The sequence below is a fragment of the Hyla sarda genome, chromosome 3 (genome assembly GCF_029499605.1).
Source record: "Hyla sarda isolate aHylSar1 chromosome 3, aHylSar1.hap1, whole genome shotgun sequence".
Classification (NCBI taxonomy): Eukaryota; Metazoa; Chordata; class Amphibia; order Anura; family Hylidae; genus Hyla; species Hyla sarda.
This window is the reverse complement of record NC_079191.1, coordinates 366777563-366921741: the sequence shown is the minus strand read 5'-3', so window position 1 is coordinate 366921741 and position 144179 is coordinate 366777563. Positions and strand designations below refer to the sequence as shown.

Here is a 144179-nt window from a genome sequence, read left to right as displayed (position 1 = left end):
GCGCTGCTTACCGTGCCGATATGTGCGATTTTGTGGTGTACAATGGTGGCAGCTACAGTAGTATGAGCCAAGATCTCTCTTGCAGGGAATTTGCATTGGTGGCGAGACCGATGTCTCCGGAGCGATTGCGCCGACATTCACATGGTGAGCAGCGATAGAAACAGTGTCACCTGCACCATCTACATATAAATTGAAGTTAGTGCAGGTGACCCTACAGTAAGATTGCCTTTAATAGTAGCTAGTATCCCCTTGTAGGTAGTATAGATAGTTGCAGACATTAGTAGCAGCCCCCCCCCCCTTGTAGACAGCAGCCCCCCCCCCTTGTAGACAGCAGCCCCCCCCCCCCCCCCCTTGTAGACAGCAGGGCTCTTCCCCCCCCCCCCCCCATACAGACAGCAGGGCTCTTCCCCCCCCCCCATACAGACAGCAGGCCTCTTCCCCCCCCCCCATACAGACAGCAGGCCTCTTCCCTCCCCCCCCCCTCCCCATACAGACAGCAGGCCTCTTCCCTCCCCCCCCCCCCTCCCCATACAGACAGCAGGCCTCTTCCCTCCCCCCCCCCCTCCCCATACAGACAGCAGGCCTCTTCCCCCCCCCCCCATACAGACAGCAGGCCTCTTCCCCCCCCCCCCCCCATACAGACAGCAGGCCTCTTCCCCCCCCCCCATACAGACAGCAGGCCTCTTCCCTCCCCCCCCCCTCCCCATACAGACAGCAGGCCTCTTCCCTCCCCCCCCCCCTCCCCATACAGACAGCAGGCCTCTTCCCTCCCCCTCCCCCTCCCCATACAGACAGCAGGCCTCTTCCCTCCCCCCCCCCTCCCCATACAGACAGCAGGCCTCTCGCCTCCCCCCCCCCCTCCCCATACAGACAGCAGGCCTCTCGCCTCGCCTCCCCCTCCCCATACAGACAGCAGGCCTCTCGCCTCCCCCCCCCCCTCCCCATACAGACAGCAGGCCTCTCGCCTCCCCCCCCCCTCCCCATACAGACAGCAGGCCTCTCGCCTCCCCCCCCCCTCCCCATACAGACAGCAGGCCTCGCGCCTCCCCCCCTCCCCCCATACAGACAGCAGGCCTCCCCCCCTCCCCCCATACAGACAGCAGGCCTCTCCCCCCTCCCCCCATACAGACAGCAGGCCTCTCCCCCCTCCCCCCATACAGACAGCAGGCCTCTCCCCCCTCCCCCCATACAGACAGCAGGCCTCTCCCCCCTCCCCCCATACAGACAGCAGGCCTCTCCCCCCTCCCCCCATACAGACAGCAGGCCTCTCCCCCCTCCCCATACAGACAGCAGGCCTCTCCCCCCTCCCCATACAGACAGCAGGCCTCTCCCCCCTCCCCATACAGACAGCAGGCCTCTCCCCCCTCCCCATACAGACAGCAGGCCTCTCCCCCCTCCCCATACAGACAGCAGGCCTCTCCCCCCTCCCCATACAGACAGCAGGCCTCTCCCCCCTCCCCATACAGACAGCAGGCCTCTCCCCCCTCCCCATACAGACAGCAGGCCTCTCCCCCCTCCCCATACAGACAGCAGGCCTCTCCCCCCTCCCCATACAGACAGCAGGCCTCTCCCCCCTCCCCATACAGACAGCAGGCCTCTCCCCCCTCCCCATACAGACAGCAGGCCTCTCCCCCCTCCCCATACAGACAGCAGGCCTCTCCCCCCTCCCCATACAGACAGCAGGCCTCTCCCCCCTCCCCATACAGACAGCAGGCCTCTCCCCCCTCCCCATACAGACAGCAGGCCTCTCCCCCCTCCCCATACAGACAGCAGGCCTCTCCCCCCTCCCCATACAGACAGCAGGCCTCTCCCCCCTCCCCATACAGACCGCAGGCCTCTCCCCCCTCCCCATACAGACCGCAGGCCTCTCCCCCCTCCCCATACAGACCGCAGGCCTCTCCCCCCTCCCCATACAGACCGCAGGCCTCTCCCCCCTCCCCATACAGACCGCAGGCCTCTCCCCCCTCCCCATACAGACCGCAGGCCTCTCCCCCCTCCCCATACAGACCGCAGGCCTCTCCCCCCTCCCCATACAGACCGCAGGCCTCTCCCCCCTCCCCATACAGACCGCAGGCCTCTCCCCCCTCCCCATACAGACCGCAGGCCTCTCCCCCCTCCCCATACAGACCGCAGGCCTCTCCCCCCTCCCCATACAGACCGCAGGCCTCTCCCCCCTCCCCATACAGACCGCAGGCCTCTCCCCCCTCCCCATACAGACCGCAGGCCTCTCCCCCCTCCCCATACAGACCGCAGGCCTCTCCCCCCTCCCCATACAGACCGCAGGCCTCTCCCCCCCCCCCCATATAGACAGCAGGCCTCTCCCCCCCCATATAGACAGCAGGCCTCTCCCCCCCCCCCCCAATATAGACAGCAGGCCTCTCCCCCACCCCCCCAATATAGACAGCAGGCCTCTTCCCCCCCCCCCCCCCAATATAGACAGCAGGCCTCTCCCCCCCCCCCCTATATAGAATCAGATTATCCAAGATGCAACGTGTTTCACTGCGTATGTGCAGCTTCTTCAGACATGATGCCTGAAGAAGCTGTGCATGCGCAGTGAAACACGTTGCATCTTGGAAAATAAATCTGATATCTGTTCCTGCTGTGTGCCTTGATCCTGTCAGCGCTGTGGATCCTGCTTGCTTCCAGAAGCGGCTATGAATTACTGTGTTTTACACTAGCGGGTAGGCTGCAGACGGACCTCATTTTATCCGAATCCCATTGTTGTGTATGTTGGTACACAACCACCCAGGGTAAGCGGCTGTGATTCACCCTATACAACTACCCTCTAAGACTATAAGCTTACTATAGTGCCACACACAGACCAATGTTGGCTGAACCAGACTCATCTGATCGGTTGCTATGAGCAACTCAGTAACATACTCTGGACAGTTTTTGATAAATCTCCCCTTTGGTCGACATATACATGGCCATCCTAAGAGTATTCCCATCTGGACCTTCATCATTCTGTGGATATGCGATAAGTCTATCTGGAGAGTGAGGGCCTTGCTTGCAGCCAAAGATTTTCAGGATAGAACTTGGTAGCAAAAAAAAAAAAAAAAGTTCTCCAAAAACAGGCGCTTCTTCCAATAAAAGGTTTTCTTTATTCCATCATGGTAGATATAAAAGATTAAAAAGCACTTTCAACGTGTTTCTAGCTCGGACCGAGCTCTTTATCAAGACGTGCATCTACCATGATGGAATAAAGAAAACCTTTTATTGGGAGAAGCGCCTATTTTTGGAGAAATTCTCTCTTTTTTTGCTATCTTTATCTCTTCCCGACCGCAGGCAAAAACGTGGTCAACCGCGTTTTTGCCTACAGTCGGGAAACCGCATACAGCCGAAAACGCAGCCGACCGGAGGCTGTGGTTCACTCCAGTCGGCTCATAGACATACATTAAATATGGTTCCCGAAAACGGCTGAGTGCAGGCGCCGCAATTAAGCCCGCCCCCTCCTCCCAGCCGTATACGGGAACCGTAAATACAAAACGTGGTGTGAAAGCACCCTTACAGATGTTATGCTTCAAGCATAACAATCAGGTAGGCATAATATTATTGCCAACATTGGCTGCATTTTTCATGGTATTTCACTAGGATCGCGCTCCTCCTGTCTTTTTGTCTTTATAGTACAAAGATTTTCAGGAAGCCTCCAAAAGCAGAGTCTGCTATTTTACAGTGTACGCCTACCTCCCAATGATGGTAATGGGATCTATGTAAACTGAGTACTGCTGTTTCCTTAACTGCCAAGGACTATTGGAAGTTGTGTAAACTGTGTAAAAACAGACTATTCAGCTTCCTGACAGCCACAAAAAGGATGAAGGGGCCTCAATCTACAAACCCACACGAGTACCAGAGGTGGGACCGGCATATAATACATTTATAGCATATTCTGCTGCTATAACATGAACAGCCAGATGGAAATACCCATTTAAAAGGTATTTTTCATGGACAGAACAAGTGTTCAAAGAGAGAAAATTACTTACAAAGTGCCAAAAAAGTATGTTTGGAATTCATCAGTATTAACACTCTTCGGAGCATGTCCTTATTCATGATGTAGTTTTTGATGTGGTACGTATGATGTTCTACACAAAACGTCAACAGCTCCAATATCAATGCAAGTAGCTGAGCAGTCTGATAGTTATCTGAAAAGCATCAAAGAAATCATCTGTCAAATACACAGCGCACCCACAAGACAACTGTGAACATTTAAAAGGAAAGTATTTTTTACATCACACATTGTAAACCAAGTACATAAGAGAATTATTGGATGTTCATATGTAATGGTATGCATAAAAGGAAACATTTCATAATAAATCTTTATAGGGGAGAGAAGTTTATTTATTGCAGTGTCAGGTAAATTGTAACATTTTCACAGAACACAGATTTACCAGGAGCTGTGTATGTATATGCGTATGCGTGTGCGCATGTGCGTGCATGTATATATGCATGCGTGTATATGTGTGCATGTGTGCGTATATATATATAGCTATCTGTTTGTGGCTGCAGGCATAAGAGGCACATTTCATATACCTATGAATGTAAGGAACGTGGCCTATACAGTAAATCATTTTTTCCCAACCAGGGTGCCTCCAGCTGTTGCAAAACTACAACTCCCAGCATGCCCGGACAGCCAACGGCTGTCCGGGCATGCTGGGAGTTGTAGTTTTGCAACAGCTGGAGGCACCCTGGTTGGGAAACACTGCAGTAAATCACTCGGAGGTCAAAATTACGGTTTGAGTGTGCACAGTGAGGTCACCAGGGGCAAAGAGATCAAATGTGCATTGTGAGGTCACAAGGACTTGCTGGGCAACACACCACCACCCAGCTAGCCCCTGTAACCTTACAGTACCCACTCTACAGATCAGCCATGTCCCTGGGACTTCACAGAACACATACTGCCACTCAGCACCACTGTGCCCAACATGCCTGTAGTTATAAATCACTGGCATAGATCAAACTGCATTAGAGAAAAATATATTTCTAATTTGCCCGTAGCAACCAATCACAGCTCAAATTTCAGTTTATCAGAGCTTGTTAATATATGAAAGCAAAGCTGTGAGCAGATTGGTAAATCTGGGCCATTGTGTTTATTATGTGTGTTTGGATATTACTATGTGCTTATGCTGTTACGGCACAAAAGTGAAGTATGCCTGCAAAAAACAAAAAACAAAAAAAAAAACCCACACAAGTCTTGTCAATATACACTTACCTGGACAAATCGTGCTGCTTTTAGTGGATTCAATACTGGAATCTACAAAATGCAAAAAAGGATGACTTTCTTTAAACACTTCTATTTTTCATAGGCAGATGAGTGTCTTGTGATAGAAAGAGAATGCCTTGCACATATAGGCCCTGATTTACTATTGTACACCGGACATGTTTTGTCGGGTTGTGCCCCAGAATTCTGTCTGCGCCAGAAGTGAAAAACCCGACCAACTCTCCCTTTTACTGAGAAAACCCGAAAGAGCGGCCTGTCTGTCGGGAAAAGGGGGCATGGTCACAGAAAAGGGGCGTTTTCACAAAAACCCAACATATTTACTAAGGTTTCCACAGAAAATGTGGTGGATTTGAGCATGTGTAAAACAAATAAAAATAAAATTAAATAAAAATGTAGGGAAAAGTGCAAAATGTAGGGAAAGCTTAGTAAATACTGTGGAAAAAAAGTTGTAAGGAATTAAAACCCACAAAGAAACCTACACAACACTTAATAAATCAGGGCCATAGCCATAGTGTAGCTTCAAAAGGAAACCACCACAGCTGTGTGTTAAACGTGGTGCGAACCCAGCCTATCATAAACTGGGACTGGGAGATGTGAAAACCGGGCGCTCCCGTATCACAGCTGGACACGGCCCGCATCATATTCATTTCAATGAGCCAACCGGAGTCAGATAGTGTATAGTATACCATAGTTTTAGGTCTGGTCACAAAACCGGATACAGGGCAAAAAGGAGCCAACCAGAGACACTGACTCCAGTCGGCTCATTCCAATGAGATGCGGGCCGGCATCAGACACTGACACACGTGCTTTATAGGAGTGGGAAGATGAATGAACACGATGTAGGAAATGACCAGAACCAAGTTCACTTCCTGACTACAAATCCAGCACACAGAAGGCAGGAACCTTTTGCAGGGCAGGTTTGCTATTAAAACACAGCTTGCAGTATTATCTATAAAACACAGCTTGCAGTATTATCTATGCAAGAGATTTTACTGATAAGTTTTTTTCTTCTTCTTTAGACACGGTCTTCATTTATTCACTGTCAGCATAAGTATTTCAGGAAATTAGGGTCAGAGGGGGTCGGCTATTAACCTGCCAATTCTTTGTCTAGTGAAAACAGCAGCACCAGGTTTTTGGCAGCAGCGTATTTCCTCCACACAGAGTATATCCTCACTTATAAATGCATAAAAGTACAAGAGATAAGAACGCTGGAGAGCGGACTGCAGGGTGATAAAGAATTTCCAGGGGACACAGTATAATAGAAGCACAACTACTACTTTCAGGTCTGGATTCTTCTGTACCATCCTGCAGTCCGCCCTGCAGAGTATAGTCATTTGTATTTTATTTTGGTGTACCTGGCGGACTGCAAGTGTCACCAGCAGGGTAGAAGCGGATTACGGGAATTGATATAGGACTGACTTACAATCCCACAGTGTTTTCTAGAGATGAGCGAACTTCCAGTAAATTCGATTCGTCACAAACTTCTCGGCTCGGCAGTTGATGACTTTTCCTGCATAAATTAGTTCAGCTTTCAGGTGCTCTGGTGGGCTGGAAAAGGTGGTGGATATAGTCCTGGGAGACTCTCTCCCAAGACTGTATCCACCACCTTTTCCAGCCCACCGGAGCACCTGAAAGCTGAACTAAATTATGCAGGATAAAGTCAGCAACCACCGAGCCGCGAGGTTTGTGACGAATCGTATTACGGTAACTTTGCTCATCTCTAGTCAGGATATACCCCAATGGTACTGTACCTTCACATGTGAACTTGCCCTTATTTATACATATTTACTTCTTACATACATACATAAGGCACAGAGAGCTGCTGCGATCATACCCTTATCTGGTTTGTCTTCAGATGTGTTCGCCAGGAGAGGTGCAGTGAGGACTTGCATACAATGGTTATAGAAGAAATTCAGGAACTCACTCTTTTCAGTTTTCTATAAAAAAGACACAAAGCACGCATACCAATGCATATGAAGCCAAGATGAGCATAAAGCCACAGAAATTCATAGTGTCATGGTGATATGCTGAGCCAGTGTTTCCCAACCAGGGTGCCTCCAGCTGTTGCAAAACTACAACTCCCAGCATGCCCGGACAGCCCTTGGCTGTCCGGGCATGCTGTGAGTTGTAGTTTTACAACAGCTGGAGGCACCCTGGTTGGGAAACACTGCGCTGAGCACTATAAAATGCAGACTCTTAAATTGTGCGTCCTCTGCAGAGAAGGTTAAGCAGTCTCAGACCACAACTGATCAAAAGGTTTGACATGTCAGAGTGCCGAGCCCCTCGCCGATTGCTGGAACTGGGAGAAGTGCCAAGCTAAATGCTTCTTTCCTTGCTATATAGAAAGAGTATGGAGCCCAACAGCATCGGGCAGAGACAGGAGAGAAAACTCAACTGAGCGATTCTATCTGCTCATTCTAGCGATAGGGTGCCGAGACCCAGGTCTCAATTACATGTACAAAAAAAAAAATAAAATTAATTAAAAAAAGTGGCAATTTAAGTTTACTGGACCCAAAGATCTAATAATCATGTAGATATCTCAGGAAATGCTGACATACATAAAAAAACAAAACAAAAAAAACAAAAAACATGCAATTTCAAAGACCCCTCGATGAATAATAAGTACGCAATTAAACTAAAGCCAATGCATCACCCCCCACCGTTTCCTTTTCTCTGTGTACTGCATACAGGTATAGCACAGAATGAAGAATCTGAAGTATCTCCCATAAGAGGGTCCACCCCTCATATTTTTGTAAATATTTTATTATATCTTTTCATGTGACAACACTGAACGAATGACAATCTGCCACAATGTAAATCGTGCACTAGGGCAAAATTTGGACCTTTCCACTTAGGGGTGCACACACTTTTGTGGCCAAGGTTTAGACATTATTTGATGTTGAGTTATTTTCAGGGAACACAACTTTAGAAGGGGTACACCGCTGCTCAGTGTTAGGAACTCATGACATCATAGCCCCACCTCCTCATGATGTCACGCCCCCTCATGACATCACACCCTGCCCCCTCAATGCAAGTCTATGGGAGGGGGCGTGACAGCGGTCACGCCCCCTCCCATAGACTTGCATTGAGGGGGCGGAAGCATGATGTCATGAGGGGCTGGGGCTTACGGCTCCAGCATTAGGAACAGTCTGTTCCAAATGCTGAGCAGCGGAGTACCCCTTTAAATACTGCTATACAGGCTGTACACTTACTACATTGTAGCAGGGTGTCATTTCTTTACCTCTGTCACATGAAAATGTTAATATCTACAAAAATGTGGGGGGGTGTTCACACTTATGTGAGATACTATAAAGCTGCAGTCACAGCTACATGTCCATCACTAGATGGTCAAACTAAACCTCTTCCATTCAAAACAGCCAAAGTGTCAAAGGAAGTAGACAATTTTTTTTGTAAATATCTTCCAACTGAGAAAGTGCTTCCTTCTCTACAAACCATTTAAATTACCCCTTCTGATCATGGGACAATAGGTTTATATCTGCCCAAAGATGCCTGTGCAGGACTGCATGTATGTGTACTACTGTACTTGTTATTACGGAAAAAAAGTAAAAAAAAAAGTGATGTTTTTACCCATTGACATGTTCTTACATTAGCTGTCGCTAACATGTTCTCAGGGTCGATCAGTGTCCGCAGGAGTCCCATTAACTGAACAGCTCCTCCAAGCTCAGGGTCTGTATCACAGATCATTTGCTCAATAACAACATTTATCAACAAAATATCCTGTGAAAGGAAAAAGAAGACAGTGTCAGTATCAATACGATGGGACTCACGCGCAGTTTTAATTTAGTTTATGAACAAGTATAGAATGAACAAAGTCCAGGGATGAGCTTTGCTGTGTAGTTAAAGTTACAGTAATCAGAATCTAACCCTAAAGATTTTTATTGCCACCGAATAGATAAGTACCTGACCAATGGGGATCCAACCACTGGGTCCTCCACCTATCATAAAATAGGGGTACCTTGTCCCCGAGTGAATGAAGCAGCGGTCCACGTTAGCCACCACTACATTTGCTTCCAATGGGAATATTGAAGTTAAAGTACAGTGCTAGTCTCTGGCCAAACCATAGTGAATGGAGTGAAAGTAAATCACCAATATGTGCATTAAAATAGTCATTCCTATTTTTTTGTGATCACTGAGTGACGAGACCCCCACCAGCCAGCTAGTTACCCCCTATGCTGTACTTGTGTCAACCCCTTGAGGACAAAATGATTTTTAAGTCTTCAAACTTCTCCCCTTCTTTATTTAATAGCCATAAGTCTCTCTACTTGGCCTTAGGCTGCGTTCACACAAAAAAAAAAAAAAAAAAAAAAAAAATATAAAAAAAACGGACAACAACGGATATCGTTTGGATCCAATATTGTTCAGTTAATAAACCAAAAAAATATATTTTTGTTCTGAGCATGCAAACGGATGACATTAAAGGCTTTGTATAGCATTTCCTTTGGAAAATTCTAAAAAATTTTTAAAAACAAACAATTATATAAAAAATAAAAAGGCTCATCTGTGTGCAGACTGGTACAAACTGATGTGGACAGATTGTAAAAAAAAATCCCATTGACATGAATGGGATTCTTTTTTAAAACCGTTTTTTTTATCCGTTTAAAGCCTGCCAAAACAGAACCGAAACGGGGATACAAAAATCGGGGACAGACGGCCGTGTGAATACACCCTTACAGCAGATTTCAGACAGGCGTGATATGGGTGCAAGGTACAAGAACAGATTCCATATAAAAAAAAAAAAAAAAAAAAAAAAAAAAAAAAAAAAAAGGGGCCAAACCATGAGTTAAAAGGCAGATAAGCTTCAATACATGTTCTGTATAAGGCAGGGGTCAGCAACCCGCGGCTTTTACTCCTTTGCCGCGGCTCCGCGAGTCTGTCGGGTCCCGGTCACCCTCATTCGGGGAAAATGCAGTGTCCCGGAATGATCTCAGCCCATGAGCCGCCGTCACAGCGTCGTCTGTTTACTTACCTGCCCTGGTGCCATTGGAGCGGAGTCTTCTTCCGGGCTGCGCGGATCCTCACTGTCATGTGACAATGTAACGTCACATGACAGGGACATCGCCGGCCTGCGCCTCAGTCGAGGAGCGCCGCCGGGAGAGGAAGACTCCACGCGAGGAGCTGGTGAGTATGTAGAGTACATTACTCACTTGACAGCGGGGCGTTAACCCCTCACCCCGCGGCAGCGTTAATGCTGCCGCAGGGTGAGAGGTTAACGCTACCGTTGCCATGGGGTGAGGGGTAACTTAACCCCTCACCCCATGGCAGCGGCAGCGTTATCGCTGCCGCGGGGTGAGAGGTTTACGCTGCCGCTGCCATTGGGTGAGGGGTTAAGTTACCCCTCACTCCATGGCAGAGGTAGCGTTAACCCCTCACCCCACGGCAGCATTAACCCCCCTCTCCCCAGTGCATTAACCCAAAAAAGCCCACCCCAGGCCCCCAAAAAACCCACCCCGGGCCCCAAAAAAGCCCACCCCAGGTCTGGTCCCAAAAAATTTCCACATATGTATGTGAGCAGGTCTTCTCCAACATGAACTATATTAGGGGTACTCCGCCCCTAGACATCTTATCCCCTATCCAAAGGATAGGGGATAAGATGTCAGATCGCCACGTTCCCACTGCTGGGGAGCCCCGGGATCGCTGCTGCGGCACCGCGCCATCATTACTGCACTGAGCAAGATCGCTCTGCACGTAATGACGGGCAATACAGGGGCCGGAGCATAGTTACGTCACGGCTCCGCTCCTCGTGATGTCATGGCCCGCCCCCGTCAATACAAGTCTATGGGAGGGGGCGTGGCTGTCACGCCCCCTGCCATAGACTTGCATTAAGGGGACGGGCCGTGATGTCATGAGGGGCGGAGCTATGACGTCACGCTGCTCCGGCCCCTGTATCGCCAGTCATTACGCACAGAGTGAACTCTGGGTCCCCAGCAGCGGGACCGCGGCGATCTAACATCTTATCCCCTATCCTTTGGATAGGGGATAAGATGCCAGGGGCGGAGTACCCCTTTAAAAACAAACATCGATCACGCCTCACAGATGACAGCTTACAAGCCTGTGTGAAAATGAATGTGACGTCTTACAGCCCTGATGTGCAGACACTGAGCACTGAGGTTCAGGAGCAAAAGTCCCATTAACCAGGAAAATTAAATATTTTAATTAGCTATTCATTTGCAAAAATATATTTTACATTGTTAAGTGAAAGTCTTTTTTTCTTCAGATTGACAGCTGACTGAACGATCCTGTATATATAGCATTAAGGTAAGAAACAATATATGCAGAGATATATTTGTTTTAAATGTCGCAATGGTTTTGCGGCTCTCTTTTTTTTTTCCTTCAGAAACTGGTCCAAGTGGCTCTTTTTGTCTTAAAGGTTGCAGACCCCTAGTATAAGGTAATCCACCTTAGGGTTGCATTAATACTATAGAATATTGGGCAGATATTTGGTGCACAGCAGGCACCACCTGAATCAATCAGCAGACCTGTATAGTCTACACCAGTGGTCTCAAACTGGGGCCCTCCAGATGTTGCAAAACTTCAACTCCCAGTATGCCCGGACAGGCGTTGGCTGTCCGGGCATACTGGGAGTTGAAGTTTTGCAACATCTGTAGGGCCAGTTTGAGACCACTGGTCTAAACTGAAGGCAAAGCATTTCCAAGCCGATTCTGCTGACAGAATGGACATGTTCATTCTTTCGCCCAGGTTCCCAAATTTAAATTTCTGTGGTAGAGAATTCTGCAATGTGCACAGAACAGCAGAATCCAATTGAAAACAATGGGAGGCTGCAGCACCAGGATTTCCAAGCGGAATTTCTCAGCTTGGAAATTTCCTAGTGTGAACAGGACAAATTACAGTAAAGGCACCCTTAGAGCAGTCTACTTACATCATCACTCTGCTGAGCTTCCTGCATCACAAATTCCCGGACCATAGATGGACTAAATTCTACCAGATATGAAAATATATCGGTTGCAGCCGCTCTAACTTGCAAGTCGTCCATACCCTAGAATAAGAAGGTTATTATTGAAGTACATATCGAAATAAATTCTAATACCAGATTATGCAATAGTTCCCAATTGAGTTCTTTCAACAGAACTAGAGATGAGCGAACTTACAGTAAATTCGATTCGTCACAAACCTCTCGGCTCGGCAGTTGATGACTTATCCTAATTAGTTCAGCTTTCAGGTGCTCCGGTGGGCTGGAAAAGGTGGATACAGTCCTAGGAAAGAGTCTACTAGGACTGTATCCCCCTTTTCCAGCCCACGGGAGCACCTGAAAGCTGAGCTAATTTATGCAGGATAAGTCATCAACTGCCGAGCCGAGAAGTTTGTGACGAATCGTATTTACTGTAAGTTCGCTCATCTCTAAACAGAACATAGGACAAGGCAATGTTCACACACAAGGCTATATCACCAAGTATGGATTCACGCCACGTTTTTTAAGTACAGTTACATTATAGAAAACGTATGGAACTGTATTGAAAACCATATAAATAGACAAAGAATTGAAAACTGTATGCAAAAATTCAAAAATGTATGTTTTTTTTTAAAATACAAATGGACGGAACCGTATGCACTTTTTTTTTTAAACAAAAAGTATACAGTTTAACCCAGCCTAATAGAGATGTTACCTACAGGTTTCACCCTTTACATCCGAAAGGGTTAAATCTGCGGCATCTGAACAGGGATTGAATGGGGAATTCTGCATGGATAGTCTTTGTACCCATTACAGCACCCAATATGGCAGCTACTGCTGTGGACTACAGTCATATCAGACACCTCCTGGATGTGTAAAGCCCCTCTGCTTCACTGGACTGTACAGAATAAAGTTGTCAGGGCAGAAGAGTTTAGCTTCATAAAGATTGTTCCATGTATGGGGTTGAAAGCTTCTAGGACTCATCCTGTGAGCCAATGATTATAAAGATCACAAAAGGAAAAGACTGACCATTATCAGTAGATACAGTGCTTTGCATAAGTATAAACCCCTTTGGACTTTTCTACTACATTTTGTCAGTTTAAATGTCCAGTCACCAAAACTATATTTTCAAACACAATAGAGCCATAGAAAAGAAGTCTCTAATACTATTTCATTATTTTCTTCCACACAGTTTCCCTTAGAAAACTGCTCCTATAAAAGTGGCCACTAGAGGTCCTCCTAAAATGTCCCCCACCTGTTACTATGGTCTTTCCAACTGTGGCAACAGCAGCGTCTCAGTCAGAATACAGGAAGTGAAAGCGGGGGCTTTATAAGCCTCTCCAACACAGAGCAGGGAGAGGGGGCAGTGAGAGCTGCTGTGATTGGCTGAGAGGAGGCCACACCCCCTCACACCTCCCAGTTCTCTGCAGAGAGGAGAAGGATTCAGTGCACAGCTCCTTCCATAAGAAGCAAGTGTGACAGCATGTTCTCATACAGCAACATGTACCCCAGTAATAAGGAGATGGGGAGGGGGTTTGTTACAGTGTCACCCCAGTAATAAGGAGATGGCATGAGGAAGGGGGTGTTACTGTGTGCTTTCAGTAGTAATGAGATTACATGAGGAGGGGTTTGTAACCGTGCCACTCCAGTAGCAAGCATGGGAAAGCTGGATAACATACATGGCAGCCATATAGCTCTACTACATAGTAGAGGCCTGCATTGGGCCTAGAATCGCACAGGACCCAACCCAAAACGTGTGGGCAGTCAGAAGGCTGCTGCTGTGGGCAGGTGCAAATCCGGCACCACCATGGCAGCCTCAATATAAGGGCAACTCAGTGACCATCTCACAGCGCTCCTCCCAGTCCTGTCTCCTCAGGCTGCCACCACCGCACCGCCATTTTGTGGTGTGCTCAGCCTGTACTCCATCTTCTCCTGCCGGCCTGGTAGGTCAGAGCTGCCACCAATGTTACTCAATTCACACACAGTGCTGCGGCCCTGGCTGGGTATGCAAGTCACTGTCTGCACTGCTATTCACATAGGGGTAAGTGCATTGAACATTGTTGCACCCAAGAGCCTTCTACAGACCCTAGGGTGCAATGCTCTGTAGTCTGCACATGACACCCCCCCCCCCCATGTGAATGGCAGTGTGTGTAGTGTACATTTCTATACAGGTGGGGGTATGTGCAGAGCACTGCATCAGTCAGTGACCCAGGGCCTCTGAGTCTGCAGTCACTGCTATTCACATCTGTACATACACTAGGGTGCAATGCTCTGTAGTCTGCACATGACACCCCCCCCATGTGAATGGCAGTGTGTGTAGTGTACATTCCTATACAGGTGGGGGTATGTGCAGAGCACTGCATCAGTCAGTGACCCAGGGCCTCCGAGTCTGCAGTCCCTGCTATTCACATCTGTACATACACTAGGGTGCAATGCTCTGTAGTCTGCACATGACACCCCCCCCCCCCCCCCATGTGAATGGCAGTGTGTGTAGTGTACATTCCTATACAGGTGGGGGTATGTGCAGAGCACTGCATCAGTCAGTGACCCAGGGCCTCCGAGTCTGCAGTCCCTGCTATTCACATCTGTACATACACTAGGGTGCAATGCTCTGTACATACCCCCACGTATAGCAGTGTGTGTACCACACACACTACTATACATGGGGAGTATGTGCAGAACATTGCACCCTAGTATCTGTACATTCCTATGTTAGCGGACTGGAAGGGACAAAAAAAAAAAATAAAAAAAAAATAAAAAACATTGGAAGCCATAGTGAAAACCAGTCATGCGCAAGACTCTACTACATAGTGTATAAGGAGAAAAGCAGGCAAACTCCAGTAATCCTTCCTCTCTGTAACATGTGCAGCAAAAAACCAGAGAGGAAAGGGTTACAGAGCAGAGTGCAGTGATTGGCTGAAAGCTCAGTGACATAATGAGGAAGGAAGTTTAGTCCTGTACAGTGAGGCCCTGAAGGACACGCCCCCTGCCTGAGAGGGACACGCCCCCTGCCTGAGAGTAGATGGAAATTCAGTGTGATCTGATATAAGCGGATTTTAAAAGAAATACAGACACTTGATACAAGTTATATGTACAGGATCAGGATGAGGCACCGGGTAACAACTATTTTTTTGGGATATGATGAAAGGTACGCCTTAAAATTGCAATTTAAGAAATGGTTATGTTACTGACCAACACAAAAATAGTCCATCACTTGGAAGTGAGGGTGGGATGTTATAGATTTAAAAAAATTCTATAAAAAAAAAAAAAGTGTTAGGTGCATTTGTATTCAACCCCCCCCCCCCTTTTTACAAAGATCTGGTGCCACCAATTGCCTTCACAAGTCCTATTTGCAAGTCACAATAAATAAAGGTTCACCTGTGTGCTATTTAATCTCAGTACAAATACACCTGTCATGTGAAGGCCTCAGTTTGGTACAGAGTATTACTGAACAACCTGCATCATGAAGACCGATGAGCTCAAACAGGTTAGGGATAACGTTTTAGTGGGATAAGTATTAAGAAGTGATGAGATTGGGGAGGAAATAACTAAAGCTTTAAACATCTCATCATACATCATAAAATCTATCACCAAAAAATTGAAAGATTATGGCAAAACCGCAAACCAAGACAAAGCTGTCCATCCAAAGTGACAAGCCGGGCAAGGAGAAAATGATTCAGAGAAGCAACCACATGGTAAATGTGAGGCGAGAATCTCATGTACTCCACAAATCTGGCCTTTACGGAAGGGTGGCAAGAAGAAAGCTATTGTTGAAAGTGAGCCCACGACATTAACATTGATCTGTACATTAAGGGGCGGCTGTGCATGATTTTCCAGCCTTAAATTTATGTGTCATCACCTCACCAATCTGATATTCCGAGGATATCGGCTGGATACTACAGAGGAGTTTCTTTTAATTTTTGATTTTTTTTTTCGTCTTGTCCACAGTGCTCTCTGCTGACACCTGATGCCTGTATCAGGAACTGTCCAGAGCAGGAGAAAATCCTCATAGCAAACCTATGCTATTCTGGACAGTTCCTGACACGGACAGAGGTGTCAGCAGAGAGCACTGTGGACAAGACAAAAAAAAAAATTCAAAAAGAAAAATTTCCTCTAGCTTACAGCTGCTAAAAAGTACTGAAAGGGTAAAGATTTTTTAATAGAAGTCATTTAGAGATCTGTCTAACTTTCTGGCACCAGTTTATAAAATAAAAAAATTAAATAAAAGTTTTCCACCACAGTACCCCGTTAATAAACAAACTGCTGGAGAGGGAAGGGAATTGCTGCATTCAACACTACTTTCCAAATACCGTCACTACTTATCTATCGTGGCGATAGAAATACAACATTGCCCAGTTCAAAAACAAATATGGCATCAATGCTTATAGATCGAGGACCCCTTCAAGATGCATGTTAGGGATTTGAAGCTAGCCCAGTGTTTCCCCAACCAGGGTGCCTCCAGCTGTTCCAAAACTACAACTCCCAGCAGGCCCAGACAGCCCTTTATGTAAACACTTATGTGGCACTGTGAAATACAGATACAAAAGCAGAATATCTGACAGATCAGGTTACATACCATGACAATTTCCAGGGCAGGAAGAATTCCTAGATTTGCCAATGTTTTGAAAAAAGCGTCTCTATTTTGAGGCTGTAATGTCTGTGAAAATGCACAAAATTCCTTAAAAAAATTTACCTGTAGGGAATAAAATAAAATATTTGAGTTCATTTGAAAAGGTGAAGTATTCTTGAAGACATACTACAATATAATATATATATATAGAATTTTATTTGCTGTTATCAACCATTTTAGAATGGAGACTGACACTGCTGTTCTTCAATAGAATTACAGGAAGTCCAGGAGAATGTCTATCCGCATGATCACTACTGTTATCACACTGAAGAATGGGCGAGGAATTCTTGCTTAAAAATTCTGCTGTGGAATTTCCGTTTTTTTCCCCCCGTGTGGAAATAGGAGGAATTTTTTGCTGGACGACAACCAATTAGAATTTCATATTTTTTTCCGTGGAATTTTTGCTCAAATTTCATGCAAAAAACTGTCGGGCGGGGAAAATTTTTTTTTGTTCTACGGGACTCTGCTTGTGTATTCCGCTTGAAGAATGAACATGCTAATTCAAGCAGAGAAGATTTCCGCAGTGTGAATGAGAGAGCAAAATACATTAAAGGTCTATGGGAAGAAGAGATTTTTTTCAAGCAGAGAATTCACAAGGAATTACGCGAGCACATTCCTCGTGAACTCCTCAGTGTGAACAGGCCCTTAGTGTGAGCACCTTCAGGAACCATTACATACATATGGATATTAGCGGCTCACACAACTTGTGAGATATTTCAGTGTCCTTATTGTAGTTAAAGGAGTACTGTGGTGCAGGGACACATCCCCTATCCAAAAGGATAGGTCTTATCGCAGGGGGTCCAACTGCTGAGACCACCGTGATCTCCTGCACGGCTGACATGCCTCCTCCTTGTATCTCCGTCTCTCCCATAAAGATACATGGAGAGGGCGTGCTGGGCACAGCTTTGTGCGGGGGTTGACGCGCTGTGTCCCTCGGGAGAGCTGGTGTGCCGCACAGGTGATTGCGGGGGTGCCAGCAGTCGGACCTCCTGCGATCAGACACCTATATCCTATCCTTTACCACAGTACTCCTTTAAAGAAGGTCATGTGTAGGGTCTGGGATCACCTCTTACCAATTCCCGTCTTTTATCGTCGTCTGTGGCTTCATCCGTCAACTGTGCAAAAACTTCTGACAAAAACTTTTCGTCCTCCTGCAGGAAATAAATAATGTCAAAACCATATAGCCAGAGATCGTCTAAGAACTACCTGTATGTAAAGCAGTGTTTCCCAACCAGTGTGCCTCCAGCTGTTGCAGAACTTCAACTCCCAGCATGCCCGGACAGCCAACGGCTGTCCGGGCATGCTGGGAGTTTTAGTTTTGCAACAGCTGGAGTCCCACTGGTTGGGAAACAGATGTAGAGATACAATCCACAGTTACCTAAACAGCATAGCTCCTGGGGCTACACTGTTTGCACATATTCAATTTGTGCACCACTTCCTTTAATGGGACCACTTCTCTCATTTCAGCTTTTCTGACCACCTCCAGCGGACGCAAAGGCGAATTGAAGAGATGGGACAACCCCTTAATAATTACCTTTTATACTCTTGAAAAGGATACAAACATCTTAACAGATGCTGCTGTATGCTACACAGCAGAACTAAATTCCTATTGCCTTCTATTATAAAAAAAATAAATAAAATAAAAAAATCGGATTGCAACGTACACTTTTCTGCACACAATAACTTGGTCACTAAAATTTTGTACATAGCAAAATTAAACAGTGTAACGGTGACACTCAGCCTATCAAAATGTGCTAAATCCCTGACAGCATGACCTGGATTGATTTATTGCAGTCACATCTTTCCACAACATTACACTTAAGATGTCCTTACTGATCAATGCACAGGGACTTTGTATACTGTCATGTGGTAAAGACTATAGAGATACGCAGTGTCCACTTATCTTGTATATCCTGTATGTTGTTGGTAGGCTGGATCTAGACTGACCTGAATGTTTACACGGGATCAGTGAAAGTCTATTACTGGATAGTCAATTAGTGTTTCCCAACCAGGGTGCCCTCAGCTGTTACAAAATTATAACCCCCAGCATGACTGTACAGCCAAAGGCTGTCTGGGCATGCTGGGAGTTAGTTTTGCAACAGCTGGAGGCACCCTGGTTGGGTAACACGGGTCTCTCAGAATCTATAGCAACTGAAGAGTGAAAGACTTCCATTCACAAGAGATTGTTTAGGAATAAGTGCTCCAGGCGTGAGGTCTGTCCCTGTACATAAGAGGCAGGTTTGGGTGAGGTAAGCAGGGAGGAGTAAGCTCGGCCTGACTTACCTGTACACTGTATTTACGACAAGATGTGTTGTCTGACCGGTAATGACATGAAGCAGGTTACATAAGGGTGACGTCTGCAGGCTTGCTTTGTTTGTCACACACTTCTTACCTTAGAAAACCTCATTTGTACACAAAACACGTTCATGATCAGGGCAAACATTTTAAGACCCCCATGGCAAGTGAAAAAAACTTGAGAACCAAGTATGGCTGTAAATAAGGCCCACAGGACCCACTCAGGTGCCTTCTCCCAAGAACAGCAAATACCTCAGCCCCGATCATTTGATGCAATGCTAGACAACCTAATCGGCAGGTTTGGCTATGTTTTCGGAATAAACCCTGCACTGCCTTAAGGGTTGGTCCTCTAACAGCATTTATCGCCCATCCACAGAATAGTTAAATATAGGATTGCTGGGGGTCCGACTACAAGTGTATTGTAATTGTGTGACCATTCACAGAGAGGTTGTGCTCACCTATTGCTCTCAGTCACAGCAGTGACTACACATTTCATTACCCCTCTAGTAGAAAAAGGTAATTCAGGAGGATTCTGTATACGAAATACCATATATTATCCACCAAAAACACAAACAGGGTATTCTCAACCCCTATAAGAGTAAGCCAGCGAAGTGTTAAACAATATACCCCAAATCGATAAACACTGTTGCACAATTACAGTGACCCCCCGACCTACGATGCCCCCGACATACGTTCATTTCAACATACGATGGCCTCTCAGAGGTCATCGCATGTTGAAGGCAGCATCAACATACGATACTTTCGTATGTCGGGGCAATCGCATAAACGGCTATCCGGCAGCGCAGACTTCTACAGCTGCCACCAGATAGCAGTTTACGGTGCCCCGTGTGCTGCGGTATTGGTCTCCTACCTGTCCTCGGGGTTCCGGCGCGTCCTCTTCGGGATCCCTGCATCTGCGGCGCTCTCCATCGACATCATCACATCGCTGCGCACGCCGTCCCATCATCCAGCGGGCCGTGTGTGTAACAACATGATGGCGGCGACTGAGCACGCGGATGCCGGGGAAGCAGAGGCCTTGCCGGAGCGACGGGGACACCTCAGGAACGCGGCAACAGCGATGGACGGCGACATCCAGGGCAGCGGTGACAGTCCGGAGCGGCGGGGACAGGGGAGTACAACTTCCTCTAACAATGGTCTTCAACCTGCAGACCAACAGATGTTGCAAAACTACAACACCCAGCATGCCCGGACAGCCAACGGCTGTCCGGGCATGCTGGGTGTTGTAGTTTTGCAACATCTGGAGGTCTGCAGGTTGAAGACCACTGTCCTATACTTCACATTGCACGGATCCCTCAACATACGATGGTTTCAACAAACGATGGTCCGTTTGGAATGGATTACCATCATATGTTGAGGGACCACTTTTCAAAAATCAGAAATCTTTATTAGAAACCTTATAAGCAATTATAATAAGGTAGTATTAAAAATAAGGGCACCAGTAACAACACCTACTATCCGCATAACATATGGCAAGTGGAATACCATGTATTATAGCCCTATATATGGATTTACATGGTATTATTCCACTTGCCATATGTTATGCGGATAGTAGGGGTTGTTACTGGTGCCCTTGTTTATAAAACTACCTCTTTTATAATTGCTTATAAGGTTTCTAATAAAAAGGTTTCTGATTGAGTGTGACAGTGTGTATCGATTTGGGGTATATATAATTAACAAATGTTGAAAACTCCACATCCCATTTCGTGTCCAATTCCCCTTAATATGGTGCTGGGAAAACAAAACTGATTCACTCCTAGCCCAGCTCCCGTTCTTCAGGCTTCCTTCCTGCTCAGCCAGTCATGGAAGAAAACACAGGAGACACCGGGAACGCTTGGAGGAGACCAGTGCTAGGCAAGCATTTTTTTATGTTCTACCCATGCCGCAACACCATATAACACACACGTGTCTATTAGGAGATAGTGGACAGCAGTAGACACAAGGTGTCAGGTAGAAGACACCACACACAGGGGTCACGTATGGGGCTGGGCAAGGTAATCTAATGATTTTGCAGGTACGTAATTGTGAGTGGCTAATCTTGCCATTAGATAGTTTTTGCAAGCAATCGTGCAGCCCTAAAGAGGCACTGTATCTAGAAGAAATCAGCTATGTTTTTCTAACCAATCATAACCTTTACTTTGTTATACTGTGATGCCGTAAAAGGAACCATATTTATACCAATGTTTGGTATGTTGCTGGGGCTGGAGTGATCCTTGCCTACACCAATCCCCCAATGTGGCCGATCCTATTGAGACCTCTCGTCTTGGCAGCAATGAGGAAACAGAAGACACTGTAAGGGGACCACTGTGCACAAGACTTTTCACACCTGCCTCAGCAACATTGCATTATTTGTTATTGTGATATACAGTTTTAATAGAATATTTGTGAAAATAATCTCCAGGAATCTCCAGTTAGGAGAGGGATGAATGGAGTCCTGCTAGCAGCTTCCTGGGATTCATCCTGCCAGGAATCACCATTTTCTCAACTGACTAAATCTGTCCAGGCAAAAAGGCCAATTGGCGCTTGTGCCGCAGCTTCCCACTGATATCTTTTGCACTGGGACCCAGCTACTTACCCAGTCCTCAGCGGACTTCGGTCCCACATTCCTGGACAAGCACAAGTGACAGCCTCAATGGTTTAATCAAATTTCAGGTGGGGCGATGGGGACACCAGTTTCTTGTTCTTTTGTTAATATTTTTTTGTCCATTTTTGTAAAGAACTATATTTTCACATCAATAAATCCATTCAGCCGCCATATTAAACTGCTTTTACATTTTGTAAACAAACTTTTGATCGTCTGGGATGGTACCCCCGAGGAATTCCAGGAATTTGTATCATATCTAAACGACATAAATGATGTCAATAGGAAATTTACCACGGTATACGGAGGTATATTCCCGGAATTCCTCGACATCAAAATGTATATAGTCAAAGGAGAAATAATCTCGTCTGGTTTCCAGACACAGAATAGATAGTGTCCCTAGAGACCCTATTGAAAGAACAAGAGAACGAACACAGGAGCGGGCTATTCTCTCATTCAGAAACACTAACAATACACTGAGAAAAGCCATTTACAAACACGGGCATATTTTGCAAACTGACACAGACCTCTGCCCACAAACTGAGCAATTTCCTATCATTACACATAGGAAAAATAAAACCATCCGTGATTTCATTAAACAGCGTCAGAGGAGAAATAGTGAGAAGAGAGATTGGTTGTCAGACACACGTCCAGTGGGCAGTTTCAATTGCGGTTCATGTTCTTTTTGTAGACACAATATGAAGGCTAAGACAATAAAGCTAGGAGATCATCATATCCAGGTTAGGCAGTAACTTGCTGCACAGACCATGTCGTATATGCCCTAGTTTGTGGATGTGGATATTATTATATAAGGAAAACCATCCGTCCTTTATTCCACAGAGTCAAGGAACATCTCAACTCATTGAAGACAGGCAAAGGGTCCACTCTATTTATAAATCATATGTTAAAGGAGTAGTCCGGCACGCACTTTTTTCATTTTATCCCGTCCGGGCTGCAAAATAAAGGAAAACACACTTTCTCTTACCTGCCAACGAGCCCCCGGTACACTCCGGTACAGGTGTTAGGTCCCCTGGCTGTATTCTTCTCACTTCCTGTTAGCCCGGCACACGGAGCTTCAGCCTATCACCGGCCGAGGCGGGACATCGCTGCGGCTGGTGATAGGCTGAAGCTCCATGTGACGTGCCGGGCTAACAGGAAGTAAGAAGAATACAGCCCGGGGACCGAACACCTGTACCGGAGTGTACCGGGGGCTCGTTGGCAGGTAAGAGAAAGTGCGTTTTCTTTTATTTTGCAGCCCGGACGGGATAAAATGAAAAAAGTGCGTGCTAGACTACTCCTTTAAAGGATACATGCTGGAAACCCTGAAACAGTTAAATTAGCTGCACTAGAACAAGTGGAGAAAGCGCCCGGGAGTGGAGATGGGGAGACCAAACAAAATTTTACTCCCAAAAGAAGCCAGATGGATCCTCTGTCTTAATGCAACAGGACCTCTGGGCCTTAATGTTTATAACGAAATGAATGCATTGTTATGATCGGTCTCTCTCTCCCAGGCACTATGTTTGATGTGTACCTGTCTGATGTGTACCTGCTGGAAGTGGCCTGACGAAGCACAAGGCGCGCGATACGGACCGCCGCCCACCGGCTTAACACCCCCCCCCCCCGTCTTCGTGTCAACTATCCACCTCCCTGCCATGTTTTATCTGCATTGCCAATAAAGAGGACTTTGTTTGCACCCATTTGTGTCCAAGGCGAGTGCTCCAGGTCTCATCCATTATGGTGAATATGTTCATGCAATGATTTCGCTGTGAGCACCGCAGTCAGACACACACAGGGCAGACCAGTTGCTCAGATCCTACACCAGACAGGAGTATCTTAGGCTATTATAATCTAGACCACTGGTCTTCAACCTGCGGACCTCCAGATGTTGCAAAACTACAACTCCCAGCATGCCCGGACAGCCAACGGCTGTCCGTACATGCTGGGAGTTGTAGTTTTGCAACATCTGGAGGTCCGCAGGTTGAAGACCACTGGCCTAGACAGTGCCCAGCTATGCATCTGTTATACACAAGTGACCGCCTGCTCAGCCAATCACCGGTGGCAATGATGTCCTGCCTCAGCCAGTGATTGGCTAAGTGGGCATTCACTTATGCCTGTCCAGGGAGGTGGCATCCAGAGTGCGCCGAGAATGGGTCCCGGCGGTTGGCTCCCCGCAATCAGAAACTTGTCTCCTATCCACAGGAAAGGGAGTCAGGGTCTGAACTTCATTTCCCTGAAGTAGCCCTTTAAACTAATGAACAACCAGTATTATGTGATAATATTGTAGACACCTTATAGTTGCAGCTGCATGCAGACAGTATTACAAAAATGTAACTAGACACTGAAGAGCTAGTCCAGGAATTTAAACTGCGGTAAGATAATTACTATGGCTATCACATTGGCCTTCAGAACGCTCCTGGCTGCTATAGCAATCGATCTGCATTTCTCGATTGCATTGCTGGGGGTGTAATCAGAGGCCTGACAGGTTTACACTTGGCATGTAACCTGAATACGGTGGTCCATATTGATCATCTAGGAAGTTATAACAACTACCAGAGAAACTGCAAATATGGCCAGTGACAGATGCAGATAGCATCGGGCATCCATCCTGTATATGCTCCTGAGCCAGCTCCATACGTTGTGTATGCCCACTGCAGTACATATATGTAACACATATTTTAAAAGCAACATTTACACCTTCTACATCTGAGAAACTTCTGTGTAGAAATTTGGAGAATGCAGAAATTAATTTATTTTTAATTTTTATTTACCTCCTGGTCCGCTGAAGGACCACAGAATGGTATCATATGGTAGATAAGTCTTTTGGGCCCTACTACACAGGGCAATTACTGGGCACAAAAGCCAAAATGATCCCCCTGTGTAAAAGGGCCAGCTATTAGCTGATGAACTAGCAAACACTTTGTCAGGTGATTGGTTTGTTTAGACCCATCAAAAATACAGATATATAAATAAAAGAATCGCCCGTACACGTCCCTTTGCAATAAGGGGTGTGCAGCAACAGCTGTAAAAAGGAGTAAAGGTTCGAAACAAGCACCGATCTACAAGATCAAACAAGTTCTGATCTACAATGACATACAAAGCTAAAGATCAATTTTAAGAAATTTTTGGGTAACAAAAAAAAAAAAAAAAAAAAACTGAGGAATATGACTTACTTGCAGCATGCTGACTATCTCCACTTTGTTGAAGAAAATGAAAGACGTGAGTGTAGACAGAAAATTGTCTTCAAAGACTGATGGAGTAGGCAAGATGACATCTTGAATGTACTGTACCCTGTACGTTTGGTGTATCTTTTGCCTAAGTTCGGAGTCTGTTATGGGGATTACTTCCTTAAACTTTGCAGTTTTGGTCAGGAATTCCCGGTGTCTCTTTGGCTGGGCCAAGGCTGGGTCGTACTCTAAGCACCCCACAACATCCATAATACACTCGTCCGAAAACATCACCTCAAACAGAGTTGCTTTATTGAGAAATAAAATTCCTCGGATAATCTCATATAAATGATGCAAACCCTCTGCATTATCCATAGTTTCGCAGGTTTGGAAGAGCTGCAGCAGTTTCTTAATATAGCCCTCATTCTCCAGGGCCAGGGCTAGCTTCTCTCTACGGATAGGTGATGATAGGACTGAGGTAACAAGGTCAGCGATCTCTTCAAGTTTACTAAGTTCACAAGTAGGAAGATCAATCAAGTTGCTTGTGTCAGGCATCTCCTCAAAGCGTTCTTCTTCCGATTCATCGATGGGGTCTTGAGTGACTTCCACAGAGGGGTCTTTTCCTTGAACCTATAAGTTAAAGTGTATAAAAATAGTGTAATAATAAAAGTAAGCCCTTGCATGTTTTTTAAACAAAATTCTGGCACCATATGGGCTTCCTAAATGTGACATGCCCCAAAAAACCATTTCCGAAAAATTCACTCTCCAAAATCCCATTGTTGCTCCTTCCCTTCGGAGCCCTCTAGTGCACCCACAGAGCACTTCACATCCACATATGAGGCATTTCCTTACTCGAGAGGAATTGGGTTACAAATTTTAGGGTGATTTCTCTCCTACCTCTTGTAAAAATTCTAAAACTGGGCCTACAAGAACATGAGAATGTAAAAAAATTAAATAAAAAAAAAATTTAGATTTTGAATTTTCTCCTTCACTTTGCTGCTATTCTTGTGAAACACCTAAATGTCATTTTGAATACTTTGAGGGATGCAGTTTTTATAATGGGGTATTTCTAATCTGAAGCCCTTCAAAACCACTTCAAAGCTGAACTGGCCCCTGAAAATTTCTAATTTTGAAAATGGTGAAAAATTGGAAAATTGCTGCTGAACTTTGAAGCCCTCTGATGTCTTCCAAAAGTAAAAACTCCTCAATTGTATGATGCCAACACAAAGTAGACATATTGAATATGTGAATCAATATATAATTTGGGATGTCCATTTTCTTTATAAGCAGAGAGCTTCAAAGTAAAAAATTTCATATTTTGGAATTTTGAAGAAATTATGCAAGTATCGACAAAAATTTACCACTAACAAAGTAGAATATGTCACGAAAAAATCTGAGAATCAAATTCATAAGTAAAAGCATTGTGAAGTCGTCCTAGGGGTGTGCAACTGTATAGTCACTGCGGCTCTGGGTCTGTAAATACTCCTACCAGGTGTAATTGACAGCCCGGTCACGGCCTGCGTCAGCGCTCTATTTGGGAAGCAAAGTAGTGAGGTTGGAAGTATAGTCAAGTTGTCTTGATCCCCCTTCGCTTCTACTGCAGCAGTCAAGACAGTGTCAGCTGACTACGATGGGGAAATCAGAGGACTCCTATACATTCCTATGCAATGGAAATTGTGATCTGGCTCAAAACATGTATTGTATTACCAAACCATCAACAGGACCAAAGAGACATTACCTGACATATCTTTTCCCATATTTCGTCACAGCCGGCCTTTTCTTGAAAGCTGAGAGCAAGATCATAGTTTTCTGCTTCAGACCAAACTATAAGTGTATCCTAGGCAATAGAAAGCACACGAATTAGCTACAACCTTTAAAAGCAGTACTGCAGCCGTTCGACCGCTGGGACCCCCCCGTACGGGACCCGGCCTTACTGCGGCTAACGACCCCCCCCCCCTCCATACAGCTCTATGGGAGAGGGGGGATGCACAAACACTGCAACTCCGCCTCTCCCATAGATACACATGGAGGGGGCGTGTTGGCGGCGGCATCATACCTCGGCCAACACGCCTCCTGCACGGGAGAGCCACAGCCCCGTACAGGAAATCGCTGGGGTCCTGCGGATAGGGGATAAGTGTTCTATGGCTGCAGATCACCTTTAATGGGAACTGTCACAAACTTTTTGTATGTTGTACATTAACCTTTCTAATATGCTTCATAAGAAAATTTCATTTCCTATTTACAGAAATCATGGCTTATAAAATCATGTCCAGGCTGAAGCACAGGCATGGACAAAAGTCCAGTAAGTGAGGGCTGGCTAGGACCCCTCCTGTGCCCTCCCCTGGCTGGCTAGGACCCCTCCTGTGCCCTCCCCTGGCTGGCTAGGACCCCTCCTGTGCCCTCCCCTGGCTGGCTAGGACCCCTCCTGTGCCCTCCCCTGGCTGGCTAGGACCCCTCCTGTGCCCTCCCCTGGCTGGCTAGGACCCCTCCTGTGCCCTCCCCTGGCTGGCTAGGACCCCTCCTGTGCCCTCCCCTGGCTGGCTAGGACCCCTCCTGTGCCCTCCCCTGGCTGGCTAGGACCCCTCCTGTGCCCTCCCCTGGCTGGCTAGGACCCCTCCTGTGCCCTCCCCTGGCTGGCTAGGACCCCTCCTGTGCCCTCCCCTGGCTGGCTAGGACCCCTCCTGTGCCCTCCCCTGGCTGGCTAGGACCCCTCCTGTGCCCTCCCCTGGCTGGCTAGGACCCCTCCTGTGCCCTCCCCTGGCTGGCTAGGACCCCTCCTGTGCCCTCCCCTGGCTGGCTAGCCCCCCTCCTGTGCCCTCCCCTGGCTGGCTAGCCATGGGGGGGGGGCGCACTATCAAATGGAGGGAAGTTGTCTGAAACTACCTTCTGACCATCTAGATATTAAGATTTCCATATCACAGGAAAATTATATAATTATAAATAAAATCTTAGAAAACATCCATCAATCCCACAGGATGTATATCTGCCACAGAAAGACCATCAATCCTCACCAATACATACCTGCTGCTTCTGATATGCCGTATTCGGATTTATCTTAGACTCTAAAAGCAGTGAACCTGAGAAGACAGAAGCATGAAGATTGAGACCAAAGCAAAAACTTAAGACAACATGACATATTTCATAATAATCCACAGACAGGTGTAACAGAACGGGTGTTTTTTTTATTTTTTATATACAACATTTTTAAAACTTGGGGGGGGGGGGGGGGGGGGGGGTTGGGGATACAAAAATAAAGGCTCTAAATATCTCGGAATTAAGTTTGCTGCTCTTAACCCCTTAAGGACTAGTGATGAGCGGCCACATTCAAATTCATGATATATCGCAAATATATGGACGAATATTTGTCCTATATTCACGAATTACGCATATTCGCGTATTCAAGGAAGAAAACGGTGAGGGGGGTGGGCAACTTTACTATTGGTTGCTAGGGATGGTGTTGATAACCTCTGACAAGTGTTTTTGCATCATTCTAATTGGCCCACAAGGGAAAAGGAATATGCGAATAGTCACATATGAGTAAAAAAACTGAATATTTTTAATTTCGCATCTATAGCGAATATATTCGCGATAAAAATTAGAAATGCGAATATTCGCACCCAACACTATTAAGGACTTGGCGTTTCAGTTTTTGCATTTTCGTTTTTCCTCCTTACCTTTTAAAAATCATAGCCCTTTCAATTTTCCCACCTAAAAATCCATACGATTGCTTATTTTTTGCGCCACCAATTCTACTTTGTAATGACAAAAATCCAAAAATCGACGGAGAAACCAAGAAAAAAAAAACACTATTGTGCGAACAAAAACAAAAGCCATTTTGTAATTTTGGGGGCTTCCGTTTCTAAGCAGTGCATTTTTTTGGTTAAAAAATTACACCTCTTTATTCTGTAGGCCATACGATTAAAATTATATCCAGCTTATATAGAGTTTGTCGTACTTCTGGAAAAAAAAAAAATCAGAACTACATGCAGGAAAATTATGTTTAAAAATGTCCTCTTCTGACCCCTATAATTTTTCTGCATATGGGAATGTATTAGGCTGATTTATTGCGCCGTGAAATGAAGTTTTAATCGGTACCATTTTTGTTTTGATCAGACTTTTTGATCGCTTTTTATAATTTTTTATGTATAAAAAAAGTGACCAAAAATACACTATTTTATAATTTTTTTATGTATAAAAAAAGTGACCAAAAATACACTATTTTGGACTTTGGAATATTATTTTACGTGTACGCCATTGACTGTGCAGTTTATTTAATGATATTTTTAAAGTTCGGACATTTACGCACACGGCGATACCACGTGTTTATATTTATTTATATATAGTTTTTTTTTATGGGAAAAGGGGGGTGATTCAGACTTATTAGGGAAGGGGTTAAATCACATTAACACTATTTTAATTTTTTTTTTTTTCCGCAATGTTATAGCCCCCATAAAGGGACTATAACATTGAACACACTGATCTCACACTGATCACTGCTATGCAGCAGTCATTCGGCGATCAGACAACGGCAGGTAGGGACCCACTTGTGTCAGCGCGGTTTCACCGCGGTGGTCCCGATCAGACTGACTGAGCAGCCGGGAAGGTTTCACTTTCATTTCAGACGCGGCGATCAACTTTGATTGCCGTGTCTGAAGGGTTAATACCGGGCATCACCGCGATCAGTGATGTCAGTTATTAGTCAGGGGCCCTGGCCATTGACGGCTGCCAGGACCAAACCGATGTGGTATTGTGGGACACGGTGCAGGATGTAAATATAAGTCCTGCTTCCTTAAGGGCTTAACCAACAGATGGCGTGGCTTACTACAGCATCACAACGTGAATACTCTGCCATTTTATGTATGTTCTAAATAGACCAGTGTGTATTCTAAAGTTCTCCTATTCAAGTCCCAGTCTGGGAGTAGAAGACTTGTTGTCTCCTTAGATATTTAGGGCTGTTTAGATAAGGGGGCTAGTTACACTCACTAGACAACACTACTACAATTAACCCAAGGTAGGAGGTGGGCGAATGGAGAGAAAGGGGGTTGAGATAAGAAACTGTGAGATAATTATGTCTCATCCGAATGAATATATAATATTGTCATATACTGTTAGACTGTTAGTATTGTAAAGGACATCTTATGAATGATTCTCATAGGAAGCATTGCTCAGTGTTTGCATTCCTAAGACCTGGTGGAAAGGTCTCAAGTTATGGTGTCAAGACTTTGATAATGAGTCTTTGTACAGGGCTAGTTAGCCAATCTTGTGAATGTTATTGTAACTAACAGTTACCTAAACTAAACAGAGAGATTCACATGTCTGTGTGAAAGACCTCCATGATATATTTTTATCTCTCTAATAAATGTGGATGTCTATGAGAATCCAGGTTTTAATTACTTGTGTGTGCCACACCTATAAAATTATGGCTCCAAACGTCAAGTGTGGAATGTGGGTTTAAGACCAGTTATTGACAGTTAACCCTTAATGGTACTGATAATTGCTTATGCAATAACACCCCTATAGGGTATGAGTAGTTAACATTACACCGACAGGAAAGGCATTATGGGTGATATGCTCAATGCATTCTGGGTATTATAGTGATTTCCTAGTCATTACTATATGTACACACCCAATCTACATTCATTGGGGAATTCCAATTTAGGAGGGCTTGTCTAACTAAAAAAATAAAAAATAAAAAAAAAAGTCTGGTAAACCAGATGTTAGGGACTGTGCTGTAGACTGTACTGTGCTGGTAAACACCGCACAAAGACACAGGAAAGAGTCCAACCAGGTGGAAAAGCCATGTGAGATCCCAGCAAGACGGACTGATCACAGTACCAGACCAATGGCTATCCATGACGATGAGATGAGCCGTTCAGTGTTCCTAAGAGCCAAAGCGAGGTCCTTACATAGACTTAAAGACACACAAAAAAGTGGTATTCCATTTAATTAAGACTAATTGGGATAATGTGGATGGAATTATACCATTTAGCTTGGCAAATAATTAAAATGATTAATTATCTCCATATTGAGATTATAGTTTTAGGATATTGTGAGACTTCATTCTATCTGCAGAAGAATCAAGACTCAATCTATCAAAGCATTAAATAATTGCTTAGGCATTGATAGAATTCCTACTTGCCAAACTAAGTGTTATAAATATATTTCCCACACAGGAAAATTGTTTCAAGTTTTTCCTCCTAAAATATAGCCTAGCGAGATCATAAAACTCTGCTATTTATCTTAATGTCTTACCAAGATCATGTATGGAAAATAGTCCAGAATGGGGCGGAAGTATATCATAGTTCTTCCATGTTTATATCCTTAGATGGATTTTCTCATTCTTGGAGTCATGTGATATGTAGTTGGTTAGAAGGAGGCAGAATGTATTCAGCATTCCATATTGATATGTCTATGATTAGATATGCCCATCTTTATATCATGAGGTTCCTCTGGACAGAGTGAGGTATTAACCTTTTTATTATACGATATTCCTAACCTAGTAGCTTTTGTTTCATTGTAACAAGTTACTTACTACTCACATGTATTGTTCTACTATATCTAGTGAATTAACAAGCTTGTAATGTTTACTAACATATCTAATTGATATTTATTTGCATATATCTGTGTTTATTACTCATGTTTATAATCTTATAACCAATAAATCTGCATACTTTTATAATACCTGGGTATTATTGTATATTGCAAAACTACATCCTAAGGCCCCTTTCACACTACAAAAGGACTCCGTTTTAAAGATCCGTACAAAGTTCCATTTGAAAATCAGCTGAAAACGGTAGTTACAAAATCACTAATGGCCGTTAGAAAATCCCATTATAGTCTATGGGATTTTTCTAATAGCCGTTTTAACCAGTTATAGCCCGTTATCAATAATGGCCATTTTGCGACGGAAGATCGTAACGGGAGAAAATGCATGCAATACTGGGCTATAAACGGGTTAAAACTAGGGATCGACCGATATTGATTTTGTAGAGCCGATACCGATAACTTATACAGATATTCCGTGCATTATATGGGCACATTAAAGGGGGGGCTGTCATGTGCCCCTCATAGAATACCCCTGTCCTCCTCACATATTATGCCCCCGACATGTGCCCCTCACTTATAATTTGCCCGTCTATACCGTGCCCGAGCAGTGGTCACCTTTCTCCCACACTGCTCCGTTCTTGCAGTGTGAGCTGCGGGAACGTGATCTCCGGGCGCCGGCACGATGTGATGTCATCGCGCCAGCCTGCCGTGGACGGCGTCCCCGCAGCTCTCACTCCCACTGCAAGAATGGAGCAGCGTGTGAGAAAGGTGAGGGAGTGGTGGAACGGGACAGCCGACAGCTCCTGCTTTACCATGCTGTGAGGGAAGGGCAACAGTCCCGCAATTCGTGCACCTAGTGCGCACGCCTTGTTTTGCCGTGCGGAGCAGCGGTGGATGCATTATTGGCAGGTTAGATAAGATACCGATAACTTTCAAAACCGTGACTATTGGCCGATAATATTTGCCACTCCGATAATCGGTCGATCTCTTGTTAAAACTGCTATTAGAAAAATCCCATAGACTATAATGGGATTTTCTAACGGCCATTAGTGATTTTGTAACTGCCGTTTTACAGCCGATTTTCAGACAGAACTTAATACGGATTTTTAAAACTGAGTCATTTTGTAGTGTGAAAGAAGCCTTAAGTATTAATGTCATCCCGTCATAAAAAAAACAAAACAACTTGTTGATATCTGAGGAAATAGTCGGACTCCGATGTGAATTGTATTGATTGGCTTTGTCTACAATTCACTAGGTCATAATTTTGAATAATTTTCATAATTCATATTTTTATGACCATAATTCCTAATTGAGTTATTACCGCACGACCAGATGCCTTTTATTGTATGTTTACTCACTGTGTGTGGGTTGTAAAGAATACACCGTTTTATACATCAGAATGGGGTTGTTTCTGCAGCACAAGCAAGTCCCAGATAAATGGGTCATGGCATTAAAACAAATGTGAGCAGTGTGAACATACCCTTAAAAGAGGAACTCCGGAGGAAATAAGTGGAAAAAAAATGTTTTCAAATCAACTGGTGCCAGAAAGTTACATATGTAAATTACTTCTATTAAAAAATCTGAAGCTTTCAAGTACTTCTCAGTTGCTGTATAATACAGAGAAATGTGAGAAGTTCTTTCCAGTTTGACCACAGTGCTCTCTGCTGACACCTCTGTCCATGTCCAGATTATCCAGATTAGAAGCAAATCCCCATTGAAAATCTCTCCTGCTCTGGACAGTTCCTGACAGACAGAGGTGTCAGCAGAGAGCACTGTGGTCAGACTGGAAAGAACTTTACAAATTTCTCTGTAGTATATCTGTAGTTTACACAGCTGATAAGTACTGGAAGGGTTGATATTTTTTAATAGAAGTAATTTACAAAATCGGTTTAACTTTCTGTAGCCAGTTGATTTGAAAAAAAAAAAATTCCACCGGAGTTCCCCTTTGAGACTCCCATACAGTGTGAAAAACCAGACAATCTTGCCGTTTCCAACAGCATCGGATGACTAATGTGTATGGGGGCTTCACAACTCTCCACCTACAGATATCAGGAGAAAGGGTCAGGCAGGTTTGATTTTACCTCCCTCTCCCCAAACAAGACCAGTTGTGTGAGGATTTGGTGAAATCATTTCATTGAAGGCGTATGGGCACCATAATAATAACGTGCAAGACTTGTTTCAGAACCCAGCAATAAGGATTTTGAGGAAAAGAAACTTGGCAGACTATAGACAACCCAAACACCTAGACACTTGCAAATACGGCCATAAATCTGTCCAGCCACGATCAAGGATTAGGCATATTACTTTAGGGACCAGTTACACCAAGAAGAGCCTATTATGAGATGGAGGAAGGAGGATTATTATTTTTTATTGCCATGAAGTGGCTCTTTATATCTTAAAACATTTGTTCTATTTACACTTTTTAAGACTATTATGGTATATTTATAGATGCATCTGCTTATACCTCCCTGGTATTACCATTACAGCTTCCCCAAGGGTGGTCACTCAGCTTTCCCAGCCTCCTGAAGATATTGTCTGGTGCAGTAGCCATATAGATATGGAATGAAGTTCCAGATGTCACACTCGCATTATGCCATAATGGAGATTTAGTGAAGGGCTCATAGTAATTCCCCAGCTTTTCAAGACTCCTGAAAGGCGTTACATCTGGTACATCTCTCTAGGTATTCCCTCCAATATGGAAGTGTCACAAGGCACATTTCCTTCAGGAGACTAAGAAAGCTAGGCGAGAGGCAGTAGAGTTGAGCAAGTTGAGGAAGTACTGTAAGCCTTGCATGGTGTATTGCCTATCACCCAGCTTTCCCAGTCTCCTGAAGACCCAGCAGTGATGGCTGCTTGTTCTCACTCCCTGCCTCTGATTGCTGGCACCCCTCCTCTTCCTCTCCCTGGCCCATGGGCTTTAGAATATGGCTACAGTAATGGCTTAGTCATTTTACGCTGCCTTGACATCAGAACACTGCCACTCAGCGTCCTTTCTTACTCCATTCCCCTGGCAGCAGGTATCAGATTAGTTTAGTGTTTCCCAACCAGGGTGCCTCCCGCTGTTGTGAAACTACAACTCCCAGCATGCCTTCGGCTGTCCGGGCATGCTGGGAGTGGTAGTTTCGCAACAGCTGGAGGCACCCTGGTTGGGAAACACTGGATTAGTACAAGGACTCTTGAAAATGTCCGGTATTGGCCCTAAAACTGGTATTAAATAACATTAAATAACTTACACCCTTATACAGAATGATCACCATAAAAGCCTGAAGTCATTATGTAAGGATTTCACAGCAGTGAACTATAAATGTATAAACTGGGTTCACATCAGAGGCTCAGTTTGGGGCTTCGGTCACAGATTCTGTTCATGAGTGGTTAAAGGGGTTCTCCGATGCTTACACATCTTATAAGATAAGATGCCTGATCGTGGGAGTCCCGCCGCTGGGGACGCCCGTGATCATGCACGCGACACCCCGTTTGTAATCAGTCCCCGGAGCGTGTTCGCTCCGGGTCTGATTACGGGAGACTACAGGATAGCCATCACGCCCCTCCCATAGACTTGCATTGAGGGGTGGAGCGCAAGGTCACACAGGGGCGGAGGCGTGACTTCACATGCCGCCGGCCCTGTAGTCGCCCGTAATCAGACCCGGAGCGAACATGCACCGGGGACTGATTACAAACGGGGTGCCGCGTGCATGATCACGGGCGTCCCCAGCTGTGGGACTCCCGCGATCAGGCATCTTATCCCCTATCCTTTGGTCCTTTGGATAGGGGATAAGATGTGTAAGCACCGGAGAACCCCTTTAACAGAGTCAGATGCTCTGCTGCATGATTGACACCAATGAATCCTGGGAGATCCCATTGACTAAGTGTCCAGCAGGTTTTATCCATCAGGACAGACAAGTATTACTAGAGAGAACAGGCCCTCAAGTAAAGGATTTCACTACTACTTTTATAAGTAAGATATCATTACTATAGTCCGGCAATAAATAGTTGAAGGAAGGACAACCCCTTCAATCCATCCCGCCCTACAGTATAGATGACCAGTCTGATTTAACTAATGCATGTATTTCTTGTGACTGGCTCTCTGTATGAAATACTGAACATTTTCTAATGAAAGTAATTGCAAAACCTATTGGTTATACATGCTTCACAACATATCAAAAGATTTTGTATCTGACAGTGCCCATTTAAGTCAAAAAATTGGGTATCATTGTAATTGTATTGATCTACAGAATATGTCTTTTCTACTGTAAAATGCTACAAAAAAATGTTGTAACCAAAAAGTTACAAAAAAAGCGACGGTACATGGTAAAAATAAGTGATGTCGTTATAAAGTTGAAATTGTCCGCATACAACATGCCCTCTTAGGACCCATTAGGCAGGAAATTGAATTATGGCTTTTAACCCCTTACGGACGAAGCCCATTTTGACCTTAAATGAAAACAGTCACATGTTCACTCCCGCACTAACTACAGGTACTGACAGATCGTGCAGGGACGCTGATTCATATGATCCCTACCTTGCCTGGATCCATCCAGCCGTTTGCCCGCAATCTTATTTTTTTTCTATATATGCAAATGTGGCTGTAACTGGCATGGGCGGAGTTTTCAGGAGCCTAATGGCACTGTGACATCATCGCCGCCCGCTTATGAATATTCACCCCCCCTCTGCTCCTAACTGGTCTTAACTGCGCAGGTCAGGAAGCGGCCGAGCTGCAAGGTTCGTGAAGAATCAAATTGCTGTAACCTCGCTCATCACTAGCACCTACAGACCCATGAGGGCTTGTTTTTGCGTCATCAATTGTACTTTGTAATGACATTTAATTATCCATCGCAAAACCGGGAAAAATATATATTTATTTGTGAGGCGAAATAAAAAATAAAAAAAAACACCATTTGGGGGCTTCTGTTTCTACACCGTGCAATTTTCGGCAAAAATGACACCTGATCTTTATTCTGTAGGTCCATACGGTCACAAGGATACCCAGTTTACTTACTACCTAAATTTTTTTTTTTTTAACTACATGCACCAAAATTTGTATGTTTAAAATTGTCATCTTCTGATCCCTATAAATTTTTCCCGCATACGGGGCTATATGAGGGCTTATTTTTTGCGCCGTGATGTGCAGTTTTTATCAGTACCATTTTTATTTTGATGGGACTTTGACTGTTGAAGGGGTGGGGGGGGGGGGGGGGGATTCAAACTTATTAGGGAAGGGGTTAATTCACTTGAGGGCTGCAACGATCAACGTTATCGATAAAATTCAATAACTGGATTCGTTGTCAACGAATTCCGTTATGGAATAATCGGCTGATTTGTTGCCTGGGTTCTGGCTGTGATAACACTGCTGCGGGCGCGTGGTCAAACGCTAGCCTCTGTGTCTAGTCCCTGTCCCACCCTCCGCTACCCACTGCTCACCAATCACGTGAGCGGCTGCTTCTCTGAACTCCTCCCCTCCCCCGCCGCTTGTGGACGCTCTACACTTATGGCTTACGGCTCTACACTGCCGTGGAGAACTCCGTACTACTGCCGCCGGTAGGACAGTTTTCTGAAGTTTAATGCACCCTACCCCTATTACTCGCGCATTGCTTATTGACACACACATGGGGGGGTATCTGCAGAGCATTTCACCCTAGTGTCATCTACAGACACTAGGATGCAATGCTCTGCACATACCCCCATGTGTATGATAGTGTAAGTGTGTACTACATGCACACTGCTATACACATGGTAGTATGTGGAGAGCATTGCATCCTAGTGTCTGTACAGACACAGGAGTGCAATGCTCTGCATATACCCTAATGTGTATTGCAGTGTGTGCAGAGCATTGCCCCCCTGAGACTGTAGTACAGACACTAGGATGCAATGCTCTGCGCATACTGCCATGTGTATAGCAGTGTGCATGTAGTACACACTTACACTACTATACACATGGGGGTATGTGCAGAGCATTGCACCCTTGTGTCTGTACTACAGACACAAGGGTGCAATGCTCTGCATATACCTCTAGCATATACCCCTATGTGTAAATCGGTAAGCAGTGCACACCGCTTTATCCGTGGGGGTTTGTGCAGAGCATTCCACCCTTGTGTCTGTAGTACAGACACAAAAGGTGCAATGCTCTGCACATACCCCCATGGGTAAAACAGTGTCTATGTGGTACATACACAATGCTATACACATGGGTGGGGTGCAGAGCATTGCATCCTAGTGTCTTTACTACAGACATGGGTGCAATGCTCTGCAGTCTGCAAATACCACCATGTGTATAGGAGTGCTATAGAAAAAGTGTTAAGTAAAAAAACAAATCAAATAAAAATTAGCTCCACCAAAAATCGTTAAAAAAAAAAAACATTTTTTTTTTTACATATCTGATACTGCCGCATGGCCAATTGTCTGAACGAAAACTTAAAAAGGTTAGTAAATCATTAACATTTTATTTTAATAATTCAGACAGTTCCCCATGCAGCAGTATCAAATTTACGATGGTTTCTGTTGGGGATCACCTGAATATTGGTTTGGCCGATATTATCGGCTGTTATTCACGATTTTGGACGTTATCGGCAATTACCTTGCAGATAATCCGATAATGCCCCGCCCCCCCCACCGCACGTTTTGATAAATCTCACCCCTATGTAACTACTGAATGTTAACGCATATCTTTCAGAATCCACAAAAAAAAAAATATAGAATTAATATGTTACTCAGTAGCAAATGCTGACCATGTACATTTTTACGGAAGGAGAGGTTTTTTTTTTGCAGCCCGGGCCCAACAGGCTGAAGAGACTTTTAAATAGATTACTCCTTTAACGACCAGGATGTACATTTATGCCCCGTACATGACCGCGAGCAGGTCATGTGCGGCAGGTCCCGGCCGCTGATAGCCAGGGACTCACCGGTAATGGCCGACATCTGTGATCGAGCGGATGTCTGCCATTAACCCCTCAGATGCCGTGATCAACACAGATCACAGTATCTGTGGCAGCGCAGCTACATTTTATGCTGATCTGATCGCTCGCAGCACATCCAAGGGGATCGTATCAGCCAACATGGCGGCCAGAGGTCCCCTCACCTGTCTCCACCACCTTCTCTGCTTCTACTCTGGTCTGAGATCAAGCAGAGCAAAAGATCACCAATAACACTGATCAGTTCTATGCCCTATGCATAGCACTGAACAGTATTATCAACTGATCCATATGGGGACTATTAAAGTGTTAAAAAAAAAAAAAAAATAAAAAAAAAAACACCCCCAAAAACTGTTAAAAATAAAAACAAACATTTGCTATTGCCCCGTGCGTAGATGCCCGAATATGTTAATGATACCGTACGGTGAACGTGTTACCAAAAAAAAAAAAAAAATTATAATAATTGCTGCTTCAATGTTTCAATAAAAGCACAGATCACCGCGCAAAAAAAATTAGCCCTCATACCACCGCTTATACGGAAAAAAGAAAGTTATAGGTCTTCAAAATAGAGGGATTTTAAACGTACTAATTTGGTTAAAAAGTTAGCGATTTTTTTTAACCCCTTAAGGACTGAGCCTTTCACCTTTTTTGCAATTCTGACCACTGTCACTTTATGCATTAATAACTCTGGGATGCTTTTACCAATTATTCTGATTCAGAGATTGTTTTTTAATGACATTCTACTTTAACCCCTTAAGGACCCAGGCTTTTTCCGGTTTCCATTTTCAATTTTTCCTTCTTAACTTAAAAAAATCATAACTCTTAAAAATTTTCACCTAAAATTATATATAATGGCTTAATTTTTGCGTCACCAATTCTACTTTGTAATGACATTAGTCATTTTACCCAAAAATCTACGGTGAAACGGGAAAAAAAAAAATCAATGTGCGACAAAATTGATGAAAAAACACTATTTTGTAAGTTTTGGGGGCTTCTGTTTTTACGCAGTACATTTTTTGTCAAAAATGATACCTTATCTTTATTCTGTAGGTCCATACGGTTAAAATGATACCCAACTTATATAGGTTTGAATTTGTATCACTTCCGAAAAAAATCATGAATACATGCAGGAAAATTTATACGTTTAAAATTGTCATCTTCTGACCCCTATAACTTTTTATTTTTCTGTGTTCAGGGCGCTTTGAGGACTCATTTTTTGCGCCGTCATCTGAAGTTTTTAGCGGTACCATTTTTGTTCTGATCAGACTTTTTGATCACTTTTTTGTGGTATAAAAAGTGATCAAAAATGCGCTATTTTGGACTTTGGAATTTTTTTGCGCGTACGCCATTGAACGAGCGGTTTAAAAAGCGGTATATTTTTATAATTCGGACATTTCCGCACGCGGCGATACCACATATGTTTATTTTTATTATTATTTACATAATGTTTTTTTTATTTTTGGAAATGCCGGGTGATTCAAACTTTTATTAGGGGAAGGGACAATTGAAAGGGTTAATGATTTTTTTACACTTTTCTTATGCAATATTATAGCTCCTATAGGGGGGGCTATAACATTGCACTAACTGATCTTTTACACTGATTGGTCCATCTCCATAGGAATGGATCAATCAGTCTTTTTGGCAATTGAATGCTCAAGCCTGGATCTCAGGCATGAAGCATTCATTCGGCGATCGGACAGCACAGGAGAAGGTAAGAAGACCTCCTCCTGTGCTGCAGCTGTTCGGGATGCCGCGATTATACCGCGGCGATCCCGAACAGCTCCCTGAGCTAACCGGCACATTTTACTTTCGTTTTTAGCCGAGTGGCTCAGCTTTGAGCGCGCGGCTAAAGGGTTAATAGCGCGCGGCACAGCGATCAGTGCCGCGCGCTATTAGAGGCGGGTCCCGGCTTCACTATGATGCCGGGCCCGCCGCGATATGATGCGGGGTCACCGTGTGACCCCGCGTTATAACGCAGGTCCGGGACTCATAACGTACGCATACGTCATGGGTCCTTAAGAGGTTAAACAGTAAATTTTCATCGTGACTTGCATCCTTTCTTGGTGAAAAATCCCCAAATTTCATGAAAATTTAGCATTTTTCTAACTTTGAAACTCTCTGCTTCCAAGGAAAATTGATATTCCAAATAAATGATATATTGATTCACATATACAATATGTCTACTTTATATTTGCATCATAAAGTTGACATGTTTTTACTTTTGGAAGACATCAGAGGGCTTCAAAGTTCAGCAGCAATTTTCCCCCAAAAAATTTCAAAATCTGAATTTTTCAGGGACCAGTTCAGTTATGAAGTGGATTTGAGGGGTCTTATAAGAAATATCCCATAAATTACCCCATTATAAAAACTGCACCCCTCAAAGTATTCAAAATTACATTCAGTAAGTGTGTTAACCCTTTAGGTGTTTCACAGGAATAGCAGCAAGGTATAGAAGAAAAAAATTTTTTTTTTTTTTTTTTTTTTTACACTCGATGTTCTTGTAGACCAAGTTTTTGAAGTTTTACAAGGGGTAAAAGGAGAAAAAGCCTCCAAAATTTGTAACGCAATTTCTCTCGAGTACGGAGATACCCCATATGTGGCCCTAAACTGTTTCCTTGAAATAAGACAGGGCTCCGAAGCGAGAGAGCACCATGCGCATTTGAGGCCTATATTGGGGATTTTAATCCACCACAAAAAAACCTAAGGCAGTGTTTCCCAAGCAGGGTGTCTCCAGCTGTTGCAAAACTCCCAGCATGCCTTGACAGTCAGTGGCTGTCCGGCAATACTGTGAGTTTTTCAACAGCTAGAGGCTCCGTTTTGGAAACAGTGCTGTACAAGACTATATCTTTTTTTTGGGGGGGGGGGGGGGGGGGGGGGAAGGACGGACAGGACTATAGTGTTACTTTTTATTTTGTGTAGGTGTAGTGTTTTTAGGGTACATTCACACGGTCGGATTTGCGGCAGCTCAAACCTAAAGTGGGAAGCTCGCTGTAAAACCGCCCGTGTGAATGTGGGGGGGGGGGGGGAATGGCAAACCTCCAGCTGGTGCAAAACCACAACTCACAGCATGTACAGTATCTCAGTGCATGCTGGGAGTTGTATTTTTGCAACAGCTGGAGGCACACTGGTTGCAAAACACTGAGTTAGGTAAACTGTTTCACAACCAATGTGTCTCCAGCTGTGGCAAAACTGCAACAGTCAGCATGCATTGACAGCCGAAGGGCATGCTGAGAGTTGCAGTTTTGCAACAGCTGGAGGCACACTGCTACAACTCCCAGCATGCCCTTTGGTAGTGTGTGCATGCTGGGAATTGTAGTTATGCAACAGCTGGATGCACACTTTCATAGAAAAAATGTGCTTCCAGCTGTTGCATAACTACAACTCCCAGCATGACCTTTGTCTGTGCATGCTGCGAGTTGTTACTAAGCAACAGCAGGAGGTGAACAAGCCTCACCTCCTGCTGTATTCTGCCGCCACCGATGCTGCTGCTCCGGTCGCCACCACCGATCCTGAGGGGACCCCCGCCGGACCAGGGCAAGGTAGGAGACCCCTGCCGGCCCCGATCGCCTCCATCATCGCTGGCCCGATCACCGCCCAGCAGGGTCGTGATTGGTCAGTGTTTCCGACCGATCAATCAATCACGTGATCGTGAGGCGGCACCCGTGCCACCTCCCTCCTGCTGGGTAAGGGTGAATGGGACTGTCTCTGACAGCCCCATTCACCCTTATTTTCCGGATCACCAGAGACCAGATTGACCTGAAATAGCCGCAAATCTACGGTCTGAATTGACCGGCGATAGCCAATATGGGGGGGGGGACCTCAGGACCCCCCTGGGCGATATGCCGGGATGCCTGCTGAACGATGATAGCAGGCATCCCGGTCCGGTCCCTGCCCGGCGAGCGGCAGGGGCCAGAAGAACGCAGGGTGTACCCATACGCCCTGAGTCCTTAAGGATTCGGAAAGGGGGCGTATGGATACGCCCTTAAGAGATTAAAGTGCAACAATAATAGAAAAAGCATGTAATCATGGGTATCATTTTAATCGTATTGACCCACGGAATAAAAAACACGTAATTTTTACCATGAATTGTACGTTGTGACAACAAAACCTTCCAAAATTTGCAAGATTGCGGTTTTCTTTTTAATTTTCCCACACAAATACAGTGGTCCCTCAACATACGATTGTAACCCATTCCAAATGAACCATAGTTTGTTGAGGGATCCTTGCAATGTAAAGTATAGGAAGCTGTACTCATCTGTCCCCGCCGCTCCGGACCAGTCACCGCTGCCCTGGATGTCGCCCTCCATCGCTGTCGCCACGTCCCCGTGGTGTCCACGACGCTCCCGACGTCTCTGCTTTCCCGGGATCCTCGTCGACGATGGAGAGAATCGTGAAGAGGATGCTCCGGAGCACCGAGGACAGGTAGGAGACCATCACCGGAGCACACGGGGCACTGTAAACGGCTATCCAGTAGCAGCTGAAACAGTCAGCGCTGCCGGACAGCCGTTTATGTGATGGCCCCGACATACAAAAGCATCGTATGTTGATGCTGCCTTCAACATGCGATGGCCTCTGAGAGGCCATCGCATGTTGAAATTATCGTATGTTGGGGGGGGTGGGGGGGGGGCACAGTAGTATTTTTTTGGTTGCGCCATACATTTTATGGTAAAATGAGTGTTGTTGTTACAAAGGACAACTGGTTGCGCCAAAAACAAGCCCACATACTAGTCTGTGGATGGAAAGATGATTTTTAGAAGGAGGAGGAAAAAACAAAAATGGCCTGGTTTATTTGATTATGCTACAGGGGCTGTAAAATTTGTGTAGTTCATAATATAGTGTCTGCACCTGTGGGTGACGGTTTTCTCACTTCTGTGATTTTCATCCCAATATTTATTTTTTAACATCATACAAAATGACTGTTGGCTCATTTCTCTCAGCTTGCAATATGGCCGAGACCTGACTCACTAGTCAGCTGATGACAGGGAGCCTGTCTGCTTCAATGGGTGGAGGGATCGCTTGGTGGGAGAGAGATCAATCTGCAACAGCTGTAGGCACCCTGATTGAAAACCACAGGTCTTTTGAATGGATGCAGCTCATTTATGTTTCAATGGGTGGGGGGGCTGATGTGTGAGAGGAAAATGGAATTATGGGATTTGTAAGCAAAAGAAGAAAACACAGGAAATTCCAGTTCCCAAAAAGCGAGCCACAGTGTTATGGTAATCTCACATCATAGCCTTTTAGCCCCAAGACTAGCGCAGATCCTTCCTAATGATGTCCATTACTGTATGTACTAGGAATCGACAGATAATTTTTTTTTAGGGCCGACACCGATAATCTGTGAACTTTAAGGCTGATAGCTTATACCAATATTCCGGTATAAGCTATCAGCCATTTCTCACACCCCAGCCCCCCCCCCCCCCCCCCCCCCTGCAGAAGCCGCTGCAGATCAATGATTTAATACGGGCGCCTCCCTAGTCCAACCACCACCGCCGCTGCCCCCCCTACCTATCCTCTGGCCAGAGACCTCCGCCTGTTTCTCTCCCCCTGCCGGTCCCGAGTCCAACCACCGCTCCATTGCCTCCCCCATCCCTGGTTTTATAATACCTGTTCCCAGGGTCCGCACTACTTCTGGCTCCGGCGGCGTCCTGAGCTGTCACAGTGCGCACCGACAGTGACGTCGCGTTGAAAACGTCACTCGTCATTGTGCAGCGCACAGCAACACCCCTTACGATGGATAACCCCTTTAATGTCAAAATGGGCTTGGTTCTTAAGGAGTTAAACATATTTTAAAAAATGATATTGAAATCTATGGTGAAATCTGCATATAACACATGGATATCGGGACACCATGCAGTGGAGAATACCTGCTGCTTCTATTGGCCCTTAAGGAGTGACGGCTGTGAATTATACGTTTGGTTCCCTTTCGGATCTAGTAGCAGAGAAGACTGGTAATACTTGACTAACAAGACCAGGGCCACGTTCACAGAACAGTATCATACAAAGGATCCGTTTAAGTGTATCCCAACTAAAGAAGCCAAAAACACAGGGCAGATCCACAACAGACAATGCGTACAGGATCTATATGGGTCTGAACACAAAGCACACAGTGTACAGACCCACAACAATCCGCACTCACATGCACAGCAGCACGTTCTCTGCACCGAGTCATATATAACCAAGCAGAACACAATACTATAGCAGCAGGAGCAAGTGTAACCTATACTCTGCTTTTACAGCACTTTTCTTAAAGAAACTGTATGAAGAAATGTTTGCACAACCGCTCCCTACTATACACCAGAAAAGAGAAAAACCTTGTACATACAGGAGGTTATAAGACAGTTGTCTCCAAACCGCGGCCCTCCAGATGGTGCAAAACTACAACTCCCAGCAGTTGGCTGTCCGGGCATGATGGGAGGTTTAGTTTTGCACCATCTGGAGGGCCGCAGTTTGGAGACTACAGTTATAAAAACAAAAATGCATAAAATGTTAAGTGTCCCCGTATACATGTAGCCACTGTCCAAAAAACCCCAACATCCCTGTCTCTAAGCTGGTTCACACCACGTTTTTGCTATACAGTTCATGTATCAGGTTTTTGATGAAAAACAGATTCTTCAAAACCTGACTAAACTATCAAAATGGGTGTACAAATGTTAACCCGTATACGATTGAAAACTGTATATGGTTTGAAAAATTATGTCCGGTAGCACCCGTTTAAAGAAAAAAAAGCGTACACTAAGTTTCCACTCCATTATGAATAAAGTTTCACTTGATTGAAATTCCAAGAAAAAAAAAAAACTTTCGGTGTGCACTGCACATGTGCAAAACAGATGGAACCGTACGCACCTACAGTTCTGTACAGTTCCCATTGACTCCCATGTTATAAAAACCGGATTCAGTTTCAATACAGGTTTTTCACACTGACCAAAAACCGTCCCGCGCTCTCCCGATGCCTCCACTACAATCCCCTCCTTGTGCTGGGGGCTGATGCGTCAAAGTGCAGCTCAGCAAATTCCCGCCCCGACCAGTGACCGTCAATGTATTGGGCCCCGGCAAAAGGATCACAGTGGGGACTGGACCAGTGATGGCACCGGGGAAGGTAAGTAAAGAGTTTGTTAAGTGTGTAAAATTATATTATATTATATTATATATATAATATATATATATCTATATCTATCTATCTATCTATCTCTATATCTATATCTATCTATCTATATCTATCTATATCTATATATCTCCTTTCAACAGACTACCCCTTTAAGATGCAAGTCCAAGCCGCACCAGAAGTATATATAAGCCACCCACAGGCTAATCATCTGTGTAAGGAGCATGTGCACATTGAGGAAGTTCCGGAACTGCACTAATTTAGTTGCCGATATTAAACCCGGTGACTAATGGACTTTTTCCGGGCGGCTTCCACCGAAAGAACAAACATTATTTTGTGGAATCAAATTCTGTGTCTTAATTCCTGATTTGTGGCTGCTGTAGGCCATACGTCCGTAGTGTGAACAGGCCCTTAGAGGACATTTAATACCCTAGGGTGGCTTCTCATACGTCTGGCGCCACGCTGAATAGGAAAGATTGATGCAACAGTCGGGAAAGGCATCTGGCATCCGACCTACGGGTATCTGGCATCTCAGCGCTGCATGTAACATTTACTGATCCAAATCAACCAGACATATGGATCTACCCTTTACTGCAGCGATCCCCAACCTGTTGCAAGACTACAATTCCCATCATGCCCCAAAAAGCAAACGGCCTTACGGTTAGAGCTTTGTAATATTTTTTTTTTCTCTTTTCCTTGACTCATGGTGGATCACCAGACCTATGTGAAGGCATGATGGGAGTTGTAGTGCCACAGGTTGGAAAATGTAAGGACATGTACAACACAGCCCTTCTGATCGCAACCAAGAATGTCACCCATTGCCGCTACGCTGCTTCAGATTAGTATACCCCAAAAAGTATGCCAAATGTTTCCCCAACCAGCATGCCTTCTGCTGTTGCAAAACTACAACTCACAGCATGCCCGGACATGCTGGGAGTTGTAGTTTTGCAACCCTGGAACATGGATAAGTGGTAGCCCCTGGAACATGGATAAGTGGTAGCCCCTGGAACATGGATAAGTGGTAGCCCCTGGAACATGGATAAGTGGTAGCCCCTGGAACATGGATAAGTGGTAGCCCCTGGAACATGGATATGTGGTAGCCCCTGGAACATGGATATGTGGTAGCCCCTGGAACATGGATAAGTGGTAGCCCCTGGAACATGGATAAGTGGTAGCCCCTGGAACATGGATAAGTGGTAGCCCCTGGAACATGGATATGTGGTAGCCCCTGGAACATGGATATGTGGTAGCCCCTGGAACATGGATATGTGGTAGCCCCTGGAACATGGATATGTGGTAGCCCCTGGAACATGGATATGTGGTAGCCCCTGGAACATGGATATGTGGTAGCCCCTGGAACATGGATATGTGGTAGCCCCTGGAACATGGATATGTGGTAGCCCCTGGAACATGGATATGTGGTAGCCCCTGGAACATGGATATGTGGTAGCCCCTGGAACATGGATATGTGGTAGCCCCTGGAACATGGATATGTGGTAGCCCCTGGAACATGGATATGTGGTAGCCCCTGGAACATGGATATGTGGTAGCCCCTGGAACATGGATATGTGGTAGCCCCTGGAACATGGATATGTGGTAGCCCCTGGAACATGGATATGTGGTAGCCCCTGGAACATGGATATGTGGTAGCCCCTGGAACATGGATATGTGGTAGCCCCTGGAACATGGATATGTGGTAGCCCCTGGAACATGGATATGTGGTAGCCCCTGGAACATGGATATGTGGTAGCCCCTGGAACATGGATATGTGGTAGCCCCTGGAACATGGATATGTGGTAGCCCCTGGAACATGGATATGTGGTAGCCCCTGGAACATGGATATGTGGTAGCCCCTGGAACATGGATATGTGGTAACCCCTGGAACATGGATATGTGGTAACCCCTGGAACATGGATATGTATTGCAGAGCAATGTACTATGTTAAGAGTGATCTCATGCTGGAAGTTTGCAACACCTGGAGGCACAAATGATAACCCTGGAACATGTATAAGGCCCCATAGTATTGCAGAGCAATGCAGCACATGTAAGAGTGGTCCCATGCTGGGACTTTTAGTTCCCCACATTAAGCCCTATAGCCTCACCGTCAGCCTCGGCCCGCACCAGCAGGGACATCCCCTTGAGCCGGTCCACATAGGTGGAGGACACATGGCCGGTGCCCCGGTCGTCCCACTGGCGCTCCTCGTTCAGGGTGTAGACCTTCACCCTCCGCCTGGTGTCAGACATGGTGCCGCTCCCCGCTCGTAGTCTCCGCCGCTCTCCTCACGCACTGCCCCCGCCGCGGCTCATCGTTCGCCGGTCGCCTGAGGGACTGAAGTCGGGAGCCGCGCACAGGAGGAGCCTCGGCCGCGGGTGTCTGCGTCTCCCTCCCCGCTCTGGTCACCGTCCACCGCCTCCTCCTCCTGCTCGGGTTTTACTGGGAGATCACACAGCCGCCATCTTGTAACCCGATTCTCTCCTTTCTCTTCCTCCAACGATAAATGAAACAGGTTGTCCCGGCTTGTTCGGCAGGGGCTACGGTGCCTTTCCAGGGACAAGAAACCCACCAAAGACTTCCGCGAAACGCGAATCAGCCAGCAGGTGGCGCTGGTCATATAGTGGCTACCGTGTCCTTGAAGGGTCAAAAGACTTCCGCGGAAGCGTGTAGTCCGACTTAGCGGTGGAGGTCAACAGCGGACATGTTTAATGTGGGTAAGGCCATTCTACACGTTCCGTATGTGTACTGTAACGTGAACCGACGGGACGGCGGCTTATGGGATATAAAGAGCCCACAAAAGCGCATAGAAAGCAGATCGTGACGTGATAATTTTATGGCTACGTGGACGGCGGCCCCAGCGTTGTTTGTTGGAGGGTGACCAGAAAGAAAGATGGCTGCCGGTGTTTCACGGTTTTGCGCTCTGTCGCCCCCTGCAGCTTTCTCGTCACATGACAGGGGCTTAAAATGGAACAAGTAAATAAATGGCCAAGGTTTATCTTTATGACCCCAGGGAAACGGCAGGAAAACAAACAAATGCTGCCAGCCAATCAGAGGCGCTCCCTGACTGCGCGAGCCGGGTCCCGCCCAGCGAGGCTCAGGATCCCATGGATCAGCGCGGTCTCCTGTGTGACAGCTCTGAGATAAAGGGGAACACCTGAGCACAGGTCTACACCAAACAGTCATCAGCTTTATTACTCCTGTGTGTGACAGCTCTGAGATAAAGGGGAACACCTGAGCACAGGTCTACACCAAACAGTCATCAGCTTTATTACTCCTGTGTGTGACAGCTCTGAGATAAAGGGGAACACCTGAGCACAGGTCTACACCAAACAGTCATCAGCTTTATTACTCCTGTGTGTGACAGCTCTGAGATAAAGGGGAACACCTCAGCACAGGTCTTCACCAGTCATCAGCTTTATTACTTCTGTGTGACACAACCTCTGCCATAAAGGGGAACACCTCAGCACAGGTCTACACCAAACAGTCATCAGCTTTATTACTCCTGTGTGACAGCTCTGAGATAAAGGGGAACACCTCAGCACAGGTCTACACCAAACAGTCATCAGCTTTATTACTCCTGTGTGTGACAGCTCTAAGATAAAGGGGAACACCTAAGCACAGGTCTACACCAGTCATCAGCTTTATTACTCCTGTGTGACACAGCCTCTGCCATAAAGGGGAACACCTGAGCACAGATCTACACCAGTCATCAGCTTTATTTCTCCTGTGTGACACAACCTCTGCCATAAAGGGGAACACCTGAGCACAGGTCTACACCAAACAGTCATCAGCTTTATTACTCCTGTGTGACAGCTCTGAGATAAAGGGGAACACCTGAGCACAGGTCTACACCAGTCATCAGCTTTATTACTCCTGTGTGTGACAGCTCTGAGATAAAGGGGAACACCTGAGCACAGGTCTACACCTAACAGTCATCAGCTTTATTACTCCTGTATGACAGCTCTGAGATAAAGGGGAACACCTCAGCACAGGTCTACACCAAACAGTCATCAGCTTTATTACTCCTGTGTGACACAACCTCTGCCATAAAGGGGAACACCTGAGCACAGATCTACACCAAACAGTCATCAGCTTTATTACTCCCGTGTGACACAACCTCTGCCATAAAGGGGAACACCTGAGCACAGGTCTACACCAAACAGTCATCAGCTTTATTACTCATGTGTGACAACCTCAGCCATAAAGGGGAACACCTGAACTTAGATCTACACCAGTCATCAGCTTTATTACTCCTGTGTGACACAACCTCTGCCATAAAGGGGAACAACTGAACATAGATCTACACCAGTCATCAGCTTTATTACTCCTGTGTGTCAACCTCTGCCATAAAGGGGAACACCTGAGCACAGGTCTACACCAGTCATCAGCTTTATTACTCTTGTGTGACACAGCCTCTGCCATAAAGGGGAACACCTGAGCACAGATCTACACCAGTCATCAGCTTTATTACTCTTGTGTGACAGATCTGCCATAAAGGGGAACACCTGAGCACAGGTCTTACACCAGGCATCGGCTTTATTATTTGTGTGTGACAGCTCTGCAATAAAGGGGAACACCTGAACATAGATCTACACCAGGCATCGGCTTTATTATTTGTGTGTGACAGCTCTGCAATAAAGGGGAGCACCTGAACATAGATCTACACCAAACAGTTATATTTATTACTCCTGTGTGTCAACCTTTGCCATAAAGGGGAACACCTGAGCACACATCTACACCAAACAGTCATCAGATTTATTACTCTTGTGTGAATGTTGGGAAACTTCGTAAATATTTGGATTTTAAAGCTTCATGATATTTTCTACACCAGTGACATCTAAAGTTAAAGGGGTACTCCAGGGAACTGAACTTTTTATACACTTAGAGGGAGATTTATCAAAACCTGTGTAGAGAAAAGTTGCCCATAGTAACCAATCAGCTTGCTTCTTTTATTTTTAAAGAGGCCTCTGAAAAATTCAAGAAACAATCTGGTTGCTATGGGCAACTGAGCAATTTTTCCTAAGCACAGTTAAGATAGGGGATAAGTGTCTGATCCCAGGGGGTCTGACTTCTGAGACCCCCACAACCTCCTGTACAGGGCCCTGACTACTTACTCGTCCTCGGCGCACTTTATCCCCACCATCCTAGTAGAACACAAGTGATAACTCGCACAGCCAATCAGCAGCTGAGGTGGGACATTGCTGCAGCCGCTGATTGGCTGAGTGGACCATCACTTACGTTCATCCAGGAAGGTGGGGACGGAGAGGGCAGAGGACAAGTAAGTACAGTGGTCCCTGTACAGTAGATCGAGCAGTCAGACCCCTTCATGAGATTGATCATTGCCTTCCTGACATTTTTATTTTTTTTGCTGTAATCTGGCGCAAAATTTTTGCGCAGTTAGTTTTTGCACAAAAATTTTGCATAATTTCAAAATAGACAACTTTTGCAAAAGTGGCTGTGAAATGCAGTGCTTTATTATTGACTATGCAGTGGATGAGATTTATTAAAAAGGTCTTTTTTAAAAGGGTGTAAAAATAATAGACAAATGTAAAAAAAAAAATGCTAATTTATAACTTCTGCCTTGCCTTAGAAAAGTGACATTCTACAACAAATGCTAAATTTCTTAAAGTCTGTGCTCAGTTTTGATACAAATAATCAGCTCTTCTGCTTGTGTGCAAGCTGTACTGTGTCAGTGAGTCATGCAGAGTGCTAGTAGCTTGCATTAAGCCAGCAAATCCTCTGTCTGAAATATCAATAACAGATCAAGAGCCCCCCCTGCTGAAAGCAGAAAGATAGAGGGAGCAGGCTCTGCTACCAGCTGAAAAGGGCAGATGAGAAAATTCCTTCAGGGTAGGGCCACATGGAACGGATCCGCAGCATATGTAACGCTGCAGATCTGCCGATGACGGACCCTACAAAGAATGTGCCTCCAGCTGTGCCTGCTCGTAGCAGCAAAACGCCGCAACGAGCAGACACACAAGGGAAGATTTATCAAAACCTGTCCTGTGAAAGTTGCCCATAGCAACCAATCAGATCGCTTCTTTCATTTTTGAAAAGGCCTCTGAAAAATGAAAGAAGCAATCTGATTGGTTGCTATGAGCAACTATTCCTCTGGATAAATCTCCCTCATAGTGTTCTGCGAGTCGCTGTGCAGTGCAGTCGCTCGCACACATCGTGGCTGCTCTCGGCCTAGCTTAGGGAGAAGGGGGAGCGGCCACGCTGTCTGCGAGTACAATGCGTATGCGTCAGGCACATTGTAGGGTCCTTCATTATTAGTCACTCATTATTAATATTAAGTTCACACCCATCTAATTGATTCTCTGACTTATTAAACTAGAAACCCTCATATCTCAGGAATGGAAGGGCGAATCGAGAAACTGTAAAAAGGTGTTTGACCAGGGTACCCAATCGATCTAATGACGGTAACATTTTTATATTAAACACGGCCGTCACACGGGGGCGGAGTCCTGACGTCACGGACATCCGTTCCCGTAATCGCGACTCAGACCCTCCAGCGCTTCTGCACAAAAAACAGGTGGGTGCCACATGCAATACTGCGGGGGTCCCCAGTGGCAGGACCCCTGAGATCAGACATCTTATCCCCTATCCTTTGGATAGGGGATAAGATGTCTAGGGTGGGAGTACCCCTTTAAGCTACAGTTTCTCTACCAACTGGAAAACATGATGCTGTTGTGAAGAGACCTTACATTCTAGAATGGTCTTTTATCCAATATTACAGGAAAGAAGGTTCTTAGAAAAATATTTAATCCTTTACCAAATGTCATCAATCACGTATTGCCAGTCTGAACTGTAACAGCCAATATGGACTAAAAATATATATGGTTGCATCAACTACTATTTTAAAGGGGTATTCTAAGTCTATACATCTTATCCCCTAGCCAAAGGATAGGGATAAGATGTATGATCGCAGGGGTCCCCCCGCTGGGGACCCCAGCGATTTCGGCGCAGCCCCCGGCATTCTGTGTCTCAAGACTGGTGACCTCCCACCACAACCTAATATACATTTTATATGTTTTAGAGAGGCCCAGAAAGGACTGTTGAATGTTAATCTGGTCGGGTGGGAGACTAACAGTGGAGAAAACTTGTGAAGCTGCTGCAGCCAGATTATCTAGATACATTTTCTGTGACAGAGAACACACCATTGCACTGTGCGGGTATATAATATGGAGCTAGTTGGAGAAATAAATCTCCAATAATGGTCACAAAATCAAAAATGCCCCAAGGGTAAATAAGGGGCCCTTATATGATCAAATCCAAACCCCAGGGCCATAGTCCGGGGTATAAAACCCAGGACTTCCCTTAAAATTTTACTTTTATTCTGTTTTGAATAAAAAAAAAAAAACAAACAAGGATAAAACCAGTATGTGTGACAGAGTGCACGTATTCCCTAATATTACAGGGATCGCCCTGTTGTATGATTATGAACGGTGCTGCAATACACCGTGTTCAAGCAGTCTGGCACAGTGAGGTTAAACTATAACTAGCATGCCTCCCTCGACATGTTTCGCCGTAACAACGGCGTTGTCAAGAGGCTATTGAGGCAATGACTAAACATCATCAGAAGTGGCCCCTTATCCATAACCACTCACAATGCACGTAGTATAACAACGGCGATATAAGCCAATGAGCTGTGCACATATATAGATCATTTCCGGGTGAAAACCACCTTTACCTATCACCAGGTAGTTATGTTTGATATGTCACTCACCCGTTTATGTCATCATTGACCTGCGACGGCATATTGAGTCTGCGATGCATGCCCAGTCTCCAGAACGGGGAACTATTTATACTCCGTGTGAACTCTGTGCGTGCGCACCTGTGACGGACTCAGTCACAGCATTTTATAATTTTCTCACTGCGCATGTCATAGACCTTGCGCATGTCAGGGAACTTAAAGAAAAAAGTGACATTCTACAACAAATGCTAAATTTCTTAAAGTCTGTGCTCAGTTTTGATACAAATAATCAGCTCTTCTGCTTGTGTGCAAGCTGTACTGTGTCAGTGAGTCATGCAGAGTGCTAGTAGCTTGCATTAAGCCAGCAAATCCTCTGTCTGAAATATCAATAACAGATCAAGAGCCCCCCCTGCTGAAAGCAGAAAGATAGAGGGAGCAGGCTCTGCTACCAGCTGAAAAGGGCAGATGAGAAAATTCCTTCAGGGTAGGGCCACATGGAACGGATCCGCAGCATATGTAACGCTGCAGATCTGCCGATGACGGACCCTACAAAGAATGTGCCTCCAGCTGTGCCTGCTCGTAGCAGCAAAACGCCGCAACGAGCAGACACACAAGGGAAGATTTATCAAAACCTGTCCTGTGAAAGTTGCCCATAGCAACCAATCAGATCGCTTCTTTCATTTTTGAAAAGGCCTCTGAAAAATGAAAGAAGCAATCTGATTGGTTGCTATGAGCAACTATTCCTCTGGATAAATCTCCCTCATAGTGTTCTGCGAGTCGCTGTGCAGTGCAGTCGCTCGCACACATCGTGGCTGCTCTCGGCCTAGCTTAGGGAGAAGGGGGAGCGGCCACGCTGTCTGCGAGTACAATGCGTATGCGTGAGGCACATTGTAGGGTCCTTCATTATTAGTCACTCATTATTAATATTAAGTTCACACCCATCTAATTGATTCTCTGACTTATTAAACTATAAACCCTCATATCTCAGGAATGGAAGGGCGAATCGAGAAACTGTAAAAAGGTGTTTGACCAGGGTACCCAATCGATCTAATGACGGTAACATTTTTATATTAAACACGGCCGTCACACGGGGGCGGAGTCCTGACGTCACGGACATCCGTTCCCGTAATCGCGACTCAGACCCTCCAGCGCTTCTGCACAAAAAACAGGTGGGTGCCACATGCAATACTGCGGGGGTCCCCAGTGGCAGGACCCCTGAGATCAGACATCTTATCCCCTATCCTTTGGATAGGGGATAAGATGTCTAGGGTGGGAGTACCCCTTTAAGCTACAGTTTCTCTACCAACTGGAAAACATGATGCTGTTGTGAAGAGACCTTACATTCTAGAATGGTCTTTTATCCAATATTACAGGAAAGAAGGTTCTTAGAAAAATATTTAATCCTTTACCAAATGTCATCAATCACGTATTGCCAGTCTGAACTGTAACAGCCAATATGGACTAAAAATATATATGGTTGCATCAACTACTATTTTAAAGGGGTATTCTAAGTCTATACATCTTATCCCCTAGCCAAAGGATAGGGATAAGATGTATGATCGCAGGGGTCCCCCCGCTGGGGACCCCAGCGATTTCGGCGCAGCCCCCGGCATTCTGTGTCTCAAGACTGGTGACCTCCCACCACAACCTAATATACATTTTATATGTTTTAGAGAGGCCCAGAAAGGACTGTTGAATGTTAATCTGGTCGGGTGGGAGACTAACAGTGGAGAAAACTTGTGAAGCTGCTGCAGCCAGATTATCTAGATACATTTTCTGTGACAGAGAACACACCATTGCACTGTGCGGGTATATAATATGGAGCTAGTTGGAGAAATAAATCTCCAATAATGGTCACAAAATCAAAAATGCCCCAAGGGTAAATAAGGGGCCCTTATATGATCAAATCCAAACCCCAGGGCCATAGTCCGGGGTATAAAACCCAGGACTTCCCTTAAAATTTTACTTTTATTCTGTTTTGAATAAAAAAAAAAAAACAAACAAGGATAAAACCAGTATGTGTGACAGAGTGCACGTATTCCCTAATATTACAGGGATCGCCCTGTTGTATGATTATGAACGGTGCTGCAATACACCGTGTTCAAGCAGTCTGGCACAGTGAGGTTAAACTATAACTAGCATGCCTCCCTCGACATGTTTCGCCGTAACAACGGCGTTGTCAAGAGGCTATTGAGGCAATGACTAAACATCATCAGAAGTGGCCCCTTATCCATAACCACTCACAATGCACGTAGTATAACAACGGCGATATAAGCCAATGAGCTGTGCACATATATAGATCATTTCCGGGTGAAAACCACCTTTACCTATCACCAGGTAGTTATGTTTGATAGGTCACTCACCCGTTTATGTCATCATTGACCTGCGACGGCATATTGAGTCTGCGATGCATGCCCAGTCTCCAGAACGGGGAACTATTTATACTCCGTGTGAACTCTGTGCGTGCGCACCTGTGACGGACTCAGTCACAGCATTTTATAATTTTCTCACTGCGCATGTCATAGACCTTGCGCATGTCAGGGAACTTAAAGAAAAAAAAAGTAGACAACCATATATTCACCATTCTCCAAGTGACTAAGTGACATATATATATATTGTTGCCATTTCTAGCCTCAGTAACTGGCTCAGTGATGGGAAACAGAGGGTGGTTATTAATGGTACTTATTCTGATTGGGTGACTGTTACTAGTGGGGTACCACAGGGGTCAGTCTTGGGTCCTGTCCTATTTAATATACAGTATTCATTAATGACCTTGTAGAGGGGTTAAAAAGTAGCAATCTTTGCAGATTATAATAAACTCTGTAAAGCGGTAAACACAATAGAGGACAGTGCACTGTTACAAATGGATCTGGATAGGTGTGAGGTTTTGGCTGGGAATAGGCAGACGAGGTTCAACACTGATAAATGTAAGGTAATGCACATGGGGAGAAAAATCCGGGCTGGGATTATGTGTTAAATTGGAGAAAACTTGGGACGACTGACATGGAACAGGACTTAGGAGTCTTAGTTAACAGTAAATTTAGCTGTAGTGTAAAGTGTCGGGCAGCTGCTGTCAAGGCAAATAAAATCATGGGGTGCATCAATAGGGGCATAGATGCCCATGACAAGGAAATAATTCTACAGCTGTACAAATCACTAGTCAGACCACACATAGAATACTGTGTACTGTTCTGGGCACCAGTGTACAAGAAAGATATAGTGGAGCTGGAGAGGGTTCAAAGACGGGCAACCAGAGTAATACGGGGAATGGGAGGACTACAGTACCCAGAAATATTATCATAATTAGGGTTATTTAGTTTAGAAAAAAGAAGGCTTAGGGGAGACCTAATAACTATGTATAAATATCAGGGGGCAGTGCAGAGATCTCTCCCATGATCTGTTTATACCCAGAACTGTATCTATAACAATGGGGCATCCTCTACGTTTAGAGGAAATAAGGTTTCTACACCAGCACAGATGGGGGTTCTTTACTGTAAGAGCAGTGAGACTATGGAATTCTCTCCCGGAGGAGGTGGTCATGGGGAACTCTGTAAAAGAGTTCAAAAAGGGGCTGGATGCATTTATGGAGAATAATAACATCGCTGATTATGGATACTAGATTTATAGGGACAGAACGATGATCCAGGGATTTATTCTGATGCCATATTTGGTGTCCGGAAGGAATTTTTACCTCTAGTATGAGTGTTTTTTTGCCTTCCTCAGGATCAACTCAACTCAGTAGGGACTCATTAGGGATATAGATTGAACTTGATGGACTCTGGTCTTTTTTCAACCTTATGAACTATGTTACTATGTTAGCCCATACTGTCCAAAAATCCTGGGGATAATGCATGTTTTTTTTAATTTAATTTTATTTTATTTATAGTGTAAATGAGGCTTAGTGAATTGTGTACTATACATGAACCCTTCTGTACAAGAGAGAAAATCCACAGCAAAGCAGGACTGATGTAAGAAATCAATCGCCATTTATTGAGACTGTATCAAATTCATTGTTATCACATATTAAAATAAGTTATGTACAGAATATACAAACAAGGGGGAAGGAGGTCACTTATTCAGTTACTCAGTGGAGATCTATGGTGACGATGTAGAGTTTGTTCCGCTCATTGTAATACTGTTCTTGTCACTCAGGGTTCTGGTCACGGTGCTAGCAGGGGCCTGCAGAACTTTTCTAGACAGCCTCATTCTACCATCTGTTGGATCCCGGCCAAAGTATTTTACCTGTTAGAAAAGAAACAAAATGTAGTTTTTTTTGGCCAGACAAAACATTATTATTTAATGTACTATATTTATCTATTAGATAGCATAAATTAAGCAGAACAGAATTTCTCTTTATTCTATTTAAAGGCAAACATCTTTTTTTATAAAAAAATATTAAAAATGTAAGATATAATAAATATCATTTTTATTATATATAAACATATATAAATAACCGTAAATAACCGTATCTTTTTAGTTCTTTAGTAAGTAGGCATTTAAAATCAAGCTCTTAATTAAATCCATTAATAACACGTGTGCACCATGGGGGAGATTTATCAAAACACGTGCAAAGGAAAAGTTGCGAAGTTGCCTGTAGCAACCAATCCGCTCGCTTCTTTAATTTTTTACAAGGCCTCTGCAAAATGAAAGAAGCGACCTGATTGGTTGCTATGGGCAACTGGGCAAAATTTTCCTCTGCACAGGTTTTGATAAATCTCCCCCATGTGAACTTCTAGAAGTAGTCTACTGACAAACATCTGAATGACACACGCTAAAAAGGGTGTGACTTCCTCTCGCAGCTCCTTAGTAGTGATTGTGTTGAGTGACAAGAGGAAACCTTCATAGCTTACACATCGTTGCCAGTGTGTGGTGAAGGTCTCTCATGCTTCATGTGTATGTTTCCTATAGTACGGAGCAGGAAACACTGTTTTAGGACTCATTTCATCTAGATAGCTCTTGGAATCAGTTTATAATATAGAATTAAAGGGGTTGTCTGATAAAATAATCTTATCCCCCATCCACAGATTAAGGGATAAGTATCTGATCGCACGTGGTCTGACTGCTGGGAACCCCACAATCTCCAGAACAGGGTCCTGCTTTTAGCAACAGCGCCCACTCCATTCATTTGTATGGCAGCGCCAGATATGTCCAAGTCCAGCAATCGTGCATTTCCTGCGCTCCCACTTTCAATACTCATTGTCAAAGAACCAGGGCCCTGTTCTGGGGATCGCAGGGGGTCCCATTGGTTGGACCACTCATGATCAGATACCTACGTCCTATACTCTGGATAGGGGTTAAGATCATTTTTAACCCTTAAAAAACCAAATGTAAGTCATAGTTCTCTAATACTTAGTGCACCAGGACATACACTTAGGTTATGAACACAGAGCAAGCACAAGAGCTGCGCTCACTCCATGACCAGCAGGTACCAGCTTCAGACGGGAGCTCACCGCTATAGGAGGATTTCAGCAATCCTGCTATGTCCGCCATTAACGCTTTAGATGCCGTGATCAATACTGCCGAGCACTTACTTTTTGGAAGACCTGATCAATAACTACTGGGGAATGAGAGAAGTTCCCCTGGTTTCCCTAATAAATTGTACAATAGCAAGCACTTTACCTTGAAATGTATGTATATCTATAGCTACTTTAAAAAATGTTTAATATAAATACCTGGATCTGTTGATCAATTTCGAAGCCCAGTGCACTCGGATGCTGTATCTGAAAAACATTCAGAATAAATCTCATCATTGCCCATCAGGACAGGATGCTCAGATGAGTTAACTTTAGAGACTAGTTCAACTGCATGGACTATAAAAACACTGCTGTCTGTCCTTTTTTTAGACACAAATACATGCAGTAAATGCAGTGACAATTCTTTATTGAAATATTTGAAGCATACTTACTTTGCGATGATCAAGTTGTGAATTATGAAGCAAAACAGGAGTCATATTTGGGTAGAGCTTAACCATCACTCCAATATCTCTAAAAAAGGAAAGGAAACCATATCACATCACTGTATATCATGGTAAAAAAAACACCATGTAGTGCAGAACAGCCATGAAAAAAGGAACAAGATATATAGCGGTAACAAATTGGCTTGGAAACCTTGCAAATATTTATTTTATAGGCGTCAAATGAAAAAAAAGAGCATAATATTGAAGGGAATCGGTCAACTCTATTACCTGCTAAGAGCTGTAGAAACCGTTGGATAGCAGTAGGGTATAATAGCAAACTGTACCTTACCTGCAGCTGATGCTGGTTGCCAAACTAATACAATTGCCTTTTTATTTCCCTACCAAGTGTCCAAGAAGCAGGGCTGAGCTGCCCAAGTGCCACGCCTTCTTGCTCGCCATCACCTTCCAGCCCCTTCTTGATAGAATTACAGAGCCCTGTACATCAGCTTTGTGAACTTTTAATGTTCATATCTTAATCATAACCTATAAAACCTCAAGAATAAAGTCCCACTTTACCTAATCTCTGTTATGGTGGCTGTATATATGGCGCCAAACTCCAGCTGGAAATCTTGCTGCAAAACAAAAAATCATTTAGAAAGGAGAAAGCATGAAGTAGACCATGATAATAGACTAAAGAACATCAGGGTGAGGCTTACGTCATCTTTACAGACGTCAGTGATAAACTCCCGGGCCTCCTGCATCGCACTTGGTGTTGGGGCAAAAACAGAAAATACTTCTTCATCTAACTGACTTACGGTCACTCCTACAGAGAAAAGATTTATAAAGACTATCAAGGTCAATTCCACTCAAATTAATAAAGATCAAGATAAACATCCAATGTCATAAATATCTGTCAAAAGAAAATCTGTCAGTTTCTATGCTACTCTATCTGAGGGAAGAATAAGGAAGTGGGGAAGGTGATGAGCTTGGCATATAGTTGGCGATGGTCTTGTAGCCCATTCCAGCCTTGTGTAGATCTACAATCTTGCCATTTGACATCCCTGGGCAGCTCTTTGGTCTTAGCCATGGTGGAGAGTTTGATTGCTTCTGTAGACAGGTGTCCATGGACAAAGGACCAAATCACACTTTTATATGGGGCAATATATATATTATACAATGTTTTGTTTGCACTATTTGCAGGAGAGACTGTATAGAACTACTGTAAAATTACTTTAGTTAGGGCTCTAGGTTTATGGCTCTGTGAGTTTACAGGGATTTCTATGCGAATGGCACCATTTACTATGGAGCATTTTAGAAGGGTCTACAATGTTGATGGCACTCTGCAGAAAGCATATGGAGAACTACTACATACGGTTACTGTCACTATATAGCAGTGTTATTCTGTTATTCTTTGGTGGTTTATTTTACTATGTGGCCATGGTGTGGAGGTGTGAGATGGTTTTGGCAAGGGGAATTATTTGATCCCTCTATGACTATCACTTAGTGGTAAATCATCATACATAGATTAGTGTTTGTAACAGGGCAAAATACAAAAACAAATGAAAAACACAGGGCAAATGTATGTTTTATTTTTATTTTTTTACACAGCATGCTGGGATACTAGTGTAACTGCGATAATACATGACAGAAAGAAATTGGCAGGGGCATCGGAGACTCTTTTCTGGCTCTGTGCTGCCTGCTTTCCATTGTAGGTTCTCTCAACCAACAATACATCCTGGTGTAAGGGACAAACTGCAGGAAACAGTATGTCTCTTCCAATATAAAGTTGTTCTCAGCAAGGACAGCCTAACTTAAAAGGGAAACCGCATCATCCACACTAACCTGTCTATACAGGCAAATAGTGCTGGTAATGCTGATTCTCCACCACAAAACTCCCCAAGGGAGTCAGGGACCACCTTTTAAATAAATTGATTCAAAATACCGGGGCACAAAGGCCCAGGGCACAAGATCCCTTTAAGGGAAAATAAACTCCCTTAAAAATGTAACTTTTATTTATTATTTCATATAAAATATTAACTCAGTGACAAAAATTGTTAAAACTTTATCATAAGGTTCCAGATGTCTCAGTTCCTTGGGGCAAACCCCATAGTGTATAGTGTAGGGCCCTGCAGAACCCCCTTATAGCTGGAATACCTTGATGCAGTTTAAAAACAAAATAATTTGCCTCCCTCTACTAGTTTCGGTGCTTTAGCACCGTCCTCAGGAGGAACAATAGGCAAAACAATCCTATTGTTCCTCCTGAGGACAGTGCTAAAGCACCGAAACTAGTAGAGGGAGGCAAATTATTTTGATTTTAAACTGCATCAAGGTATTCCAGCTATAAGGGGGTTCTGCAGGGCCCTACACTATACCCTATGGGGTTTGCCCTAAGGAACGGAGACATCTGGAACCTTCTGATGCTAAAGTTTTAACAATTTTTGTCACAGAGTTAAAGGGGTATTCCAGGCAAAAACTTTTCTTTATATATCAACTGGCTCCGGAAAGTTAAACAGATTTGTAAATTACTTCCATTAAAAAATCTTAATCCTTCCAATAGTTATTAGCTTCTGAAGTTTTCTGTCTAACTGCTCAATGATGATGTCACGTCACGGGAGCTGTGCATGATGGGAGAATATCCCTTGCATGATGGGAGAATATCCCCATAGGAGCTGGACCGCTCCCGGGACGTGAGTAATCAGAAAGCAGTTAGACAGAAAACAGCAACTCAACTTCAGAAGCTAATAACTATTGGAAGGATTAAGATTTTTTAATAGAAGTAATTTACAAATCTGTTTAACTTTCTGGAGCCAGTTGATATATAAAAAAAAGGTTTTTGCCTGGATAACCCCTTTAATATTTAATATGAAATAATAAATAAAAGTTAAATTTTAAGGGAGTTTATTTTCCCATATAGGGATTTTGTGCCCTGGGCCTTTGCACCACAGGTTTTTGAATCAATTTAATACTGATTCTAACACAGTTTACCCTTTTCAAATCCATTGCGCCATTCTGGAGATTATACAACACTCCCAATATGCACAATTATCTTCTTTGTGCACTGGGGGCATTTCCAGACCCTTGGTGCACCCTTCTGCCCACCCAGCGGTTCCTTGTAATCCAGCCTCCTTCATAAATATGCATTTTACTCTTTTCAGCACGTCGCCTATATGTGCTGTGTCCACATCATGTACGGCCCTGGACCACGAGCATGCATGAGCCGCTTCCCCGAGGTCACAGCATGTATCGGTGAAGTTCTGGAGAGAAGAAAGTATTTATAAAGGGGGCTGTTTTACAAGGGCGATGCGGGATGCAAGAACGGTGCACCAAAAAGATCATTTACATCTTTGGAGTTTGGTATATACTTCCGGAATAGCGCAACAGATTTGAAAAAGGTAACAACATCACATGCACAAAGGCATAAAACTGAGGCACTGACCTGTTTCAGCTTGAAGTTTTTTTAAATTATATCCCCCAGGTCCAACAAATCTGGTTCTCTTGGATAACGGTACCTGGACAGTTTCTAGGGGACAAAACAGAGATATGAAATTGTAGAATTGATATTGTAGAAAACCATCAGACAAAGCTCTAGCACCGAGTTTTCCAAACAGTGTGCCTCCAGCTGTTACAAAACTACAACACCCAGCATGCCCGGACAGCCAAAGGCTGTCCGGGCATGCTGGGTGTTGTAGTTTTGCAACAGCTGGAGGCACACTGTTTGGAAAATACAGCTTTTGCATCTTACCACTAGTAAAAACAACAACTTTGGTGCAGAGTATTGGAGGCAGCATCTCTCAACTTTGACTCAAACATGGCTCAATTTGCATAGCATCGATCAGATTAATCCGCACTCTAATAGTACAGCTTGCCTGAGCCAGCCTGTATTAGCAGATGTACTATGGTAGGCATGGAGGCCTGGTAAAGGCCTCCAGCTGCCATAGTAATGGATTGGCACCCGTGAAACAGGTCATTAAGCCATTTAAATGCTGTGATCACTATTGATTGCAGCATTTGAAAGGGTTATAGGACCGAAATCAGCATGACAGTGGTAAGTGCCATCTGCATTAGTGGTAAGTGCGAATCATATTTCATACATATTACACCCCAGCCCGCATTTCGATGTACCAGGTACATTGTTTTATGGGAAGGGGATTAAGCCATCCAGCAACCAAACAAGCGGCTATGCACACTTTTGCACCCTATTTGTTTTTACAAGCCCAATCTAAAATAACATTCATCAGCTCTACAATTGTCTACAATTTTGACTCTTTAGCATTACTGCTGATCTATGCATTTTTACAGTAACAAATTCCCCCCTAGTAAGTAGAGGAAGACTACATTTGTTAGATTTGCAAAAAAGTAGTAGAATATGGGAATATGGCTGCAAGATCTAACTACTCAGGGTTTGCTTTTATTTTTTGGGGGTGTACAGTACACGTACAGTATCCTGCGCATATTTGGTGCACAGGATTCGAGGCTGCAGAGTTCAATGTAAACCATATTACTAAACAAAGCTTTAAATCTGCATTTTCAAATTCTGTGCATCAAATATGCACAAGATAACAAGATACTGTACATGTCAATAGACCATTAATCTATTACCTTGGAGACTTATAGGTTGGCATAGAAGCGGTAGACACAAAATCATAAGAAACAGACCGTAAATTTACAGGTAGAAAAAGTAAAGAGCAGTACTCATAGGCTCCACAATAGATATTCTTGAATGCAATAGTCTGTTGATAGAGAAAGGCTTTGATAGAAGTGGAAACATTGGTGGGTGTTCGAGATACGGCTGAATAAAGACATGCACGTGCATTGATATGCTGACAGCCACAAACCTTTTTTAAGATGGTGAATTGCTATCATTATAGCAACTAGGTACACAAAGATACCTTTGAGATTCTGCTACTCTTCTCCAGAGCATCACACTTCACTGGATTTTAATTTACTTCCAATTTAGCCATTCACTCTAAAAACAAATAAGCCATTACCTATTACAGGACTGTTTTCTTTCCGGTTTTCTCTTGGCTTTGAAATTCTTTTATTCATAATCTGTAAGATTTCTTTTTTTGCAACTAGAGATAAAACAAGAGTATTAGAGAAGGAAGGTTACAGGGTTTTTCTGTGCTAGATTTAATGATGACCTATCCGCAGTACAACTGAGCATCCGACTGGTCAGCTGTTTGCCAGCGCCATGAAGCCCACATACACAGAAAACAGAGCTGGAAGCCAATAGCTCCATACATTATGTAGAGGCAAAGCTGGGTCACTGCAGCTCAGCTCCCACAGAAATAATTAAGACATGAATTGGGCTGTATAGAGGAACTCTGGCATTAACAATTTATTCCCTATTTACAGGATAGGGGATAAGTATCTCATTGTGGTTGGCCCCACGATCTCCTGCCTGGCTAATTCCATGCACCGCGATCAGATATTTATTCCCTATCCGGTTGATAAGGGATATGTTTTTAAATGGGTACTCTCATGAAATTTTTTTTTATTATTATTATTAAATAGATTAAGTTAAAATAAAAAAGTTTCTAATATAATTTATTTAAAAAAAAAAATTTAAATGTGTTTTTTTTTTTTTTACATTTTAAAACCTGGCCACTAGGTGTCACCCTATATGTCTCAGGATTACTTTCCCCCCCCTGATGTTCAGCACGTTCGGACCAACACTGGCTGGGCAGTGTGGTACAGCATGGTCCGGAGTGCGTGTTCACAGCGCACTCTCTGCCTGTATAGGAAACATGCGTGCGTGGCGCACAAAATTTAAATATCCTGCCCCCCTGCATCTCCCTCTCCTTATTCAATGCAGCACGCAAGCTGCAGTCTCAGGAGAGAGAGGAGACGGGCACACACAGCATACAGGAAGACTGGCGGAAGTGAGCCACGGCCAGGCTTCAGATGACATCGTGCCTGCCGGGGCCGCCCACTTCCTGCCCTTACCAGAGAGCTCAACTCTGGGCTCCTGCAGCAGTTGAAAAAAAAGGTATTTTATGGGGATTTGGGGGAAAATAAAGACAGGGATAGATGTAGTTAGTGTCAGGGACAGATGGAGAGAGGGAATTGGGAAATTTAATTTATTGATAGCTACTCTTTAAGTATCGGAGTTTACCTTTAAAAATAGCATAGGGTACACCATCAATGTGTGAATGGTGCAAGCCTATTATTAAAAAATAAATAAAATAGGCACTTGAGACATATCATAGAGGCATGTCAGAAGTTTTGATCAGTAGGGATCTGGCTGCCAAGAACCCCAACAATTGCTAAAATGAACAGACAACAGAACTCTGCAGAATGAGTGGTGTAAGGATTCACAGAAAATCCATGGAGGAGAACGGATGAAGAATGTTAGTTCAACAATATACATGGTTTTATTACATGTCTACAGCATAAAGAGATGCAGAAAATCATACCGCTAGCTTGCTGGATTGCTTCCATGACAACTTTTAGCGGTAAACCTGGGATCTTAATGTCCGCCTATAAAATGAAAGTAAATGTGTTTTAACTTCATAAAACTTTATTGTAAAGGAATAAAAAAAATTTACATAAAAAACAGGAAAACAAAACTTACTTGTAAAGCAGTTATACCTTTGCTAGTGCCAGCCATCTTAAAATCCATATCACCTAAGTAATCTTCAATGCCCTGAAAATATACAAACACCATGGCCCAGGTTATCACTTTTTCTGAGACAAATTAATCTGTCAGTAAAGTAAAGTACTGATATTATATCATATGCCAGGGGATTATTTTGTAGACACAAACAAAAGGTTTGGTTCTCCAGCTTTTTAACAGGAGCTGGAGAACCAAACCTTTTGTTTGAGTACTATTGACGGTGAGACTGCTCTGCAGCATTGACTCTGGGCCTCGGAAGCATATTCCGTTCCCTGTTAGAAGGCATTCAAAGGTGGCAAGCTGACCCATTGTTTTATACTTTATACCATTTAGACTAATTATTTTGTTCTGTTTTGGTACCATGCTAAAGCCATAATTGTGCTGCAAAGGTAACCAAAGGGTTAAGAGTTAACAGTACATCTGCTTAACATGTGACATATGATTTCCAGTACAAAGATGTAGCTGTATTCTTACTGTATATGATAGACTATGGAAAACCACTGAACAGCATGTACAATCCGTCAGAAGGCGCATTTATAATAATGCATCTACTGGTAAACACATTCTGCAGTAAAACCATCAGCAGTGAGTAAGAAGTCGTGGGCGGAAAAAGAAAAAGCGTCAAGTACACAGAACTAAATGAGGCTTAAACAAACTGGGACATACAGCCAGTCTGCAAAATATAGGAGAGAATGAGAACCCTCTGTAATAAATGAAAGATGTGTCCAATCCTAAAATCATCCTGCACAACACATTTAAGTGAAGTCTTAGTACACAACAAGTTGGTTGTATATTTCTCCTAACAACCAGTGGAAATCATTTCAATTAAATTCAGAGGTGTTCATATCATTCAAAAAGGACCTGTGGTCAACCCGATAAAAGTAGGTTTATTGGGTTAGGGTGCCCTGATCAAGTCTTTTTATAGTCTCTTGATACATCCTTTTGTTCCTGAGATATGTGGGTTTATAGTTTGTCTGACAATTCAGGGAACCAGTCACATGGGTGCGAACTTAATTTAATAATGGGAGTGACTGGGTGATGGGCAGGATTATACAATCAGGGGGTGTAAATGGTAAGGGGCATGCCTGCCTAATATACTCCCCCTGACTGTATAACCCCACCCATTACCTGATAGCCACTCCCATTATTGAAAATAAGTTCACACCCATCTCACTGCTTCCCTTAATTGTTAGACAAACTATAAACTATAAAACCTCACATCTCAGGAATTGAAGGGCATGTCAAGAAACTGTAAGAGGTGTGTGATAAGGGTACCATTAACGGACACTGTCAGATGCAAAAACGTATTTGTTGCAAATGATAAAAATAAAAACCTTTTGTAATATGGTTGTTCAAACATTTTTCAATATTTAATAAAAGAAAACTACTCCTGAAAGTCCCCATAACTACTGGGACACTGACCAGTGCTCAGGCAGCATCAGGCATGTCCATGAGTCATGGACAAGAGATGACTCATGGACAAGGCTGCATGAGTAGACACACCAATCACCTCCCACCACAAGGGAGGGACATGCCCCCTCTCCCTGAGAGGATTTCTAACACTGTAAGTTAATGAAAAAAATTTTTTTGTATGCACCGTAAAATCTCTCTCATAGCCTTCATTGGGGGACACAGATACTGATGGGTATATGCTGTTGCCACTAGGAGGCGTTGACACTAAGAAAAAAAGTAGGCTCCTCCCTGGCAGGATATACCCACCCACTGGAAGTGATGTAACCAGTTTTGTCACAAAGCAGCAGAAGCCAACAAAAGAGATATGTCCGAAGGACCCTAGAAAGGAATCCCAGATAAAACCCATCTAACTGGGGGAAAAAAAAATGACCCGGACAAGACATGAAGAAATGGGTGGGTGCTGTGTCCCCCAATGAAGGCTATGGGAAAGAGATTTTACGGTGAGTACAAAAACCATCTCCTTTTCTCGGTCGCTCTTCATTGGGGGACACAGATACTGATGGGACATACCAAAGCAGTCCCTGGGGTGGGAAGAACAACCACCTGAAAAAGGGAGCCCGTCCAGAGACTGAACCCTAGACATCCATAAGGCTCACGGACGAGACCCTGGGCCAAGAGGTAACCAAGGCCAGCAAACTGAATGTCCGGAAGGTCCCACCGACTATGGAGATAGACTAGGACATAGAAACTCTAAACCAATAGTCCCCATAGAGAGATAAGAGGGTCACCTCGGAAGCCCAATGGGCTGTAACCATCCTGGAAGGAGGTAGAAAATGCACTCCAAGGAAATCACAGAACCAGACAGAGGGCTGGTAAACAAAAAGAAAAAGGGAATGACAAGAGAACCCAAACCAGAGAATCAAGTGAACCAAAAGAACAGGACAGTAAAATGCCCCGTAGAGCAGGGGTACGCCTAAGCAAAAGGTGAGCACAGTGAAGGAGGAGACCAGAACCTCTGGGAAAAAAAGGATGAGAGAGGTGAACAGGAGGAGAGAGGCATGGTTTATAAGACCAACGACCTGACCCAAAAAGTAGCAGGCTCCAAAACCACTGTCCCAGGGGCACGCTGCGAGCACTTGGGGGGGGGGGGGGGGGGAAGAGTGGAGAGTATGATGCAGAACCTGAACATCGGGAAGAACAGGACAAGGAAACCACGTCTCTGTGTAGGCCGAAATAGGCCAGACTGGCGTAATCCGTCTGCCGGAACGCACTCCATCCCAGGAGTACATGGAACTCGAGGGAGAAGGAAAAAAACAAAACAAACGCTAAACAAGGAGCGGAACGTCCTAAGAAAGGAGCTCCCCAAACACCGGAGTGACCGATGATAGAACTGGGGTTCCCAAGGCTCATGGAGGCCCCATCCCAGTAGGGTGAGCAAACCCCACATCCGCAAGATGCTCCGGGCAACCTACTTCTATGTTGAGACAAGAAGTGTGGCACAGAAAGACTGCCTCACAAAAGGGATTGTGTAACAATCTGGGCAGGAGCCCTGCACATATCAGAGACCACAAACAGCACTAAGACCTGAAGAAGCAGGAGGACCAAACTAGAGAAGGGGGCACGTCACCCCTGCCCAGGAGGTTGACCTTGGACTCCGGTGGTCCAAACTGACAAGAGTACGCTGAAGCAACATCCCTTCGGGACAAGAACTGAGAGGGAGACTAGGGGAAACCAGCTGGGAGTTTTTATATTTTGGCACATGAATGCTACCCAGAAGACTGTTGCGTCAGGGTCACGTAACTGACATCATCCAAGTCGAGGATGCAAATATCCTTCCAGAGAGACTGTACCAAGAGGAGAGCTAGGGCATGACCCAAACAACAGATGGTGGTGATTCCAGCCGTTACTGAGCTATACATGATAGCATAGACTCCTCCAGCAGGTCGGGGCAGTCGGGGCAAAATTCAAGCACTGTGCCAAGCCCCCGGTCACTGTACCCCCTGTGGAAGGGGAATTGCCAAAGTACGCTAGGTACTGGAGGAGCATGCAAACATGGCCCTGCAGCAAAGGGTTGAAAGCACTGGGCGAACATAGTCACCTCAGGAACCCTTTTAACAACAATTGCCAAAGTAGACCTGCTACTGAAGGAGCATATAACACTGCTCTGCGGCAATGGGATAAAGCACTGGGCGAACATAGCCACCTCAGGAACCCGGTGACCACAAACCGAGGTATGGAGGAGCCATCTGAGACCCCGGAGGGATCTGAACCCTAGACATTGGTGCTGGGTAAGATACAAGACTTCCCAACTAAAAATGCAAGGGAGGAGTATACGTAGCAACATACAGCATTGGGAGGTACACCTCTTAGAGCGAAACCCTGGACCCTATGAAAAAAAGGGGGGCCTGAAGCTGTGTCAACTTCTGACAGAGCAAATGTCCCACAGTATGGAAAACAGACATAGTACCAAGCGGTGTGCCATAACTATGTTCTCAGCAGACCAACGACACGACCTAAGAAAAGGGAAACAAAGGGCTGCCGGATCTGCGAAAGTCCATTGAACCTGCAGGAAACGTCCACACCCCATTGTCCAATAGTGCTACACTCCAGGACTGCAGTCGCAGACAGAAGGGAGGAAGATGCATGTAGTGTAGGAAACCATGCAGACACAGACAGACTCACTGGTATAAGTTCCAATGAACCATAGAGTCACTCTTTCAGGGACCCCACATAGAAGTGGGTCACTGGACACCAGCAGCGGGAGCGGCAGGTATGGGGTAGGAAACCTAGCAGATTAGAAAAATCATGAAGACATAGGCTAGCTAAATAGCAGAGGAGAAATGGAACACACTGTGTCACATTGTTCAGAACCACACACAAAGTGGGTTACCAGACGTCAGCTGAGAGAGCGGCAGACATGTGGTGAAAGACCTGGTTGAGTAGGGAACCCTGCAATCCACAATGTGGAGCATTTGATGGGGCCCATGGACCACACAGGGTCACGTATATGGAACCTCACCTAGGCAGTGGGTTACCTGAACTCCCGCCGTTGTGCAGGAAGGAGAGTCGATGCAGTAGTAAACCATGCAGAAGACAGACTGGCTGACCGGCATAAGATCCCTGAACCTGCAGGGTCACTCCACTGAGCCTTTCCACCGAAGGTGGGATACTGGAGGGTGGCCAAGCTGATGGGTGACCTGGCGGTGTAGGAGATCAGGCAGACCAAACACTGGCTGACTGGCATACAGTCCCTCGCACCTGCGGGTACACTCTTCCAGATTTCACACACCAGGAGCCAGGAACAGGAAACTCTAACCATACCCACGGCAGCCCTGCGATAGGAGACCTATGGCAGTGGAAACCGTGTGCGTAAATGAAGAAAGAGTAGTCCAGCAGTGCCTTAAAACGTACAGCCTTTATTAGATTTTTCTAATAAATCGTGCAGACAACGGTTTGGCTTAAAGGGGTATTCCAGGCCAAAACTTTTTTTTTATATATCAACTGGCTCCGGAAAGTTAAACAAAAATCTTAATCCTTCCAATAGTTATTAGCTTCTGAAGTTGAGGTGTTGTTTTCTGTAACTGCTCTCTGATGACTCACGTCCCGGGACGTGACATCATCATTGAGCAGTTAGACAGAAAACTTCAGAAGCTAATAACTATTGGAAGGATTAAGATTTTTTTAATAGAAGTAATTTACAAATCTGTTTAACTTTCCGGAGCCAGTTGATAGATATAAAAAAAGGTTTTGCCTGGAATACCCCTTTAACGATAGGGTGCACCTCCAGATGTTGGCCAGTGACTATAATGTGACCACAGCACAGATAGGTGATCACTGTGCCCCTGTGTCGCATGTGGGAGGACGGGGAGGCCCAGGAGTCATGGGTAGTATCCTCGCCATCTTCGGAGAGCAGGGGAGGCTGAAGAGCCATGGATTGTGTCCCTGTCTACCTGTGTAGGCTCCATAGAACACACTGGGTCCCTTCATTCGGACACCACACACTTGCAGTGAGGTACTCCAGCCGCATATACAGAAGTCATGTGATAAGAGGCAGGCAGCGGAAGAACCACACAGACCACTGTCTGGTTTACTGGTATGGGTCCATAGCATACACTGGGTCACTCCTTTGGACGAGTGACAGGCGGCAGAGGAAACCATGCAGACCACTGTCTGGCTTATTGGTATCATGCAGGGTCACTTCCATGAAGACCTTGCACTAGAAGTGGGCATCGGGAGCACCAGCCGCGTATGCTACAGACATGTTTTCGGTGACCCGTGGAGAAGGGATCTCAAGTACACTCTTCCGATGGGTGACCAGAGGTAGAGAACACCACTGCTCCGGTTCCCCATCACCCTCCCGGGAACAAGAGCCGCATGGTGGACTCTCTATGCCCAGGGGCAGCCGAAAAAGACTTATACATGACAGAGGAGGAACCTCGATAGGGTCCTTGGCGCCCACCAGGAATGCCAATGCACCATCAGGCCTTACCCCGTTAGGGAGGGACTGGAATACAGCCTCGGCATGGCAGAGATGGCAAAGAATCGTTCGAATTTAGTCCCACAGAGTGAGAACCCTGTAGAAAAAAAAAAAAGAAAGGCAAGCCAGAGGCTTACCTAACCGGCATAGCTAGGAAAAAAAATCCAAGAGGCCCCCAAGAAAAGAATACGCAGTCAAAATGCAATCCCCAGGCAAGGAAGAAATTGCAGACCAAAGGCTGCAATGGCTATTGATCACTACAAGAGGGAGAACACTTGATTGTAGCGGAAAAGGCTGCGGCCATGGGGTACAGGGAGGCGCCCCAAACCGCCGGCAGCTGCCGTGAGACAGTGGCCAATGTAGCTCCCGTTGCCCTGTATAAGTCGGCTGCTCGCCACATACCCCTCCAAACTAAGACAGACTGAAGGCGGGAAACCATTATTGTAGGGGGACCCCCAGGATGAACGGGCAGTGAGAACTCCTGCACCTAAGCCTGAAGATACCCAGCTCCCTTGCTTCCCAGCCCCAGTGTAAGGTGTCAGAAAAACCTAAAGAGTGGAGACCAGGAAAGCAGCATGGTCCCTATGGGGCCCTAAGGTATGGGAGCCCAGGAAGGGAGAAGAAAAGGGGGGGGGGGGTACAGGTAGAGGGAATACTTACCTCATCCCGAAATACTCACCCTTAGATGTCTTCAGCCAGCTAGTTGTCGCCTGCATCATTCCAGGCTGCATAAGCTAGACGAGCAGGGACTGAATGGGGACCCGGACCCAAGGTACTACACCAGGCACTGGCCGTTGGTGAGAAGGGGTTAACAGTGCATACTCTATGTCCTGTGCCCCTTCCTCGCATATGGGAGAACAGGTAGCTCCATGCTCCTGAACCCCCACCTGAAAACAAGGAACAAAAAGGAAGAAAATACCTAAATACAGCCCTAACTAGATAACATCAAAAAGACCAGGTCTGGAGAATTCCAGACCTGCACCTGCCTCCTACTGACAGTAGCTAAAACTGGTTACCTCACTTCCAGTGGGCCGTATATCCTGCCAGGGAGGAGCTGACTTTTTCTTCTTAGTGTCAGCACCTCCTAGTTGCAACAGCATATACTCTTCACTATCTGTGTCCCCCAATGATGGGCGACCAAGAAAGCGTTATTTTTATCATAAATATAGGTGACAGAGGCATAAAAATAAGATTTACATGGTCAGGATTGGGTACTGAGTAACACTTATTTATTTATAAAAAATTTTGTGGCATCTGACAGGAACGCTTTAAGCTATAAAATGATTGTTGACTCCTCTTTAAGATACAGTACCAAAAGATGTTGTACTTACTAGTATATCAGTCAGTATCCGATAATCATCAATTTCGCCAGGTTTTTCTTGGCTGTATTTTGTAATTAAACCAACTGCAACTCCAGCAACAGGAGCAGATATAGGTACTCCTATAAATTACAACACAAATTTAGCACCAGTAAAACTGAATACACATAAGGTCGACATTTATAACTCTAGCTGGGTTCATTCACTGAAGATCCAATGAGAGATAGGGGAGGCCTAATAAATGTTACAAATAATGTAAAATGTTAATCTCTTGCAAGAATTAGCTGATACCAGTGATATGTAAATTGGACACAGAAGAGAAAAAACACTACACAAATGCAAGACCTGCATTTGTGTCAAATTTATTTCCTGTTCTCAGTAACAAATACTTGATACACTGGATCAGACACACCCAAAAACCTCATATGACCTATAGTAGAACCGCTACCATATGCACAAAATGACTGCAGAATGTTCAGAACAATGCAGCTCATACTCACAAGTCAGTGGAGGCCATAAATCTGACCTGACATAGACAATAAATTACACCTCTGTATTTAACCCCTTGGGGACGGAGCCCATTATGACCCTAAGGACGGAAGCATTTTTTGCAAATCTGACCACTTTAAGCATTAATAACTCTGGGATGCTTTCACTTATAAATTTGACTCAGAGACTGTTTTTTCGTGACATATTATACTTCATGTTAGTGGTAAATTTTCGTCGATACTTGCATCATTTCTTGATGAAAATTTCAAAAATGTTATGAAAAAAATAGCAAATTTAGCATTTTTATAACTTTGAAGCTCTCCGCTTGTAAGGAAAAATTTTTTTTTTTTTTACACTAACAGGCTGGTGTAGCCCCCAACTTTTCCTTTTCATAAGGGGTAAAAGGAGAAAAAGCCCCCCAAAATTTGTAGTGCAATTTCTCTCGAGTACGGAAATACCCCATTATGTGGCCCTAAACTGTTTTCTTGAAATACAACAGGGCTCTGAAGTGAGAGAGCGCCATGCATATTTGAGGACTAAATTAGGGATTACATATTCTACGCCAGTGATTCCCAAACAGGGTGCCTCCAGCTGTTGCTAAATTCCCAGCATGCCTGGACAGTCCGTGGCTGTCCAGAAATGCTGGGAGTTGTTGTATTGCAGCAGCTGGAGGCTCCGTTTTGGAAACACTGCCGTACAATATGTTTTTCATTTTTATTTGGGGGGGAGACAGTGTAAGAGGGTGTATATGTAGTGTTTTACCCTTTATTATGTGTTAGTGTAGTGTAGTGTTTTTAGGGTACATTCACACTGGCGGATGTTTACAGCAAGTTCCCTGCTAGGAGTTTGCGAATTTACTGCAGCCCAAACTTGAAGTGGGAAACTTACTGTAAACCTGCCCGTGTGAATGTACCCTGTACGTTCACATTGGGGGCAAACCTCCAGCTGTTTCAAAACTTTTGCAACAGCTGGAGGCACACTGGTTGGTAAACCTTCAGTTGGGTTCTGTAACCTAACTCAGTATTTACCAACCAGTGTGCCTCCAGCTGTTGCAAAACTACAACTCCCAGCATGTACTGATCGCCAAAGGGCATGCTGGGAGATGTAGTTATGCAATAGCTGGAGGTACGCAACTACAACTCCCAGCATGCCGAGACAGCTGTTTGGGCATGCTGGGATTTGCAGTTTTGCAACATCTGGAGGGCTACAGTTTATAGACCACTGCCCAGTGATCTCCAAACTGTGACCCTCCAGATGTTGCAAAACTACAACTCCCAGCATGCCCAGACAGCGCTTTGCTGTTTGGGCAAGCTGGAATATGTAGTTTTGCAACAGCTGGAGGACTGCAGTTTGAGACCACTATATAGTGGTCTCTATCCTGTAGCCCTCCAGATGTTGCAAAACTACAACTCCCAGCATGCCCAGACAGCAAAGAGCTATTTGGGCATGCTAGGAGTTGTAGTTTTGCAAGATCTCGAGGGATACAGTTTAGAGACCACTATATAGTGGTCTCAAACTGCAGTCCTCCAGCTGTTGCAAAACGACATATTCCAGCATGCCCAAACAGCTGTCTGGGCATGCTGTAAGTTGTAGTTTTGCAACATCTGGAGGGCTACAGGTTAGAGACCACTGTAGCCCTCCAGTTGTTGCTAGGCAACTTACTGGCTTCCGTAGGATCCAGGGAGCCGTCCTCTTCTGCCGCACGTCGATCTCAGTCGCCGTCTGCCGATCACAGTCGCCCGGAGGGGTAAGTGGACGTCGGCGTTCGGTCCCCCATTCTGCCCCGCCTATTGTGGGTTGGCAGGACGGGGAAAATGAAAGTAAACCCCCCCCCCCCCCCCGCTCCCGATCTGCTATTGGTGGTCGCGTCTAGACCACCAATAGCAGGGATAGGAGGGGTGGCACCCCTGCCACCTCACTCCTATCCCTTCAGGGGATCGTGGTAGTCTTTGACAACCGCGATCCCCGTTATATTCCGGGTCACCATAGACCCGTAATCGGCGCAAATCGCAAGCGTGAATTCACTTGCGATTTGCGCCGATCGCCGACATGTGGGGGGGTGGGGGTTGGGATTCTGATGACCCCCTAGGCATTTGCACGGGGTGCCTGCTGATAGATATCAGCAGTCACCCCGGTCCGGTCCCCGCGCGGCAGGGACCGAAATTCCCATGGGCGTATGGATACGCTCTTCGTCCTTAAGTACCAGGATGCAATAGCGTATGCATATGCCCTTCGTCCCCAACAGGTTAAAGGGAAACTGACAGATGGATCAACCCCACTAACCTGAATATACAGGTTGTAAGTGTGGGTGATCGAGTAAAAAGATATATATTCCTTAGTCCAATCCGTTCAGCTGTTCCTGAGATATAGCACAATCTTTCAATATGCAAATTAACTCCTAACTAAACCAGGGGAGGGTTTGAAGACTGTCGCTGTGTTCTGGGTCCCGCCCAGCTCATAAAAATTAATCTCCTCCTTGATAAGCAGAGCGGCGCAAAAAACACCCAGAAGACAGCAGCAAGGGTGCATATAGTCTTCACCTCAAATGGCATTTTCAGGAAGGTTATTCCAATTTTAATGCAACTTGGTTGAAATGTGCACACAAAATAATATACCGTATATACTCCGATTTTTCATGCTGAAAACACCCCCCTCGGCTTATACTCAAGTGAACTCTCCGCCCTCAGTGGTCTTCAACCTGCGGACCTCCAGGGGTTTCAAAACTACAACTCCCAGAAAGCCCGTGCAGCCATCGGCTGTCCGGGCTTGCTGGGAGTTGTAGTTTTGAAACCTCTGGAGGTCCGCAGGTTGAAGACCACTGCGGCCTTCGACATCATCCAGACCCCCCACCCCCTTTAGTTCTGTACTCCCCTCCGCTCGGCGCTTGTCCGGTGCTGCAGGACTGTCCGGTGAGGAGGTCGTCTGGTGGGATAGTGGTTCCGGGCTGCCATCTTCACCGGGGAGGCCTCTTCTCCGCGCTTCGGGCCCGGCCCCGGAATAGTCATGTTGCCTTGACGACGACGCAGAGGGACGTTCATTACCAACGTCCTTCTGCGTCATCGTCAAGGCAACGCCTCTATTCTGGGCCCGAAGCGCGGAGAAGAGGCCTCCCCGGTGAAGATAGCAGCCCGGAACCACTATCCCACCGGACGACCTCCCCACCGGACAGTCCTGCAGCACCGGACCAGCACCGAGTGGAGGTGAGTACAGAACTAACGGGGGTGAGAGGGGGCTGGATGATGTCGAAGGCCGCAGTGGTCTTCAACCTGCGGACCTCCAGAGGTTTCAAAACTATAACTCCCAGCAAGCCCGGACAGCCGATGGCTGCCCGGGCTTGCTGGGAGTTGTAGTTTTGAAACATCTGGAGGTCCGCAGGTTGAAGACCATGATGATGACATGTGGTGATGATGACAAGGGGATGATGAAGGGGGGGGGGGGGGGGGATTATGACAAGGGGATGATGAAGGGGGGGTGGGATGATGACAAGAGGATGATGACAAGGGGATGATGACAAGGGGATGATGACAAGGGGGGGGGTGTGGGATGATGACAAGGGGATGATGACAAGGGGATGATGAAGGGGGGGTGTGGGATGATGACAAAGGGATGATGAAAAGGGGATGATGACAGGCAGTGATGATGAAGGGGGGGGATGATGACAGGGTGATGACGACAGGGTGATGATGATGAGGGTGTTAATGACGGGGGTCTGGATGATGACAGGGGGGGGGATGATGTATTTCCCACCCTAGGCTTATACTCGAGTCAATAACTTTTCCTGGGATTTTGGGGTGAAATTAGGGGCCTTGGCTTATATTCGGGTCGGCTTATACTCGAGTATATACGGTATGCCGCAAGTCACCGTGTAAACTGCAACATGTATTCTTATTGAAAACAATAGGTGCGCATTGCAGAAATGTTTTGGCATGTATTTATGTATTTTGTGCAGCATGCTTCTCTCCCCAGCCTGACACTCATTGCACTAGACAGGCTCCATTATAGTCTATGGTCACCTGCAAATTGATAGTCTGAATGCCGAGTCAGGTGCCCCACCTTGGTCAGTGATTGGCTGAGCGGCAACGTGACATGTTAGACCCTTACCAAGGTGTTTTCTAGTGCCTGGGCCCAATATGTCATAGAGCTGCTCAGCCAATCACTGACAGAGTCAGGACAATGATGCGGCCAGTGATTCGCTGGGCCCAGGAAGCAGGAAGAAGACCGCATTGGGTACCGGAGCAGGATATTATGGGCACTGTGGGAGTACTGGAGGTGAGTAAAGGTTATTTTAAAAAATATATATTACACAATGGACATAGTTCTAGAAAAAAAAAAAAAGACTCCTGTAGGATAACCACTTTGAAATGCTTTTTTACCTGCATCCATTAAAGCCAAGGATCCCCCACAAGCAGATGCCATAGATGAAGAGCCTAACAAGCAAAGAAACAATTGTGTTTAAAAGCAAAGACTGCATCAAAAAGTAAATGTATATCCTAATCATTTGCATTTACACAGTTTTTGTTTAAAAAAAAAAAAAAAAAAAAAAGTGGGTATGCAGCAACCAGGATAGATTCTTACGATCTGTCATAGGCAGATTGTGACAAAATGTCCTAAAAACTTCTTTATAAAATATCCAAAAGGACACTAATAGACACTGAAATAGCTTATACCAGGGCTGGACAAACCACAGGAACTAGATAGCTAATCTTTATATAATACTTTTTTAATTGAGGTATATGAAAGTTTTCTTTACCAGACAAGAGAATGGACAGAAAGAACAAAAATCCCTAAACTGGCTCCTGGAGTGATCTACTTGCTTCTAAAGTATAGAACAATTTCTCCAGCACAGGATTGGACATTTTTGGCCCTTGGTAGTTAATAAAAATAAATATTTTAAAATAAATACTAGAATTCTGCCATATTTCTATAGTGAACATATATCACTATAGACCAACATGTTTATTGGTCACTTTTTTTCATCACTTCATTTACCAAAAACTTACTACCCACAAAACAGCCCTAAAGTCTCGACTACTTTGTGTCTCACTTCCTTGCAAACTGCTGTCCACTGTCTGTTGTTAAAGGAGTTCCCTCTCTAGGAGCAAAGACCAAGACAGAACACGGGAAGTTGGAGGCAAAGATTTGAAAATGTTAGCAGGGTAGCTAGTCTAGACTGTGTGCATGAATACTGAGTCTGCTTGCCTTCCCCATCATTTTTTGCCTGAAAGGTAAATCAAGGCTTCCACTCTTATCACCCATAGAGTACTGTCTTATGAAAATACTAGTTTTCCTACTATGTAAATAGTGCTGCCTCCGAAATGTATTCCCCCCAATTTTTAATCTAGCAGCTTTTCATCATCAGCAGGTAACTGCTTTGTCCAGGGTTGTATGTGCAATGTAGTAGTTGGTGTCATGTGACTGGTTAGATATGAAAGGAAAAGAAAGGCCGGGTGTGACTAATACTGGCAAACAGTCCAGCACAATACATCTGAAATTAAGAAATAAATACAAACAATGGAGGGGGCAAAAAAAATCTGTCAACACTGTAACAAAACCATGCAGCTTTAAAAAAAAAAAATAAAAAAAAAAATGCATTAAGACACCTGGCATATCACTGAAACAGTTCAGAACAGTCTGTAGGCCGAGACCCATGTTATAACGAAGGGGGTTACAACTTATTGGCTTAACTAATATTTCATGTCTCACAGCTACACAAGTGCCACTTGCGGTGTAATGTAAAGGACTTCAGTTATATGTCTAAAACCAACCACATAGCATTACCATACAAATAACAGTATGCGTTAGCATCATATTAACCCATTTAGGCTAGTTGAAAGCCAATAAAGTTTAAACTGGAGGAAAAACAAAGGGTTGCTGTTTATTTAGTATGATTCATATTTTGCTTACCATTGGACTCCAATACTTCTGCTGTTATTCTTATTGTGAAAGGAAAATCTTTAGGAATTACTGGTTTTAAGGATTTCTCCGCTAGTGCACCTAGGTAGAGAACACAAATCTTATGTGCATCCAATAATACACATTACTACTCCTTCACTTCCTCGTGAAGTTGTTCACACATCAGAGCCCACTTTAAACAGTAGTGTCAAGTACTTTCCCACATACGATTTTCATATACACTTCTTTGTGAACTGCTGATTTTAAGAAATGTTTCAATAAAGACTCTTGGAAATTTGCTGGATCTCAAGTCTTTCCTTTTTGAGCTCTGCATCACCTTCAAAGTTCACTTAAATGGAGCACAGCTGCAAAGCAGATGAACGAGAACACGAGTGTGCAGGGGAAATAGCCCCTTTTATTTCAGGATTGTTTGGGGTCGGATCTCAAGTATCAAAAAGTGTTAGCATAGCCTAGTAATATACTTTGGGGGCTTTTAAAGGCAACATTTTATTTTTCAAATTTCTGACATGTCACAGTGATATGTGGAAAGTTTTCATCAGTGGTGTCTATCCCCCTATAGCTAAAATGAAGTTGAACTCTGAGCCAGCGCCTCTTTATTTTTGCTCTTCTTTCCTCATATAGTATGAATAAATAAGTATACATCTCTACACTGCTCTTTTGGACTACAAATAAAGCTCAGCAACTTCTGCCCCTTAGGATATTGCAATCATGTAGATTTAATTACTTGAATGCTCTAAGATGAAGACTATGGCCAAAATGATCACTGATCAAAACTACGATATGTCAACATTTCGTAAAAATGTAATCACTAGTTCTAAATTTAGAGTACTCCTTAAATCACTAGTTCCATGCTGTCCAAACCACTGGAAACAGAGCGCCATGTCATTGGGAGGTCTGCCAGTCCTGATAATGCAAATAAGGAGAGGTGTTTCAGTCGGGGCTGGCAGACTACCCGATGACTCCGAGCTGCATGAAACTACTGACAGATTCCCTTTGTTTACAATATAGTAATATGCATCATTACTTACCATGACCAAGTTCTCTTCTGTTCATTCCCATGACCTTTCCAATCTCATTTGTAGCATATGGAGGAAACTGAAAAGCACAAAACAGTAAGATTGTGGGGTACAATCTACAATTATAGTACAACTTGTATGCTATACTCTTAGATAGGACAATACACCCAAATGTTTATAGTGACTGAATCTGCGGTCACTGCAGAATCAATACTTCATGTCTACATCAGCTTTAGCCCCATGCTTATACATACTCCCCATCAGAGTCTATCAGCAAAATCTGCTGACACTCAACAGCGAATGCATTAAATGTGCTGCAGATTTATGAATCCAAAGCAATGCAATATTACCTTGGATCCTACAGAGACAAGCGCTGGATTATCTTCACTGAATTACAATGATCACAATGAAACTCTTCACAGACCCAATGTCCCATTGACAACAGAAATCTGAGTTTTATACCTGTATTTCTGCAGCAGATTCTTGGAACATCCCCACATGTGTGGGATTTGCCTTGAGTGGGATTTTTCAATATAGTTTTTCAAATTCAAACACACATACAAAAGGCCCCTTTGTGTCACAATCCCAAATTTGGGAAATTAGACTGGACGCCAAACTAGGGAGCAGAAATTATGTGAGAGATGACAATCTTTATACAACTCTGTAGACTGTTTGCTCTATATAAGGAGGAATTAAAGGGGTACTCCGTCCACAGACACTTTAGATAAGGGATAACATAAGATGATCACGGAGGTCCCGCCGCTGGGACCTCCCGCGATCTCTGTGCAGCACCCATGCCGTACCCGGCATTCTAAACAGTAGGTTTGGATAGGGGAAAAGAGGACCGTGGGCGGAGTACCCCTTTAACCATTTCATTGCACATAAGCAAAACATTTTTATGTAAGGAAGCACGAGAAAGATCGAAATTGAAGGATGAAAATGTTGCACCTTGCTGAAAGTGTGAATAAATACATGGATAAGAATCTATTGGAGTGCCGCTTCCGTGCATATTTACCTTGGATTATTTTGGGACTGTGAGTCAAGCCCCCTGAAGCTGTGCACCCTCTGGGACTACAAGTCCTTCATTGTGTCTATCCGCCTTGCTGTGTTGTGAGCTACATTTTTTTTTATATGCACAAGAGGGGAATTTATCATTGCTTTTACCCTTTTATTGGTGTTAAAATGTCCCAAATTTTTACACAATGGGTAAAAAAAGGTTGCACATTTTTTGCGCAACTCATGAAGACCGAAAGAAAATAACTTGAATGCAGTGTGGCATGGTTAACCTTTTGCAGTCATTGGTAATTAATCAACTGCAACTTTTTTGAACTGTTGCAAAATGTTTGCACAAACACAAATTTTTTGCAATCTCGCATCCGCCCAGACTACACTCAGGCCCCATTCACATGGTGGAATTTCCAAGAAAACTCCTGCGGAAAAATTCAGTTTGGAAATTCCATTGCAAAAGCCCCCATTGTTTTTTTTTCCCTGAGATTTTTATTAAACATTTTGCAGTTTACAAACAAACAACAAAACAAAGCCCCCATTTTTTTTTAAATTAGATTCTACTTCACCGAGCACAAAGCAGAATTTTCGCAGTGCAAACATTTGATGCGGAAATTTAAATTCTGGACTCCAAACATGTTCATTCTTTCTGTGGAATCTATTTGGGAAAGCAGTGACATCTATGGGATATCTCACTCTGTGAATGAGGCCTTAAAGGCTTGTCTACAGCTAAGCTGCTTTGCCATTTATGAAGAATGTGCACCTCTTTGACAAATGTGGGGGAAGGACACATGACATACGCACAAGGGAAACAGGGGTAAAAATAACTTGATTTACACACACAATAGTAGATTTCCCCCCAAAATGTTAAACACTTCGTCATCTTACCTCGTAATGCAGCATAAAATTCTTAGCTTTAACACCACTATAAAAACACAAACAAAACATGTTTAAAGTCAAATAAATAAATATAATTTCTAAGTTGCTTCGATAGATTTTGTACATGAGCTAATGGAAATATCAGCTGGCTACATGTTGTAAGCAGCCGCCCACTCTCTCCTTTTACATCAATTACAAAACTCTCAATGTAACAGCGCACTTTAAAGATCAAATGTGTGACTACATGATTTGTCACTATGTACATCTATCTAGCAATTAAAATAATATAAGGAGATTTTTTTGTACTCACCGAAAAATCTCTCTCTCGTAGCTTTCATTGGGGACACCTCTACCAATGGGACATACCAAAGCAGTCCCCTAGGGTGGGAAAAACAACCAACAGCAAAAAGGGAATCAGTCCAGAGACCGAAACAACTTGACCGTAAGGCCAGTGGACGAGATCCTGGCAGAGACAACCGAGGCCCATAAACTGAGCTCCTGGAAGATCCCCTGTCCATGGAGATGGACTAGGATGCCAAGGAAGAGACCGTCCTATGTAGAGGCTCCAAAGTTGAAGTCCATGAAGAGAGACAAGAAAAGGTCACTAGGAAGCCAGATGGGCCGGAACCATCCCTGGGGGGAGGTAGCAATCAACTCCAAGGAACACAAAACCAGATAGAGGGCTAGCCCGGCTGGGAAACAAAAATGGAAAAGGAAACAACAAGAGAACCCCATCCAGAGTCAACCGATTCAAGAGAACATGGTGGAAGAAACGCCAGGGAGAGTAGTGTACACCTGAGCAGAAGGAGAGTACGGGAGGTGGAGACCAGAAAAACACTGGAAAACAAGAAAGTAAGATGGAGACTGGCTGTGGAGAGGCCTGGTGCGGAAAATAAATGACCGGAACTGCTGCAGACCAAAATATCCCATCACAGGGGCCCCCACGAGCACCTGGGAGGCGAAAAAAAAGCTTGGGTAGCGTAATCCAGATGATCGGAACGACCACCGCCTCAGGAGTACATTGACCCACGAAGGAAGAGACAGAAGGAATAAGGCCAAAAAGGGAGCAGAATGCCCTGAAAAGGGGAATCCCAAAACACCGGAGCGTCTGACATGGGAACTGGAGGTACCAGGAAGACGTACATGTAAAAATAAACAGCCAAAAGGAGCATCCCGGAACACTGGAGCAGCCAACATGGAAAATGGAGGTTCCCAGGTTGCCTGGAAGATGTACACCTGTAGAGTAAACCCAACATCCGCGAAACACAGGAAGGTTACTCCAGAAGACTGTAGCGTCAGTGTAGCACAACTGATGCAGACAAGGAAGGAGGAACAAACCCCTCCAGGGAGATTGCACCGAGGGAGGAGGAGAGCAATGGTGCTAGACCGGCTGTCGCCGAGCCATACATGATTGCATAAACTCCTCCAACAGAGAAGAGTGCCAAGTCTGTATGAGCAGCAGTAGATAACCAAGAAACAGGAAGATAGCCAGGCTGCAAAAGTGCGCAGCTCAGCTGATTGCTCTCAGCAAAAAACAAAGGTCCAGCCAGGTACACCCCCCTATATAGAGGAGGGGAAAATAAGGGGTGGTCGCTATGAAAACCAGACCATGCCAAGCTCCCTGTGGAAGGGGAATGGCCAAAGAGTGCCAGACACTATAGTAGCAGTGAAAGGCCACCTGAAGGCAAGGAGGCAAAGTACTGGGTGGATGTAGTCCCCAGGAACTCTGCAACAACATATCGAGGAATGGAGGAGCTAATTTGAGTCCCAGGAGAGATTGGAATCTGGATATTGGTGGTGGGCAAAAGATACAAAGACGTGACTACGAATGGAAGAAGCACGCACACAGCAACCAAAGTATTGAGAGGAACACCTCAACTTGGTGTAACCCTGGACCAAAAGGACGTCATCAGAGCCATTCTGGTCATTTCCTAAGGCAACAGAGCCGGCATCTGAACCACCCTGCACAGGAACCCAGGACAGATACCTGGAGGCATGGGGGGGGGCTGAACCGACTGTCATCCCGCCATGCCCCATGCCAGAACAGAGGTGCTCAACCGCCGTAAACCTGTGGAAACAAGATCACGGGAAGGCCCGAGGCACACCCCACTGAACAGAAGGGAAGGTGGACACTACATGTCCAGAGTGGCCTAGCATATGTAGGGATACAGACGTCGTTACCGCACGATAGAGGGGTACCAAGACTGCAGACGCAAAAGAAACCGCCGACATTCAAAAATCTGGCAGCATGTTGTTACAACCATGCCCATAGCAGACCAATGTTGCACCAGGACTGTTGTCGCAGACGCAAGGGATGAAGGATGTATGTGGAGCGGGAAACATGCAGACACAGTCTGACCGGCAAGTATAAAACATCCAATGAACCACCGAAACACTCTCTTTGTAACTTCACCTGGAAAATTAGTCACTGGACTGTAACTGCGGGAGCGGCAAGAATGTGGAAGGTGACCTGGTGGAATAGAAAACCATGAAGGCACAGTCTGGCTCTCTAGCATAGGGACCATGGCCTCACCGGGTGCAGCAGACAGAACCACACACAGAAAGTGGGTTACCAGCCTTCAGCCGAGAGAGCGGCAGGCATGTAGGGAGGAACCTGGTAAAGGAGGGAACCCTGCAGTATGTGGTGTATTGTATAGGGCCCATGGAGCAACATGGGGAGACTCACTTGTAACTACACATTGGCAGTGGATAACCTGAACTACTGTCCACGGTGTGGGAAGTGTATGGTAGTGGACTCACGTAGTAGTAGACCATGCAGACAACAGTCTGGCTGACTTGTATAGGATTCATGAATGCTCAGGGTCACTCCATCGAACCCCCCTACAGAAAGTGGGATATTGGAGTACGACCAAATTAACGAGCGACAGGGCAGTGTAAGAGACCCAGCAGACGAAAGCCTGACTGACTGGCATCAGACCCAAGTACCTAAAGGGAACCTCATCCAGAGTCCTTACACCAGCAGAGAGGTACTGGAAACCTGACCAAGCCCACGACAGCCTACATATGGGAGACCGACAGCGATGGAGACCTTGCAGACGACAGTCTGGCTGAACAAGTACACCTCCAGCTGAACAAGTACACCTGATGCCCGATCAGGAACTGTCCAGAGCAGGAGAAAATCCCATTGCAAACCTATGCTGCTCTGGACAGTTCCTGACACGGGCATCAGGTGTCAGCAGAGAGCACTGTGGACAAGACAAAAAAGAAATTCAAAAAGAAAAGAATATTCAGTAAAATGTACTGGAAGGGTAAAGATTTGTTAATAGAAGTCATTTACAAATCTGTTTAACTTTCTGGCACCAGTTGATTTAAAAAATAAATGTTTTCCACCGGAGTACCCCTTTAAACTGATAAAAACAGATGTTACAGACCAAGGCTGTAATAGCGTTTGGTTGCTACAAGGGGGAGCTAAAGAAGCAATGAAAAATTCGGGCACAATACAATTCATGGCCACAAGAGGGCGCCAACCACCACCAAATGGTCTGAGTGACCAGGTGTGTATTTTGACAGACAGCGCAGCCTGCAGAGAAGGGAGGGCGCACTGGAAGAACTGGGGGTGGAACTTGTATAAGAGGCGGCCGCCTCCTCCGTCACCCGGCCATGCGATCGTTACAGGAAGTGGGGCTGGGGAACTGGCTGGAAAATGTGGCTGGTTCCTCGCCTACCGGGAAAGCGCCCGGCTCCATGGGACCAGAGCAGTAAGCAGGCTGGTGTGCCAGTGCTGAGAGCGGTCGCGGACACGTGGGACAGGAGGCCCGCTGCCTGCAGCTGAAGATCTCCAGTCAGCCTATAAAGAACCCGACAAGGACACTGTGCCTGGCCGCAAAATGATAGGAGTAAGCGTGGGACAGGAGACCAGCTGCCTCCAGCTGCAAGTCTCCAGTCAGCCTGTAAGAACACGGCCAGGACATTGCGCCCGGCCGCAGCAGATAGGAGTAAGTGGAATGGTGTGTCCGCACTGAGAACGCGGTCAGTTGCGTGGGACCGGAGACCTGCTGTCTGCAGCTTTGGGTCTCTGGTCAGCCTAATAAAGAACGCGGCCAGGACACTGCACCTGGCCGCCCAAAAAGGTAGTAAGCGGGCAGATAATGCCCCCACTGGGGAAGCTGACGGCCGCTTGGGACTGGAGACCCGCTGCCCCATAGACTGAAACTGGGGAAGCAGCATAGAGTCTCTGGCCGTTGGTGAAGAAAACGTGGCCAGGGCACTGTGCCTGGCTGCAATACATGTGGGGTAGAAGTGTGTGGTCCGAAGAGGGGGGAAGGAAGATCCACCGGACTGTCCCCTCCAGAATGGCACCGGAGGCCATGAGGGGTCCAGCCCAGTACAACTATGTGGAATGGTGGCTGAGGAGCTGGGCACATCAGAGAAAGGGGACCCCTGGATGAGCAAGAGGGAGGGAGAGGGGGAAGGGGGGTAGTAGTACATACTCACCCAGGGCTCCATCTTTTCATACTCACCCTGAAGTCTTCAACCAGCATATGGCCATGCTACATTGCTACATCATACCAGGCTAATATAGCGGGGCGAGTAGGGTCAAATGAGGGACCTGGACCCAGGGTACAACCTCCAGGCGCTGGCCGTTGGCGATAAGGGGTTGACAGCCCATACTGTTTTGTTCTGTGCCCCATCGTCGCATATGGGGGAACAAGTAGCACCATGCTCCTGAACCCCCACCTGAAAAAGGGAAACAAAAGGGGAGGAATGGAATAAAAATAAACTAAACAGCCCATCCTATTGACACTAGCTAAAACTGATTCCCTCACTTTCAGTGGGCGGGTATATCCTGCCAGGGAGGAGCCTAGTGTCAGTGCCTCCTAGTGGCAAGAGCATATACCCATCAGTACGGTGTCCCACAATGAAGAGCGACCGAGAAAAAAAATATATATCTCCAGTTCAAGAGCAAAAGGAAAGATCATACTCAATTGTATTTGCAGTGGATATAAAATGTATTTTATTGCACAAGTTGCCCAAGAACTGATTTTTATGTGCAAATGTGGACAGTCTGGGCTAAAAAAAAAAAAATAATAAGTGCATTTACCTTTTTTTAATGCTCAACAGCCTTCATTGAGATGGTGCCTGGTCCCACAGCTCAGCCTTTCCTGGTCTCAGTCTAGACACAAAAATGGGCCTAGTCAGCCAATCATTAGCTACGGTTGTTTAATGTTTTGTTCAGCGATTGGTTGAGCAGGCACTTGCGTCGATACAGAGACCAGGAAGTAGTGAGCAGTGGGGATGGCAGGTACCATAGGAATGGAGGATTGGAGCCGGCAAGTACAATTTTGAGCAGCACAAGCTTTTTGTGCACATAAAAAAAAAAAAAAAAAAGGAAATAGGAATTTACCATGTATGTAGACAATATTTTAATGAATCCCTTTTTTTTCTCTTTTCTACCCTACCCCCTTTTTTTTTTTTCCTTCTGCTGATGTCAAATCCTTAAAATTTATCACTTTGTTACAATGACTGGCACATTTTCCCAAAAAACTTATTTGAATAACTTCTAAGTGGAGTGAGAGTGAACAAGAAAATTGCAACTTCTCAGTCGTAAACACTAAATATTTCTAAAAACCTTGTGCCAGATAAGCAAAGCCTCCAAAATCCTTAAAAAAAACTGCAGCATCTTAGGCTAGGTTCACATGTTTTTGCAATACAGTTCCCGTATCAGGTTTTTGATGAAAAACAGATTCCTCAAAACCTGACTAAACTGTATCAAAACGTGTGTACAAATTTTAATCCGTATACGGTTGAAAACTGTATACGGTTTGAAAAATGATGTCCGGCTGCATCCGTATTTTTAAGAAAAAAAAAACATACGTTTTTAACTTTTCATTCCATTATGAATAAAGTTTTACTTGTTTGATTGAAATTCCAAGAAACAAAACTGTGCAAAGTCAAAAACCTCATGGTGAAAATGGTTCCCACTGACTCCTATGTTAAAAAAAAGCTTACACGTTTCAATACGGTTTTTCACCCGGACCAAAAACCGTGGTAGGCTACAGTTTTGGGTATGGGAAAAAACCTGACAAAACTGGATGGAATGCAAAACACACACAACTGGACGCATCTTTTGGCATACGGTTTTCAATGGAGAGTCAATGCATACGGTTTTCAATACGGTTCCGTATGGTTTTCAAATTGAAAATGTACATGGGAACTGTATTGCAAAAATGTGTGAACCCAGCCTAACAGGAAATGAAAACTTGCACCACACCCATCTATGGGTTGTGTCTAGTATTGCAGTTCAACTCCATTTGAGTGCATCTGGCCAGGCTGCGATACCATGCACAACCTGTTGATAGATATGGCGCTAGATCTAGAAGGAAGCATCCATATTTTTTTTTTATTTTTTTTTTTTTACTCTCCTACTTTTAAATGACAAAAATATAAAGTTTTACCTTAACGCTGTTGTAATGTGATCAGCTTTCATACTGGACTCAATGGAGTCAAATGTAACTGTAGAGAACACCTAATAAAAGAAAAAAAATCATCAATTTATTAACAAAGTGGGATTCACAAGAAAAGAAGTGAACGTTTTAGGCATTATCATTGGTCCCTTCGACCAGCAACAAGCACTGTTTTCCAACATGAAACATGATCAGGAAGACACACAAATCTATATACTCTATGTGCCTTGCAAATCAATAGATGCAAACAAAGCGTAAAGTGCAGCAAAGCCTGGATCTTTTGGATACAACAGTGTGAGCACCTAGTATGCTCAAAAATCCTTTTCCTGCCAACAGAGAATCAATTTAGTGTATGTTCACACGTCTGTCAGACATCAGCAGTGTAAATCCACATGCATGGAAATTCAGAAAAGGATTTCCCAATTCAGTGGATGTTATCTGAAGAATATGTGCACAAAAGACTAAAATCTGAAAGGGATATTTTAAAGTCATATTCACTTGCATACGTAATGCCTTCACAGGAATTTCTTGATATAAGTGGATAGGTCCTAAATGTCCAATTGGTGGTGGTCACACAGATCACCAGAATGGGGGTCCTAGGCCCCAGATCCCTGTCACTGCACGACTGCAGTGAGGATAAGCTTAAATGGATCAGTGATCACTCCATTCAATGTCTAAGAGACTGATGGAAACAGTCGCGTACAGCACTGTCTGTTAGCCTTAAAGAAAGTAAACAGAGAGGCAAGGTGAAGGCTTGACCATCAAATATTTACCATATTTTCTTGACTATGGTTTAGATTCATCAAAATGTGTGAGAAAAACTGGAGAGATTTTGTCCATAACAACCAATCACAGCTCAGCTTTCACTTTATCAGAGCTTGTTAACCTGTTCAGGAGGCCGGGCGTATGCATACGCCCTGCATACCGAGTCCTTAAGGACGTGGGGCATATGCATACGCCCGTGGGAATTCCGGTCCTCGCAGCTAGCCGGTTGGGGACCGGAATGCCTGCTAAAATCATTCAGCAGGCATCCCGGCACATCGCCCAGGGGGGTCCTGAAACCCCCCCCCCCCCCCCCATGTCGGCGATCGCAGAAAATCGCATGTCAATTCAGACATGCGATTTTCTGCTATTCCGGGCTGATCGGGTCTCTGGTGACCCGATCACCCGGAAAATAGCGATGATCGGAGCTGTCAGGGACAGCCCCAATCATCCTGAGGGCTAGGAGTGAGGTCGCAGTGCTGCGATCTCCTCCTATCCCCTGCCATTGGTCAGAACTGATTCTGACCAATGGCAGAGAAGGACAATGGGTTGCCATGGCAACCCCCCGTTCTGCCCACCCCTGGATGTTGAGGGGAACATGGACAGAAGATGGAGGCCTATACCTGGAGGAGAAGATGTCTGGGGACCCCCCGATCTTCGCTGGAGACTGCTGGATCCTGGCTCAGGTAGGGAATCTATGGTGGGGGTGGGGGGGGGAAATTGAAAGTGACAGTAAAGTGATCTTTACTGTGGCAACCACTAGGAAGGCCAAACTGCAACTCCCAGCATGCCCAGGCATGCTGGGAGTTGTAGTTCTTTTACATCTGTCCCTTCAGATTTAGCAATTTTCATGACATTTTTGAAAATTGCTGCTCTACTTTGAAGCCCTCTAATTTTTTCAAAAAGCAAAAATATGTCCAAATTTATGATGCCAACATAAAATCGACATATTCTATTTGTGAATAAAAATACAATTTATTGGGAATATCCATTTTCCATACAAGTCGAGAGCTTCAAAGTTAGAAAAATGCAAAATTTTCTTGAAATTTGGGTATTTTTCACCAAAAAAGGATGCAAGAAACGCTGAAAATTTACCACCAAAATAAAGTAGAATATGTCACGAAAAAACAATCTCAGAATCAGAATATTCGGTAAAAGCGATTTCGCGTTATTACAGTAACCCCCCGACCTACGATGGCCCCGACATATGATAAAATCGACATACGATGGCCTCTCAGAGGCCATCGCATGTCAATGTCAGCATCGACGTACGATGCTTTTATATGTCGGGGCCATCGCATTAACTGCTATCCGACAGCGCAAAATGCTTAAGCTGCTGTCTGATAGCAGTTTAAGCATCCCGGGCAGGTTCGCCTACCTATTCCCGCTGCTCCGGGTCCACTTCTCGATCCTCCGGCGTCTTCCGCATCTTCTCCAGGGTCCGGGCCTCGCTTTCTGGCGTCGTTATTACGTCACTACGCACGCCGCGCCAGCGCAGCAGCGTAATAACATCACCAGAAAGCGAGGCCCGGACCCTGCAGAAGATGCAGAAGAAGCCGGATTATCATGAAGAAGACAATGGAGCAGCGGGTCAGCATCGGGAGCTCCTTGGACAGCATAGGGAGCGGTGACGACCTGGTCCGGAGTGGCGGGGACAGGCGAGTACAGCTTCCTGTACTTTTTACATTGCACGGATCCCTCAACATACGATGGATTCGACAAACGATGGGTCGTTTGGAACAAATTACCATTGTATGTTGAGGAACCACTGTAATTCGTAAAGCGACGGTGGTCAGAATTGCGAAAAAGGGCTCAGTCCTTAAGGTGAAAAAGGGCTGCGTCCTTAAGGGGTTAAGATATAAATGCTGAGCTGTAATTGGATGTTATGGACAAAATCTCTCCAGTTTTTCGGTCACACAGTTTGATGCATCTGGTTCTTCAAGTTCTGGTTAGTTCCTCTTCACTGCGGGCATGAAACCAGAGGAAGATGTGTTTCAAGGCCCCTCTTCTATTTCTCAGTGGGGTCCCAGCAGTAGGACTGGGGTGGTCATTTTTTATCGGTTTCTTTACTAAAACAGTAATGTGATGACCTACTGATCTGTAGCTGGAGTACAACTAGAACTATTGGGTGATGCGGTCACATGACATCAGTATGGTTGACAGATGACAGAGCCATATTATCGACTAGCTACATACAAGTAACTGCATATATAAAAAAAAATAATAAATAAAAAGAGTCCTATTTATGTTTGTTTAATATTTTAAACTTCTATTACATCATGTAGCGTATCAAAATCTATATTCCATCGGAAAGATCTTGCTGCGGAAAATACTAACCTGTGTTTGCCCCCGCTGGAATAAAGCAGAACCATGGAGAGGTTTGAAAAGATCAACTTCACAGTTGATATTCCTGAGAGACGATAAGTCTCTGCCATCACATCTGCAGCAAAATGATAAAGGACCATATGGTAAAGAATATCGATGACTTGTCTATTAAAATACAGGGGCAGAAGAAACACAATACCTTCTGTATTCATTTAATATGATGTTTCTAAAAACTTCTTTTGACACAACATTAAAGGACTCAATGATATCAAATGATTCCGCATCTGGAAATTTTCCTAAAAGAGAGCAAGGTTGACATGGTTGCACACGTACAAAAATAACATTAAATACATAGGATGAGATTTTTGAAAAACCTGTGTAGTGAAACGTTGACCAATTGCCCATAGCAACTAATCAGATTGTTTCTTTTAATTTTAAAGAGATCTGTGCAAAATTAAAAAAGCAATCTGATTGGTTGCTATGAGCAACTGGTCAACTTTTCCTCTGCACAGGTTTTGATAAATCTCCCCCATAGACTGTTATACAAAATATCAAAAGATTTCAGCTATTGACACTTTACAGAAATGAAGGATTCTTTCTTTTTAAATAAATAAAGCTTAAAACTCGTATCAAGGTGGTTATCTAGTTAACTTAAAGAGGTACTACAGGGAACTAAACCCATAGCCCATCTTTTCCCTCTCATCAACCAATTTAATTGTCTAAATATTATTCATTAGCTATATAGAGCAGTGTCCCCTTTATCAGTTGTCACTTACATGCAGGGAGTGAGGAAAATACATCATCTAGCCATCCAATCTGTCCAAGTCCCTCTCTGAAAGCAGCTACCACCTTCCTGAGACACAGACCACATGGTTTCTGCCCTGCACTGATGACTCATTAGTGCTGGGAGGTGTGTGCAGTTCAGCCAATCACACACTGAACTTCTCTCTGCTGCTCAGAGCATGAGGGTGGAGTCTGCTCTCAGAGTGAGCTGCAGCGATTCAAGGGAAATGTAATAGCAGCCAGAGAAGACTACAGGGGCCACAGGAACAATGCATATCAGACAGGATCATTCACGGGAAACACATCCAGGTAGTGTGGTGCTTTTTTTTTTTTTTCCCATATGTATTCTTCCCTGAAGTACCCCTTTAATCAGAATTTTTAATGACAAAATATTAGTAAAAATCCTTTTAACCGCTGAGATCATATAAGAACGTTTACATTCACTGACTGCAAGTAGATATATGCTTATTGAACAGTGCAGTTAAGAAAGTTCAGTAAAATTAAAAGGAGGTTATATAAAAACATCAGAATATAAAAACTGAGCCAATTTCTTCCAAAAACAGCACCCCACCTGTCCGCAGGTTGTGTGTGGTATTACGACTTTGCTTATTATAAGAAATCATCATTGTTTTCTATTCCTGGATAACCCCTTTAAGTTTACATGAAAATGAAAAACTACTGCAGGGGTGTAGCAGTCCATGCCATTAAAGGGGTACTCCACCCCTAGACATCTTATCCCCTATCCAAAGGATAGGGGATAAGATGTCTGATCACGGGGGTCCCACTGCTGTGGACCCCCGCAATATAGCATGCGGCACCCACCTGTTTCTGCTCTTGTAGCGTTGGGTGCCGCATGCTTTATTGCAGGGGTCCCCAGCGATCATACATCTTATCCCCTATCCTTTGGATAGGGGATAAGATGTCTAGGGGTGGAGTACCCCTTTAAGTTACAATAGCCATCCATATTATTCATAGACAGACTAGCACTCTCTCTCTTAATGTGACATTAGGATTTCAGTGGGAAAACATAGTTACATAGTTAGTACGGTCGAAAAAAGACATATGTCCATCAAGTTCAACCAGGGAATTAAGGGGTAGGGGTGTGGCGCGATATTGGGGAAGGGATGAGATTTTATATTTCTTCATAAGCATTAATATTATTTTGTTCCAGGAATGTATCTAATCCTGTTTAAAAGCTGTTAATTGTTCCTGCTGTGACCAGTTCCTGAGGTAGACCGTTCCATAAATTCACAGTCCTCACGGTAAAGAAGGCGTGTCGCCCCTGAGATTAAACCTTTTCTTCTCCAGACGGAGGGAGTGCCCCCTCGTCCTTTGGGGGGGTTTAACCTGGAACAGTTTTTCTCCATATTTTTTGTATAGGCCATTAATATACTTATATACGTTTATCATATCCCCCCCTTAAACGTCTCTTCTCAAGACTAAACAATTGTAACTCCTTTAATCGCTCCTCATAGCTAAGATGTTCCATGCCCCATATTAGTTTAGTCGCGTGTCTCTGCACCCTTTCCAACTCCGCAGTGTCCCTTTTATGGACAGGTGCCCAAAACTGAACAGCATATTCCAGGTGAGGCCGTACCAATGCTTTATAAAGGGGGAGTATTATGTCCCTGTCCCTTGAGTCCATGCCTCTTTTTATACATGACAATATCCTGCCGGCTTTGGAAGCAGCAGCCTGACATTGCATGCTATTCTGTAGTCTGTGATCTACAAGTACACCCAGATCCTTCTCTACCAGTGACTCTGCCAGTTTAATCCCCCCTAAGACATACGATGCATGCAGGTTATTAGCACCCAGATGCATAACTTTACATTTATCCACATTGAACCTCATTTGCCAAGTGGATGCCCAGACACTTAGTCTATCCAAGTCAACAAAAACAAAATAAAACACTCAAGTTAATAAGCTAAAAATAGTCTCCTAGGGGGACATGTATCAAAGATTTTACCCCTGTTTTGTGTGTATTTTTTTGTGCAAAATTTTGCACCAGCCCTTTTGCGCACGTTTTGGTAGAGCATGTCCTCCAGATGTGGCTGAATCAGGGTACCTTGGAGTGACATCTATAGTACACATGGATTTATTTCCTGCGTTCCTTTCCTTTGAACCAAAAATTTTGACGTGCGTCTTTTTCCCCGCAAATATAAGCCAACTTTAACTGCACGTAGCAATCCTTTCTATTTCTGAAGGAAAGTTCTACTAAGGAACCACCAGAATGTTTTTACTTTCCTATCTCAATTCCTCCTTTGGTTGCTTTATATTTTTACTCCTTGGTTATTCCAAAGCACTTTTAAAATAATTTGCATATAGAATATTTGTTTACAGTTCAGTTATTCATTAGATCACTTGTATATTGTTATTTTATGATCCAACAATTTAATACATTTACATAGGAAATGTTTGTTAACTTATCATTGAACAAGCTCCGTCACATTAAATAGCTTTGTAATCCACTTAACACTGTAGATCATTCTCCTTTTATTTTTAAAATGTACTGCTTTCCGTTATACTTTTCCCCAGCGCCCAGTAAGATGGTGGCTATCACTGATAGCCAGCCATCTTACCATGCGACCACGGGGGGTTTCATCCCCCCCCAGCGATCGCTGCTATCAGCTAGTCAAATCTGACTAGCTGATAGCAGCGTTTCTCTATGAGAATACTTAGCAGCGCGGTGTGTGAGTCCGGATCACGGGGATCGGGACACACACCGCTCTGCTAAGTGTCCCTTACCCGTCCCCCGGCGTCACTTACCCGGCCATGCGGTGTCCCGAGCGGTCCCGGTGCAAGCGGCGTCCTCCAGGCGGTCCCGGAGGTGGTGCGTCCCGGCGGTGAGTTTCCGGCAGCAGGGCGGCATCTTCATTGGCAGCAGTGAGATCGCCGTAAAGCGATCTCCCTGCTGCCTCTAGGAGTTTCAAAACTGCAACTCCCAGCATGCCCAGACAGCCTTTGGCTTTCTGGGCATGCTGGGAGTTGTAGTTTTGCAACATCTGGAGGGCCACAGTTTGGAGACCACTGTATAATGGTCTCCAATCTGTGCTCTTCCAGATGTTCCAAAATTACAAATCTCAGCATGCCCACTCTGTCGAGGCATGCTGGGAGTTGTAGTTCTGTAACATCTGGAAGACCACAAATTGGAGACCATTATACAGTGGTCTACAAACTGTGGACCTCCAGCTGTTGCAAAATTACAACTCCCAGCATGCCCAGACTGCCCAAGCATGCTGGGAGTTGTAGTTAGTCAACATCTGACCCTCCAGTTATTGCCGAAATACAACTTCCAGCATGTTTGGCCATGCTGGGAATTATAGTTTTGCAACAGCTGGAGGCACACTAGTTGGGAAACATTGTTCGTTTCCTAACTCTTTTTCCCAACCCGTGTGCCTCCAGCTGTGCCTCCAAACTATAACGCCCAGCATGTACTGACAGACCATGCATGCTGGGAATTGAAGTTGTGCAACAGCTGGAGGCACACTGGTTTGGAAACACTAAGTTAAGTGAAAAACTTTCAAGTGTTTTGCAACCAGTGTGCCTTCAGCTGTTGCAGAACTACAACCCTCAGCATGCACGGACTGCCAAAGGGCATGCTGGGAGTTGTAGCAGTATGCCTCCAGCTGTTGCATAACTACAAGTTCCAGCATGTCCTTCTGCTGTCACTGCATGCTGAGATTTGAAGTTTTTGCAACAGCTGAAGGCACACTGGTTGCGAAACACTGAGTCTGTTTCCGTGTTTTGCAACCAGTGTGCCTCCAGCTGTTGCAAAACTACAACTCCCAGCATGCATGGACAGCCAAAAAGCATGCTTGGAGTTGTAGTTTTGCAACAGCTGGATGTTTCCTCCCCCCCCTCCCCCCAATGTGAATGGACAGGGTACACTCACATGGGCAGAGGTTTACAGGGAGTGCTGCAAGATTGAGATGCAGCAAACTCGCTGTGAACCCCCGCCCGTGTGACTGTACCCTAAAAACACTACACTACACTTAAATAAAATAAGTAAAAAACACTATATATACACATACCGCTACACAGCCCCCCCCCCCCCACTGTTTCCAAAATGGAGCCTCCAGCTGTTGCAAAACAACAACTCCCAGTATTGCCGGACAGCCATTGACTGTGCAGGCATGTTGGGAGTTTTGCAACAGCTGGAGGCACCCTGTTGGGGAAACACTGGCATAGAATACCCCTATGTCCACCCCTATGCAAAACCCTAAATTAGGCCTCAAATGCGCATGGCGCGCTCACTTTGGAGCCCTGTCGTATTTCAAGGCAACATTTTAGGGTCACATATGGGGTATCGCCGTACTCAGGAGAAATTGCCTTACAGATTTTGGGGGGCTTTTTCTCCTTTTACCCATTATGAAAAGGAACAGTTGGAGTCTACACCAGTATGTTAGTGTATAAAAATAAAACTATTTACACTGACATGCAGGTGTTGCCGCATACTTTACATTTTCACAAGAGGTAAATGGGAAAAAAGATCCCCATTTTTTGGGACACAATTTAGCCAGAGTACGGAGATACCACATATGTGGGCGCAAAGTGCTCTGCGGGCGCACAGCAAGGCCCATAAGGTAGAGTGCACCATGTACATTTGAGGTGATTTGCACAGGGGTGTCACAGATGTTAAATGAAGAATAAGGACATTGGTATAATTGATGTGTTATAATTAGGTGCAAAAAGTGGTATTATTGTGAGATTAAAACTCTACATAATGAAGAAAAAAAATTCTAAAACTAATAACGAGGACACACTTACTGTTTAGGTGCAGATACGCTGCAGACAAAGCTCCTACTAAATAGAGCTGCGGTGTAAATTTATGCTCTGAGGAGAATTCTAAATTTAAACGCAATTCAAGAAAGTAGCTGCACAAGAATGATAAATTTAACGCAGCTGCGCCAAATTTACACAACAGGCAGAGGGGTAAAAAACTTCTATTATACACTGGAAATGATACATGTCCCCCCTAGTAACTATGTTTGGTCAATTGCCTGATTGGTTACTTTTTCGGAAGAATACCAGTTTGAAGCTCTGCCGTGAGAAGCAACACATGTGGCTACAGGATGTCCTGCACATTAAGCTGACATGTTCGTGCCCCTTGTATCACTAATAGGGAGTGACAGATTGACATATGTGATGGCGGCCCAGATCAGGAGACCAGCAGTCAGGGTAGTGTGTCACTCCACAGAAAAAGCAGGATTGAACGCTCACCAATAGCCATCCATTGTGGAACCAGACAGTCGCATTCCAAACATAACCTGGATTTATAGCTAAAGACAATATGGTTTCAGTCTGTAGAAGTCCATTCATAACATCAGTACAAACAAAGAAAAGGGTGACTGGCTGATAATGGCGGGACATGTAATAGGCGTCATGACACCAAAGTGCCTGGAAATGGTCCAGGGAATGACACGGTGTAAAGAAGGTGTAATGAGGGTGTAATGGATGTGGACAAGGAAACTAAGGAGCTGCTCTTTCTGGTCACTGGATCAAATAATGAATGGCCTGTCAGGAGCCAGTTTGCCATGTGTACAAATTTCATGTAACCAATGCTCCCAACAGCTTGGTCAGAACGGCCTAGATGGTGGGCAATTCGTTAAAACGACCATCCTGCTTCGCTCAGTCCAGTGATGTGCCACCTCTCAAAAGTCAGCCTTCTTAAAGGGCAGCAGGAAAGACTTAAAATGTGAATATCTTTGCTGCAAACTAGTTAAAAACTTTGTATAAATAACACATAACTGCAATTGGAAAACCTTGTAATACCTTTCAGCACTTCCTCCGCTTCAAGCCTGACCTTGTTCACAGATTCATCTCTAGAGATCTATTAAAATAAAAAAAATAAATAAAACTAATTTGAAACATTTTATGGACCATATTAAAAAGGACTTCTCATGCGCCTCATAAAATAAAACTGATGGTACACCTTCATTTCTTGTGGGCTCCTGATGTCAGATTTGTCTTCCTTTTTTGGGCCCCCATTCTGCCCCATTCGCACAGACAGTGTCAGCGTGGCCCCAGCAGTATGATCCCATGATATTTACACCAGCTCACAAGCTCTGTCCTCGGGTGACAGTGGCCTGCCCAGAGTGGATCAAGGTGCCTAGTGCCAGTCCACAGCAAATAAAGCATATGACTGGGGCTACTCCTTCACCTTGGTAGTGTCCAGAACTCCTTTGCTCTCCTGGTTGTGGGCTGTCTGGGTCTCGGCTCCTTGATCACCACTGTGCAGACTGCTGTCAGAACAGAATGATCTCCGGAGATGGTGTGTCAGAAGATCACAGTGCTGGAGCTGTTCTGTCTGCTCAGCACCATAGTGGCTTAGATTCATGCCTCATTGACACTGGGGGTGGAAAAAGCCCAGTTGTCAATTTATTCATTATCAATTCATTTTTTTATCTCAATTAATACACAGTCTAAAAGAAAAAAAAAACTATAAAAATGTTATACTTATCAAATAGATTTTATTTCTGGATATGCCCCATTCTCTTGTAGCTTTCTCTTCCATTATTTATTGCTTGTTGCCTAGGGTTATGGCCACAGCTACAAGCTTGCAGTGATAGGCATACTTGTGCATTGTCCCGCCTTTTTTTATTTTAATTTTTTTTTCTTTCTTTGCCAAATAGCTGGGATATTGGGATTGTGCATTCTACAGCATGTGCAGTAACTCCCAGCCACCTCTCTGTTGCACCACATGCTTCAGTGTGACAGGTACAGGCGCAGCTGCAGTGTGTGGGGTCCTTTCCCTGCACTGCCACCTCCATATACTAATACAGTGGTTCCTCAACATACGATGGTAATCTGTTCCAAACGGACCATCGTTTGTTGAAACCATCGTATGTTGAGGGATCCGTGCAATGTAAAGTATAGGACAGTGGTCTACAACCTGCGGACCTCCAGATGTTGCAAAACTACAACACCCAGCATGCCCGGACAGCCAACGGCTGTCCGGGCATGCTGGGAGTTGTAGTTTTGCAACATCTGGAGGTCCGCAGGTTGTAGACCACTGGTAGAGGAAATTGTACTCACCTGTCCCCGCCGCTCTGGAACGTCACCGCTGCCCTGGATGTCGCCTTCCATCGCTGTCGCTGCATCCCCGGGTTTCCCCGACGCTCCGGCAAGGCCTCTGCTTCCCCGGCATTCTTGCTCTCCGTCGCCGCCATCACGTCGCTACGCACGCCGCTCCTATTGGATGACGGGACGGCGTGCGCAGCAACGTGATGACAACGATGGAGAGCGCCGACGATGCAGGGGATCCCGAAGAGGACGCGCCAGAGTCCCGAGGACAGGTAAGTGATTGTCAGTGGACCACACGGGGCACCGTAAACGGCTATCCGGTGGCAGCTGAAGAAGTCTGCGCTGCCGGATAGCCATTTATGAGACGGCCCCGACATACAAAAGCATTGTATGTTGATGCTGCCTTCAACATGCGATGGCCTCTGAGAGGCCATCGTATGTTGAAATGATCGTAGGTGGTCGGGGGGTCACTATATACAGATAACATTGCAGTCCTCGGGCAAACACAAATTATACCCAAATAATTTAATTTTCACAACTACAGCAAAGAGCACTAAATTGATAGTATATCACAATTTGTGTCCTTAACTATTACTTTGAAGATTTTAGCATGGACACAGATTCCCTGGGCCTGCTGAACAAGCAATACCTGTATACACTAGAAAATACAATAGTTGTAGATCGGCATGGGAACATACACGCTCAGGAAAGCATTGAGTGACATCACCAGAGCGGTCAATCAAGCGCAAGTACAATGCCCAGCATTTGGCCACATGAAGGGGAGGCATCATGGAGAAAAGAGGTGAGCAGGGCAGATGGGAATACCCCTTCAATTAACATATTGGCTGCTGACACTGATAGTGCAAACTGAGCGGAATTGGATAGAGGGGCAGTAGTGGTATGCTTAAAGGGAAACAAATGGCTCTGCAGAGAACTAGAAGGAATAAATTAATGCTTTTAGTATAAATTTTTGGGCACATGACAGATTATATTTAAAATAAATTCTTTGTACAGGTCTCATACAAATTGATTTCCACAGTGATTGTAAAGGAGACTATGGCAGAAGAATACATATATGGTTGCAGGAATCCCAGTTCAACATTGTTAAAGAGTATGCGTTATAAGAAAATGACCTTTTGTTTAACTTAAGTTTTTATGTTAACCACATTTTTATATAATTGTTTGTAATGTTTATTCTAATTTTCCATTTTATTATCTATATTTTAAAATAATGTTGAAGTCTTGCAGTTTGCATTTTGGCCACTAGGCCTAACACTAAGCAGTGTCCTCCTTATCACAGACGGGATTACAGTGAAAAGAGGACACCAGTATATGGATAACACAGGATCCACCACCATCCGCAGAAGAGTTTAGCATCCCCTATGCCTGCAGAATGCCCCCTGAAGAGAATGCCCAGTAGTGTCTCCAATCTATTATTTTCAATGGTCTATGGGGCCTTCTGTTAAGCAGATCTCTAAATGTGGTTAAAAACAGTTCAGGCAAAATGGCAGCCCTCATAATAATGTACAAAAAAATGAAATGTTACAAGTTTCAGTATCTGGCTATAATCAGTAAAAAGAAATCTAGGGGATACATTTTCTTTAACAACTCCGCTAACTCTACATCATAGCTGCCGGGACCCGTGGCTAATGTCGGACATCACTGATTGCGGCGAAGCTCGGCATTAACCCCTTAGATTAAAGTTGATTGCGGTGTCAAAAAAAAAAAAAAAAGTCCCGGCAGAGCTGAGCGGGACCACCGCGGTAAAACTGCTATGTCCCGATCAGCTTGGAAGACGGCGGGAGGGCCCTTACCTGCCGCCTCACAGTCCGATCGTTGCTCTGAAGTAGAGATGAACGAATTTACAGTAAATTGATTCGTCACAAACTTCTCGGCTCGGCAGTTGATGACTTATCCTGCATAAATGAGTTCAGCTTTCAGGTGCTCCCGTGGGCTGGAAAAGGTGGATACAGTCCTAGGAGACTCTAGGACTGTATCCACCTTTTCCAGCCCACCTGAGCACCTGAAAGCTGAACTAATTTATGCAGGATAAGCCATCAACTGCCGAGCCGAGAAGTTTGAGACGAATTGAATTTACTGTAAATTCGCTCATCTCTACTCTGAAGCTCCAGTCAGCCACGGCAGGCTGGAGCAGCAGAGCACCGATAACCCTGATCAATACTATGCTATGGTATAGCATTATACAGTGTATGCAATCCAAGAATTGCATGTACCGTATATACTCGAGTATAAGCCGAGTTTTTCAGCACGATTTTTCGTGCTGAAAACAACCCCCTCGGCTTATACGCGAGTGAACTCTCCACCCGCAATGGTCTTCAACCTGTGGACCTCCAGAGGTTTCAAAACTACAACTCCCAGCAAGCTTGGAGTTGTAGTTTTGAAACCTCTGGAGGTCCGCAGGTTGAAGACCACTGCGGCCTTCAACATCATCCAGCCCCCTCTCACCCCCTTTAGTTCTGTACATTACTCGCCTCCGCTCGGCACTGGTCCGGTGCTGCAGGACTGTCCGGTGGGGAGGTCGTCCGGTGGGATAGTAGTTCCGGGCTGCTATCTTCACCGGGGAGGCCTCTTCTAAGCGCTTCGGGCCCGGCCCCAGAATAGTCACGTTGCCTTGACGACGACGCAGAGGTACGTCCATTACCAACGTACTTCTGCGTCATCGTCAAGGCAACGCCTCTATTCTGGGCCCGAAGCGCTTAGAAGAGGCCTCCCCGGTGAAGATAGCAGCCCGGAACCACTATCCCACTGGACGACCTCCTCACCGGACAGTCCTGCAGCACCGGACCAGCGCCGAGCGGAGGTGAGTACAGAACTAAAGGGGGTGAGAGGGGGCTGGATGATGATGTCGAAGGCCCAGTGGTCTTCAACCTGCGGACCTCCAGAGGTTTCAAAACTACAACTCCTAGCAAGCCCGGACAGCCGATGGCTGATAGTGGCGGATAGTTCACAAGAGGATGATGAAGGGGGGGTGTGGGATGATGACAAGGGGATGATGAAGGGGGGTGGGGATGATGACAAGGGCATGATGAAGGGGGGGGAGGGGATGATGACAAGGGGATGATGAAGGGGGGGTGTGGGATGATGACAAGGGGATGATGAAGGGGGGGTGTGGGATGATGACAAGGGGATGATGACAGGTGATGATGATGAGGGTCTGGATGATGACAGGGTGATAATGATGAGGATGTTAATGACAGGGGTCTGGATGATGACAGGGGGGGGGATGATGTATTTCCCACCCTAGGCTTATACTCGAGTCAATAACTTTTCCTGGGATTTTGGGGTGAAATTAGGGGCCTCGGCTTATACTCGAGTATATACGGTAATATTCCCTATGGGGACTAAAAAAAAAATAAAAAAATAAAATAAAAAAGTTTATAAAATGTGTATTAACCCTTCCCTAATAAAAGTTTGATTAATTAAACCGCCCTTTCCCCATTAAAAAAATACAAATAAAATGTAAACAAAAATAAACATAAGGTATTGCCGCATGTGTAAATATCTGAACTATAAAAATATAATGTTAATTAAACCGCACGGTCAATAGCGTTACAAAAAAAATACCAAAATCCAAGTCCAAAATTGCGCATTTTTGGTCACTTTGTATACCCAAAAATATAAATAAATGTAGAAATCAAAAAGTCCCATAAAAATAAAAATGGTGCCGATAAAAAAACACAAATCACGGTGCAAAAAAATTAGCCCTCACACATCCCTGTATACGGGGAAAAAAATAAATAAATTTTTAAACGTACTCATTTTTGTGCAAAAGGTTACCTATATAAGTTGGGTATCATTTTAATCGTATGGACCTACAGTATAAATATAAGGTGTCATTTTTCCGGAAAAGTGCTCTGGGTAGGAATGTAAGCCCCCAAAAGTTACAAAAAGGAGATTTTTTTGTACTTATTGTAAAATCTCTCTCGTGTATCCTTCATCGGGTGGACACCTATACTGATGGGTATATGCTCTTGCCACAAGGAAGAAAAAAAAGTCGTCTCCTCCCTGGCAGGATATACCTGCCCACTGGAAGTGAGGTAATCAGTTGAAGAAATGGGTGGGTGTGGTGTCCCCCAATGAAAGCTATGAGAAAGAGATTTTACGGAGAGTATAAAAAAAAAATAAACAAAAAAAAAATTAAGATATATATCCTTTTCTCGGTCCCTTTTCATTGGGGGACACCTACACGGATGGGACGTACCAAAGCAGTCCCCTAGGGGAAAAACAACAACCAGAGAAAGGGAATCCCGGGCAGAGACAACTGAGGCCCAGGAACTGAGCTCCCGGAAGATCCCCTTGTCCAAGGAGATTGACTAGGGTGCCAAAGGAAGGGACCATCCTCTGTAGAGACTAAAGACACACAGAGAGAGACATATAGAGAGAGACATATAGAGAGAGACAAGAAAAAGTCGACTAGGAAGCCAGATGGGCCAGAACCATCCCGGCAGCAGATAGGAACAACTCCAAGGAACACGGAACCAGACAGAGAGCCAGCCCGGCTGGGAAACAAGAATGGAAAAGGGCACAAGAGCCCCATCCAGAGGCAAACCGATTAAAGAGGACATGGCGGAAAAACAGCAGGGCGAGCAGCGTATGCCTGAGCAGAAGGTGAGCACAGGAGGTGGAGACCAGAAAACCACTGGAAAAAAAGAAAAAATAAATAAAAAGAAAGACATAGAGAGGTCTGGTGTATGATAGCAAATACCTGAACAGCTGCAGACCCAAAACCCCTGTCTCAGGGGCCTGCTGTGAGCACCCAGAAGGCGAAAGTAGCTTGACTGGTGGAATACAGATGACCGGAATGCTCCTCCATCTCGGGAGTACGTGGACCCCGAAGGAGGAAAGGAGCAGAATGCCTTTAAAAGGGGACACCGGAGCGACCGACATGGAAACTGGGAGGTGCCCGAGTCACCTGGAAGATATATACCTGATGAGTAAGGAAACCCAACGGCCACAAAACGCTCTGAGCGACAAACTTCCATGTTGAGACATGAAGAAGTGCAGTCCAGAAAGACTGCCCCACAAATGGGATTGCAGAGATGACTATACATGCCCGAGACCTCAACCATCGCCAAGGTCCAAAGAAACGGGAGAGCCGCCTGAAAAGAAGGCATGCCACAGCATCCTAGGACAAGGTCCAAGACAAGGAGACTAAACGGTCTCGGACCCCAGCGGTCCGAGCGGACCAGAGCACTCTGAAGAAACATTCCGCTAGAACGGGAATGGAGGGGGGAAATAAGGGAACCTAGCTGGGACTCAGGAAGGTCACTCCAGAAGACTATGGTGTCAGTGCAGTGCAACTGACCCTGTCAAAAGGGAAGGAAGAACACACCTTTCCAGGAGATTGCGCCGAGGGAGGAGGAGAGCAACGGTAGGACCAAAACTACATTCATGATTACATAAACTCCTCAAACAGAGGAGAGTGCCAAGGCTGAGTGAGCAGCAGTAGGTAACCAAGAAACTGAAAGAGAGCCAGGCTGCAATCGTGGGCAGTAAGCACACAAGCATAGACAGCAAAAAGCTCTGTTGATTGCTCTCAGCAAAAAACAAGGGCCCAGACAGGTAACCCACCTATATAGTGGGAAAAGAGAGGTGGCTCCAACTTGGAAGCAGAAAGTGCTTAACGAAACAGTCCCCCTAGTGGAGGGGAAACAAGGGGTGGTCGAGATGAAACTCCGGTACTGACCATGCCAAGCTCCCTGATCCCCGTACCCCCCCCCCCTGTAGAGGGGGGTTTGACAAAGTGCACCAGGCACTGAAGGAGCAGGGGAATGCCGCCCCACAGCCACGGGACAAAGTACTGGGTGGATGTAGCTCCCAGGGCCCCTGCGACAACCCATAACTGTATGGAGGAGCCAACTTGTGTACCCAGAGGAATCTGAATCCTGCACACTGGAGCTGGGCAAAAATACAAGACGTGACTATGAATACAATTAAGAAGCACACACACAACCAACCGCGTTGAGAGCCATTCTTGGCGAAGACTAAGGCAACAGAGCAGGCGCCTGAGCCACCCTGCACCGGAATCCTGGAAAGATAACTAAAGGCATGGGGGGGGGCTGAACTGACTGTGTCGCCTCATCAGGCCCCCTGCCAGAACAGAGGTGCTCAACCGCCGCACCGAACAGAAGGAAGGTGGACTCTACACATGCAGAGTGGCCTTAGCATATGTAAAGACGCAGACATGGGTACCGCACGAAAGTAGTGGGATACCAAGACTGCAGACACAAAGGAAACCGCAGACATCCAACAGACCGGCAGAATGGAAGATATGCCCATAGCAGACCAACGTTGCAACCTTAGAAAGGGGAACAGAGTGCTGTTGTTGTTGCAGTGAAGGTCCCTGGAACCTGCAGGAAAAACCCACACCCCATCTCCTAATGGTGCCATACACTAGGACTGCAGACGCAAGAGATGAAGTATGTATGTGGAGCAGGAAACATGCAGACACAGTCTGACTTAGAGGTAGAAGAGGTCCCATGAACCCATATAGACACACTTTGTGGAACTTTACATGGAAAGTGAGTCACCAGAATGCAGCCGCGGTAGCGGCAGGAATGGGGGAGGTGACCTGGTGGAGTAGAAAACCATGCAAAGACAGTATGGCTATCTGGCATAGGGGCATTGCCAAGCCGGGTCCAACATACGGAACCAAACCCTGAAAGTGGGTTACCAGCCTTCAGTCTGAGAGCAGCGGCATGTAGAGAGGGACCTGATAAAGTAGGGAACCCTGCAAACCAGTATGTGGTGCATTGTATAGGGCCCATGAAGCAACATGGGGTGACTCACTAGGAACCATACCTTGGCAGTAGGTTACCTGAACTACCTTCCACGTTGTGGATAGTGCATGCGGACAACCATCTGGCCAACTGGTATAGGATTCCTGAACGCACAGGGTCACTCCTTGAAACTTCCCACAGAAGTGGGGTACTGGAGTGCAGCCTATCCAACGGGTGACCCGGCGGTGTAGGAGATCCAGCAGACGAAGGACTGGCTGACTGGCAGAAGTCCCGTGTACCTGCAGGGACCTTCATCCAGTTCCCTCACCTCAGCAGTCAGGTAGGCGAAACCTGGCCATGCCTGCGGCAGCCCTGAGATCAGACACTGATGGCGGCGGAAACCGTGCAGACAGTCTTGCTGAACAGATACACCTCTAGGTGCTGGCGAAAAGTACAGTTAGATAGGCGATCACTGTGCCCCATGTCATAGGTGGGAGGTCGAGGAAGCCTAGGAGCCATGGATAGAAACTGGGCCCCCCTGGGAGATCGGGGAAGGCTGAGGAGCCATGGAGCGCTTCCCCATCATCCCATATAGGGTCCAGAGGACACTCTGGGTCACTTCTTCATATACCGCGCACAGCAGTGAGGTACAGGAACACCAGCTGCAGATACATCAGCCGTGTGAAAGGCGGCGGAGGAAACCATGCACACCATTGTCTGGCTTACTGGTATGGGTCCATAGTATACAACGGGTCACTCCTTCGGACACCTCGCACCAGCAGTGGGGTACTGGAGTGCCAGCCGCGGACGCGGCAGCTGTGAGATGAGTGACAAGTGAGACTACTGTTCATATCAGGTCCAGTCCATGCCCACGCAAGGACACTCCAACAGAGGCCCTGTGCTAGATGTAGCGATCCGAATGCACTAGCCTGTGGAGAAGGGATTCATATAGTATGACATGCCAAGAACACCCCCTGGATGGGTGGCCGGCAGACCTGACAGAGGAGGAACCTCAAAAGTGACCTTAGCATCTGCCCTTGTACATGGTATGTCACTCAGTGGTAGGGGTGAACAGGCAATTAATACATCCCTGGTAGTTTCCAAGGGATCGTGAAATCCCTGACAACAACCCGCAATGGCAGTTCGCATATGCTCACTAACAGTGAGCGACAATGCAGAAATTATGGACGCCAAAGACATACTTCAACCGACTCAATGTAATTTGTATATAGCAGGTCACATTACAGGGTGACTGAAGCAAATAAAGCAGCCGCCAATACAGACCCTAGGAAAGGGACCCTGCAGATAGCACCTGCTAAGCCAACGCACAGTTCCGAGCCCAGGGGACAAGAACGGGCCAGACAGGAAGAGCTCCCGTCGGGCCACAGCTCAGGGAGGCCGATGGTGCCGCTCTGACTACAGAGCACTGCCGACCCCTGGTGGAGGGGTGGCGCTAAACTCCGCTGGAGGAGCACAGCATCATGGCCGTCTATCATAAGAAGCAGCAGTGGTATGTGCAAACCTGGAGGGGAGGCGCTGCCTGGCCTCCCAGTTCTGGCGCTGGCTCGTGTACAAGAAAGGCGGAGCCACGTGCCGCAAAAACTTCCGATCCTGAAGAGGAGGCACGGCCTGGCGTGCAGCCGACCCCCACAGTGGGGGTAAGGAAAACCAATATAGCTGGCAGAATGCAGTTCAGAGGTGAACAGGGAAAAAACACCTGCGGAGGGAGCCACTGCCGATGCAAGTGAGAAAGAGGGAGCTTGCCCTCGAAACGCGTCTTGCTGTATCTGAAATATCCATGTATGAATAAAATACATAAAATCCTCTCGTCTCTGACTCCAACGTATCCATCGAGGCAGCGTCACCGCAGGATTTTTCCTCCTTTTTCTTACCTCTCAGGTAATCGGTCACAATCGTGTGGCTTCATTCACAATACTTTACCTTGTGGTCAGTTGATGCAGGGGAACAAGCTTAGCAGCATACAGCAGCGGGTTTGTTTCACTTAGATAAGAAGTGGACACAATATGGGTGTATGACACAAGGGTGAAATAGGGAAGGGGGCCACTAAATCCATAAAAGCAGCTTACATATATTTACTGTCTATCAGACTGCATGTAAAGTAACAAAGTTAACAAGTTTTATAGGTCACAATCACTGGTGAGTAACATTATAAAAGACAAAAGCTGTGGAGGACTTATGAGCTAGAGCATTGTTTTCCTAATAGTGCGTCTCCAGCTGTTGCTGGGAGATGTAGTTTTGCAACAACTGAATACACACTGTTTGGAAAACACTGAGCTAGAGTCCCATCTACTTTTTCTGACCAGGAGGCAAGCGGATTTTATATTTGCCCTAGTATTAGGGTATGGACATTGAGGGATATTTATCAAAACCTGTCCAGAGGAAAAGCTGCCGAGTTGCCCATAGCAACCAGATTGCGTTTCATTTTTAAAAAGGCCTGTGAAAAATGAAAGAAGCAATCTGATTGATTTCTATGCTCAAGTCAACTTTTTCTCTGGACGGGTTTTAACCCCTTAACGACCAAGGACGTATATTTACGTCCTTGGCCGGCTCCCGCCATATAACGCGGTCGGTCCCTGCATGTATCTGATGCCAGGACCCGGGGGTAATAGCGCGCGGCAGCGATCGCGGTGCCGCACGCTATTAACCCTTTAGACGCGGTGTTCAAAGTTCAACGCCACGTTTAAACCGAAAGTAAAACCTTCCCGGCTGCTCAGCGGGGCTGATCGGGACCACTGCAGTGAAAATGCGGTGTCCCGATCAGCTGGCACACGAGCGGAGGTCCTCTTACCTTCCTCCGGCGTGTCCCCTCGGCGATTGATTGCTCCAAGCCTGAGATTCAGGCTTGAGCAATCGACTGCAGATAACCCTGATCACTGCAAAGCTATGGCTTTGCAGGGATCAGGTTAAAAGATCAGTGTGTGCAGTGTTATAGGTCCCTATGGGAGCTATAACACTGCAAAAAAAAAAAAGTGTAAAAAAAAAAAAAGTTAATAAATGTGATTTAACCCTTTCCTAAAAGTTCAAATCACCCCCCTTTTCCCATAAAAAAAAAACCATGTAAATAAAAATAAATATAAACATATGTGGTATCGCCAAGTGCGTAAATGTCCGAACTATAAAAATATATCATTAATTAAACCACACGGTCAATGGCGTACGCGCAAAAAAATTTCAAACTCCAAAATAACTTATTTTTGGTGGCTTTTTATATCATGAAAAAATAAAAATAAAGTGATCAAAAAGTCCGATCAATACAAAAATGGTACCGCTAAAAACTTCAGAACACGGCGCAAAAAATGAGCCCTCATACCGCCCCATATGTGGAAAAATTTAAAAGTTATAGGGGTCAGAAGATGACAATTTTAAACGTATAAATGTTTCTGCATGTAGTTATGATGTTTTACAGAAGTACGATAAAGTCAAACCTATATAAGTAGGGTATCATTTTAACCGTATGGACCTACAGAATAATGATAAGGTGTCATTTTTACTGAAAAATGTACTGCGTAGAAACGGAAGCCCCCAAAAGTTACAAAATGGCGTTTTTTCTTCAATTTCGTCGCACAATGATTTTTTTTTTCTGTTTCGCTGTAGATTTTTGGGTAAAATGACTGATGTCACAGCAAAGTAGAATTGGTGGCACAAAAAATAAGCCATATGGATTTTTAGGTGCAAAATTGAAAGGGTTATGATTTTTAAAAGGTGAGGAGGAAAAAATGAAAGTGCAAAAACTGAAAACCCCGTGGTCCTTAAGGACGGGGGCTGGGTGTCTTCCAACACAGGGTGCCTCCAGTTGTTTCACCACTACAACTCCCAGCATGCCCTGACAGCAAATAGATGTCAGGGCATGCTGGGAGTTGTAGTGATGAAACAGCTGGAGGCACCCTGTCAGGGGAACTAAGGGCGGAAGTCGGTCCCCAGCAGGCATCAGTGACGTGGTGCCTGCTGGGGAAGTCTGCCTGGTAGCGAGCACACTACCAGGCAGACAAAATGCCATTTTTAAGATAATAATAAAAAATAAATAAAGGCAGGGAGGGGGTTAGGGATAGATGGGCAATAGGCAGGGACAGAAAAAAAAAAAAAAAAAGAGGATGGTGGGAGCTACCCTTTAAGGAACAGGGTTTTTTCTGTTTTTGCACTCTAATTTTTTACTCTTTATCATGAAAAAAAAAAAAAAAGAAGTCTATATGATAGCTTATTTTTTACGCAACCAATTCTACTTTGTAATGACAGTAATTTTACCCAATAATCTAAGACGAAACTTAAAAAAAATAAAATAAATAATTGTGTGACAAAATTAAAGAAAAAAAACCATTTTGTAACTTTTGGGGGCTTCCGTTTCTACGCAATGCATTTTTCGGTAAAAATTACACCTTCTCTTTATTCTGTAGGTCCATACGGTTAAAATGATACCCTACTTATATAGGTTTGATTTTGTCGTACTTCTGGAAAAAATCATAACTACATGCAGGAAAATTTATACGTTTAAAATTGTCATCTTCTGACCCCTATAACTTTTTTATTTTTCCGCGTACGGGCCGGTAAGTTTTTAACGGTACCATTTTCGTATTGATCAGACTTTTTGATCGCTTTTTATACATTTTTTAATGAAAAAGTGACCAAAAAATACTCTACTTTGGACTATGGATTTTTTTGCGCGTACGCCATTGACCGTGCCGTTTAATTATCAATATATTTTTATAATTCGGACATTTTCACACGCTGCGATACCACATGTTTATTTTTATTTACACTTTTATTTTTTTTATGAGAAAAGGGGGGTGATTAGGGAAGGGGTTGAATGATCTTTATTCACTTTTTTTCCCACTTTTTTTTTGGAATGTTATAGCCCCCATAGGGGGCTATAACACTGCACACACTGATCGTTTAAATTAATCAATGGTTTCTCATAGGAAACCATTGATCGATGATTCTGCCACTTGACTGCTCATGCCTGGATCTCAGGCACTGAGCAGTCATTTGGCGATCGGACACCAGGTAAGGGGACCCTCCTCGTGTCATACAGCTGTTCGGGACGCTGCGATTTCACCACGGCGGCCCCGAACAGCCCACTGAGCTAGCCGGGAGTAGTTTAGTTTCACTTTAGACGTGGCGATCAACTTTGATCGACGTGTCTAAAGGGTTAATAACTCACGGCACCGCAATTAGGGCCGCGCGCTATTAGCCACGGGTCCGGTCCCACAAACCATGGCCCCGCGTTATAGAAAGGGGGCGGACTTACGGTGTACAGGTACGCCCTTGGTCCTTAATAGGTTAAAGGTGTACACCAGTGGAAAACTTTTTTTTCTTTAAATCAACTGGTGTCAGAAAGTTAAACACATTTGTAAATTACTTCTATTAAAAAAAATCTTAATCCTTCCAGTACTTATTAGCTGCTGAATACTACAGAGGAAATTCTTTTCTTTTTGGAACACAGAGCTCTCTGCTGACATCAAGAGCACAGTGCTCTCTGCTGACATCTCTGTCCATTTTAGGAACTGTCCAGAGCAGCATGTTTGCTATTGGGATTTTCTCCTACTCTGGACAGTTCTTAAAATGGACAGAGATGTCAGCAGAGTGCACTGTGCTCGTGATGTCAGCAGAGAGCTCTGTGTTCCAAAAGGAAAAGAGTTTCCTCTGTAGTATTCAGCAGCTAATAAGTACTGGAAGGATTACGATTTTTATTTATTTATTTTTTTATTGGAAGTAATTTACATTAAATAACTTTCTGGCACCAGTTGATCTAAAAGGTTTTCCACCGGAGTACCCCTTTAAACTAGCACTGCCCATAGAGCCTAAGATCTTAGCTGAAAGACCAAATATGTTTAACTGATAATTTACTTACAAGTGCCATAAAGGGGTTTTACCATAATGCAAGTTTATTTGACATATAAATACAGAGAAGGTATCCCTGGCACAGAGGTGGCACTGCATCGCAATCACCCAGATATGTCAATGGGAGACAAAAGAATGGCAGAGCATATACTATGGTTTTTCTCGAAAGCAGTGTAAGAACATGTCAGTAATAGAATATAGGGCTAGATATGTGGAATCATTTATCAGTGCACTCAATGGGCATCATTTACTAAGGCTTTTCTGAGTAGATTTTGCAGGGTTTTTGTGTGTCGCATGTGTCCTGCGCCAGAATTTTCGACAAAAATTCCAAAAAACCCTACTAACACTCAGTTCACACAGAAAACCTGAAAAAGGGTGTTCCAACAAATTTACTAATGTTCCCACATAAAATGTGGAGGATTTGAGATCTGAAAAACCTGACAGCACAGATTAGTTGTAAAAAAAAAAAGGGAAAAATGTGTAAATACCATAGAAAAATACCTGTCTGAGAACCCCCCCCCCTCCCCCCCACAAAGAAAACTACACTCAATTCTTAGTAAATCAGAGCCTATATGTTAAAAGTCAAAGTTCTAAGATTTTAACACTTACTTTGTCATGGGTGAAATCGGAAAAAATTGAATATAGCTTCTCAGATGCAAGCCTGAGGGGGACAAAATGAAAAAAAAAAAAAAAAAATAGAAAAAATTTATAAATAAAGGTAAACTCAATCTAAAGCAGGCATTTCAGAGCTCTAACATACATCACAACATCGATCATTCTATACACAGGATCATTGAAATCATATTCCCATCATATTGATTACATGTTTGCAGGATATGGTCCTCCAAGATCTGCAGAATGAGGGTATGTTCACGTGGTGGAATGTCCATGCAGAATTCTGCAGGAATATTCCGCACGGACATTCAGCTGCAACAAAGTCTTATTGATTTCTGCCGCGGAAATACTGATTCCGGCGAATAGACAAGGCTATTCTTTCTGCAGATTTTACTCGGAAATGCATTGTGCATTTCTGAGCGGTCCTAGCACCCGCCAGAACTTTTAAATGTATGGAATGTTCCCCACATTCTCCCACCATGTGAACATACCCTAAGGATTCCTTGGCTCCTGCCCTATCTGGTGGGATGCACATCTACCAGACATTTATGGCATATCTTGCCTCTTTCAGTTATGGAAAGAGATTAACTACCGTATTTTTCGCCGTATAAGACGCACTTTTTCTTCCCCAAAACTGGGGGGGAAAAGTTGGTGCGTCTTATACGGCGAATACACCCCTTTCGCAGCGGTCCCTGCGGCCATCAACGGCCGGGACCCGCGGCTAATACAGGACATCACCGATCGTGGTGATGCCCTGTATTAACCCTTCAGACGTGTCGATCAAAGCTGACCGCCGCGTCTGAAGGAAAAATGACACTAACCCTGCTGTTTAGTCTGGCTGTTCGGGACCGGCGCGATTTCACCGCGGCGGTCCCGAACAGCCCGACTGAATAGCCGGGTTAGTGCTTACAGGACACCGCGAGGGACCTTACCTGCCTCCTCGGTGTCTTCTCCGTTCAGGGATCCCCTGTATGGCCGGCGCTCTCCTTCCTCGTCATCACGTCGTCGCGTACGTGCGTCGGCGTGCGTTACGACGTGATGACGGCGAGTGAGGATACGCGGCCGGCAGCAGAGACGTTCCGGAGCGACGGGGACACGGCGACAGCGATGGAGCGACATCCAGGGCTGCGGTGACGGGTGCGGAGCGGCGGGCATACGGGAGTATTACCTCCTATGCAGTGGTCTTCAATCTGCAGACCTTCAGATGTTGCAAAACTACAACTCCCAGCATGCCCGGACAGCCAACGGCTGTCCGGGCATGCTGGGAGTTGTAGTTTTGCAACATCTGGAGGTCCGCAGGTTGAAGACCACTATTGGGTTCAAAATCTTAATTTTTTTAGATTTTGCACCTATAAATTGGGTGCGTCTTATACGCCGGTGCGTCCTATAGGAGTTTCCCAGTTCACAACCAGACATTTTTTTTTGTTTTAATAAAAAAAAATTCTCATTCAGTTATTAAAAAAATCCTTTGTTATACATAGAATTTTATTTTAATTTTTTGAGCTAACACAAGGGAGTTGTCATTTTTTTTTTTATTGCACAAATTACTGCCCAAATCACAGTTTTTTGTATTTTTTGTACGGGGGACAGAAGCTGTGGTTTGGGTTACTGATGGCTTTTGGAGGTGGGGGGTGGTCATTGGGAGGAAGTGAAGCAATGTTTTGGCATAACATTTCAGGTAAGCATTTATTTGCTCAAAACGTTGACTTTTCCTGTGTTTTATGCAAAAATAAAAAAAAGCCTAGAGCGTCATGTAAAAATATGTGTATTTCCCCCTCCCCCAATGTTAGCTTCAAAACTAAGCCACATCCTGAAAAGTTACTTCTTATTTCTAGCAATGTTTTCATACTGTTTAGAGCATTAACCATTGAAGTCAAACTCTAAACAAGCATTCCAGGATTTTCTTTTTCTTTTTGAATAACATACAAAGAAACTTACACATCTTGACAAGTAATGTAGCAGTTTCTGCATATAAAAGGGTACAGTTTTAAATTCATCATTTATTTTTTAAAAATATTATGGTCACCTCACCCATCCTAGAAACAATGTGCCTCACATGTAAGATGGCAAAGAAAGGCATTTCACCGTTAGGATCAGACCCATCATTTTAACCCCTCAAGGACCAGGGGTGTGGAAATAAAAAAAAAATAAAAAACTACTTGTCCAAGGGGCTAAAGCGGAACATGATCTACTTGTCCCTCAAGAAAATCCACTTGTCCTGGTAGATGAAATAATTTCAACCAAAATAGTTTGATCCCCCCCACTAGACCACCAGGGATGGATATAAGATCCCTTTAGACACTGCTGTCAACTTATACAGCGGTGATCTAATGGTTTAATAGCGGCCACGGCGATCGCAGCATGCCAGGCTATTAGCGGCGGGAGAGCTGTAGATAGCTCCTTTTACACCCGAGGCAAGCCCCCCCCCCCCCCCCATCTGACCCCAATAACTTCAATCTTTACACATACATGGATGTATGAGGGTAATCTTATGTGCCGTGATCTGTAGTTTTTATTGGAATCATTTATTATCAGAACTTTTATTAGGAAAGGGGCTTATTCACATATATACGCACTTAAAATATTTTAATCACTATTTTTCAGTCTTCATAGGGACTTATATATGTAGTCTTTTGATTGGAAAACACTGAACAACGCTGTGTTACGGGGGGGGGGGGGGATTCTGCTTTCCAGTTTGTGTGGTGCATTTTATTTACTCTAATTTATGTGTCATTATGTTGCATTTAGTTACTAGATAACTACAACACCCAGCATGCCCTGATACAGCCTGTGGTTGTGTGGGTGTTGCAGCATGTTGCACTGTATAGTAGTACAGTTTAGGTTATAGTGTAACATGCTGGGAGTTGTAGTTTTGGTTTGTGTCAGCTGCAGAGCCATTGGCTGTGCCAAGGAATACTGGGAATTGCAGTTAGTAACTACAACACCCAGCATGCCTTGATGCAGCCTATGGCTCTGCAGCTGCCCCGAACCAAAACTACAACTCCCAGCATGTTGCACCATAACCTAAACTGTAGAACTATAAAGTGTAACATGCTGGAAGTTGTAGTTTTGGTTCAGGTCAGCTGCTGAGCCATAGGCTGCATCAGGACATGCTGGGTGTTGTAGTTACTAACTGCAATTCCCAGTATTCCTTGACACAGCCTATGGCTCTGCAGCTGACACAAACCAAAACTACAACTCCCAGCATGTTACACAATAGTGTCAGCTGCAGAGCCATAGGCTGTGTCAAGGAATACTGGGAATTGCAGTTAGTAACTACAACACCCAGCATGCCGTGATGCAGCCTATGGCTCAGCAGCTGCCCTGAACCAAAACTACAACTCCCAGCATGTTACACTTTATAGTTCTACAGTTTAGGTTATGGTGCAACATGCTGGGAGTTGTAGTTTTGGTTCGGGCGTGTTTGCGTGCATCCGTGGGGCTCTTGGTCGGCGGGTGAGTATGAAGGGGTGGGATTCTGGGGGTGCAATTTAGTGCGGGTGGCCAGAAGACACTAAAAATGAATTTAAAAAAATTAGATAGCACAACTGGCAGCAGCACTTGTCAGTCCGCCCCAGTACAAAACATACATGCATACACTTATCATACATACACATATACATACACCGGGCCACTGCCCCCTATATTATACATTACATACATAATACATAGACACATCACACATACACCCGCCGCTGCCCCACCCCTACATCATACATACACATCACACATACACATCACACATACACATCACACATACACTCATCATACATACACCCGCCGCTGCCCCCCCCACATCATACATTACATACACACATCATATATACACATACATCGGGCTGCTGCCCCCTATATCATACATTACATACACACATCGACACATCTTACAGACAACATACATATCAAATATACAGTTTTTAACGGTACCATTTTTGTGTTGATCAGACTTTTTGATCGCTTTTTATTCATTTTTATTATGATATAAAAAGTGACCAAAAATACGCTATTTTGGACTTTGGAATTTTTTTGCGCGTACACCTTTGACCGTGCAGTTTAATTAATTAATTATATACTTTTATAGTTCGGACATTTATGCACTTGGCGATACCACATGTTTATTTTTATTTACAGTTTTTTTTTATGGGAAAAGGGGGGTGATTTAAACTTTTATTAGGGAAGGGGTTAAATTACCTTTGTTAACTTTTTATTTTTTCACTTTTTTTTTTTGCAGTGTTATAGCTCCCATAGGGGCCTATAACACTGCACACACTGATCTCTTATGCTGATCCCTGCAAAGCCATAGCTTTGCAGGGATCAGTCAGATAGGGGCTTGATTGCTCAAGCCTGTAGCTCAGGCTTGGAGCAATCAATCGACGATCGGATGCCTTGGAGAGCGGTAAGGAGACCTACGCCTGCGTCCCAGCTGATCGGAACATCGCGATTTTATTTTTTTGCCGGGAAGCGTTTACTTTCGTTTTCAGACGCGGCGGTCAACTTTGACCGCCGCCGCGTCTGAAGGGTTAACAGCGCACGCTGTTAGCCCAGGGTCCCGGCTATCGTTAGCAGCCAGGACAACCCAGTGTGATGCGGGGTCACGGCGTGACCCCGTTTTTCACACCGGGACCGGGCTCAGGGCGTACAGGTACGCCCTTAGTCCTTAAGAGGTTAATAACCTTTAATATTTAAAAAATTTATTAAAGCAGCACGTTTCTATATATACTCCAAATAACAGAAAAGTTTATGTAAATTATACATGAATAAACATTTCTATAAAAATAAAAAATAAATGCCTAAAGAACACTAGCACCATCTAGTGGAGAAAGACTTAGGATGCAAGATACTTGTAGGCATGACTGGGTGATATTTCTTTCTATCTTCACGTCAAACCTCACTATATACAGTGATGGCCGTAAATGTTGGCACCCCTGATATTTTTCAAGAAAATTAAGTATTTCTCACAGAAAAGGATTGCAGTACCACGTTTTTCTATACACATTTATTCCCTTTGTGTGTATTGGAACTAAACAAAAAAAGGGAGGAAAAAAAAGCAAATTGGACATAATATGACACCAAACTCCAAAAATGGGCTAGACAAAATTATTGGCACCCTTTCAAAATTGTGGAAAAATAAGATTGTTTCAAGCATGTGATGCTCCTTTAAGCTCCTGGGGCAAGTAACAAGTGTGGGCAATATAAAAATCACAATTGAAAGCAGATAAAAAGGAGAGAAGTTAACCAATCTTTGCATTGTGAGTCTGTGTGTGCCACACTAAGCATGGACAACAGAAAGAGAACCATCTGAGGACTTGAGAACCAAAATTGTGGAAAAACGGCAACAATTTCAAGGTTACAAGTCCATATCCAGAGATCTAGATTTGCCTTTGTCCACAGTGCGCAACATTATCAAGAAGTTTGCAACCTATGGCACTGTAGCTAATCTCCCTTGGTGTGGATGGAAGAGAAGAATTGAGGAAAGTTGTCAATGCAGGATAGTCCGTATGGTGAATAAGCAGCCCCAAACAAGTTCCAAAGATATTCAAGCTGTCCTGCAGGCTCAGGGAGCATCAGTGTCATCAGTGTGGACAGATGAGACAAAGATAGAGCTTTTTGGTAAAGCACATAATTCTACTGTTTACCGAAAACGGAATGAGGTCTACAAAGAAAAGAACACAGTACCTACAGTGACATATGGTGGAGGTCAATGATGTTTTGTGGTTGTTTTGCATTTTCTGGCACTGGGTGTCTTGAATGTGTACAAGGCATCATGAAATCTGAGGATTACCAACGGATTTTGGGTCACATTGTACAGCTAGCAGGACAATGACCCCAAACATATGTCAAAAAAGCACCCAGGAATGGATGGCAACAAAGTGCTGAAGAAATCTGAAGTGGCCAGCAATGAGTCCAGATCTAAATCCCATTGAACATCTGTGGAGAGATCTTAAAATTGCTGATGGGAAAAGGCGCCCTTCCAATAAGGGAGACCTGGAGCAGTTTGCAAAGGAAGAGTGGTCCAACTTTCCGGCTGAGAGGTGTAAGAAGCTTATTGATGGTTATGGGAAGCGACTGATTTCAGTTATTTTTTCCAATGGGTGTGCAACCAAATATTATGCTAAGGGTGCCAATAATTTTGTCCAGACCATTTTTGGAGTTTGGTGTGACATTATGTCCAATTTGCTTTTTTTTCTCCCTTTTTTGGTTTACTTCCAATAAACACAAAGGGAATAAACATGTGTTACTGCAATCCTTTTCCTGTGAGAAATACTTAATTTTCTTGAAAAACTTCAGGGGGGCCAACAATTACGGCCATGACTGTGTGTGTCATTAGTGCAACATACAGGACTTTCTATTGTAGTATGAAAATAAGAAAAACAAGCTACATCACTTGCTGCTAAGAAGCAACAGTTAAAAAATAAAAAAAAATGGAAAAAAAACCCCCAGATGGGTCCACACTAGGGGTGTGAATCGGCAAGAATTTGGCGATATGATACGTACCGCGATACACGTATGACTATAAGATATATCACGATATATCCAGATTCCGTTTATGGGACGATATATCCCGATTCTGTCTCAAAAACTATGTCTTTTACACTTATATTAAAACTATATATATATATATATATATATATATATATATATTTTTTTTTTTTTTATTTATTTTTTTTTTAAACACACTTTATTAGACTTTTAGGAGGAATCATTAGATTCCTCAGACAGATGAATAGAGTTCTATTGAACTCCATTGATCTGCGATCCATTGATAGAGCCTAGTCAAGCCAGGCTCTATCAATGACAGAGCCACGGGACAGCAGGAAGCAGAGGTAAGGTCCCCGGCTACCTCCACAGTGGATCGCCCGCCCGCGATCGCGCTGCGGGGGGGGGGGGGGGGGGGGCGGAGAGTACGGAGCAAGGGGGCCGCAGAGTACGGAGCGGGCAGGAGTCAGGAGCCCACTCCATACACCCAGAAGGCTGCCGCGCTTGTCAGGTCCGGCCCTGCTTGCACGAGCCGGAAAAATTCACCTGCCCGGCGCCCGGAACAGCATGTCAGGAGATACAAATTCCCATCCCTAAAAGGATTGATTAAAAAATAATATTTAAAAATCGATTCAGTATCGCCAAATGAAAAATCGATTTTTTTTCTTACATCCCTAGTCCACACTAGTATTTTGATCATACGTAACCGAAACCAGGATTGGGCCCGAAACAAAAAATAAAAATAAAACCTATTAAAATTTTCACCTTTTTCTGTATTTTGTACACCTGGTTTGGGCTGCAAATACTGATCAAAATGAGGACAAAATACTGACCAAAACAAGGACTAAATTCTGACATCAATTTAAGAAAATCTGCTGCAGAAAATCTGCAACATATATAGATAGGGCCCATTCACAAGGGCAGATTTTATTGTGAGATTGCAGTGTGTTTCCTGCTGTTGGTTTGAATGGGGGTAGAATATCCACTGATAATTTTTTGCAGCAGAATTTCTGTAGCAGACCACATTGACTTTAATGGGGGTCTACAGCTGATTTTCTGGAGCAGACATTTCGCTGCTGAAAATCTGCCATGGAGAGCCCACCCTCACTCTAACTCAAACACAGTGTGACCTCACACTAAAATTTGCCTGTGTAAACGAGCCCTAAAGGAAATTTCCTCACATTCCCTCTTTAAAGGAGAACTACGGGATTGAAAAATGTATCCCCTATCCTAAGGATAGGGGATAAGTTTCAGATCGCGGGGGGTCCGACCGCTGGGGCCCCCCGCGATCTCCCGTACGGGGCCCCGGCTCTCTGGTTAGAGAGGGCGTGTTGACCACCGCACGAAGCAGCGGCCGACACGCCCCCTCCATACACTGCTATGGGAGAGCCGGAAATTGCCGAAGGCAGCGCTTCGGCTCTCCCATAGCAGTAAATGGAGGGCGCATGTCAGTCGCCGCCTCGTGCGGTGGTAGACACGCGCTCTCTATGCAGAGAGTCGGGACCCGTACTGGAGATCACGGGGGGCCCCAACCATCGGACCACCCGCGATCTGAAACTTATCCCCTATCCTTAGGATAGGGGATAAAATGTTCAATCCCGTAGTTCTCCTTTAACAACATTCATCAACATAACAAGGGTTTTTTATTTCATTCAACCAATCTGTAGATTAGAACTCTCATAACAACCTTTATAGGCCAGCAGTGGTTGTTTTTTTTTAGCATGGCTGTCTGTGATGAAACAACCTTAAAGTAAACCTGTTAGGCTAAGGACCACATTAAAAGTAGATTTTCCCATAAAGTTTGGTAAAGGTTTATGCATATGGCCTTTTGCTGGTCAAAGAAAACAGGTGTTCAATATCACTGGAAGCAGATAAATACGTTAGAAGTTTACTCACGCTCTTGCAGCCTCTACAATCTCTTCAGAAGGTGTGAACAGTTTCTGTACAGTACGTTTTGGCTTCCCATGTTCTTTCACTAGTTGTTGTATGCAGTTGATTATTTGACTTGCGTGCTTTACTCCCAGTTTAACAGCATGACAAAAATCCTGCTGTAAAACATTCTCTGCCGCAGCCTCAAGCATGACTACCAAAAAATAAAAAAAAGGAAGAAAGTCTTTGAATAATAAAACAAAATCAATGAGCACACTGGGTTAACATACAGCAGCGTCAGATAAAGTGACACATTTTTAAAAGGGATCCTAAAGAGGAGAAAGGCCTGTACTGTAATAGTAGTGTGCAAAATGTTTAAAGATGGCCACAATATCGCTATAAATAATTCATCACTAAAAAGGCAATGCCGGAGGGAAACAAGACATAAGATGCCAACCATTACTTACCTACTTGGTTATGGACAGACCCAGTGACAACCAAGTTCAATAAACTCGCTGACATTTCTTTTCTACTAGGGTTAACAATAAACTCTCCATCGATCAGGCCAATTCTAACCGCTCCTATAAGAACACAACAGAAAATACATATCTGCTTAGGAAAAAATAAATGTGAACAGTATCACAGGAAATAACACATTTTACATTAAATGGAAGAAAACTAAAGCTGGTTAGCACTAAGAACTAAAGATGGCCAAACACTAACTGTAAGACCGCTATAAATTCAATAGCCAGAGTTGTTTTATTTGTGCTATACTTTCAATTGTTTAAAAAAACTCAAAAACTAACAGAACATAAACACCCAATACATAGTCAAGAGAGAGTAGACGCAGCTATCTCATAATTTAGTCAAAAGTAGATTACCATGTGTGTCCGGCTTGTGACAAGCTTGAATGATCAAATAAGTTATGACACATTATATAGAGAGAACAATGAAGTATGGGTTGTAAACACACGAAAACAAGAAACCAAAAAGGAACACAAAAGGATGGGGGTAGCATCCATATAACAATTGAACAAAGTACCAGAGAATGGATCAGAAGAGCGAAATATTACTCCTAGGTATTTCTTGTAGCAATTGGTATCCCAATAAGGGCGAGCAACCCGTAAGCAATACATGGTAAGCAAATATAAACTGGAGTTATGCCATCCTAAAGGTGGTCTGAAGATATTTGTGCTATACTTGTATTTTAAAAGTAAAAGCTTTTGTTTGCCGCAGCTCACTTCCCCTCCCTTGTCCCAATATGTCACGCAAAACAGCTCCGAAGGCTTGCTGCATTAGCGATGCTACATCAAGCAGAGCCTAGGGAGTTAATAGAATGAGGAAAAAAAGAAGAAAAAGACAGAGATACTCTACTTCCAAGAGCTCTAAGGGTTCTCATACAAGCAATGCTTATGTCTAGCACTTACTGCTAACCACTTGGGCTTGAACCTTATAAAAGTGAGTGCTTGATGTGGCCATATTGTGTATTTGCATTCTTAAGGAGCTAAACATATAAAAGTTAGCTCAACCCCCCCATTTTGGCATGACCATCCGACTAGCTGAGGGTAGATGTGTTGGATAACCTGTCTACGGTTTTTCTATTAATTTATCATCTCAGCCTGTCTGACTGATACAGTATGAACACCACTGCTGCCAGGCCTCAAAAATAATATACTCACAGATCACACCAGTTACTACTTTTTGTTCAGATCACTAGAAAAGCACATTAATACAAGCTGTTCAACTAACTACCATAAACATACCTACTGGTCCATTCCAAGGTATATCCGATAATGCCAGTGCAGCGGAGGCTAAAAAGATACAAAGAAAATTTAACATCATAGATAAAAAGACATAAAAAGTTACATGTAGCCTTTCTTCTGAGGCTAATAACACACTGCATTCACAGTTCATGTTAATGCATCGGGAATATTCCCGGCATATATGGTAAGCATATCCATATATCTCCATTACTCAATAGTGTAATTTGGTCTCTGTTATGGTGGTATACACTGGGGTTTGCTGTATAGAATAAAAAGTACAAAATGCAGAATATTATATATATATATATATATATATATATATATATATATATATATATATATATATATATATATATAAATAAATAAACAGTAGTCCCACCAGACCTTGTACAGAATCAATATTATATAAACGCCTCATAGCAGTTCTGGGCTTAATACCAAACTAATATCCTTAGGAGGGCTCTATATGCAACATTGTATACCAAAAAGAATAGAGCTGCAACAATCTCCAGAACAATTGACAATTTATTATACATCATAGAAAAAAAAAAAGATAAAAACATGAGGTTTGACTCACAAGGACACACCAATAAAATTAGCGGTGGGGCACAGAACATAAATAAAGTGCAAGTGCTGACAAAATAGTATTGCACACGGATAATTAAGAAATATATATGGACAGTAGACTGAATGTATACAACTAGGGACAGACAAAACTCCCATCTATTGGTAAATAGCCTACGGTCGAAACCTGCAGAGTGTATATGTATATACACACTGCACTTACAGAAAATTTCTATGAAGTTACATCATGTGCACTCACCCATAGTATTAAATGTCTGTGCGCCACCGGACCCCTACAGCCACTGTTTCGATTCTTCGTCAGAACACACTTAAGAACCAGAAAAGGCTATCCGGACAAGAATGAAGATATGAGGTGGTGCTGTGTCCCCCAATGAAGGCTACGAGAAAGATTTTACGGTGAGTACAAAAAAAAAAAATAAAAAAAAATATCCTTTTCTCGGTTGCCCTTCATTGGGGAACACAGAGACCATGGGATGTACCAAAGCAGTCCCTGTGGTGGGGAGAACACCACCAGAGGAGGGGAGTCAGTCCGGAGACTGTACCCCAGCCGGCCATAAGACTCACGGATGAGACCATGAGCTAAAAGGCAACTGAGGCCTGGAACCGAGCGTCCGGCAGTTCCCACTGTCCATTTAGATGGGCTAGGAAGTCAAGGAAGGGACCGTCCTTAGAAGAGACTCTAAACCAACAGGCCACAGAGAGAGACAAGAAGGGGCGATGCAGACACCCAATGGGCAGAACCAACCTGGAAGGAGGTAGGAAACCAACTCCAAGAAGCACAGAACCAGACAGAGGGAGAGCCAGGTTGGGAGCAAAAAAGGAAAAGGCAACAACAAGAGAACCCCATACAGAGGACCAACCGAAACCAGAGAATCTGGCGAGAAAACGCCAGGGAGAGCTGAAGGAGAGTCAGTCAAGGTGAAGACTAGAAACTTCTGGAAAAGAGAGACGTAAGTGTCTCCAGAGAGCTATAGTGCAGAGGATCTGAACCAAAAAGCTGTAGGTGCCAAAAAACACTGTCCCAGGGGCACAGCGTGAGCACTCCCGGAGAAGAGCGGACTTGGAGTAAATGGACCCCAAAGAAGGAAAAGGAAATTAAGGAGTAACCCGGAAAACCAAAATGGCATCATGGAACTGGGAGACTCTCCAGAAACCAGGAGGTGCCCCACCTGTAGGGGGAGCAAAACCAACAACAGCAAAACGCTATGTCGGGACAAGAAGAAGAGCGGTACAGAAAAAGCGCCCCACACTGGAATCGTGGAGACGCCTGGGCAGGGGCACTACACGTGCCCGGGACTGCAATCCCCAGGAAGGCCCAAAGGGCTAGGAGGACCGACCCAGAAAATAAGGTACACCACAGCAGTCTAGGAGAGAGCCCAAAACAAGGATTAATTGGTCTTGGATCCAGCGGTCGGAGCGAACCAGAGCACTCCCAGCAACACCTCGTCAGGACGGAAATGGAGGAAAAAGCAAAAGGGGACCCAGCTGGGACTCCCATGCTCTGGGCACAAGAAGGTTACTCCAAAAGATGGGAGTGGCAGTGTAGCGCCACCGACACTGACAAAGGGAAGGATGAGCACACCCTTCCTGGATATTGCGCCATGGAAGAAGGAGAGCAATGGCAGACTGGCTATTGCTGAGCTATACACGACTGCATAAACCCCTCCTATATAGGAAAATGCCCTAGCTTCATGAGCAGCAGTAGACAACCAAAAACAGATGGAGAGCCAGGCTGCAATAGTGAGCAGTAAGCACACAAGCAGAGCTGGCAAAAAGCACTTCCAATCGCTCCCAGCTAAAAAAAAAAAAAAAAAAAAGACCAGCAAGGTACCTCACCATGTAGGGTGAAGTGCGAGATGGCTCCATCTTGGCAGAAGAAAGTGCTCAGTGAAATAGTCCCCCTAGTGGAGCGGAAAAGCAAGGTGAGGTGGAGACAAAACCTAGGCACTGACCGTGCCAAGCTTCCTGATCCCAGTACCCCCTGTGGAATGAAACAAGACTTCAGGGAGAAACCAGGATTTTCGGCGCTGACCAAAGAGAAGGTATCGGAGCCCAGGTAAAGGAAGGAGGTTTATTAGCAACGCGTTTCACCGCGTGAAACGCGTTGCTAATAAACCTCCTTCCTTTACCTGGGCTCCGATACCTTCTCTTTGGTCAGCGCCGAAAATCCTGGTTTCTCCCTGAAGTCTTGTTTCATTCCACACATCCTCCAGGAAGGCTGCAGACAACAGGATTGTGATCCTTAAAAATCACATGCATTCAGCATAGTTGTGTATGTCCTCACACAACTTAGCAGGGTGAGCAAGGATATTTCATTAATTCTCCTCTCTACCCTCGTGCTGGCTTTATTACACAGGGAGCGCCTTTCCTCTTTTTTCAGTACCCCCGTGGAAGGGAACTTCCCTAAGAGCGCCATGTACTGAAGGAGCAAGGAAATGCCGCCCAACGGTAACGGATCAAAGCACTGGGTGGACGTAGCTCCCGGGGATCCTGCGAAAACACACACCGAGGCACGGAGGAGCCATGTTGTGTCCCCAGAGGGATTTGAATCCTGGACACTGGAGCTGGGAGATACAAGACATAACTACGAATGCAAATAAGAAGCAACCTACAGCGTTCAGAGGAAACACCCCAATGGGGCGAAACCTTGGACCCTGCGAAAAAAAGGAGGGACAGATGGTGCAGCCACGGAGCCAACCTGGCCGATGAATGAGGCAATAGAGCAGGCGACTGAGCCACCCTGTACCTGGAAAATACCTGGATGCATGAGGGGGTGGGCTGCAGAACAGGAGGTGCTCAACCACCACAGACCTGTGGAAACAATTACACAGGAACGCCTGAGGTACACCCCACCGAAAAGGAAGGGAGGAAGGCTCTTCATGAGCAGGGTGTCCAGAGCATATGTAGGGACATGGACATGAGTACCTCATGATAGTAGAGGGGTACCAAGACTGCCACCCCAAAGGGAACCACAGGCATCCAAATGTCGGGAAGCATGGAAACTAGTCTTAGCACTCAACGGCGTGCTACAACCATGCCCTGAGAAGACTATTGTTACGCTATTAGAAAGGGGAACCAAGAGTGCTGCTGCTAGGTCCATAGAACCTGCAGGAAATGCCCACACCCCATCCCTTAATGGTGCTACACACCAGAACTGCAGTCGCAGACTAAAGAGATGAAGGACAAATGAGGTGCAGGAAATATGCAGAAACAATCTGACTTACCGGTAGAGAGGTCCAATGAATCCACAGAGGCACTTCTTTGTAACTTCACACTGAAAGTGAGTCACCGGAAGTCTGCCACTGGAGTGGCAAGAATGGGGAAGGTGACCTGGTGGATGAAAAAAAAACATGCAGAGAGTCTGGCTAATTGGCATAGGGACCACCGTGGACACACCGGTCCCATCCTTGGAACCACACACTGAAAGTGGCTTACCAGCCCTTATCCCTGATAGCAGCAGGCCTGTGGAGAGGGACCTGGGAAAGTAGGGAACCTCGTGATAGGCCCATGGAGCAACATGGGGTCCCTCGCTCAGAACTACACCTCGGCAGTGGGATACTTGAACTTCCGCCAAGGTGTGGGAAGTGTATCGTAGGTGACCCGACGTGGTAGTAAAACAAGCAGACCACCGCCTGGTTGACTGGTATAGGGTTCCTGAATGCACAGTCACTTCTGCGAACCCTCCCACCGAAAGTGGGGTATTGGAGTGCTGCCGACCTGATGGGCAACCCTCAAGCAGAAGAAAGTCTGACTGACTGAAGTCAGTCCCATGCACCTGCAGGGGACCCTCTTCAAGATTTCTCCCACCAGCAGTGAGGTACTGGAAACCCCAGCCATGCATGCGGCAGCCCAAGGATGGGAGACCGACTGCGTCGGAAACAGTGCAGACAACAGTCTGGCTGAACGAGTACACCATTTAAACTAACAGTGAGTAGAAACAAAAGAAGGAAGAAGTTTTAGTCTTTTCAGGATATACTCCTCTTGCCAAAAAAAAAAAAATAAAAAAATAAAAAAAAAAAAATAAAACTGCATCACAAAGTGCACTGAAAATTGCATTGTAAAAAGAGTGAATCAAACACTCGGTGAAAAGTAGGGGATATCTGCTACTACCCTAATTTCTGGAAGAATAGGATTCAAAAAGCTCGGCCTTTTTGGGTAATCCCTCTTTGTTAATGTCTACATCATATCCTCCTGCCAAGAGCCCCATGGATCAGCTATAATTTGTGAGAGAGCCTGTCAGTAGGAGTTACATTTCCATCTAGAAGTCCACATAGCAAAATTATAACCAATGAAGACAATATTTATAGCTGCCCTTTTTTTTTTTTTTTTTTATTAACTTACAATTCTCCACAAGGGTACTTTTAAATGGGGTTTCTAAAGCACATGGGGTTTCTAAAGCACAAATACCCTTTCATGCAAGTTCCCCCAGACAGTTATGTAATGCTCAATCACTTTATAATTTTTACCTTCAAGATAAATAGGTCTAAGATGATGCATTCTGTGATAGTAAACATAATAGTATTGGCAAATGCAAGTAATTATCTTTCTAATAGTTTTTGAAAGGCAGCCCTAACATTATAGCCCAAGTGCTCTACTGTTTTTTGCTTGTTGCTATGGGATACATCCTGTAGGCAGTTTCCTCTTCTGGTTAGGCATTCCCAGTTGCTCAGTTCTCCTCAGTTCTGTGATTATGCAGCCAAATACACTGAAGCTGATACAATGTATACAGTTCACTTATGTATGAGAGAGTCTGGCTGTCTAGCTGAATATTCACTGGTCAGGATGAGGTAAATATACATCATGTAATATGTCCTGCTAGGCAGGAGGGGGAGGAGATTATTCCCTAATATAACGCTATACACTGTATGAGGAGAGGTGATATAATTTAACATTATGAAGATTACATTCCCTGATGGATGACTCTCAATGTGCAGCACAGAAATGAGCTTCTGCACTAATGACTACTGGGAAACGAAGTTCAAAGCAAACCAAGGAACAGTCAGAAGCTCCACCCACCAGATTTTCAAATGAAAAAAAGGTAGTGGATAAAAAGAAGGCAGAGACAAAAAATAAGGTTATGTCTGCATTATTTCTCAGAGGCAGAGAAATACCTAACAAAATATTAGGTTTGCTGTAGAAAGTGAATAACAGTAAAACCCCTTTAAGTGTTCCTAGACTAAAAAGGCTATAGCCCTTCAAGCAACAACTTTATGCTGACCAACTTCTGCACTGGGTATTGTGGGAGAGGGTAATGGTTGCAGGAACGCTTTACCACACTGTAGTATACCCTAGTGATATCCAATAACTTACTAATGGGAAGAAAATCCAGGGTTTCCTTAACCTAGGGTTAATGAACAATGCAGTATACTAAGTACCTCCATTTATTGCCAAGACATCAGGTTCATTGATCCCATCCACTGCTAATAAGTTACACAGAATCTACAGTTGGGAAAATAGACATTGCAACAGTATTAGTTAATATACATAACTATAACAAACTGTACATTATTAACCTTTTAAGGACCAAGGGCATACAGGTACGCCCTTGCGTCCTAGTATTTAAGGCCCAAGGGTGTACCTGTATGCCCTGAATCCTTAAGTGGCTTTGAAGCAAGCACAAAAGCGGGCACTCATTGTTAATGACAGGCAGCAGAGATCCCGCTGCTGCCGGTCATTAACTCTTTAGACGCTGTGATCACGGTGTCTAAAGTGAAAGTAAAAGATCATCAGTAACTCAGAAGGGCTCACAGAACCCCCATGCCATGATCACAGGGATTCAGTGAGCTAAAATGGCGGAGGAGGTCCCCTTACCTGCCTCCTGCTAACGATCTAACTGATGTAGCCTGGCTTAATGTCCAAAATATTAAAATATAATGTTTATGATCCCCCACGGTAAACGGCGTAAATGTAAAAAAAAAAAATCAAAACACCAAAAATACAGATTTTTAAATCACGTCATATATCAGAAAAAAAAAATTATAAAAAGCGATCAAAATGTCCCATCAAAGCAAAAATGGTACTGATAAAAACTACAGATCATGGCGCAAAAATTAGCCCTCATACATCCCTGTATACAGAAAAGTAAAAAAAAGTTTTAGGGGTCAGAAAATAATTTTATGCATATGAATTTTGTTAATAAAGTTTGCATTTTTTTTTAGTTCAATAACAGAAAAGCTATATAAATTTGGTATTGTTTTAATTGAATGGATCTACGGAATAAAGATAATGTATAATTTTTACCATAAAGTGCACTCCGTGAAAACCAAACCCCCAAAAGTTGCTAAACTGCAAAATTTTATAATATATATATATATATATATATATATAAATAATGTATGTGTATAAACTGCAACTATATATTACATATATAAAATAATGTATATATGTGTGTATATATATATATATATATATATACACACACACACACACACACACACACACACACACACACACACACACACACACACGCACATATATACACACTGTGCATGGGGTGCTGCAGCAAATCATTGCAGTAACTGTGCAGCTACAGTGTATGAGGATATCATAGGGGCACCTTCACCAGGCAGTCTAGAGTGGTAGTGCTGATCTGGATGTTAGGAGGGATATGCATTTTTTTTCCCTTGCCATTGCCTGCCTCTGGGCTAATTTGTCAAAGGGGATGGAAACCCCCTTTAATGATAAAGGGAAAAAAATAAAAAATAAACACACAACAGATCTTTTTCCTAATCCCCAAAACTCATATATATATATTCAATAAAACTTACCTGTGTATCATAAAAATAACCAGTAGGAAATAGAGGCCGAACTGAACGATCTGGGAACAAAAAATATTTCAGATTAATCTTAAACCAAAAAAACTAACATTGTCCATAGTGCTGAAAGAGAATTTACTAGGAAGAGAGACACTGGACAGTAAAAGGACTCAAATAATTTTAATCAAATAAAAGGAGAGAAAGAGGCTGGGATAGGAGAGGGGGGTGTGGACACTTGTGGCTGTTATTACAGGCCACACTTCAGCTTAACAAATGTATGAATGTTAAGGTGGTTTAACCGCATACCAAGCTCTGTAGTTAGTTTAAGGCTGCATTTATACGTACAAGATCTGCCGCGGATGTGAAGCTGTAAAATCTGTAGTTGCTGATCCACAACTGTAGATTTTGCAAGGCAATTTTTATGTAAAATAGGTAACTGTGGATCCACAATGGCAGATCCGCAACGTCAAATCTGCAGCAGATCTGGTGTTTGTGAATACACCCCGAGGCCATGTTCACATGTTAGAATTTCCATGCATTGGAATTTGGCACAGAGATTTAGCTGAATTCAACGAGATTCTGCTGCGCTGTGCACATGGCGGAATTTCCGTGCCAGATGTCTCCGGCACGGAAATTCCGTTTTCCATGTCCGTAGAAAGAATGAACACATTCATTCTTTCTGTAGACTCAGCACGAAATGCATAGCAGTCTATGAGATGGCGCATTCCTGCGTGGTTTATGCCGGCGCCTGCAGTTTGCAGAATGTCTTCACGGAGCCGTTGTATGAACATAGCCTAACTGGGAAACCTCTTTGACATAATTTAGCTTCTAAAACTGCATAATTTTTAAGTACCTATAACTCTGCTTGTAAGAATCTCATGTGGAGTTGAGCCTAGTTCTCTTCTTAGATGATTTGTAGGTATCCTTCCCGCAGCAGCAGCTTTCTGTCGATAGTCGACCTATAAGGAAATGTAAAAAATATTAAATATTGTCAGCAACTGCATATGTAAAAAAATAAAAATAATAATAAGTCATAGGTGCAACTAGAGTAAATAAAAAGGAAACAACCACAACAAATAAAGAATACATATGTTCAGCTGGGGCATCTGACAGTAATAGGCCACTAGGACCCCTTTAGGCAGAGTTTAAAGGGGTATTCCAGGAAAAAAAATGTTTTTATATATATCAACTGGCTCGAGAAAGTTAAACAGATTTGTATATTACTTCTATTAAAAAATCTTAATCCTTTCAGTACTTATGACCTTCTGAAGTTAAGGTTGTTCTTTTCTGATGACACATGTCCTTACATAACAAGGTCATAGGGTAGGGGTTGGTTGGCCAGTTACTGGACCAACCACAATCAGCTGATAGTTGGAGGATTAGGCTAGGTTCACACTACGGAATTTTCTAGTGGAATTCTGCTTTGAATGACGTTCTGCTGTTAAAATTCCGCAATCAAAAGAATGATAATTCTTTCAGTGGAATCCACCTGGAATACATTGCCGTCGATGGAAGCAGCAATGTTTGTTTACTTCTAGCGCCGATTGATTCTGGACCCCAAATATCCGGCTTGAAATTGCATAGTGTGAACTTAGACTTAGTCTCATGGAAAGAGATTGTCCAATGCAGACACAACAAAACAGAATTTGATTCTTGAAGTGACTTGAGCTAAAACACACTTACGACCAGTGGCATGAACTGGGATGGAGAAGGCTTTGTCTTGCTCACAGCAGTTACCATTACAGATGTATCACCTAGCTTGGGGGAAAAAAAAAATATATTTATTTATTTATATTGCACTTATGACAATTACTAAATTCACATACTACATTAAATAATATTAAAGTATGAATAAATCAAAAGTAATTTAGTATAATGGCCCATAATAATCTACCCCATCATTAGCTAGTACAGCAAACAAGATCTTTCTGTTATCCTATGTTAACACCAGACAAGACTAAGGCCCTTTTTACACAGACTGGTGGCCACAAGTAATGATCCAGCTCAGTGGTCCCCAAACTGTGGCCCTCCAGGTGTTGCAAAACTACAATTCCCAGCATGCCTGGACAGCCGTTGGCTGTCCGGGCATGCTGGGAGTTGTAGTTTTGCAAAATCTGGAGGGCCACAGTTTGGGGACCACTGATCGTGCTGGTCTGCGCTTGTCTACAGAGCCTTTACAAGGGTTGATCGATTAACTGCACAAATGGTCACTGGATCTTTTGCTTGGCCCATTGATTGCACATCCTTGTTACACATGGTGATGTGTCCCTGACACCAACAATTTAAATGGATGCAAAGAAGATTTAAACAACCAACAAACAAGCGTTTGCTAATTTTTGGGCCAATTGCTGGGCTTTCTACATGGTTTCCACTTAAAGGGGTACGCCGGTGGAAAACTTTTTTATTTTATTTTTTTAAATCAACTGGTGCCAGAACGTCAAACAGATTTGCAAATTACTTCTACTAAAAAAACTAGAGATGAGCGAACTTACAGTAAATTCGATTCGTCACAAACTTCTCGGCTCGGCAATTGCTGACTTTTCCTGCGTAAATTAGTTCAGCCTTCAGGTGCTCCAGTGGGCTGTAAAAGGTGGATACATTCCTAGGAAAGAGTCTCTTCGGACTGTATCCACCTTTTCCAGCCCACGGGAGCACCTGAAAGCTGAACTAATTTATGCAGGAAAAGCCATCAACTGCCGAGCCGAGAAGTTTGTGACGAATCAAATTTACTGTAAGTTTGCTCATCTCTAAAAAAAAACGACAGAAAAGAAATTTAAAAAAAAGAATTTCCTCTGGTGTTGTAATTTACAAATCTGTTTAACCCCTTAAGGACCAAGGACGTACAGGTATGTCTTAGTCCTGCTCCCGTGATATAACACGGGGTTACACGGTAACCCCGCATCATATTACGGCGGGCCCGGCGCCATAGTGAAGCCGGGACCCGCCGCTAATAGCCGCAGCGTCAATCGCGGCACCACGCGCTATTAACCCTTTAGTCGCACGCTCAGAGCTGAGCTGCGCGGCTAAAAGCGAAAGTGAAACGATGCCGGTTAACTCAGTGGGCTGTTCGGGATAGCAGCGGCGAAATCGCGGCATCCCGAACAGCTTACAGGACAGAGGGAGGGCCCCTACCTGCCTCCTCGCTGTCCGATCGCCAAATGAGATCCAGGCATGAGCAGTCATGCGGCAGAATCATCGATCACTGGTTTCCTATGAGAAACCAGTGATCAATGATAAAGATCAGTGTGTGCAGTGTTATAGGTCCCTATGGGACCTATAACACTGCAAAAAAAAGTGGAAAAAAAAAGTGAATAAACATCATTTAACCCCTCCCCTATTAAAAGTTTGAATCACCCCCCTTTTCCCATAAAAAAACTGTGTAAATAAAAATAAACATATATGGTATCACTGCGTGTGTAAATGTCCGAATTATAAAAATATATCATTAATTAAACCGCTCGGTCAATGGCGTGCGCGCAAAAAAATTCCAAAGTCCAAAATACTGCATTTTTGATCACTTTTTATATAATTTAAGATCAATAAGTCCTATCAATGCAAAAATGGTACCGTTAAAAACTTCAGATCACGGCACAAAAAATGAGCCCTCATACCGCCCCATACGTGGAAAAATAAAAAAGTTATAGGGATCAGAAGATGACAATTTTAAACGTATTAATTTTCCTGCATGTAGTTATGATTTTTTTCCCAGAAGTACGACAAAATCAAACCTATATAAGTAGGGGATCATTTTAATCGTATGGACCTACAGAATAAATATAAGGTGTCATTTTTACCGAAAAATGTACTACGTAGAAACGGAAGCCCCCAAAAGTTACAAAACTGCGTTTTTTTTTCAATTTTGTCGCACAATAGTTTTTTTTTTTCCGTTTCACCGTAGATTTTTGGGTAAAATGACTGACGTCATTACAAAGTAGAATTGGTAGCGCAAAAAATAAGCAATCATATGGATTTTTAGGTGCAAAATTGAAAGAGTTATGATTTTTTAAAGGCAAGGAGCAAAAAACGAAAATGCAAAAACGGAAAAAACCCCGGTCCTTAAGGGGTTAACTTTTTGGCACCAGTTGATTTAAAATAAATAAATAAATAAATAAATGTTTTCCACCAGACTACCGCTTTAAGGGGGTACTCCAGGAAAATAAAACGTATCCATTATCCGGGGTGTAAATAAGGTCTTTATTAGTTTATTCATTTAGTTTTTGTACTTTCGTTTTTTCCTCCATAACTTATGCTCCGAAAACAAACAAACAAAAAAATATATATATTTGTGAGGTGAAATTGAAAAAAATAAATAAATAAATGCAATTTTGCTAATTTGAGGCATTTTTTTCTTTTTTAAGGCCATTCACCTTGTGGTCAAACTTACAGGTTATTTTGATACATTTTTATTTTCCTGTATACCGGGCTGCACGAGGGCTCATTTTTTGCGCCATCATCTGCTGTTTGTATTGGTACCATTTTGGTACTGATCTGACTTTTTTTTACTTAATATTTTCTGGGATATGATGTTATTAAAAACTGTGGTTTGGTATTTTATTTACGTTAACGCCATTGACCATAGTTTCCTTATACGGATCAATGCAGTCCTGTTGAACTCCATTGATCTGTGTGATCTGTGCTCATTTGGTACAAATACAGATCCACTGCAGCCATGGAAGGAGAGGTAAGCCCTAGTCTACCTCCATACTGGATCACCATCCCCTCACATGACTGTACATCAGAGGGGGTGTGACAGCCCTACCCAGCTTGCCCGAAGCAGCGCTAATTGTATGAAAAATTCACCTGCCCAGCACCCGGAACTGCATTTCCCGGACATCGGGCAATAGGATTCCCACATCCCTGCTTAATTCAGAGAATAGGGGATATGTTGCTGATCGCGGGGGTCCGACTGCTGGGGCCCCCAGTGATCTTCTATACAGAGGCTGGCTACTGACCTATTATCGGTGTGCTCCAGCCCCTACCCTAGGAGAACGGCTCCGTGACGGCCAGCTCAGCAAATCCCCGGCTCAGCCAGTGATTTGCTGAGATGGCTGTCAGTGAAGCTCATCTCAGAGGGTGGGGCCAGATTACTTCTGGTTCAAGCAGCTGGAAATTGATGACAGGTTCCCTTTAAGTGCTCATCACTGGCTGTAATGCACTCAAATTGCCTCTAGGCATCTCCTGAGGAAAGGCCAACAAGAGCCTTAGGGGCATAGTCCTGCTGCAGCCACTTACTTCTACCAGTGAATAGGAGTCAGAGCACACAGATACCAGACCATGACAACCTAAAGCTTCCCCCTCTTGCCCTTTGGACCCACTGGTAGGACTGGGCGGTATGACCAAATGTGTATCACAGTATTTTTGTAACTTATGGCGGTTCCACCCCCGGCTTCTTACATAACAGTGCGTTTAACCTATAACTGTCCGGGGCGGGGCGGGGCATCGCTGCAGCCGGTGATAGGCTGACTGCTCTCCGACGTTCCAGTCCCAAGGAACAGCGTGAGGCCGACATAGGTAAGTTAAAGTTTATTTAGTTTATCTTTTGCAGCCCGGGCATAGGGATACAGCAGTGGTCTCAAACCTGCGGACCTCCATCTGTTGCAAAACTACAGCTCCCAGCATGCCCGGACAGCTGGGAGTTGTAGTTTTGCAACATCTGGAGGTCCGCAGGTTGGAGACCACTGGCGTACAGTATAGAGTTCCAGCGCAGGCGGCCCGCAACAAAGAGGAGGAGGGCAGTGCTTGCGGGTGACACATGTGAGTAGTACCCCGCTGGGCTGATAATTAATTGGGGGGAGCAGAACAGCGCTGGCGGGGTAACATGATTTGGGGGGGGAGCAGAACAGCGCTGGCGGGTAACATGATTTGGGGGGGGGGGGGGAGCAGAACAGCGCTCGCAGGTAACATGATTGGGGGGGGGGGGGAGCAGAACCGCGCTGGGGGTCACATATTAGTTCCCCGATGTGGGGGACAGCGCAGCAGCGCTGGGCTGATAATTCATTCATTCCCAAGGGGGAGGGGACCAACTGATATTGCTGTAGGGGAAAAATTCATATTGTGCAGCACAAATTTCGGTATGAACCGGTATACTGCCCAGCCCTACCCACTGGTACACTTTACAGAGACCTACAGACCTCAATAGGACCTAGACCTGACTGTCAAAGCTGAAGCTTGTGAAGGAAACTGTGCCAATAATGATCATATATTAGGGAGCTGCTCTATATAGAATTCAATGATATATATTAAAGTGGTTGTAGGTGACCTAATGTTCTGTATAGCCAGTGGTTACCTTTACTACCGCACACCCATCTGCAAAACGGGCTAACTTCCCACAAGAGATTTCCAACTTCCTGAGGGGAAAATATAAAATACATGTTAAATATTTTTCAGCAAAAACGACAAAACAGTGAGATTTAAATGATTTTATTATTGCTTCTAGGGAGTAATATCCCCTTAGTAGAGTGCGGTACCACAACAACACTCAGGGGCCTGACTTGCACCATTACTCCCAGTTATCCCCACAACAATGCTTCATTAGGGAACAGCTATACAAGTGATCCTCTACTGCAGTTTTTCCTAACCAGTGTGTGTCCAGCTGTTGCAAAACTACAACTCCCAGCATGCCCGGACAGCTAAACGCTATCCGGGCATGCTGTGAGTTAGTTTTGCAACAGCTGGAGGCACACTGTTTAGGGAACTCTGCTGTACTCTATCCTAACATGTCACCTCCTGTCAGTGACTCCATGCTGTGTCACGTGTGCCCCTGCTCAACACTTACCTGCCCCCCAGATCCACACACACCGCGCCGCTAGCTGCCCTCACTCCTCCATACAGACGTGACCAAGACCGGGGCACCACACAGCGCCCATTCCGACCCCCAGCACAGCTCCAGGTCCTGCACAGCACCCCGCTCATCATTTCAAACCGGCATCTCAAGGAGGCCGCCATGACAGCTGTCTGCCAACCTCCAAGCAACGCGCGCGCTCATTGGTCACACGCACGCCTACGTCACCTTGACCTCTACACTACAATTCAGTTTCGATTTTCAGGGTCGTGGGCGGAGCTTGTAGAGAATCAAACGGTGCGACAGGTGACGTCATTGTCTTCTGTGTGTATGCAGTGTAGCGCCACCAGATGGCGCAGTGAGCCGTTCTTATTCTATTTTTATGAAGCCCTTGAAAAAGCCTCAGAGAATAGCGGGCGACCCTCAGAGTACAGTGAAGTGGTATATATATATATATATATATATATATATATATATATATATATATATAACTCAACGTGTGTGTGTATGTATGTAAACTTTCAAACGGCTAAAGATATTAAGGGTACGTTCCCACACGGCGTATTTTGCTGCGTATTTGCTGCGTATTTGGTGCTGCGTATTTTCCTACCCATTGACTTCAACAGAGAAAATAAAATACGCAGCAGCAAATACGCAGCAAATACGCCGTGTGGGAATGTACCCTAACATGAAACTTAGCACACATGTTACTTATATGTCAACAACAAACATAGGATAGGTGATTTAACCCTTACTCACCCCCATTTGCCAGGGGCGGGGTTTATGTTTAAAGTCTCATACAAGTCTATGGGAAATATATGTTACTGCATAACTTCCAAACGGCTGGAGATATTTCCATAATACTTGGTCATATGTTACTTTTATATGTCCAGTTAAAGGACATCTGCAGTGGTACAAACACTTATCCCCTATCCTCAATATAGGGGATAAGTGTTTGATCGTGGGGGGTCCGAACGCTGGGGCCCCCGGCGATCTCCTGTACGGGGCCGCGGCTCTCCCGTGCAGGGAGCGTGTCAGCCGCAGCATGATGTTGCGGCCGGCACGCCTCCTCCATACATCTCTATGGGAGAGGCGGGGAGGCAGCATTCGTGCCTCCACGCATCCCCCATAGTTCTGTATGGGGACGGGGAGGAGACGGTCGACGCTACGTCACCATGGGCGCTAATGCCTGCCCCCCGTTAGGGAGATCGAGAGGGGTCCCAGCGGTCGAACCCCCCGCGATCAAACACTTATTCCCTATCCTGTGGATAGGGGATAAGTGTAATTCTGCTGCAGTTGTCCTTTAAAATATAGGATAGTTAATTTAACCCTTAACTACCCCCATTTGTGAGGGTCGGGGTTTTTGTTTAAAGTCCCATGCAAATCAATGGGAAATGTATGTTCCCACATAACTTCCGTACGGCTGGAGATATTTCAGTACCTGGTACACATATTACAGGTCGGGATAGGAGGTCGGGATAGGAGGTCGAGGTAAGCGGTCGGGATAGGAGGTCGGGATAGAAGGACGGGATAGGAGGTCGAGAAAGGAGGATGGGATTGGAGGTCGGGATAGGAGCTCGAGATTGGAGGACGGGATAGGAGGACGGTATTGGAGGTCGGGACAGGAGGTCGAGATAGGAGGACAGGATAGGAGGTTGGGATGTGGGGTTGGGATATGACAACAATATATGAGGACGGGATATGAAGTCAAAAGCTTCCTCCTTTGTTTATTTTCCTCCCCAACAAGGATTAGGAAGGAAAACCAGGCAACGCCGGGTACTCAGCTAATATATATATATATATATATATATATATATATATATATATATATGTATATATATATATATATATGTATGTATGTCACTGTAGGAACTTCAGCACAGGATGGCTCAGGTGTGGTGCGGCGTAACCCCCAGTGTGCCACACTTGATCCACATAATACTTCCTCCACTAGGAAACAGCACCCAATACGAGGTCCAGATTAAAGTGCAAGCTACAGGGTCTTTATTGCATCAAGATATACAATGCGACGTTTCGGCTGGCAAGCCTTTTTCAAGCATGCTTGAAAAAGGCTTGCCAGCCGAAAGGTCACATTGTATATCTTGATGCAATACAGACCCTGTAGCTTGCACTATAATCTGGACCTCGTGTTGGGTGCTGTTTCCTAGTGGAGGAAGTATTACACATATATACACACACACGCTGCTCAAAAAAATAAAGGGGACACTAAGATAATACATCCTAGATCTGAATGAATGAACTAATCGTATGAAATACTTTTGTCTTTACATAGTTGAATGTGCTGACAACAAAATCACACAAAAATTATCAATGGAAATCAAATTTATCAACCCATGGAGGTCTGGATATGGAGTCACTCAAAATCAAAGTGGAAAACCACACTACAGGCTGATCCAACTTTTATGCAATGTCCTTAAAACAAGTCAGAATGAGGCTCAGTAGTGTGTGTGGCCTCCACGTGCCCGTATGACCTCCCTACAACCCCTGGGCATGCTCCTGATGAGGTGGAGGATGGTCTCCTGAGGGATGTACTCCCAGACCTGGACTAAAGCATCCGCCAACTCCTGGACAGTCTGTGGTGCAACGTTGGTGGATGGAGCGAGACATGATGTCCCAGATGTGCTCAGTCGGATTCAGGTCTGGGGAATGGACAGGCCAGTCCATAGCATCAATGCCTTCCTCTTGCAGGAACTGCTGACACACTCCAGCTACATGAGGTCTAGCATTGTCTTGCATTAGGAGGAACCCAGGGCCAACCGCACCAGCATATGGTCTCACAAGGGGTCTGAGGATCTCATCTCGGTACCTAATGGCAATCAGGCTACATCTGGCAAGCACATGGAGGGCTGTGCGGGCCCCCCCAAAGAAATGGCACCCCACACCATTACTCACCCACTGCCAAACCAGTCATGCTGGAGGATGTTGCAGGCAGCAGAACATTCTCCACAGCATCTCCAGACTCTGTCACGTCTGTCACATGTGTTTAGTGTGAACCTGCTTTCATCTGTGAAGAGCACAGGGCACCAGTGGTGAGTTTGCCAATTTTGTTGTTCTCTGGCAAATGCCAAACGTCCTGCCCGGTGTTGGGCTGTAAGCACAACCCCCACCTGTGGACATCGGGCCCTTATACCACCCACATGGAGTCTGTTTCTGACCGTTTGAGTGGACACATGCACATTTGTGGCCTGCTGGAGGTCATTTTGCAGGGCTCTGGCAGTGCTCCTCCTGTTCCTCCTTGCACATGAATGAACTAATCGTATGAAATACTTTTGTCTTTACATAGTTGAATGTGCTGACAACAAAATCACACAAAAATTATCAATGGAAATCAAATTTATCAACCCATGGAGGTCTGGATTTGTGGCCTGCTGGAGGTAATTTTGCAGGGCTCTGGCAGTGCTCCTCCTGTTCCTCCTTGCACAAAGGCGGAGGTAGCAGTCATGCTAAAAAACTTTAAAAAAAATTGTTTTTGAGTACCCCTTTAAGAGATCATATCTCAGGTCAGTTTCTGTATGTGTTCTATTCTCATCCACATGGCTGGTACTGTAATGCACTGCAGATTTCCCAAGACCGGGGTTGATGTCCACAATGGGAGCTGGGTAAGGGATTTGTCTCTCTGTGACAGATTCTTAGGCTATAGAATTTTCTTATTGTTGATTTGTTTCTTAAATAGAAAATTATGAAACTTTCTAAATAGTCTCCATTAGAATGTCCTACTATTTAGTTGCTGCTTAGAAAAAGATAAGTCTGTCAGACAAATTTTCTGCTTTCCTTTCGGGAAATTTATGAATGTTGGTGTAGGTAGAAGTTTTTTGCAGATAATTATGGTTGGTCTAAATTTGGTGCAATTGCACCAAATGTACCATAATTCTGCAAGGCACATAATAAATTTTGTGCAAAGTTTTAAATCTCCACTCAGTTCTATTTGTACACCTGAGCTGCACCTCACAGGAAAAGTGGACACAGGGATTTTGCTCTATTTCTTTGAGGCTCGGATTCCATTGAGGTTTTTGTCCACCAGCAAAAACACCAGAAAAACTGTCACAGCTTTTTCCTGCGTGTTGTCAGTTTTTCTTGCATTTTTGCTGGTGTGTGGAAACAGTCATTTTTTTACCCTGTGGCAATTTTCTCACTGCCTTCAGGTACCACTCCATGGGTCAGATGCAGAGTACCTGGTCCACAGAGTATAAGGAGGTAAGGAGTGATGTATAGCATATACATATACAGGGTGCAGAGCATCACTACTTATCTCAGCCAGCTGTATAGTATACAGGGGTGCATAGTGTACCCATGTATACTATACAGAAGCCCAGCAAGAAAAGAGTTAACCCACTCTGCTGCTGAGCAGTTCTGGGTTAAAGGGGTTGTGCGCTGCCCTGACTTTCGGAGCTCCGCTCACAGCGTCCGGCAGTTAATTACTCCGAACGCTGTGTGCGGGCTTCCGTGTTCGCGGCCGCCGGGCATGACGTCTCGCCCGCCCCCTTGTGACGTCCCGTCCGCCCCCTCTACTAAAGTCTATGGGAAGGGGGCGTGACAGCGGTTGCGCCCCCATCCCGTAGACTTTCGTTGAGGGGGCGGGCGAGACGTCACAAGGGGCCGGGCGTGACGCCACGCCCTGCGGCCGCGAACAGGGAAGCCTGCACACAGCGTTCGGAGTAATGAACTTCCGGACGCTGTAAGCGGAGCTCCCAAAGTCGGGGCAGCGCACAACCCCTTTAAGTCTTTGTGCGCTATCCTGTATATACAGCTGTCTATAGATGACTGTGTATACAAGACACAGTAGACAGAAGTCAACAATTGGAGGCTCCTTGTTTAGGAACACCCCAGGGGAGAGTGCTAAAAATGTACTAACCTTAGTTTTTCTTTTTTTTTCTTTTCTTCTCTTCTTAACAAGGGCTGTGGGGGAGTATTTTATATATTTTTTTAAATACATTTTTTTTTTTTTTGCAATTGCGTCGTGTTTTTTATAATTGAATTTTCCGGCTTAGTAGTGGAAGCTGTCTTGTAGACAGGATCCATTACTATAAATCCAAATTACCCATAAGGTGTTTCCCTGGGATAATATAACAATTTCTCAATTTCCCATTTAGGCTTTCGCCCTCCTGGGACTAATGTCCCGGACTCGGGAACACTAAACTCTTAAAAAATTTACATTTATTGTGATTATTATTAAAAGTTTAAAATTTTGTGAGAAACCAAAAATATAATGTGGGTTAAAACCACAGACATTGGATCAGTATGGGGTTAATTATTCTACTTATTCCCATTTATTTAGTATTTCAGTTGGATACATAGCTCCTAACCAGTATGCCACTTATAATTCCGTAATGGTATTTCCATTTACATCCAACCCCAGTGTATAATTGTACTGATCCCAATGCTGCTGTTTAAAACATATCACACTGACCGGGTGCGATCTGCCCCTCAGCCCCTGGACTATCACTCCCATTATGGGCAGAGTTTGTCCATGATGCGAGTAGTAGTCCTAACTGTCCCAAAAGAGTCCCGCAGCCGGGGGATGTACAAGTGCCGTCCCTCAGCGCTGCGGTACTATAACTACTCCCATCATGGGACAGACTCTGTCCCAGGATGGGAGTAGTTGTAGTTTAGCAGTGTTGAGGGACGGCTCTTGTACATCCCCCGGCTGCGGGACTCTTTTGGGTCTAAAATGTGTCTAAACAAAAAACACACACATGATAAATTAGTATCCACTGCAAAATGTATTCCACAATACACAAAAAAGAGTACTTGCTATTTGCTTTATCAAAAAAGATGCACAAAAAAGACGCAAAATAACTCACTGCGCAAAAATTTGCGCTACATATAGAAAAGAAAAAGCTTCTACCACTAATAATAAACTAGACTTTTCACACCATATTTTTTGTGGTGTCCAGTGGGTGTATACCTCAGGGGACTCCTCAATGCATACCTGCACTGTATATCTATGACTGATGCCACTTGTTCAGTCATAGATATACAGTATGGTATCTGTAATATGTAGATTCACAATGGTAAAAAGTACACAGCATACCGTATATACTTGAGTATAAGCCGACCCAAATATAAGCCGAGGCCCCTAACTTCACCTCAAAAACCCAGGGGAAAAAAAAAAAAAAAAAAAGTTATTGACTCGACTATAAGCCTAGGGTGGGAAATACATCAACCCCCCCCCCTGTCATCATCCAGACCCCCGTCATTAACACCCTCATCATCATCACCCTGTCATCATCCCCCCTTCATCATCACCGCCTGTCATCATCCCCCCTGTCATCATCCTCCCCTCTTCATCATTACCCTGTCATCATCCCCCCCTTCATCATCACCGCCTGTCATCATCCCCCTGTCATCATCCCACACCCCCCCTTCATCATCACCACCTGTCATCATCCCCCTGTCATCATCCCACAACCCCCCTTCATCATCACCGCCTGTCATCATCCCCCCCCTTCATCATCACCGCCTATCAATGTCTGAACAGTGGTCTTCAACCTGCGGACCTCCAGATGTTTCAAAACTACAACTCCCAGCATGCCTGGACAGCCATTGGCTGTCCGGGCATGCTGGGAGTTGTAGTTTTGAAACATCTGGAGGTCCGCAGATTGAAGACCACTGAGGGCGGAGAGTTCACTCGAGTATAAGCCGAGGGGGGTGTTTTCAGCACGAAAAATCTTTAGTTTACTTTTTTTGACATGTTTGTTCAGAAAAAATGCAAATTCCACTAAAAACTACAAAAACAAAGGCCAAAATTACACTTTTCTGGTGTCCATCAGGTGATTGGGGAGTAAGGGTACCTTAGATTTTCTGATGCATAGAGCAAACAGATACCTCTGATGTGGTGTGTTAACCCCTTCATGACCCAGCAATTTTTTTTTTTTTTGGGCTGACATTTTTTTCCTCCCCACATCCTCATAGCTTTTTTACTTTTTCACTGACAACGTTGTTTTAGAGCTAATTTTGTATTAGTTATTTATATCACATAATGTATCATGAAGCCAGAAAAAAATATATGGAAGGCAACATTGGAAAAAATATGGAATTGCACAACTTTATGGGGCAATAATTTTTTCAGAGTTCACAATACTGCACATCTCACATGCTAACTTTATTAAATGGATCAGTACAATTCCAATAATACCAAATGTGGATAATTTTTGTTTAATTTTATGGTAAAAAAGAAAAAAAAGTAAAAAATAGAAAAAAAAAAGAAAACTTGAAAAAGAAAAAAAAAGTTTGTTCAATACTATGTTCTGACCTTTATAACTTCTTTATTTTTCCACCTACAGGGCTGTGCTAGGGTTTT

At 44.5% G+C, this 144179-nt stretch overlaps 2 protein-coding genes across 6 annotated transcripts in view; both read right to left on the bottom strand.

Annotated features, from left to right (window-relative positions):
- Positions 1-47881, bottom strand: part of PPP4R3B (protein phosphatase 4 regulatory subunit 3B) — a 58354-nt gene extending 10473 nt beyond the window's left edge. For 2 of the 5 annotated variants that reach the window (XM_056567720.1, XM_056567725.1), the window contains exons 1-11: positions 47487-47880; positions 27853-27908; positions 26570-26668; positions 24838-25461; positions 17847-17924; positions 16720-16836; positions 12114-12230; positions 8804-8953; positions 7050-7152; positions 5207-5248; positions 3981-4139 (exon numbers count right to left, since the gene is read on the bottom strand). In XM_056567720.1, coding sequence (XP_056423695.1) covers positions 3981-4139; positions 5207-5248; positions 7050-7152; positions 8804-8953; positions 12114-12230; positions 16720-16836; positions 17847-17924; positions 24838-25461; positions 26570-26668; positions 27853-27908; positions 47487-47628 — 1687 coding nt within the window. In that variant the 5' untranslated portion in view covers positions 47629-47880. Of the gene's footprint in view, positions 1-3980; positions 4140-5206; positions 5249-7049; positions 7153-8803; positions 8954-12113; positions 12231-16719; positions 16837-17846; positions 17925-24837; positions 25462-26569; positions 26669-27852; positions 27909-47486 lie in introns of all 5 variants that reach the window. The other 3 variants (XM_056567723.1, XM_056567724.1, XM_056567721.1) reach the window with 2 other exon arrangements.
- A 9158-nt stretch (positions 47882-57039) lies between these two features.
- Positions 57040-137090, bottom strand: PNPT1 (polyribonucleotide nucleotidyltransferase 1). The gene is made up of 28 exons (XM_056567719.1): positions 136853-137090; positions 136364-136424; positions 131761-131835; positions 130931-131036; positions 130090-130139; positions 128698-128761; positions 122738-122785; positions 121442-121555; positions 121002-121188; positions 112623-112674; positions 98167-98224; positions 91810-91906; positions 91623-91725; positions 88515-88585; positions 82108-82144; positions 80227-80293; positions 79190-79279; positions 77659-77712; positions 72809-72918; positions 65546-65617; positions 65388-65451; positions 63960-64043; positions 62408-62491; positions 59688-59794; positions 59548-59603; positions 58981-59059; positions 58748-58795; positions 57040-57317 (listed from the first exon to the last, which is right to left on the bottom strand). The coding sequence occupies exons 1-28, from the start codon at positions 137020-137022 to the stop codon at positions 57171-57173; spliced, it is 2355 nt and encodes a 784-aa protein (XP_056423694.1). The 5' UTR covers positions 137023-137090; the 3' UTR covers positions 57040-57170.
- Between the last annotated feature and the right edge of the window lie 7089 nt (positions 137091-144179).

What these genes read in the sequence shown, in the direction of transcription:
- PNPT1 (XM_056567719.1), bottom strand. Translation starts at nt 137,022, where the DNA reads ATGGCGGCCTCCTTGAGATGCCGGTTTGAAATGATGAGCGGGGTGCTG. An exon ending in TGTCTTGGCAATAAATGGAG is followed by an intron (nt 122,786 to 128,697) that starts GTACTTAGTATA and finishes GTATCTTTTTAG; the next exon opens with CCTCCGCTGCACTGGCATTA. An exon ending in GGATACTGACTGATATACTA is followed by an intron (nt 65,618 to 72,808) that starts GTAAGTACAACA and finishes GTATATTTTCAG; the next exon opens with GGCATTGAAGATTACTTAGG.